General features: G+C 37.7%; 1 protein-coding gene across 2 annotated transcripts; it reads right to left on the bottom strand.

Annotated features, from left to right (window-relative positions):
• Positions 1 to 301: 301 nt before the first annotated feature.
• On the bottom strand, positions 302 to 78251 carry LOC127447641 (cysteine/serine-rich nuclear protein 3-like). Of its 2 annotated transcripts, XM_051709596.1 has the most exons (7): positions 78120 to 78214; positions 77145 to 77176; positions 36441 to 36588; positions 19575 to 19780; positions 7334 to 7593; positions 6593 to 6889; positions 302 to 5280 (listed from the first exon to the last, which is right to left on the bottom strand). In XM_051709596.1, exons 4-7 carry the CDS (start codon positions 19765 to 19767, stop codon positions 4147 to 4149), a joined length of 1884 nt encoding a protein of 627 aa, XP_051565556.1. In that variant the 5' UTR covers positions 19768 to 19780; positions 36441 to 36588; positions 77145 to 77176; positions 78120 to 78214; the 3' UTR covers positions 302 to 4146. The 2 variants fall into 2 exon arrangements, with proteins under 2 accessions (XP_051565556.1, XP_051565555.1); XM_051709595.1 differs by lacking the exon at positions 36441 to 36588 and having other exon boundaries at positions 78120 to 78251.
• Positions 78252 to 121896: the final 43645 nt, after the last annotated feature.

Raw genomic sequence — 121896 nt, 5'->3', positions numbered from 1 at the left:
GTTTACAAAACTGAATTTGATTTATATGCCACTGTTACATTGCCATGAATTGATGTAGATTATTTTTGTCTGGCTTATATTTTTTAAAATTGGATTGAATTTTTGTAAGATAGTGTTTCAGAATTACAGAAACGTTTCTAAGGGTTGTCCATTAAAATTGGAAAAATTCTGCATTTTGGTAACAATCTTTTATCTATCTATCTGTCTGTCGGCTTTTTTGTTGTCTTTAGAAAAGGCTTTGTCAAGCCAACATCAAACTTTTTATCTTGACAAACTTTTCTTTTCTAGTTGATTTATTACATGACAAGGACCACGTTAACAAAGAAACTTTTTATTCAATACATATCGTTTAAGGAACGCACAATAAATACACATTATAATAGATCATTCATAAGAAATACTGAAAACAGAATGAGGAGAACCTAACTGGTAACATGACATGATGGCTCCTGCCCGCATTCGATACCGCTATAGTTAGACCTGTACACTTGTATCTCATATCCCATATTTATCAAAGAATGAGGTTTCTTGTACCAGCACTGTGTAAATACTACAAATCTGAACCAAAATCCAGACAATAAATCCTAAAAGGCAAAACAAAGTGTGAATTTGACCTCTTAAGAGTTAGACACAATGGCAGAAATGAATTACAAAATGAAGGCATTCCCGTTTTTAAGTAAACCATGTCTTACTTAAGCCAAGGCAGTGTTTCAATGCTGCTGCCCACCAAATTATATCCTTAGAAAATCAGTATTTCCAATCATTTGACAACACATTATCTTCTCCCTTCGTTTATGAAAATATTTCATCTTTAAAAGTGAGGTGTGTAATTTCTGCACCATATGGCACCAAACATGCAAAAATAACTAGATTTTGCCCGTACAAATCTCGCCACCATTAAACGAGGGTGTTGCTAAGGTGTTCTGGTCCCCCGTTCAATGCAAGTCCGTGGGATTTTGTACCAGTTTTATAGTCCAGACTCAAACAATCTAAACTTGTTGGGAAAATCAGCCGCATTAAGCTGGGATAGTAGAGAATATCTTAACGTCAAAAAATTACACACTTCACCTTTAAGGATTCGATTATTTCAGTCCTACCCCACAAGGTCACGCTACTATGTTAATGACATAAAAGGAAATTGATTGTCCTGTATTGAGCTTATTGAGAGACGTTCTCCATTAGACAGTGACTCTTTCCTTTAAGAGGATAAACAAACCGACAGATACATCATAATGTTTGTGAGTTGAAAATTAGAGCTTCGTCTTTAAACCAGTCCGTGCTTTGAATGGACAGTTGACACAAAAATGACAATTATGTCATCATTAACTCACCATCATGTTGTTCCAAACCAAAAAAAGGAATTTTTAAAAGGTAACTTGTGCACTATACTGCAGGTCTTCTGAAGCAATACAATATATTTGTGTGAGGAACAAAATAATGCTGTGTAAATGTTGACAGAATTTCATTTTTGGGTGAACTCTCCCTTTAACTGGGTAGGAAAATAATAAAGTGAAATGAATATTAGCCACTGCGCAAACTATTGCACTTAACAAATTACTCTTTAGAATGATTTGCTCAGTTATGGTTCATTTGTAAATTAACAAGGGAGTAAACAAATGTCATGCCTTAAAATATTTCTCGCTATAACTTGAGAAAAATCTGTTCATCTTCCTGGCTTTCATCCATTCAACACTGTTATTAATGCAATACATGTAAATTACTACTTTTTGCTAATCTTATATTAGATATTTTGTCTTCTAGAGTTAAATTTTTTGTCATTTAAACACTTAAAAAATAATCTTCACCTGACTGAAATGGAATGCTTCATTTGCAGTAACTTGATGCATTTCAAAGTGCATTTCATCACAAATCCCTGTATAATCCCAAAGACAAGACTTCAGTATTTCAGAGTTTTCAGTGTTGACATTTTTTTAATCTGGTTTTAAAAAGTTAAATCTGTCATCAAACTAATTTTCTATCTACTCTCTGGCTTTTTAAAGCAAATGGAGATAGTGATATGTAGCTCTCTGATAATAATAGTGTAATGGAAAAACAATGTATGTCTCCATTAAAAACTTGGAGATATGTTATAAAAACATAAGAACAAAGGCTATGTTCAAAATAGCATTTTACCATACTATTATTACGATTTCTGCTGTATACGTGGACTAAGTGGATAACTTACTGCAGTTTGCCAATATGTGCAGTATTTATTATAAGTACTAAGCTAGTATTCCCTTCCTTACAACTCTTTTACGAATTTTTACTGCATGCATTGTATACATTGTATACTTCTTGCTAATCTATAATGTTTTAGTATTATTTCACAGTTCAAACTGTAGTATGGTTGTCACATTGCATTTAAGTCAGGTCTGCTATCTTATGAAAATTATGAACTAATAATGGTTATTTTTGCATGAGAGTTGTATACTGCACATTTTAGCAAATGTAGAAAGTAAACTGCGGCAATGGTAGGTATAGTATGGTAGTAGCCTATAATGAACATAGCCATTGTCATGGCACGGTACCAGATAGCCCCGCCCCCCCAGTGCTCAGATAATGATTGGTTACGGTTGTGTAACATCAGCCAATGGAAAAGTGCAATTATGTTGAGAAAATGTATTGTGTTCACAACTTAAATATGATGATTTTGGTTTTGTTAGCGAAAGGCAAATGACCAGCACATCTTTTAAGAGCCATTTTCATGCTTTTACTAACTCTTGAAAAGCATGATATATGTGTACGAAATCTTAACAGTATTTTCTCTTTTACAGTACATTGAACTACTAAACCATAAACCAGCGATGAACGCTAAAAAAACATGCTTTTATTAACCATTTAGATATACACTTACTTCAGAACACGAACAGCAACAATTTCTTTTTTCTGTTTTCTTTTTTGCAACACTGACACAGATACATAGAAAAGTTCTATCCACATTTCTGCTCAAAACTAGAACTTTTGAAATTACAAGAACACTGCGTTAGCGTGAGGCCAGAAATATACTTTACGCAAATACGTAGACACGAATTCTATGCCAGCTTTGCAAGTGCACTGTCCCTGTTTGAGTTTTTGACGTTAACAAAGAGTTAGCTGAAAATGTTTGTGCCTTTTAGATGCGTTATTATTAGCTAGATAGCTAGCTATAAACATGGCGACAGTTTAACTAATTTGATGAGCAAGATTCTCTTCAAGCCGTTGCTTCGAAATGATGGTAGTTGAAATGTAATAGCAAACTGATGGTAAAATAAGACAGTTTATGCTAATGCAAACTACAGTATAGTGCCCCTTGTGGCAGTACTAAGAATACAATGCATTTTTGCATTGCGTTATGAATTGCACTCTGATTGCATTTCTTTTTTCTTGACAGTAACAGAGTTAGCTTAAAATGTCTGTGCCTTTAAACTAGATGCTTTATTATTAGCTAGCTAGCTATAAACATGGCGAAAATGTAACTAATTTGTTTAGCAAGATTCTCTTCAAACCGTTGCTTTGACATGATGGTAGTTGACATGAAATAGAAAACTGACGGTAAAATAAGTTTATGCTAATGCCAACTACATTATAGTGTCCCTCGTGGCAGCTCTAAGAATACAATGCATTTTTGCTGCATGTTATGAATTGCAATCTGATTGCATTTCTTTTTTCTTTTCTTTTTTGATGGCAACAAAGATGCATTATTATTAGCTAGTTAGCTTTAAACATGGCAAAAGTTTAACTCATTGGTTTAGCAAGTTTCTCTTCAAACCGTTGCTTGACATGATGGTAGTTGAAATGAAATGGCAAACTGACGGTAAAGGCGGTTTATGCTAACGCCAACTACAGTATAGCGTCCTTTGTGGCAGCGCTAAGAATAAAATTAATACTTGCATTGCATTATGAATTGCGCTCCGATGCATTTCGGAGCACAATAGAATTGTCTGCATTCACATATTTGCAGAGAGTATATTTTGGCCCCAAAGCTTATCATTTCTGTTATACAATCTGATTTTGCCGCTTATACCGTTTTTTGGTTTTGTTTTAATTCCAGTAAAAATACATATTTATGGACCCGTCCCGCCAATGTTAGACGAACTGAAACAACGGTGTGCAGAATCAAAGGCTACTTTTATAATCTCACCACTCCTTGAATCAAACGGCTCAAACTTAAACTGGGGTAGGCTCTGCGAAAGCATCCAGTATAGTTGGTCCTTTCGTGTTGTCCTTTAGCGAAATGTCAGGCAGATTGTGAGGCATCTCTTTTGGCTGTTCAGCTATGTAACAGTTCCCATTGGCGGTGTAGCCGTCCTGCATATTGTTGTTGTTCAGATAGTTTTGAAATTTCATCTGGCTCAGCTCTTCTGATTGGCTGAGGAAGGGCCCTTTGGATTGGACGCTTTTATCCGCTTCTGGAGCACAACGGCCAATCACAGCCGTCGATCCATTGGCGAGGGTGAAGTGGTGATTGGTGTATGGCTGTTCGGGGTGTTGGGAGTAGTCCGTGTACTGGTCAGTGGTCACATTAAAGGGACCCTGAGATATGACCCTACTTGAGTCATTAACCCTGTCTTGATAGGAAACTGAGTCCCCTATGTAGGTGTCACTAGCGTGGTTGGTGGTGGTTAAAAGTGGTGCAGCATTTTCCAACTGATAGTACTCCGCCGTGGAGCTAATGTAGTAGGAATTGCCATTAGTTTGGTTGTCCGATGAGACCGTATTCTCTGGGTAACACATCACAGAGGGTGTAGCCACCTCATTACATGGCGTTGGCATAGTCGGCAGTTGAGCATCGAATTCATCCGTGTTGACTTCATCTTCATCATCTTCCTCCTCCTCAGAGTCGCTGTTTGCCAAACTCTGCGTGCTTGAGTCGGACAGACTACATAGACTGCTGCTCTCATCCTCGTCTTCATCATCTTCATCATCATCGTCCTCCTCCTCCTCATCCTCGTCATCCTCTTCTTCCTCCTCTTCCTCATCCAAGGCCTCATCCATGTCATCGCCAGCCTGCAGGTGCATGACAGTGCTCGATGGAACGGAATTGGGGATTGCGTATTCCAGTGCATGCTGGCCCATCGCCAGTGGGCTGCAGTGACCATTCGGGTCACTGTGGAAACCGTTGCCAGTTGCAGTGACCGCAGTGCCGGAATTCTGCTGCTGTTCTCGGCTCTTTTCAAGTTCAAGCTTCATGATGGTGTGCAGGAAATGTGTCCGGACCCGGATGGGGTTAAACTCTATCCGACCAGCTGCGTTGCTGCAGCCCTCTTTTGTGCAACCGCATGGGAATGACATTCGGTCCACCTGTGGATATTCAAGAACATGTTTGTTTAACAGATGTTAGTTCAAGCTAATATGGGACAGTGTTTCTTAAAATGATAGTTGTGGGGCCTATGCAGTTCATGGAACTGGTAATATTAATTTGTTTCAATTTTGATTTTAAGGACATTTTTTGTTTACTTTAGTTTGATGAGGAATTTAGTTACTGTGTTGGATCGCCACTTGATGTAAAATCTGGGACCTGAAGCAGAACCAGTTGAGAACCTCTAATGTAGGATGGTTTGAATTACACACAGCAGGAATAATGTAAATTAAACTTCCCTCTTCTGAAGATCTGATGTACCACATAAAATGTAACCCGCTGTATCAGTTTGATCTACTGTCTGCTGTCTCTTGTTTAACATCTTAATCAGTTTTATCAGGCCATGCCTCCATTAGACTTTATCTTAGTGACATCTTAATAATTTTTGCTTGTTAAGCTGCCATATGACATTTCCTTGACTACAGTACATGCATAGAGGATCTGCCTTTTTCTAGAAATCTCTAGAGAGGGACACAAATGAAAACTGTTACGTGTGAAAATCCCAGGAGATCTGCAGTTACAGAAATACTCAAACCAGCCCATCTGGCACCAACAATCATCCATGCGATTATCTAATTAGCCAATCATGTGGCAGCAGTGCAGTGCATAAAATCATGCAGATACGGGTCAGAAGCTTCAGTTAATGTTCACATCAACCATCAGAATGGGGAAAATAATTTGATCTCAGTGATTTGGACTGTGGCATGATTGTTGGTGCCAGATGGGCTGGTTTGAGTATTTCTGTAACTGCTGATCTCCTGGGATTTTCACACACAACAGTCTCTAGAATTTACTTAGAATGGTGCCATAAACAAAATCCAGTGAGCGGCAGTTCTGCAGATGGAAACGCCTTGTTGATGAGAGACGTCAACAGAGAATGGCCAGACTGGTTTGAACTGACAAAGTCTACAGTAACTCAGATAACCGCTCTGTACAATTGTGGTGAGAAGAATATCATCTCAGAATGCTATTCTGAAATGCAGGTTGGCGCTGTTTTGGCGGCACGAGGGGGACCTACACAATATTAGGCAGGTGGTTTTAATGTTGTGGCTGATCGGTGTATACTTATTTATTTATTAAAAAGCAATAAATCATAATATATTAATAATTATATGATTTATTTACAATATATGATTTATTTCAATTTCTTATTAAATGTATACTGATCAGGTTTTCTAGAAAGTCTTGTTGCAGAAACCTTTCAAGTACAACACCAGTGTGTTTGTGTGAAATGTGTGTATTTGTTGATGGTACCTGACACTTGATGCCGTTGAGACTGCATGTGCAGGTCTCGGGGTCGCAGAAGAGTCGGCAGTCGCAGCCACAGTCCTCTCTGGACACCCTGATGGCTCGCAGCTCGTGTTTCTCCTCCACATCGATCTTCTTAACACCAGATGAGCGCAGTAGAGCGCGACGCTTCTTGGTGGTCAGAGGCTGCAGGAAGAAGTATTCGTCCACCTCAGTGTTGTCAATGTCCAGGTCATCATCAGAGATATCGTCCAGCGTCAGTGCATTCGCCTCCTCCGACTCTACAGAACCGTTCTTCGTCAACTGAGGATGATAAATGCAAATCAGGTTTTATAAATGCATTTCAATTAAAATAATTCTATTAGATCTACAGTACAGTTATCTATCTAGTCAAAGATGCTTCTATTTACACATTTTAAATGTTTCAATATGCCACAAAAATCAATACAGTGTTCCCAAACATTTTGACCAGTTTACTTCCATGACCTGTCTAGCCACTTTATTTTATTTATAGCTGCTGCAATCCATCTAACAGTGCCATATGTGATATCAGAGGTGCCGCATTTAGTTTAAACTAAGACACTAAATTCACAGACAAAATAATTCAGCATACAGGTTTGGATCCTTTAAACTTCCTTGGTATTTTCAGAAATACTGGGAATCCCATCAATAAGAATACAAAGTATAGTATAGCCATAACAAACAAAAGTACCTATAACTACCAATCCATGTGATTTACTTCCTTACCCGGACTCGTATAGAGTTGAGTTTCTCCTCTTTAAGGTGGTCTCGGAGCATGTCCCTGTGGATCCTCTCCTGCTCCATGGCGAACTCGCCCAGTGTGAACTGTCTGATGCAGCTGTGTCTGCTGGACATGCCCAGAGTACTGCCACCCTGACTGGGCACACTGGTAAAGCCCTGTCTGCGGCTGAAGTAATACACCGTCACCTTCTCAAAGTGCACACGCCTCGTCCTCATCCGCTTCTCGCGCTTCAGGATGGAGGATGCTAAAACAAGACATTAAAGTAAATAAAAAAAAATAAAAAAATTACAGTTTAGTTACAAAAAAAAAATATATATATATATATAATTAAAAAGGCGATACATTGGAAATTTACAATTTTTTGAACATTATAAAATTAACCAATATTTTAAATATTGCAATTAATTATTCCAGGCACTGGCTGTACTGAACATTGTGAAGAGTGATAAATAAAGTCACATTAACAGCTTTTCATGATATATTTGTAATGACTTTGCTGCCAATATAAAATTAAGCAACACTGTGAAAATTGTGATGACTTTAATGCACTTTTTATTTATTTTATTTAAAAAAAAAAATATTTACAGCATGCCATTTGACTTGTTTCACAGTCCCCGCCAACTCGCGGCTCATTAGTACAGTATAAGAATGTTAAGATGTAGATATTTTTAAAAAGTCGTTGATTTTAACCTCAGTGACTAAATACCAATATATTTTGCGAAGCTTGATTCATTTCCGTAAATCCGTTCTTTAAAGCTGTCTATTTCAATTAATCGTTTCAAAACACTGATTAAAATATTTGTTTGCATCATCACTCAAAAATGTTCACGGAATAAAATCCATGTGTGGCATTTTATATTCTTTAAAACATTTTTTTTTAACTAAAAATACAGTATATGTAGGTAAATAATACTGTTTATTCTGTATTGTTTTATTACAGCATATAAATAGAAATGAGGTTTACCGTATTTCGCTTTTTGCAAAAATTTTAAACATCCATACTAGAGCATTTCAAGTATACTTCGGTTTTTCGCTTGCTTGCGCGCGATACAAATTTCGTCATTGCACAGTTGAGGACCGTCTGGGTGCAACCAAGTTTTTCTAGACACGTGGACAGACTATGCCTTTCATCTGCAGTTGTGCCTTGAGTTGACTGTACCAGAGACTATTTAGCCCAAGAAGGACCACTTGTATTAAAATGAATGGAAGGAATTGGAAAGCCCAATTTGGCAGATGTAGAAAAGGTAGTTCCACCTTTCAGGTAAAGGAGCCAATCACCTTTTAGATACAGGCATCACCTGTCAGTCATCTTGAGAATGCGTATGCACATTAGCTGGACCAACCTGAAAAACTGCATTTTTAGCATGATCTGAGCTAAAGAAGCAACATTTATGATACCATTGTTGTCAGATTTTACTGCTGATTTGAAATATACTCTTTGATCGTAATCTAGACCAACCGTTTTGGAGATTTCGGTCTCTCTCAATTCAAGTAGATAGGAGCTTTACTTTTATGCCTCTAGTATCCATAGAAAATAGCTGTCCGGCAGTGTTACAAAGATGGCTTCCATGTGTACTGATTTGCCTTGAAAGGGACTTTAACTGTACTAAAGAGTATTGCACGTTTCAAACACATCTGCATGGGCTCACAGGTCAAAATGCACACTTTGAAAGGCTAGAGGTCTCAACTGTTCAACTCTACTTACGGCACGCAGAAAAACTAAGTATACAAAAGACATAAATGGCTATGATGGCTGCTGAAATGATTGTTCCTCTGACCACAAAAATCACTCTTTTAAGCCATTTCAGAGCAAATACAATAGTAAGATATATATCGAATATCCTCAAAAGACTGAAAAATATTGAGTATTTTTTAGCTACATCACTCAGCCTTATCTCATTCTCCTATGTGCACCCCTGGTGGCTCCTTTAAGGCCAGCATTCCTGCGGCTCTCATTGTTTGACTGTTTAAAGGGGATGGTAAATATTCCCTGTATAAATATCACCAGTCCTGGAGTTTCCCCGATTCTCTCTTTCCCACTGCTGTCTTCATGTCTGACACAAATAGGACAAATAAGAACCATCTGTTGCTACCAGTCCCCCACCCAGTATCACCAGCACAATACACAAACACAAAAGTGTGCACTATGCTTAACCTACTCTGACTCCAGCAGGAACTCTGGGGCAGAGCTAAAGCAGTGGGCTTTCTACTGAAAAAGGAAAAATGTGAGCCAAAAATTTCTACAAGTGCAGTAATGTAGAAAAAAAGAATTATGAGGAAAAGTAATTAAATCAAATAAGCCATGAGTACGAATACAATGTATTACAGTGATTTTCCCCACAGCTAAAAGGTGTTCCTAAATCCTAAAACCCCATTAACCGTGGTAAAATCACTGTAACGCCTGGCATGAGTTGCTTGTAGCTTTAATAAACTGGAGGCAACAGCAATATGATAAAGATTTACATTCAATAATTGTTTCCATTTAAAAGGCTTTTTAATATTTGTGCCTTGGACTATCATTCTTCTACATGCAATGACTGAAAAACCAAATATTACTTTTTGGAACTTTTTATAACTTTTCAACAAAGTCCTTTCTTAATTATCACTCCAAAATCTCTTCACATGTGCAATTGGTTAAATTTATTAATAATCATATATGAATGATACTAATAGCCGATAGTTCATGTCCACACCAATACTTTTTTCATGTGAAAATGCTTTAATTTAGTTACGCTTACGCCTGTAGACTGGCGTTTTCCTACGGAGCCTCTTAGAGGACAGGGCGAGAAAAAGTTTTGTGCCCTCGGAATGGTTTTGCATTTCCTCACAATAAATTTACCATGGTTTTACTATAGTAACCATATTTTAATTTTTAATTTGTAGTAAAACCATGGTAATAATACAGGAAAATTAAAACTATGGTAATAAAAAAACAATTTTGTGGTCATTTTGGTTTTTACTACAAATAACATGGTATATGTAGTAAAAACTATTGTAACCACAGAAATTACCATGGTTAATCTACAGTAAAATGGTTACTATATGGATACAGTTTTCTGTATTAAAACCATAATTTCCACCAAAAAACATAGTTAATTTATTTTTCATTGTTACTAAATTTTTACTATAGTAAAACCATGGTTTCCGCCACACACTATGGTTACTACGGTCTAAAATATTACTACAGTAAACTATGTTTTTTGTATAGTAAAACCATTATAACCACAAAATTATAGTTTTTATTACCATAGTTTTCATTTTCCTGTATTTTCACTATAGGTTTCACTATGAATATCATGGTTAAAATATAGTTACTGTAATAAAACCATGGTAAATTTATTTCGAGGGAACGGAAAACTATTTAAAAAAAAATAAATAAATAAATAAAAAAATAAAAAAAAAAATCCCAACCTGTCCACTAAGCTCCGTATCAGCCTCCACCAAAAATGAAGAATTTCGAAAACGCTCTCCATTACCGCATACTTTGGAAAATGATGATGTTAGGAAACTGAAAAGGGATTTCTGTGGATGTGTCTAATGGTGCGTTCACTTCATGTCGGAATTACCGTAATTACGAGATTTTAATTTGTAAAAACCTTTCACGTCCTCTTAGGACACGTAATTCCATAATTTGTAAACTCGAAATTTATAAAAGCTTTGACTTGATTGTCGTGACGTCATGTAAAAAGAATCAAAATGCCAGCAGCCTCGACAGTTAAAGGTAGTGAACAAATATTTCATTTTATTTTAGCCAATGTTACCTGGAGCACTTTCTTTGTTCTTAAACATTTTGTAAGATCATATACAAATATTTTGCTGTGATCAACAACAAAGCAACACATGGATTAATTTTCCAGGACGTAAACAGTTACGAGTAGAATCTCAGGTGTCATCTCGTAATTACAGTGATTCCAACACAACATGAATGCAGCATTTAACTGTAGGCTGTTTAGGGTTGCTAAGCAACTTGGCACATTAACCCCTTAAACCCCTCCAAAGGGGGGGCGCTATATCGCAAAAAAAGTTTACGCCTAAAAGGTTAAAGTCTCCGTACACATAAGTCAGGCATATGAGGTATCATTTGAAAGATTAGAATCTGAACATTTCAGAGATAACCATCACTTCTGCATTTATGTTAATTAAAATAAAAAAATAAGGCCTCAAACATTCACATTGAAAATTAGCGCCCCCTAGAGGTAATGGGGTAGAAATATTTATATGAAAATAAAAGTCCTTCACATAGCACCTAAATGGACAAGTCATATATCAAATGAAAGCTCTCATTCTCAGGAATGTGACCGTACAGTAATTTATTTGCCCTAGTACCACAGTTAGAAAGATTTTCAAAAGAATCACAATGTGAAATATGATTTAAGTCATCAAATACAAACATCTCTTTTATACTCCGATAACTGCTGCTGTAAGCCTTAAGTAGCCAAAAACCTTATAACTGCTTTTACCTTTGGGAGTTTTCTAAAAAATTACCTTTTTTTTACTTGTCTGTGAGCTTGCTTGGCTGAAAAATCCAATGTTATATCTTAGATGTCCAGAACAAAATATGCCATCCAGAAGGAAAAGTATGCAAAACAAATTATCAGAACAATATGTTTTCGACTATTGATAATAAAATGTTATACATCATCGCAAAAGGGAGGATCTCGGCTTTCTAGTGACACCTAGACTGAGTGATCTGTGAAGGCTAAAATGCGTTACAGCACCACCTACATTTCAGATCTGTATATTGTGATGCAATATAGAGCGACATCTCTATAAAACTGTGTTAAAAGAGCAACACTTTCTAAAGAAGGAAACTGACTCATTTGGGACACCCAGTACTGTGGGTCATCCTTAAACATCTGGTGCACATGAACTTCTCATTATTTTTAATGAGGTAATCAAAGTGGACGAGCGTCACAGAACATTAAAGAGCACAGAAAGGTGGTGGAGCACTCAAATGTGGAATCGATTAACAATGTGCAAGGTCATGTAAACATCTTAAACGGCGTTATTTTATCGGGGTAAAGTCATAAACGGTTTAAGCACATGTAGCTTTTTGCTCATTACCCTGATTTCATGTTGCATGTTAACACCTCTACCAGCATTTTTACCGGCTTATCCAATGCACAGAGTAACCCGATGATATCAAAACAAATGTTAATGTGGGTTTCTTTGATTTGTGTGGGGTTTTTTTTGGTTATATATATATATATATAAGCTGATTTTTTCATAGTTAGCAGCATATTGCTGTGCATGTAAATGCACACAGTGTTGGGAAGTAACTAACTAAAAATTTCAGTGCCTGTGATTGAAAAAAAAAAAAAGTAGTCATCACTGCTGTTATGGGGTTTTTAAATAACTGGCAAGAAAAAGTATGTGAACCCTTTGGAATTAGCTGGTTTTCTGCATTAATTGGTCATAAAATGGGATCTCGTTTTCATCAGCCACAAACACAAGTATAGACAAAATGTGCTTAAGCTAACAACACACAAACAATTATAATCTTTCATGTATTTATTGAACACATCCCATTAAACATTCACAGTGCTGTGGAAAAAAGTAAGTGAACCCTTGGATTTAATAACTGGTCGATCCTCCTTTGGCAGCAATAACCTCAACCAAGTGTTTCAGGTAGCTGCAGATTAAACCTGCACAACATTCAGAAGGAATTTTGGACCATTCTTCCTTACAGAACTGCTTCAGCTCAGCCATATTCTTAGGATGTCTGGTGTGAGCGGCTCTCTTGAGGTCGTTCCACAGCATCTCTATTGGGTTAAGATCTGGACTCTGACTGGGCCACTTCAAAAGCCATTCTGTAGTGGATTTACTTCAGTGTTTAGGGTCATTGACATGATCCAGTAGGATATCTTGATAAACTTGGGAATTCATTTTTCCCTTGATGATGGCAAGCTGTCCAGGCCCCGAAGCAGCAAAGCAACCCCAAATCATGATGCTCCCTCCACCGTATTTCACCACTGGGATGATGTGTTCATGTTGGTATGCAGTGCCCTTTTTACACCATATGCAGTGCTGCGTGTTCTTCCCAAACAATTAAACCTTAGTTTCATCAGGCCAAAACATTTTTTCCCAGTAGCACTGTGGAGTGTCAAGGTGGTCTTTGGCAAACTTCAGGCATGCAGCAATGTTTTTGTTGGAAAGCAGCAGCTTCTTTCGTGGTGTCCTGCTATGGACATCATGCCTGTTTAATGTTTTCCGTACAGTAGACTCATGAACAGAGATGTTAACCAGTTTCAAGTCTTTAGCTGTCAATCGAGGGTTCTTTTTGAGCATTTTGCGGTGTGCCCTTTGAGTCATCTTGGCTGGACGGCCACTTCTGGGGAGAGTAGCCACAGTATCGTCTCCATTTATAGACAGTTTGTCTAACTGTGTACAGATGAATATCTAAGCTTTTTGAGATAACTTTGCATTCCTTTCCAGCTTTATACAAAGCAACAATTCTTGATCGTAGGTCTTCAAAGATCTATTTTTTGCGAGGCATGGTCCACATCAACAGATGCTTCGTGTGAATAACAAACTCAAAATGTTTGAGTGCTTTTTATAAGTCAAAGTAGCTCTAACCCACACCTCCAACCTCGTTTCAATAATTGGATGCCAGGTTTGCCAACTCCTGACTCTAATTAGCTTTTGTTGACTGCATTAGCCTAAGGGTTCACATACCTTTTCCCAACCTACACTGTGAATGTTTGAATGATGTATTCAAAATGTACAAGAACAATACAATAATTTCTGTGTTATTATTAAAAACTGATTGTGTTTATTGTTGTATCTAACAATAATATTGGATTTTTTTTCTTTTGTTGTTGTAGCAAATTGTAACAAAATATTTGCTGTGGTCTCACATACACCGCTAAAGTTTACCCCAGATAAATACAGCTCTTTTTAAACAAAAGGTAGCTTGACTGTAGTTTAACTACTTTACTGTAAATAATGAGTAGCTTGTAACTGTTTCAAAGTAGCTTCCCCAACACTGGATGAAATAGTGAAGCTCTCTAGAACATTACTTATTTACAGTCGTAACGATGACTGATTTTGTTTCAGGTAAACGGATCTTGAATGCTCTCTGTCTTATTATAAATTCAAACAATGATAAACAGAAATCTTACACATGCTTTAGCCATTTAACGGTGAGAGGCATGAGGCCAGATGTTTTATGTTTATTGCTATAAGGGATATTTTCTCAAGCCCCCTTTAGACAGTATGATGACTTAAAATACCAAATCTCAGTGATGAATTTTTCCTTTCACAGTGCCATTTTCTATTTTCTACTCCTAATTTCTAAACTAGCAAGAAACTAACTGTCCCAATATTCCTTCTCGTTAACTCAAAATTCAGTGTTTTAGTGCAATTATTCAGTGTTAATTACCTCTCTCAAACACGTGAGGTTCAGCTATTTCCACAACATAAACTTAATATTACAACATACATCTGCACAGACAATGAAGTGAATAAACAGGTGAACTTAGTCAGAATGTGTAACTTTGTAACGTAATGCCTTTTACTTAAAAACAAGCTACACAAAGCAATATCCTAAACTGTCTAATTGTAAATAATTTTACAAGAGTAACTTCTAAAAGTAGCTAATATTTCAGAATATTTATTAAATGCTATTGTTTTAGATGCTCAGGTTTTCAGGACAGTTTTCTCGTATAGTTTAATTAAACATAATAATCTTTCATTGGTTTGATATATGTTTAAATAATTGTAAGTAGTTTATGCATTTCCATATATATTTGAATATTTGGTTAAATCTTTAAAAACAGTGGCATACCCAAAATTAAAGGCTTATAACTTGTCAATTTTTTTTAATGATATAGATTATGATTAGGGCTGTCGATTTAATGCGTTACTTAAGTGTGATTAATTATATAAAAAAATGACGTGTTATTTTTTTTCTTTTAAGTAATCATGTCCCCGGACCGTGATAAGGAATATACCTTCCATACCTTGCAATTCAAGCTTGAAGCACCACCTGTTTTCTCCAGGGGGCAGTAAGCGAAACTTCAGCTGTTTGGGCAATGCAGTTATACAGAGAACAATCCACACTCAAGGACAGCAAACAAAACAAGATGAGAACACATTTTTGTGTTCATACACAGCTTGATGGAGCGCAAATATATATGCATTAGAACAATTTTCTAAGCCTCAAGCTATGTTTATCTTGACACAGCGTCCTAAAAACTATGTTTATGGCGCAACGCAAACGAGATGCTCCAAAAGTGTCTTGACGCAGGTGTGCATTGATACGTCCTTAGAAAAGCCCTCATAATAAATATATCTCGGACTGACTGATGAATTCAATTGCAAAATGGATTGTGTGAACTGTAGGAAAATTATAGGCAGATGACATAAGTTCAATAATATGGAAATAAACAAATATTGCATACTAAAGCTACATTTTGAATTGTCTTTTTGGTAACACTTTACAATAAGGTTCTGTTTTGTTAACATTAGATAATGCATTAGGTATCATGAACAAACAGTTAACAATATATTGTTTACAGCTTTTATTAATCTTAGTTAAATGTTAATTTCAGCATATACTAATACATTTCTCAAATCAAAAGTTGTGTTTGTTAACATTAGTAAATGCATTATGAACTAACATGTATTTTTATTAAATAATATTAACAAAGATTAATAAATGCTGTAAACAATATATTATTAACTGTTTGTTAGTTAACTTAGTTATGAGTAAAGCATTAAAAAATGCAGTAAAATTAGTTCATGTTAACGAATGTTATTAACTAATGTTACTGCCTTTTTTAATGCTTTACTCGTGTTCCACAATGATGTAATGCATTTTAATTATCTATATTATTATTTTTTTTATAATGATTTAAATATAACTAAGTATTTATTCATTATTTATTGAATTCTTGTTATTTGAAGGGCTTTTTAAGCAAATAGTTATATCAGCATACCATGTAATTAATTCGATTATAAATTTTAATCGATTGACAGTCCTAATTATGATATTAAAGATTATGATACATTCTGAGACTCTCAGCCTAAGAAAAAGCCTGAAATATCACAACAACAAAACACTTCTTATTTTTAGGGCCCAAGCACTGAAAGTGCGGAGACCCTATTGTTCTTCTAAGGATTATTAGTCTTCTTGTTTTTAAGGTTTTGAATGCTTTTGGGGCACTTAAAATGCTTATAAAAATTGCACATACATCAGAGATGTCGGCCATTAGGTCTGGGCAAAAGGTCACACATGGGCATGTAAGGTGACTCTGTAGTGCCACCTTTTGACTAAAGAGGTGTGGCCAGTTTCACCTACAGTCACCAAACTTGGTACATATATTATTCTCATCAAGCAGGACAACTTTCAAAATTACAGTCTTTAGCTCTGCCCAACAGGAAGTTGGCCATTTTGGAATTGAATTTGGATTTTTTGAAAATTGCAGGCCCTGAACTTTTAAATACTCCTTGGGGATTCATGTGACTGCCACCAAATTTAGACAACATAATGCCAATACATTGTAGATGCTAAATTGCGTACATATTTTTGATATATTAAACAGTGTTGCCATGGCGAGGCAATAAATTAATGACATAAAATAGAAAACAGGAAGCGTCTCATATCTTCTGCGTGCATTGTGTGATTTAGATAAAAAAATCCGCTGTATGTTTGTTCTTGGGGGTTGATCACATGGATGTGGCTATTGTGGGTCACAGTCATAGGGCCACCAATTGTCAGCATGAAGTGTGGCTCTTAGAACAGACTTTGAAATAGCCCTCTTGTGTTTACATGAATTGCTTCAAAATTGTTTAGAATAATGTCATGACACTGCTGATGTAAAATTGTGAGGGGATTCTTGATATCTTAAATAGTGTTGCCAAGGCAACTTATTACTTATTATTATTATTTTCTTTGTATATTCAGATGTTTTGAGGCACTTGTCTTGCTTAAAATGTCATGACCCACATCAGAGTTGCCAGCCATTAGGTCTGGGCAAAATTTAACACATGGGTGTGGAGGGCGGCTCTGTAGTGCCACCTTTTGACTAAAGTTGTGGGGTCAGTTTCACCTACAGTCACCAAACTTAGTACATATATTGTTCTCATCAAGCCAGACAACTTTCAAAATCTTTAGCTCCACCCAACAGGAAGTCAGCCATTTTGGATTGAATTTTTTTTATTTATTAATTGTTTTTTATTGCAGGCCCTGAACTTTTTAATACTCCTCCTTGGGAATTAATGTGACTGTCACCAAAATTAAGCAACATTATGCAAAGACATTGAAGATGCTAAATTTGGTGTTGCCATGGTGAGGCAATAAAGGCAAAAATGTGAAACAGGAAGTGTATCATATCTTCTACGTGCATTGTGTGATTTAGATCAAAATTGAGCTCGATGTTTGGTAATGGGGGCTGATCACATGGACGTGGCTATTGTGGGTCATGGTCATAGCGCCACCAACTGGCAGCAGGAAGTGAGGCACTTGGAACAGACTTTAAAATAGTCCTGTTATTTTTATCCAAAACCCTTTCCAAAGAAATCCAAAAGTTTTTAGAATAATGTCAAGACACAGCTGATGTAAAATTGTAAAGGGATTCTTGGTATATTAAATACTGTTGTTATGCCAACAGATCAAATTACATAATGTTGTAGTGTATTCAGGTGTATTTGACATACTCAGCAATATGTTTAATCACACTTATGACATGGATGTGGATATGGTGGGTCACGGTCATAGGGCCTCCAGCTGGCAACAATAGATGTGACACTTCGAATAGACTTTGAAAAAAACAACCCCTCTTATTTTCACCCCTAGCACATCAAATTTACTCAGACAAGTGTCACATTTAATAAGGTAAGGGGATTCTAGATATCTTACATGATATTTTCATAGCCACAAGGTAAATAGCAATATTCTTTTTTGGACTGTTCAAGGGTTCACACTTGCCATAATTACACATTTATTACATTTGCCACACAGATCAAAGTTGTTAACCATTATGTCTGAGCAGAAGGTGTCTTACTTGTTTACTCGACCAAATGCATGTGTCCATCATGCATTGTTTTCCAAAAGCCAACGGGTGGAAATGGACCCATGGTGCTTGGGCCCGTCATCGCTGCTTGCAGCTATATTTCTTATTTGAAATTATATAACTCTGGGTGTATATAAGGTGGCTCCGAAAAACTGCTTTTGTTTTATTCCCAATCATGTCAACTGTATCTGAGAAAAAGTTTGTGTTGATACGACAAAGCAATAAAAAGTTATAGCATTACAAATATAATTTATCATAGAGTCCAAAAACGTCTCCAAACAAATAAAACATAATAATTGTACATACGAACTAATTACACATGCAAACACAACAATAAATAAAGGTTTGCATAGTATGCAGACATGATTTTAGTAATGAAATTTCACAGAATGAGTGCCATTTGTCTCAATGAGTCTGTGTCATTTATTTGGCGCCATCTCCTGGTGGCCATGTGTATTATAGTAGGCTTCATGTGGATTATCGAATGATCTTTGCATCTGATTACCTTGGGTGTGGGCTCGTTTGAAAGACAATCACCTCCTCTAAGTATTGATATGTGATACTTTATGATCTGTTTATTTTTCGTGAAGTTATAAGTGAAAATGCGGCATATAAGCAAAACCAACATAACTGCTAAAGACATATACTTAGCTATTACACGCTATATGGCTATTTGATGAGTTTGATGTTTTTACTGATTGCAATAATATGTACAGTGCATTTGTTAAAAATAAATGATCAAAACAGAACACTTCTGATGTGTCTGCAAATTTCAAAGCACTTAGTGTTGGTCATAATGTCTGCATGCATTGGAAAGTAGAGCTTCTAAGCTTTCAAACGATACCTATTTTGTGTTGGAAAAGACTGTAGTTATTAATATTTTGACAAATTTTCTCACAGGCGAGCTTAAAGGGTTATAGTTCAGTCCTTTACAGTTTAACATATTGCACATTATCGTCAACTAAAATGATATGCCATTTTATTAAAAGTAAAATGGACTAAAATGTAATAATTTATGACATTATGAAATATTAACTAAATTTCAAGGACATTTTCAAGAATAAAAACAGAAATTAAAACTGGCTACTTTTCTCTTCATTTATTAATTTGAATGTTGTCAATAACGATGCTGAATTATGTAAATATTAAGAATCTGTCTAACGCATTTCATCCCTGTCTTTCTGAATATTTCAAATAACTGTGTTCTCACCAGTGCGCTGCAGTGTGTGTGATGAGGATGCTGCTGATGAAGAATGGCTGAAGTGTGAGGCCGACGGGTTGACGCTGTCACTGCTGTCTCCACTCTCAGTGCTCGATATCTCCTCTTCCTCAGACTCCCTCAGCGACGAGCAGGGCGATGCCCCCTCCACCTCCTCAAACTTTCTCTTCAGGATTCCACTCATATCTGCCGCAAAACTGCACAACAGAGACAGAGAGATTGTGTTAAACAGAGTGTTAATAGAACACAAGAGTAGGGTTCCGAAAGTGCAAACAAATAAATTTTCTCCACAGGGAAGCTGTTACAATGTTCGAGTAATGGACTAGCTGTCCAAGAACCGACTAGTTCATCTTAAATTTTTCTTATATATATTTTTTTTTATTTCGCTATGTTTTAGCTCCAGACAGTCTGCACCACAAAATCATCTAAGAAAGTGCCTTTTTTTAAGCTCTGTTGCTATAGCCTTAAACTGCCTTTGCACTGCATCTGACAAACGACAGACGATAGACTAGAAGTCAGCCATTTCTAATGGAGAGTTACACGGGGGCTGCATAGCGGTTCCAACCATCTGCAGATGTGGAATTTTCGTGTCCGATTTTAGCTACGGATGCACTGAAACTGCCTGACCGGATGTGATATTTTCTATTCAAAACTATGGGTGCTAAGTGAGAAATTTCAATAGTTTTTGTTATGAACTTTATTCTAAATACCTGCTACTTTGGCAGATTGGAGGATTATGAATGCAGAAGTCAGAAATGATCATTAATGTTGTAAATATATCACAAATGGAATTTGTAATTAAATGTTGTAGCGCGGAGGAGGACGGGGCCGGGCGGAATGAAGGACACCCGGGCCCCAATCAGCCTGATGAGGTGAGCGAGGGATAAAGGCGACTGAAGACAGCAGCTCGAGAGAGAGAGAATTATGGGCAGCTGCCCTGAATGTGTTTGTGTGTCTTTTTACTTAGTTAAATATTATTTATATTATCAAGCTGGTTCTCGCCGCCTCCTTTCCATTGATGCGTTACATTGGTGCCGAAAACCTGGGAGGGAGGAGGGATGCCCGTCGTAGAGTCCTCGACACTGCCGTCCACCCTTGGAGAATTGGTAATATATGTACCATTTTTAAAGAAAACATGAGTGAGCAGGCAAAACACATTTCTTTTATTTCTTATGGGATTCATATTCAACTGTAGGTTATAACAGAATGGCACAATCATAAAACAAAACATGGCAACAAAGAAAAAAATGAAAATGACCCCTGTTCAAAAGTCTGCATACCCTTAGTTCTTAATACTGTGTATTGCCCCCTTTAGCATCAATGACAGTCTTTTGTAATAGTTGTCTATGAGGACCCAAATTCTTGCAGGTGGTATAGCTGCCCATTTGTCTTGGCAAAATGCCTCCAGGTCATGCCAAGTCTTTGGTCGTCTTGCATGAACTGCACGTTTGAGATCTCCCCGGAGTGACTCGATGATATTAAGGTCAGGAGACTGTGATGGCCACTCCAGAACCTTCACCTTTTTCTGCTGTAACCACTGGAGGGTCAACTTGGCCTTGTGCTTAGGGTCATTGTCGTGCTGGCAAGTCCAAGAGCGTCCCATGCACAGCTTTCTTGCAGAAGAATGCAAATTGTCTGCCAGTATTTTCTAATAACATGCTGCATTCATCTTGTCATCAATTTTCACAAGATTCCCCGTGCCTTTAGAGCTCACACACCCCAAAACATCAGTGAGCCACCACCATGCTTCACATTGGGGATGGTATTCTTTTCACTGTAGGCCTTGTTGACCCCTCTCCAAACATAGCGCTTATGGCTGTGACCATAAAGCTCTATTTTGGTCTCATCACTCCAAATTACTGTGTGCCAGAAGCTGTGAGGCATGTCAAGGTGTTGTCGGGCATATTGTAACCGGGCTTTTTTGTGGCACTGGCGCAGTAAAGGCTTCTTTCTGGCAACTTGACCATGCAGCTCATTTATGTTCAAGTATCGTCGTATTGTTCTCCTTGAAACAACCACACCGTCTTTTTCCAGAGCAGCCTGTATTTCTCCTGAGGTTACCTGTGGGTTTTTCTTTGTATCCCGATCAATTCTTCTGGCAGTTGTGGCTGAAATCTTTCTTGGTCTACCTGACCTTGGTTTGGTATCAAGAGATCCCCGAATTTTCCACTTCTTACTAAGTGATTGAACAGTACTGACTGGCATTTTCAAGGCTTTGTGTATCTTTTTATATCCTTTTCCATCTTTATAAAGTTCCATTACCTTGTTACGCAGGTCTTTTGACAGTTCTTTTCTGCTCCCCATGGCTCAGTATCTAGCCTGCTCAGTGCATCCACGTGAGAGCTAACAAACTCATTGACTATTTATACACAGACACTAACTGCAATTTAAAAAGCCACAGGTGTGGGAAATTAACCTTTAATTGCCATTTAAACCTGTGTGTGTCACCTTGTGTGTCTGTAACAAGGCCAAACATTCAAGGGTATGTAAACTTTTGATCAGAGCCATTTGGGTTATTTCTGTTCTCATTATGATCTAAAAAGGAGCCAAACAACTATGTGATAATAAATGGCTTCATATGATCACTTCCTTAAAATACTTTTTGCATGATCAGTCATATTTTCATAATCAATGCCAAAATTTCACAATTTCTGCCAGGGTATGCAATCTTTTGAACACAACTGTATACACAATGTGGCAAGTTATAAAAACTATTTAAACATAATTTCCTAGCCATATAACTACTGACACCATGTAAGCTACATATTATTATCCGGACCTTTGCTGGGAAGGAAATGTAGAGACCGGACCTCTTGGAACTTTAATTGAATACCCCTGACCTATAAGATTGCTTCAGAACATGTGTATTAAACCTCTGGGGTCTTATGGAGTACTTTTATTCTGCCTTTATATGCTTGTTGGAACTTCAAAGTTTTGGACTCCATTCAATTGCATTGTATGGACCTACAGAGCTCAGATATTCTTCTTAAAATCTTCATTTGTGTTCAGGAAAAGAAAGGAAGTCATACTCATCTGGGATGGCATGAGGGTGAGTAAATGATGAGTGAATTTTCAATTTTTGGGTGAACTATCCATATAACATTTGAAGTTCTTTTTAACTTGACACGGCATCTAAAATTGCAGTGCTGAAAAAAAAAAAAAAAACGAAACGCAGCGCAACACTCAGGCGTCCATCTAGCACATGTTTATTAAGGAAAACAATTAAAAAAACGGCGCCAACAGCTGTAGACATGCATTCATTGTGAACACCCCCATACACATTCATATGGAAAATAATTCTACACTTGTACCTTAGTCAAGATTACTTTTTTTGCTTTAAATGAACCATTGTAATCTTAAGAGCTGGTTGGTTTGATTCAAGGCTTAAAGCAGTTTACTGAAGAATAGTTTTCAATGTCTATAGAGAGAATGGATAAAAAAAAATACTCCCCAAGGCCACTGTAAAAGGTGAGGTCACTGTTGTGCTCTATATGATGCTTATGCCTGCTTCAATCATCTAAGCACTCGATTACTGTTGAGCACTACACTTCTCCTCCCTGCTACTGTTTCCTCACTCATTGATCATCAAGCCACTCCGGACCCCAGAAAAAGAAAAAGAAAAAAAAAGAAAAACTACTAATTGAATTCTACCTCAACCTTCCAGGAAGTCCATTATGTCTGTGTTTGATTGAGTGGCTTCAGGAAAGAAAACAAACTGGAAACTTGAGATGAGTTTTTGGAGTTTCTCTTTATCTCAACAGAAAATAGCTACTTCGGCTTCAAGAATTTATGAATCGGAGTACAAGGATGCAGCATAACTGAAAAAATAAATAAAAATAGACATACAGGCTTAATGTCGCTCAGAAACAGAGGAACACATTGGTACACATTGGTACAAATGGTACACAAAAGTAAACCTAGTTGCCTCCAGACTGATCTCAGAGTGAATTCAGAAACAGTTGAATTTCCTTGGGCTAATCTTGGTCTACTGTATGCTTACCGAAATTCGAAGCACTGCCTCCAGTGGCCGGAGCGGGTAGTGTTTTTGAACAAAGGCACATGCAGTTTCGAAAAGGATATAGCTACAGGTCAAGCTCCAACATGGGGTGGACCTCCAAACCACCAGCAAACATATACAGAGCCCCTAACCTATCCCTTTCCCAAACACTTACCATGTCGCCCCTTTTGGAGTTGGCCCCACCCCCTTCTGGCGATACCCCACCCTATTTTGGAGTTTCCGCCCCCATTTGGAGATATCTGGGCTGTAGCAATACCTACTTGCCAGTTTCCTCGTCACTGTTTATGTGAACGTGAATACTTCCTGATTTCAACTCGAGTTGAGAACCCGGGTCTCCCAGGCGAATAACACGACACGCTTCCAGTCACGCCCAAAGAGATGATAAACTGACTCGGCAGAATGGGGCCAATGTTTTTCTTCCAAAGCATTTTCTTTTTGTGTGTAAAGGAGGGACGAGTCGAAATACATTTTTGCCACAAACACTGTCGATTAAATTTAACTTGTATTGAACCCGTAATATTCCTTTAACAATGCTGAAGCAATAAACAACATTTGATACAATCTACACAACCTAACCCAACAGCTATTTTAATACAAAAGTTTACGTAAAATGCTGGGTGGGGACTTTGGAAAACACTTTTGAGTCATGACAAGGTTGTAAATCATTTTGTGAACTGGTTTGTTGAAACGAACCAAATCAATTTGCCAAAAAGAATCTGACTTCCCAACGCTACTAGCAACCACTGAAAACACCTTAGCAACCACATAGTAACAGATTAAAAACTACTCAGAACACCTTAGCAACTGTGTAACAATGCCCCTGGCAACCACCCACACCACATTAGCATGGATGAAGTCTCCGCAAAATCTTGTGAACAGTTTGGACATATTTCACATAATTTTGCACAGCACCACAACACATCCTGACAGTATCTCTTCCCCCTGTCTACTGATTATTTCTGGATTTCTGGAGCAACAACTGAGCCAGCAAAGAGACAAGGGAAAAAACAAGCACACACACACACACACACACACACACAGAAAAAGGAGTCTGGCGAGGGAGAGAAAGGCTGCCTGGCAGGCTCATTAACGAAGGATGTAATGTACTGTTTAATTGCAAGTCTCAGAGACTCCAACTAGATGTTGTATCATTTTTGCATGCTGTATTCCCTTTGTTTGAAAACTAAGTTTTCAGTTTCTTAACATAATCGTTTTCCAAAGTATTCTGTATTAAAGAGCATTTTCAAAACACGTTCTTTTTAAGTGGAGGAAAATTCCAGTGTGGATGAGAGGCGTAAATGTAGTAAAATGAAAAAATGTAGTAGTGTGGACGTGGCAGCAAGTCACTTTGGATAAAGGTGTCTGCCAAATGCATAAATGTAAATAGCACTGCACCGTGTATTTAAATTAAAGGGACAGTTCACCCAAAAATTACAATTGTGTCATAATTTCTGTCATGTACCTTATTTAAAAAAAAAAAAAAATTTTTTTAGGGGGCCTGGGTAGCTCAGCAAGCAAAGACGCCGACTACCACCCCTGGAATCGCTAGTTATAATCCAGGGTGTGCTGAGTGACACCAGCCAGGCTTCCAAAGCAACCAATTGGTCCGGTTGCTAGGGTGGGTAGATTCACATGGGTTACCTTTCTCATGGTTGCTATAAGGTGGTTCTCGCTCTCTGCTGGGCACGTGGTGAGTTGTGCGTGATGGCGCAGTGAATTGCGTGAGCCTCAACACGCGCTAGGCCTCCATGGTAATGCGCTCAGCAAGCCACGTGATAAGATGCGTGGACAGACTGTCTCAAAAGCGGAGGCAACTGAGATTCGTTCTCCGCCACCTGGACTGAAGTGAGTCACAGCGCCACCATGAGGAATTACGGACCATTGGGTATTGGGCATGCCAAATTGGGGAGAAAAAGGGATAAAAAAAATAAAATAAAAACGCTTTTTGCCTGCCGCAATTACCGCTGCCTTCTTACCACTTGAGGAGGGTGGTAAACTGAATTTTATTTCAAAGAGAGGTTTGTTTACATTTTGTAGTGATCATGCCACCAGGTAGGTTTTTGTTGAATGATAATCATTTTATATTATTTTATATAATATTATAACAGACATACTGTATATCCAGACATCACATGCAGTCAACTGAAGTTTCTGCATTTTAAAACGCCAATTCATGTGCCTGTGTCACAGTTTTGGAGTAATGCTGTACAGTCCCAGTAAACTACACCAAATCATGGTGGTCTGCTGCATCATTTAAGACACAGCACTAAAAAAAACGGCCAGCAAGATGGGAAATTGCAACATGCAAATTACGTTCAGCTCTAATTTTGTGGGTGCATTTGCGCCATTACCTGATTTGCATGATTCCTGTAGTGAATCAGGTGCAAACGTAGACAGTGCATGCAAATAAAAGCTGCATTCAGCAATTCAATTCTTAGAGAATTCCCTCTCACAAAGCTATATCAGGTGACTACAGAAGTCCAAGCAGAGGGGGTGTGGAATTGGAGCGAGACCAGCCTCGGCCGCTGGGCTACATGGGTCTCAGCAGAGCACTATTGTTCCTGTGTGTGTGTTCTGCGAGAACACAGCAGCTGGAGAGACTCCAAACCACAGTACTGCTGCGGAATGCGTCTGTCTCTCTCTCAGGAAAGGACAAGAACACAGCTCTTTTCTCCACACACATACCTAGTGTAAACTATTGGAACGACAGAATTCAGAACATTGGCTCTGTACTATAAGGCCACGAGGTAAGGCAGCATCCCAATAACCAACTTGAAAAAACTCATTTTTGGTAGGCAGTTTTCCCAAACCCAATGAATTTCCATGACCTTTCAAGTCGTTCATGATTACTGGAAAAGGAATTTTTATAAATCAAGAGAGATTGCTGGGTGGAATTACATCTGCATGTCAGATAACAATCTTTTGAATTAATCGATTGAAATGCATCATTATTACTACTGCTCATACTTGAAGTTGGTGGCCCCACTTTATATTAAGTGTCTTTAACTATTATGTACTTAAGCATTTCATACAATCTACTCATTAAGTACATACATGTTGTTGCATTGTACTTACATTTAAAAGTACCAGCATTTAATTACATCTGTAGTTACACTGTTAACATTACCCCTATTCCTAAACCTAACGCCACGCTAACCCTAAACCCCTAACCCTATCTGTACTGCAATCTCAGAAGCAGCAAATGTGAATCTTGTGAGAATTTTGCAGAACAAAAATGTAGTTACACAATAAACCCATTGTATTGTATGTATTTTAATGTTTTTACATAGTAGTTAAAGACACCTAATATAAAGTGGGACTGATTTAATGATTTGAACAAACCCCTCACCCAAAATATTCAACTTTGGTGCATAACTCGTCCTGCACCATTTATATAATGAACATGAATGATACCTCAATATCATGAAGGTTATTATAGAGGGGAGACTGGACTAGCTGTCACACTTTTTACTCCAGTGAATATTTCTCAGGGTGGGTTTACTTTTAAAAGTCAATTTTTGCATAGCTACATACCTTAACCCTATAATACAGTATATCAAATATGATACACAACATTTGATGGCATCCGATGGTTTCCCTCTCTGTTCAAGCTGATGAGCCAAACAACCTATGGTATGTAAGTTTCACATGTTTATGGCACCATCTAGTGGTTATATGTGAAAAAAATGGTTTCAATGTTTATATCGATCTATTTAAAATGGCGGCGGACTTGCGTGAAAAGTGACTTATGTTGGGAAAAATCAGCTTATTTTAATAAAGCAAAACTGTCAGTAATGATTATATTGTTACTGATATTTTAAAATGATTATTTGCTGAATATAAGCAACTTGTGCTTGGTTACAATTTTGTATATTATTTTATTGAAAAAGCCTGTTGAAATCCATGTATCAAATATGATACAACAGGCTTTTGAGGCATCTCTCTCAATTGCCATTCCATTCCATTCATGCCCACCACAAAAATAAATAAAAAATAAATAAATGAATTACAGAGCTTTGAAAATTCTGACATATACTTTTTATAAGATATATTTAAAGTGTGAACTAATATTTCTGTGTATTTTCATATATGCAGCCTGCTCTGTCATTATAAAGATCTTATTATTTTAAATTACAAGCTATGATGATGTCATCTTACCATAAGTTCCTGAGAACCAGCGAAAAAAGTTTTACAATTTCCTTTTTTTTTTTTTTAATGTCAATATAGTGTTTGGTGCATAAAATACATATAATTTTTGTTTTTATTCATATTGTATTTGATATGCTGAATTGAACTGTGATACATTTCAATCCATATTTATAGACCAAGGAGAGGAAGCTGTCATGGCCAAACTCTCAAACATTTGGTATCTCTGAAAAGCCCAGGGAGTCCTCTGATTATGCCCCAAGATTTACCACTGTAGCATGAATGAGCTAAGAAAAACTTCAATAACAAATGTCCTGCACAAAAATGAATTGCTGGGCCTCAGGAGGATAATGACCTTTAAAGCCTAATGCATCAAATATGATACATAAAAAAAAAAAAAAAAAAAGTGCACATTTTTTATAGTTTGTCTAATGGTACGAAAACAGTTAAATGTCAAAAAAAAAAAAAAGGTCTCGTGAACATTGGAGGGTACACGTTCCCCCGTCAAGCCATGATCACAACCAGCAATTTATATTTATATATATATATATATATATATATATATATATATATATATATATATATCATATCATATCTATCTATCCATCCATCCATCGGCGGCCAAAAGTTTGGAATAATGTTCAGATTTTGCTCTTATGGAAAGAAGTTGGTACTTTTATTCACCAAAGTGTCATTCAACTGATCACAGTGTATAGTCAGGACATTAATAACATGACAAATTACTATTACAACTTAAACTACTTCAAAGAGTTCTCATCAAAAAATCCTCCACGTGCAGCAATGACAGCTTTGCAGATCCTTGACATTCTAGCTGTCAGTTTGTCCAGATACTCAGGTGACATTTCACCCCACACTTCCTGTAGCACTTGCCATAGATGTGGCTGTCTTTGCGGGCACTTCTCACGCACCTTACAGTCTAGCTGATCCCACAAAAAGCTCAATGGGGTTAAGATCCATAACACTCTTTTCCAATTATCTGTTGTCCAATGTCTGTGTTTCTTTGCCCACTCTAACCTTTTCTTTTTGTTTTTCTGTTTCAAAAGTGGCTTTTTCTTTGCAGTTCTTCCCATAAGTCTTCTCTTTACTGTTGCACATGAAACTGGTGTTGAGCGGGTAGAATTCAATGAAGCTGTCAGCTGAGGACATGTGAGGCGTCTATTTCTCAAACTAGAGACTCTGATGTACTTATCCTCTTGTTTAGTTGTACATCTGGCCTTCCACATCTCTTTCAAGCATTGTATAGCCTTCATTCCTCAAAACAATGATTGACTGATGAGTTTCTAGAGAAAGCTGTTTCTTTTTAGCCATTTTTGACCTAATATTGACCTTAAGATATGCCAGTCTATTGCATACTGTGGCAACTCAAACACAAAGACAATGTTAAGCTTCATTTAACGAACCAAATAGCTTTCAACTGTGTTTGATATAATGGCAAGTGATTTTCTAGTACCAAATTAGCAATTTAGCATGATTACTCAAGGATAAGGTGTTGAAGTGATGGCTGCTGGAAATGGGGCCTGTCTAGATTTGATCAAAAATGACTTTTTCAAATAGTGATGGTGCTGTTTTTTACATCAGTAATGTCCTGAATATACTTTGTGATCAGTTGAATGCCACTTTGGCGAATTAAAGTACCAATTTCCTTCCGAAACAGCAAAATCTGGACATTATTCCAAACTTTTGGACGGCAGTGTAATGTAATATATATATATATATATATATATATATATATATAAAAATCTATATAAACGGCTCTCTTTAAATTTAAGCCTGCATTAAACAGACAATTATAGGCTTTTCAGCAAAATTTAAATGGAAAAAAATTATAAGGTGCAAAATGATTAATGGAACAATAAAAATTAAAGAGGATCATGCAAAAAGATTAAAACATTATTTTGGCAAACAAATATTGCAGTTGATAAATTGTATACATTTATGACATTTAAAACACAATGTGTTTAACAGCCTGCCCTGATAAAAAGTGACAACATGAAAAATCTGCTTTTATACTGTAATATAGTTGACTGACTCATGCATTAACGTCTACCAGTGTGGTTTGATTATATTCACATGTTTACCCAAGAGCTATAACAAAAATATGATACTGAAAATTTACTTATGTAAAATTCACAAAAATAATTCCAATTTAAGTGGGTTTTGAATTAGGTGTTTGAAACCAACGTACAAAACCTCTGCTTGAGAACACACACATTTGTGCAATTGGACTTTTTACTTCAAATTGTATCCTTTCTGACATATAGCCCTTGTGACAACTTCCCCATGTGACAACTAGACTCGGTCATTTCTGGTGGTTCCCTTAAAAGTTAAATGGATGCTAGTCAAGGGCTTTGGGAATGTGAACATTCTTCTAGTGATATCAGCATTATTATGACATTGTTTTCCTGCAGCTCAAGAGTGATTAGTCACATGGCATTTACTGCTCATGTGACTGGCTCCTTGTATCTGCAACCGAGCATGCTGGTGGCATTTCTAGGGGGGCATCCATCACCTGAGCAACTGCCATTGAGATGAATGGGAATGCTTACAGAAAGCTTTCTTTAGGTATATTTAAACTCTTTGCTCCAAACTTTCAAAGAACTGGATGCAAGGACGAATATTATGGACCTTCAGGAAAGTTCTGTTGATCTAAGCCCCAGATCCATTTGAATCACGTGGTTTCCCGTAGCAGTTCTGCGAGATACAAGTGGTGTGAAATAATTGAAAATGGCTCTTCTAGTTTTGGGGACACAATGCAAGTCAATTTTATCATAATCATCATAATTAGTTCCCCTTGTTGAAAATCCATCCGCATTTTTGGTCCTCAGCGGATGCCGCGCTGCTCTGCGAAACCCAAAGTGGTTGCCATGGAGATGGTTAAAAATGTGCACAAATAGTGAATTTCACATCTGAGGAGTCATTTCGCTTTTTCATTTGGGGCATCTACCGCACACACCCCCGAGATCCGAAAATAAACATTTATGCAAGAGTGCATCTGTAATCACAGGATATTCATTAAGGAAATTACTTTAAAAGAAAACAATTTAAAGAAATTATATTTAGGTCTGCACTTACAGTAAGCTGCAAATATTCATGTTTCTGTCATTGACTGTGTACGAGTCGATCGCTCATAACTACAAAAAAATAAATAAATAATATATATACACACACAGTACATAAACAAGATATTTACATATATACACACACACACACACACACACACACACACATCCATACAATATATATACACTCATTGAGCACTTTATTAGGAACACTATGGTCCTAATAAAGTGCCTGACAAGGTCTTCTGCTGTTGAAGGTTCAGTGTGTTCTGAGATGCCATTCTGCTCACTATAAGTGTACAGAGTTGTTAAATCGAGTTACTGTAGCCTATCACTTCGAACCAGTCTGGGACAATAACGAATAATCTTAGCGGTTAAGAGCATTTTCTACGAGTGGTTTTACGTTTGTTCCTTATTTTTTACTGCGTTTCCCAAAACTGCACTCAACATGAACGTGCAAGGATGCGCTTTAAGTGCTACTTAAGAGAGACGCTGTCCATAAACGGGAAGTGCTGAAATGTGACCATATAGTGCTGATCGTCTTTGCAACTTCATTACATTTGTGCGTAACTTTAAAAAAAACGTTTGTAATTTACCTCGCTGGAAAAAATAAATGTACAACTTAATTCACCACATAATTGCATTTTGTTTTGCAATCATTTCATGCAGAACGATATATTTATTTTACACAATCAAGATTAAAGCTTCCAGGATCAATGAAGACAGCAGAGACCCTGTGTATGGTCCTGCAAATGACAAGCATTAATTGAATATATACGAGGTTCACCGTGTTATTTTGGAGCACAAAATAACGAGACGTGTAGAAGCTGCACTTTAGGGACATTCACCAATTAAAGGGAGGACTGCTCTTTACTCCCAAGTTATTTAATTTTTTCCTTCTCTCTCTCTGATTGTAATATTTACAGTTCTCTGCAACAATCATGCCACCACTCTGTTGTTACCAACTAGTCCACAAATATATATATATATATATATATATACATACATACATACATACATACATACATACATACACTATATATATATATATATGTGTGTGTATATATATATATACATACATATACACATACATACATACATACACACACACACACACACACACACACAGCCAAAAGTTTGGAATAATGTACAGATTTTGCTCTTATGGAAAGAAATTGGTACTTTTATTCACCAAAGTGTCATTCAACTGATCACAATGTATAGTCAGGACATTAATAACATGAAAAATTACTATTACAATTTGAACTTCAGAACATCTTAAACTACTTCAAAGAGTTCTCATCAAAAAATCCTCCACGTGCAGCAATGACAGCTTTGCAGATCCTTGACATTCTAGCTGTCAGTTTGTCCAGATACTCAGGTGACATTTCACCCCACACTTCCTGTAGCACTTGCCATAGATGTGGCTGTCTTGTCGGGCACTTCTCACGCACCTTACAGTCTAGCTGATCCCACAAAAGCTCAATGGGGTGAAGATCCATAACACTCTTTTCCAATTATCTGTTGTCCAATGTCTGTGTTTCTTTGCCCACTCTAACCTTTTCTTTTTGTTTTTCTGTTTCAGAAGTGGCTTTTTCAGCTGAAGACATGTGAGGTGTCTATTTCTCAAACTAGAGACTCTGATGTACTTATCCTCTTGTTGTACATCTGGCCTTCCACATCTCTTTCTGTCCTTGTTAGAGCCAGTTGTCCTTTGTCTTTGAAGACTGTAGTGTACACCTTTGTATGAAATCTTCAGTTTTTTTGGGCAATTTCAAGCATTGTATAGCCTTCATTCCTCAAAACAATGATTGACTGATGAGTTTCTAGAGAAAGCTGTTTCTTTTTTTTTTGCCTTCTAATATTGACCTTAAGACATGCCAGTCTATTGCATATTGTGGCATCTCAAAAACAATGTTAAGCTTCATTTAATGAACCAAATAGTGATGGTGCTGTTTTTTACATCAGTAATGTCCTGAATATACTTTGTGATCAGTTGAATGCCACTTTTGTGAATTAAAGTACCAATTTACATTATTCCAAACTTTTGGCTGCCAGTATATATATATATATATATATATATATATATATATATATATATATATATATATATATACATACACACACACACACATACATACATACACACACACACACATACATAATATATACAGTATACTGTATATATTATTTAAACATATGTATATATGTATAATAAATGTCATTTGTAATACAAATTATATACAAACTTCCTTAAAACAAGATCTACATAAGAAGTGAAACGGCATAAGATATTAAGACTTGTTTTCAGAGAATATATCTCAAATAAAGTTTGTTTTTCAAAATGTTTGGCAATTTTATTTAATCTAATCTTGGCAAAATTAGAAAGAATCAAGCCTTAAATCAACAAAAAAAGAATCAAGCCTTAGTACTCTCATTACATCTTTATGTCATACAATGAAAGTGAATGGCGACTGAGACTACCATTCTACCTAAAAGGGCGGTCACACTAGGCTTTGAGCGCACACATTTTTTTTGGACAACACTACGAACCAGGATATGATGTCACGTGGGTGGGCTAAGTAAATAATAAATCACGAATAACAAATAATATTATATTCAAAATGTTAAATTATACTCTGTTTCCTGCAACAGTAAATCTCGCATCTAAAAAATTTGTATCCTGAATTAAGCCAAGAGGTCATAGTGTGATGTTTCGATCTCCTGTGGTCACAGGTCCTCTTGTCGTACAAATTCACAGTTCAGAGTTCACCAAGCTTGAACTTTGGTACGCAGCATTGTATGACATTTCTTTGCATGAGCTTGAGTTTCCCATCTGCTGCATTTAGATGCGTTTGAATGGGAGAGAATGGAGAGCAAAGTGTAGTGTGGCCGTCCCTTAACAGCTTATTTTTGTGATTCACAAAATAAAGAGAGAGTAAATGACAGAATTTGTATTTTTGTGTGAACAATCACTTTAACAATCACCTAATATACTCTTTTGCCCTGATGCCATTATTTTTTTCAGCAGATTCTACTATGGTGATGTTTTCTGCATTAAAATGGTTAACATTAAAGGTCCAGTGATTTTGAAACTGTTCTACTGAGACCATACAAGAGAAACAACTTTTTCATTCCTTGACACAATGAATTGGCATGACATGACTGCTGAACTGCAGAGAGAGCTACTGTCCAGACACAAACACTCACGCAGCTAGTTATTTCTCTAAATCTTTTGCTTTCTCTCTTTCCCTTTGTCTCTTCTGAGCCGCTGTAGTTTTCCACAGCACACTTACAGCATGTTGCAAGTGAAAATCCTGCAGCAAAAACCAGCAGACAAAAACAGCCACTCCTTGATTAAATTCCGTAGAATAAAGGCTACAAGGCACAAGCTAGACATAGACATGTATGTACAACTACATACACATCCTTCAATGCTGGCAATGCAGCACTGACAACCTACAGCAACTGATGCTTCATTAAGTATCCACTATACGCTTAGATGTTGCATGTTGCAGCCCTATAGTAAGGGTGGCTGGTATGTCAAAAAAATCTTATAATCACAGTACGATTCATTTTATATCAAGATTGTGTATGCATCACAATACAGTATGTTTTGCTAGAAATTCAATGAAGAAACAATTTATGTGTTACATTTTGATTTTATATATTAATATAAATATTTAAGATATATAATTTATTAATCAAATCTCATTTGATTATTTTCTATTTTTATTTGGAGCTTGATGCATGCAAACCAAAATATGACATTATTCATAACTAATAAATGATACAATTAGCATCAGGGAAAAAACAGATACATACTACACCGATCAGCCACAACATTAAAACCACCTGCCTAATATCATGTAGGTCCCCCTCGTGCCGACAAAACAGAGCCAACATGCATCTCCGAATAGCATTCTGAGATGATATTCTTCTCAGCACAATTGTACAGAGCGGTTATCGGAGTTACCGTAGACTTCAAACCAGTCTGGCCATTCTCTCATCAACAAGATATTTCCATCCACAGAACTGCCGCTCACTGGATGTTTTTTGTTTTTGGCACCATTCTGAGTAAATCCTAGAGACTGTTGTGTGTGAAAATCCCAGGAGATCAGCAGTTACAGAAATACTCAAACCAGCCCATCTGGCACCAACAATCATCCATGCGATTATCTAATCAGCCAATCATGTGGCAGCAGTGCATAAAATCATGCAGATACGGGTCAGGAGCTTCAGTTAATGGTTCACATCAACCATCAGAATGGGGAAATTTTTTTATCTCAGTAATTTGGACAATGGCATGATTGTTGGTGCCAGATGGGCTGGTTTGAGTATTTCTGATTTTCACACACAACAGTCTCTAGAGTTTACTCAGAATGGTGCCAAAAACAAAAAACATCCAGTGAGCGGCAGTTCTGCGGACGGAAATGCCTTGTTGATGAGAGAGGTCAACAGAGAATGGCCAGACTGTTTTGAACTGACAAAGTCTACGGTAACATAGATAACCGCTCTGTACATTTGTGCTGAGAAGATTATCATCTCAGAATGCTATTCTGAGATGTGGGTTGGAGGGTCAACCACAAATGCTGTTGGTTGAGCTTAACTTGTACTTAACACCTTTAATATTACAATTAATAAAACAGAATTATTATTATTTTACAACAGTTTTGAATGTGGCTCATCCAATCAGAATTTTGAGTCCAAACTATTTGTTTTATTATATATATATATATATATGTATATAAAAAAAAAAAGCAAACATTGCAATGGAAGTGAATGGGGCCAGTCCATATACATTGAATTACACACAGTTTCTAAACTATAGCCACAAGACACAAACATATGTTTTGACAAGTTTTTATTGCGATAAAATCGCTTACTAAAAAATATATTACATCTTTGTTGTCATGGCAACATTATGTCGTTTAACCCAGTAATCTGGTAAAACGCTGTAACGCTGGTAAATCCCAGATTTTATCGCACCAAAATCATGTTAGCGTGTAAAATGTTTACATTTTTGTGACTATACTTTTGAAACGATGTGTATTTTAACGTTTATGGACTGGCCCAATTCACTTCCATTGTAAGTGCCTTACTGTAACCGCAATTTTTGCTTTTTTAAAATTTGTATAAACAAGGTAAAAACAGTCGTAATTATTTTTGTGGTAATTAACATCATGCTACAAATGCTGTTAACTGAACTTACATTTTTAGAACCCGGAATATTGCTTAAAGATGTGACGTTGCTCTGCAACCATAAACAACAAGTTCCTATCCAACAAGTTCCTGCCTTCATTTGTTTGGGACACGTCCTGCTCTGTATTTTCATATTATTCCATGTTTCTTTGTCGCTATTACAGTATGTTTAATTGAAGTGAAGCAGTCCTTCCCACTGAGAGCCACGCAAATACATCCACTGTTTAAAATCTCTACCAGTTGACATTTCTACCATCACACAGTCATACCGCCCTATAAGTTAAAGAAGTGACAGACCTCAATTGACCTAAGATCCCCTACCCCTTGCACACAGCTGGCCGCCCGAGGCAAAGGCCCGGCATGACACCAACAGAGGGCACGAGTCATGCAGTCACTTAAGAATGCACTGACCTGTGTCAGACGCTGGTTAACTCCTCCCTCTCGCCGCGCCACTTCACTCAAGAGTCGTGAATGAGCAGATTCAAAGCCAGATGAGAAGTGATAAATGAAGGAACTCCATTTCACACCAACTGCCCCGTGACTCCAGACCCCCAACACTCTAGAGCACACGAGAGGAGAGCAGAGGATGAGAGACAGGAAGATGCAATAATAAGGAAGGTGAGCTGTCCGGCTCCAGTGGTTTTCCAGTGTTGTTTGCATATGCTTCAGTATAAAAAAAAGCAAAGACTGTGTCTCGTTCGCTCCAGCCACACAAAGACTCATTAGCTGCTGCTGCCGGCAAAGAGCTGGAGACTGAGCACAGAGACGCCTGCCTGAGAGATCACATGGGTGGGATGTCTGGGGTGGGGGGGGGGATTGGGGCAGCTTTGCCTGTGTTCCTGCTGTCTGCAGATATTTTTACCATCATGAGAGAGAGGTGGAGAGAAAGCATGAGGAAAAGCAGAGATACGCAGCACAGCACGATAATCTGCAGAGGTGATTGAGTGTACTAAGAAATGAGGCAAAAACACAAATATAAATATTGAAACGCACACACACTTCTGCATGCTGGAATTTGTGGTCATTAACTTGGGTACTGCTGTTGTGCTTTACAAAAACTCTATTCAAGGTATAAAAGTCAACATGACATCAAAAACATGCGGTACTTCAAGCTTGAATTGCTCAGGAATCTTCCTTATTACTGTCCGGAGACGTGATTAATTGCGTTCCTTTTTTTTAACACATTATTTTTTATTTAATTGAATTAACATGTTAAATCAACAGCCCTAGTCAAAATGTAATAATGTGCTCCGCTTCTGAAATGACTTTCCTTTTCATCTAATGTCACAACATGCCTCTTTCTCCACTCTGATATGTAACGGCCACTTTTCACGATCCAGTCCATTCCCGATGGATAAAAATCACATCGCACTCTACATTTTTTTCTAATTGAAAATCCTGTTTCATCCGAAAATACAACCTGGTCTCATATAATCACGTTACTATACCTACATTTTTGCAAAATGAATTTTACTTGGCTCACTGTCAAATATTACAACAGTTTGCTGGTGAAATGCACACTAGAGGCTCTATATCAACAATGACTTTTATTCATTTTCACACAAATCATGAGTAAAACGACAGATTATCAGTTCAAAAACACGTACTTTTTGCCCTAATACTCACGCAATGCTATCTTATGACATCTAAACACTTTTACTATAGCGCATTAACTTTTGCATTACATAACTAACTACATTTTACAAGCTTGTTCAAGTGCGATCAAATTGCGCAGTAGCTCAACTGATTGAATGTTGCACTTGTGATGCAACGGACCGGAATACGAGTCCTGAACAGCATGCGAGTCGACACGTGAGCAAAGTGTCATAGAAGCACCACAAAATTATGTGGTTACTTGTGTTTCTCACACATTTGCTTTTATGACACTAACGGTTAGGTTTAGGTTCAAGTGTAGGGAGGTCGGTTTTGTTGATTTAAAACTCGAAACCTCATTTGTTTGTATGTACATTTAACTCACTTTTAGCACCACACAGAGTGCATTTCGCCTCAAGACTACAGCGATACGTTTAAGGAATCACGTCATATCAATTTGCAAAAATGTCGCCACAGTCAGATAATTTTCATTAGATCTGGCAGCGAAAATATGTCCGATTATGTATGTAAAATGGGTTGCAAATTATGTTTCATGTTGACTTTAAACCTCATAGCAACACTGGCTAAATGGAGTGGATTTGTGGTGGAGCTATCTGTTTGTCCCACTAATGGAAAACTTTATTTCTCATTCTGTTTTAAGAAAAAAAAAAGTGGTCATTATTTATGTTATTCTGTTTCGTGACACATTTCAGCTTTAAACTTCAGTAGCAAAAATGGCATTAGATTTGGTCAATTCAATTCATTTCTATTACTCGGTTTAAACTGCCTCTTTCAATTAATCGATTTAAAACTCTAATTCAACAATTCATTTGTGTCAAATGTTCATGGAATACTCAAATGGCTTTTTCCATGTAGTAAAATGTTTAAGCAAAAATATATGTAGGTAAATATTGCTGTTAATTACTTATTATGGGTACATAAAAAACGAAAATGATTAAATATGATTCTTCTTTGAATTCATGTGGTAAAAAACATGCCTTGATTATTGATAACTAGATTTTTACTGCAGAAAAACTTGCAGAAAAACTTTTAAACTAAGTGCCAAACGTTGTTCATAAATATTTAGATATATATTTAATATAATGAAAAGACTGAAAAATAGAGATTTTTAACTATATTACCTAGTCTTAGGGTTATGGATGCCTCTAAACTAGTCTTATAACGATTATTGCTTTCATAAATGCTTTCATAAACTTGATGGTATGTGGTCACGCAGATATTTCAAACTGAATAAATGCTTTGTCAAAAGACTTTGATTATTGCGTTCAGCGTTGTGCGACCGCCACTGCAGTAATACTGGTTGCAGGATGACTTGTCCTCTGCTCACGAAGCATGTGGACTTCTGATAATTTATTCACCCTCAGGCCATCCAAGATGTATCTGAGTTTCTTTCTTCATCAAAACAGAATTTAAGACTTTTAGGATTTCATTTCAGGCCTCCTCCTCTAAACAATGCAAGTGAATGTACTCCATTTCTTGACGGTCACGCATCACGTGGAGGAGGAGTCAGGAAGCGCGTCATTGTTTACAATGTTTTATTTTATTATTGGGAAATTATTTTTTCTTTAATATTGTTTTGAAATTGTTTTGGACTGTTTTGGTTTGTGAACAGCGCTTGGTCTGTGCTCTGTGCAAGTTTCTCTTGTAAACAATGACGCGCTTCCTGACTCCTCCTCCACGTGACGCGCGACCTTACCTACAGGCTTACATCATCCCTCTCATGAGCGTGCGTCACAGATGTACGGAAGCGAACATTTGTAGTTAAAAAGTATATAAGTATTGTTTTTTTTCTAAAAATAATCAATCGTTTGGGTTCAGAAGAACTTTATGAGTCATGTGGATTATTTTGATGTACCCTAAATATGCATTTTGGACCGTCAAAAAAATGGAGTACATTCACTTGCATTGTTTAGAGGAGGAGGCCTGAAATGAAATCCTAAAAGTCTTAAATTCTGTTTTGATGAAGAAAGAAACTCAGATACATCTTGGATGGCCTGAGGGTGAGTAAATTATCAGCAAATTTTCATTTTTGGGTGAACTATTCCTTTAAGCAAAAATCTGTGCTTACTAGACTCTCCCAAATAACAAGTCAACTCCATACTGCAATTAAAAATATGGCAAGCTGTAGATAGGTATGTCAATATACCTCTTCGCAACAGAGAGGATAAATCCAGGTCTAATAATTCATTTACAGCCTCTCTAATTCCCTGTAATTACTTCCTTTAAAGAAGGATAGACCATTACAGTGTGAAAAGGCTTATAAATTTACAAATCCTTCCAATGTTGATCATTCATCATAAAGTAGTTAATCCTACCAATGCAGATTTCATAGTGTTTAAACTGTGTTTACAGCATTTTATGGCAGTTTTACTGGAAAGAAAGCTGTTCTCAGAGGAAGAGCTTGTATGAGAGTTTTGGATTTAATAAAGGTTTAAATCAGAGCTCTAGCTGTGTTTTTGGCTGTGGATGGATTTATCCTGGACTGAACTTTCTTTGGAAAACATCCAGGGAGACAGCATATTAAATTCTGTTTTGTAGAAAACTCAACTTTAAAAGTCGTTGCGACATGGAGAATGTTTTCAGTATTGCAGAAGCAGACTGTTGCTTCCTGTCTAAGTGTCTAATGATTATTACTGATCCTATGAATTTAACTGTATATCTATTTATCTCTAGGTTATCGTTTAAAAGTTATAATGAATGGGAGATGCTTACACTGTAGCTCATACTTAATAGGATTTTTTTAATGGCTTTGAAGTTAGGGACAACTTAACACTATTACAAAACAAAACAATTACATTTCAAAATGTATCAAGTTGAAGACTGTTCTTGACATATCAGCTAATCAATTAAATTATTTTGGAAAATTACAGTGCAAGTCTAACATAGACTTTTGCTTTAAAAAACACATTATTCCACAAAAGCTAAAAGAATTAGTTGTGTAAAAATTAGGGCTGTCAATCGAGATTTTTAAAAAAAATAGAATTACATGGTATGCCGATTAATTAATCAAATTAAATCACAATTAATCGCATCTGTGAATATTTGCTGAGAAATCCCCAATATATGAAAAATAATACAGATTATTAAAATGCATTACATTATTTTGGCACACAAGTGAAGAATTAAAAAAAAGACAAAACAAAAAGTGACTTCAGAATGCAAAATATTGTTTATTTCCATATTATTGAAAATAAGCCAATCATTGGCCTACTGTTCACAGTAATCCATTTTGCAATTGAATTCGTCAGTCAGTCTGAGATTTATTATGAGGGCTTGTCTAAGGACCAGTCAATGTACACCTGCGTCAGACAGACACTTTTGGAGCATCTCGGTTGCGTCGTGTCATAAACAATGTTTTTAGGTCACTGTGTCGAGTTAAATGTAGTTTAATACTTAGAAAAACATGTCTTGAGATCCCTGAATTTGGATTTGCGCTCCATCAAGCTGTGTTTGTACGCAAGAATGTGTTCTCATCTTGTGTTGTCTGCTCTTGGTAAGTGTGGTTTGTTCTCTGTATAAGCTGCGCATTGCCTATACAGTGAGTTTCGCTTACTGCCCCCTGGAGAAAACAGGTGGTACTCCATGCTTGAATTGCTCATATGGAAGGATCCTTATTATGGTCCAGGGACATGATTAATTGTGTAAAACATTTGAGCATTATTTTTTATATAATTAAATCACACTGAATTAATGCGTTAAATCGACTGCCCTAGTAAAAATTGTATTCTTCTGAAGTATTAAAGCAGTGATATTATTATGTTGAGTTGTCTTTGAGTTGTCTTCTTTTAGATACAGTGAGTTAATATTATTTATGTTTTAATTCCCCTCATGAACAACAGCAGTACCCAAGTTAATTATGCAGCATGCAGAAGTGTGTGTGTGTGTTTCAATATTTATATTTGTGTTTTTGGCTCATTTCTTAGTACACTCAATCACCTCTGCAGATTATCGTGCTGTGGCAGGTATCTCTGCTTTTCCTCATGCTTTCTCTCTACCTCTCTCTCTCATGATGGTAAAAATATCTGCAGACAGCAGGAACACAGGCAAAGCTGCCCTCCCAGATTCTCATTATGTCTATTCATGTTACAGTTACTTTTGGCACATATGCATTTTTCTCATACTAAGTGATGGCAGGTAGATTTGTGTATTTGTCTGTGAATTATGAAGGAAAATGTAAAACATGTTACAACTGCCCCAGGTATCCCCTTCTGTTGAAAAAATTTCCTTCTGTTTAAAAGGCTTATCTTGACCAAAATCTCTCTGTGGCCTATTAGAGAGCACTATAGACATTCATGCATTTCAGAACTTGATTTCATCAGAACAATCCATTTATTCCCTCTCGTTTCCTCTCCATCTTGGAAAGATGCCTATTGTATAACAGTCATATCTAATTTGCATTTAGTCTCTTTCTTATGGGATATCATACCGGGAGCTCGATTATGTAAAAATGCAAAACAAATGCCCGTCGAACTCGCTTTCTTAAACATACTGACTGTTCCTCGAATGCTTGAATTCATGACCTATTTTGTCATTTTCATGCATATGAGTGATGTGAATATCATAAAAAAAGCAAATAATGTAAAAAATATTGCATTTTGTTTACATGGAGTCATTACTTTTGTGCTTAAGTGCACTAAACACGAAAATCTGTTATCCAAGCTTAAATATATAGTGAAAGGTCATGGCATGCAATTTATTTTTGTTCATGAAATATTAATTTTTTAATAAACATTTAAAAAGGAGTAAATGCACTTTTGCAGGTCATGGAAATTTTTCAAATATTTCTAAAACTTTATGATAAAATGTGTATTGGTTTTTTCATATAAAGTTCATATATATATATATATATATATATATATATATATATATAAAACATTAATTTGAATTAAAACAGGATACGTTTTATTTTAATTCTGACACCACATCCAGTATTTACCTCAAAATGATAGTGTACTGTCATTTTAAATGACATAATGAAGAGGAAGTGACATCATTTGAGTTCTCAGAGGAGCCAAGTGCAAAGGTAAGCAAGTTCAACTCATTTAACATTTATAATTATTATTATTTTTTTTTCATACTTGACAAGTCCGAAAGAAAAAAGTGTTTTTGTGTTTGACTCTTGAATGCTACATAGACTTTTTTTTCCCTTGATATTGGAATTCTGATGTGCGGTGAGGTGGGAAATGGAGTGGGGAGAATTTATCTTGTCTGATAAGATATTTCACATCTGTCTTGTATGTGCTTAAAGGAAACACAAAACAAAACACTGAATTACAAAAAACACAGCTGTAACATTGGCTGGCAACAAGGTAGATGCAGAGACGATGACAATGAAGTGCGATGATCCCAAGTGCAGTTTATTTACAAAAGTGATATCCAAGAACCCTAACTTTAAATGTGAACAAAACATAAACATGAACTTGACTTAACTAGACTTAACTAAACTTGACTATGAAACAAAACATAAACATGACTTGACTATAGAACCAACAATACTCGACAATGGCAAACATGAGGGTTAAATACTTGGACTAGGTAGAACACATGACAATGAAAACCAATGAACACTTAGGACTCTAAACAAGATAACGAGACTGCTAACAACCCAATGAAACAATGAACCAACGGGGACAAGACACAAGAACATGGAAAACACATGACAAGATCACATGACAAGGAAACAAAACAAACATGGCATGGAACAAATTTATCAAAGACATGAACAACAACACATACAACCCTGACAACAGCTTAAATAAAGATGTTTATACCTAAATGCTACATAGAGGATAAAAGGCCATAACCTTAATAACAAAGTGAAAAGCAGCTATTTTAGTTTGGATTTGGTTTAAAATGTTCCACCCCATCACCAGTTAGAAATAAACCAACATATTAATTTGTAATAATTTAGCTTGAGATGGTGCAATGCAATTTAACAGAACTTAAGACATTTTTTGTCTGGTAGAGTATTTAAAATCTTATTGAAACTCACTTTTCAAACATGCAAAAGGCACCCATAGAATTACCAATTCTCTGACAAAATTAGGCCATATGCAAATAAGCAGTCCGGTTCCAAATCTAATTATTTGGCTGAGACGGTTGCATTAAAACAATTGAAGGCTCGATCCGAGAAAAAAAAAAAAAAAAAAAAAAGTCATTATTTCTGTTGCCTGAGGAGTTAAGAAAAGTGATTTTTAATAACTGGATGGCTTTTAGCACACACTATATTCTGGTGCTAGAATTGCTGATAAACATTCAAGAAAGAACAATAAACTGACTTCTGACTGACAGAATTAATAAAATGTTAAATCTGCCATTCTCAAACATCTACTCATAGAGAGCCTGAAGCTATGATTCAGCTCCAGTGATTAAAGTTTGCGAGAGCATTAAAAATAATGTCATTCCATGACTCCGTTTGAACTCCACAGAACAAAACCAATAGACTGTTACTAAGAGACAACTGAAGGGGTGCACAGAGCTACCAGTATCGTCACACAATGCTCACAAGAAAGGTGACAAGTCTTTACCTCAGTGTTGAGGATGTAACTGATTATTTAAAAATTCTTTATTTTCTACTCTCCCATTCTCTATTTCAGTGATTCTCAACTGGTGGATCATGGAAAGCATGGAAAAAACAATGCTAAATGCATATAATAACATGCAACAAACCCTGTACCAATCCTGCATAGTTAGAATAGCAAAATACATAGGCTTATCAACTTTTAAAAGCGAGGAGAACATGCATTTTGCTGTTGACATCAAAGACCATGCATCCAATCTAACTCTACGGCAGTTTGGTGCAAATTCAACTGTGGACAGGTTGTGTAACATGCCCTCATGAAAAAACTACACAAGGTAAAAGAAAATACAACCCAGGCTGTTTAAAGTACAGGTTCAAGTTGCAACATGGACAAATATGGTTTCTGTCTAATCACTGGATGTCGGGATTAATACTGCAATGACCTCACTGTGAATTCGGTGACAGTAGGTCGAAAGTTCTGCTGCTGAAATCGCTCAGTGCTTACCGAAATTTGAACCGCTGCCCCCTGCTCCCCACGCTAAAGCTAGCGGCAACACATCACATACGTTTGAAACATCACTTCTGTCAGCTGTTAAACAGCGAACGCTTCCGTGTAGTAAAAAAAAAAAACGTTAAGTGTTCCAGTTGGTATGATACTACACTTTAAAGATTGAGAGAGAGAGAGAGAGAGAGAGAGAGAGCCTAGACAGAGACGGAATTACAGAGGGGGCAGGGAAAAAGAGAAAGAGAACGAGAGATAGACAGAAAACAAAAGCTCTGTTCCAAAACCTAGTGAGCTGCCTACATAGCCAGCATTTTAAGGCATTATAGGTGCCCTCTTGATGCGAGGGCTGTTCCAAAAGACAGGGAGCATGAATATGTTACCTTCTAAGAGGCCGTTCACACTGAAAACTGAGAGTTTTGCATCTGTCTACGCTGTTTTTAAATTGTTTTTCTGTGCAAACATATGCTAGACAGACGTCTTTGACTGTTGCGCCACGTCTCATGCAGGAGTGTCAGCTTTTAAAAATGCATCTTAAGACACCTTGGTTCTGTCCCATTTGTTGTGCTGCGTCTAGCATTTAATGCAAAAACATGTGATGGTCCAAAAGGCATATTTAGGCAGCATAAAAGTAATCCACACGCCTCCAGTCAGTCAATTAATGTCTTATGAAGCAAATCGATAGGTTTGTGTAAGAAACAAATCGATAATTAAAACGTTTAATTTTAAATCGTTGCTTCTGCTCACCGCTGTATTTCTGTTTGAAATGACCTCTCGCGTGACGTTCATTCCTCTTTTGTAAACGAAGCGCGCGCTTTTGACTTCTTGAGTGAACGTGCCATCACGCTTACGTCATGTGACAGCTCCTTGATGCATCGACTGCTAGCAGGAAGCGTTTTTTAAAAGTGAATAAAGTTTTAATCAACTTTGGACCGTCAAACAGCCAGCAGCCTGATGGTACCCATTCAATTTGCATTGTATGGACATACAGAGCTGAAATGTGCTTATAAAAATCTTCATTTCGGTTCTTCTGAAGAAGGAAAGACATACACATCTGGGATGGCTTAAAGGCGAGTCAATCATGCAAGAATTTTCATTTTTGGGTGAACTATTCCTTTAATTTTTATTTTGACATCTCAACATCTGGTGCACAAAATATGATAACGGTAAAAATCAACAGATCATTTTTTGATTATGAACGGGTAACTTGGAGTAGAAAATGAACTTCAGACTTCACACACAAAAAAAAAAAAAAAAAAAAAAAAGAAGTTAAACATAACTAGCAACAAAATCAATAATAAAAATGGTGTAAATAAACTTGAACAGTAAAAACCACACAAGCTCATTAATTATTCAAGAAATATATTTTGAAACGTTACCAGTGAAATGTACTGAATTTAGCGAATAAATATGAAAAGGTTTTCTACTTTAGGATTGATACATGATGACGCATTGTAAAAATAACAAACAATCATGAATAATATTTACTTTTAAGCTAGAGCATTATTTTTTACTTGTTTGAATTGAGTACAAATGTAGAATTTACTTAATATAGAAGGCAATTCCATTATGCATCGCGACAAGCACAGTGATAAAAATCCTTCCAAGATGATCTCAATTATAAATGTAATTCCTTCATTACTAAAAATATTGGATAAAACTATTTACACAATATTTACATGTGTCATGTATTTTTATTCTTATCAGAGTAATCGCATTGTGAGTCAGAGCCATGGGGGAAGAAATAGAGGAACAGAAACTAAACAGAGCTGAAAAGTGAGAAAGCAAGTGAATGATAGTCTTTTGTGCAAGGCTACTTGAAAGCTCAATATGGACCATCTCATCTCTAAGTGTCAGTGTGTTTACTGTTGTACGGCATTACGCAAATATTTCAGCTCTACAGATGGGCACTGCAGGCTTAAGTGAAGTGGGGAGAACGGATCTGTGCCAACACAGACTGTATGAGAGACTACTAGCACATTTGAGATCTACTAGGCTAGTTCAGCAGTGCAGACTCAAAGGTTGTGTTTAACCTTATAAATTAGGTCACATGCAACCATAAAGAGTAACCTTGAGCGAGTGGGGTCACATGAAAAGTCGCCAATATCGAGAGCTCTGTTTGAGGAACAGACTCAAATTTAAGTTGTTGTACTGATAATCTTCCTATCATATATTCAGTGAATAATAATGCATAATTGACCCTTCGCTAGGCTCCACACTTTGGTTACAGTCGCTCGCTCTGACAAGCTCTGCAGAACTCCCCAGAGGAATGAATGGGAGATTGCTGTGAACGGTGCGTTTTTTTGCTAAATGTTTTCATAAACGGAATGGATAATATTCTTAAATGGGCTTAAATGAAGAGTGACATAAGACATTTATCTGGCATTTTTTGAAACAGAAATCGTTCATTTATAGAGTAATTTGATTGAAAACTGCAGAGATTGTGAATCAGAATAAAGAAAAACGATTATCACAGTCACTGAGAGAAACCCTGAAACCCAGAAACACACCTGATAACATTAATGTAAGTGAACAGAACTGCTTATAAGAACTCATGATACACTTATTTTGGTGCTGTGAACAGTTTCTTTACTATAGCTTTTACTATTACACGAATCAATACATGAATTAATTAACGTTCAATTATTAGCTTTAATTTATCTGAGGAAACGTAGGTGTCTTTGCTGATGTTATTCATGCTCATTTGGGAATGATGACTGACACGGTTTAATCCATAGTATGCTCTTCTTGACATTTATTTCAAGCTTTTTTAAAAGAAAGAAAAAACACTGGATGTATCCTTTCTAGGTACCTTGTGTCACTATAGCAAGTGACCCAGCAACAAGGTTTTTATATATAATATATATAATTTAGATAAAATCCCATTAAAAACTACTCGCACACATTACTCATGTAGGCTCTCTTTGTAAAAAGGCAAACACTTGTCAGAGAAATGGCGGTGGGGCAACAGTTGCTAAGACAGGATTGGTCAAAAATGCTTTTAAGGCGGGGCTTAGTGAAAGGTCATTCAGTCGGTTCATCACACAAAGCCATCAAATGACTTGAAGACTTGTAATATAGCCAGTGGTGTAAAGTAATTGAGTAAAATACTTAGATTTGCACTTTAGTGCAATATAAGCAGAATACTTGTACTTTTACTTCATTACATTTCCAAGTAAAAAAAATAAATAGTACTTTTTACTCCTTACAATTTTATTTAAACTTGAAAAAGTACTCATTACATTTTTGAAGATCATTTTCTTTCGTCTTATTGGACTGAAGCCGCTTTTTCACTGCATCCAACAAACAACATTGTTGCTGTTAGGCAACTAGAAGTGAAATGTCCACTGTGTGGCGCTAAAAGCGAGTGAAATGTTCTCCCAAACAGATGAGGATTTTAAGGTTAATGTACTATCGAGATTTAAATCAACAAAACCGACCTCCCTACCCCAAAACTTAAACCTATCCGATAATGTCATAGAAAGCAAATGTGAGATGAAAAATAATTTTTGAAGCAACCACGTCATTTTGTGGTGCCTCTTTGACACTTCCGGCTCACGTGTCGACTCACATGCTCTTCAGGACTCGTACCCTGGTCCTTTACATCACAAATGCAATACTATCGGTTGAGTTACTGTGCAATTTGATCACATTTAAACAAGCTTGTAAATGTTGTTGGTTATGTAATGCAAACATTGAAAATGAGTCATGCGCTATAGTAAAAGTGTTTAGATGCCATAAGATAGCATTGTGTGAGGAACAGAGCGAAAAGTAAGTGTTCATGAATTGATAATCTGCCGTTTTACTCCTGATTTGAGTGAAAGTGAATGAAAGTCATCGTTGTTGTAGCGCCTTTAGTGTTCATTCCACCATAAAATTACCGTGTTAGATACAACATGCCACATAAAAATCATTCTGCAAAAATATTGCTTTTGTAACATGATTCTGTGACCAGGTTGTGAATGCAGCTGGGGCAGAAATATGACAGTCGTCAGAGAGAGTAAAAAGGTGATTTAACAAACCAGTTGAATTTAACAACATCCTCTCTCACGCAGTCTCCTCTCGATTTCTTTCTAGCAAGGAAAAAAAGATACATTTAAATTTTTTAATACCTAAGTACAATTTAATGTCAATACTTTTTTACTTACAATACTCGAGTATGTTTTTGGCAAGGTACTTGGACTTTTAATCGAGTAAGATTTTCACTCAGTATCCATACTTTCACTCAAGTATAATTTCGGAGTATTTTTTACACCCCTGAATATAGCACAAGTCATATGTAGTCATATTTATGATGCTTTTTTGTTATTTTGGAGCTTGACAGCCCAGATTTACATTCACTTTCATTCCATAGTAAAAGTATGTCGCACAGGTTTGGAACAACATGAGGATGTGTAAATAGTGACAATGTTCATTTTTGGGTGAACAATTCCTTTAATACAATATGCTTAATATAACGCTAAACATCTTGTAGACATATTTCATACGCTTTCACTAATTACAGACTTTGTCTCCATTTGCTGCACTGAATATTACGCTATTACTTCTGAAGAATTAGTGATTCAGAGACCTACAGAAGTTGGAATTCCAATAAACACGTTGCAGCTATCCGTTAAATCTTTAATATTGCGCTGTGAAGACCATTTCAGCAGAGCAGCTCTCATTAAAAGATAGTTTATTAAATAAACTGCAAATAAAACCAGATTCACCATGCTTTCTTAAATGCTTGAAAGGGTTTTTGGAGAACAAGAAAGCAGAACACAATTAGAAACAAAAGGAGCTCATTTAAATAGATACTCTACTACACTGGGTGCTTTATGGAAATGAGGCTTCATTCGCTCTCTGTACATTTGTTAACTTGCTGTTGCCTGAGGCAGTAGACACATACACACACACACACACAAAGGCAGGAAGGAAGACATATCTGGATACTTTTCAGTATCCAGCACACGGAGCAGAATGCTGCAGTTCTCATTGATCTTCTCCAGAACAACAACAAAAACCCCCCCCAAAAAACACTGCACTGCTATCAGTCAGTGCGTGCAAACTGAAACTGTGAACTGATGGGCTTAATGGAATCTGATCCAGGATCTGTGCTTGAATGCACTCATTAAGATGAGACCTGCTTTGTATGTTGCAAGACACCATAATAATGATAATAAAAAGTTTAAGCATTATTTAAAAGCTTAATTAGTTAGTTAGTTTATTAATAGCAAATAAACAGCACGTATCATGCTGCTGTCATCAGGTATCTCAAATAAAGAAAACAAAGATGAGCAACTGAGCATCCACGGTTTTTAGATTAGACTGTAAAAGATGGATTTTTAGAAATCAGATTATTCAAAAGAGTCCCATGATGCTTTGCGGGCAATGTGGGCGGATGTATTAACGCAGCATTAAAAATGACAGAAATTTGGAAACAAAATTTGTTTAACACAATGATGTTATCGTTGTACAGTAGTCATTGGCGCTCCATTTCTGGACATCTATCGTTGCCGAGCCATAACACTGGATAAGAAAAATATTCTTCACTATTAGCTTCTTGTCAATAAAGTGAAAGAGCACACAAACAAATTATTCCAAGGCTTTTCCAAACAGATGTTCCAAAGCCAATCCTTCTGTAGGCAGCCGATGGAAGGCGAGCATCTGGTACAGGAGCACTGTGATTTTGCGAGTGGTTTCTGATCATAACATTTCTGTTTTAGCCAAAACGTTAGTTTCGCTCGACTATTGGGACAGTCATTAACTGCACACATTATCCGAGCAATTTTCAAAGACATCTTACAGCATTAAAAAAGCAAGAATTTAACCGCATGACATGCTACATAAAATTCCAACCAACAGCAATTCCGCTAGCTAACAGGTAATACCGCCCATGTAATTAAATACAGTGGACTCACTGAAAATATTGTGGATAATGATATACTTTCTTTTGGTCAAGTTCAGGCTGCATCACATGTATCCTAAACTGACGCGGCAATCTCATAACTCATTGTGTCAAACATAGCAGACAAAGTGAGAGAAACGTTGGTTATAAATATAATGTATTCTATACTATTATGAATAAAATAGTACAATCTACTTTATTTAGCCCCCATATTAGTTTGTTATACGTATTTTCATGCTTCTTAGAGTCAGGCAAAAATCAATCGTGAGTTGAGACTCCTATACGGAGTTCTATTGGTGTGGCACGCAGAGTAATTCCATTTTGGTTAGCAAGCTGCCTTAAGGGCCATTCACAACGAATGCGTTTTTATCTCTGTCTGCGTTGTTTTCCCAATATCATTATTTTTTTTTATTAATGTAAACAAGCACTAAATAGTCATCTTTGACCGTTGCGCCGTGTCTCACTGGGATTTTGGCATCTCATACAGGAGTGCCACATTTTGTTTTATAGATACCATGTCAAGTTAAAAAGAACTACAACCAGAGACTGCTTAGCCAGAAACTGACCACTTGTAAGGCTGGGCGATATGGCTTAAATTATATCTTGATATTTTTCAGCCTATTGACGATATTCGATATATACAGGTGCATCTCAATAAATTAGAATGTCGTGGAAAAGTTCATTTATTTCAGTAGTTCAACTCAAATTGTGAAACTCGTGTATTAAATAAATTCAATGCACACAGACTGAAGTAGTTTAAGTCTTTGGTTCTTTTAATTGTGATGATTTTGGCTCACATTTAACAAAAACCCACCAATTCACTATCTCAAAAAATTAGAATACATCACAAGACCAATAAAAAAACCATTTTTAGTGAATTGTTGGCCTTCTGGAAAGTATGTTCATTTACTGTATATGTACTCAATACTTGGTAGGGGCTCCTATTGCTTTAATTACTGCCTCAATTCGGCGTGGCATGGAGGTGATCAGTTTGTGGCACTGCTGAGGTGGTATGGAAGCCCAGGTTTCTTTGACAGTGGCCTTCAGCTCATCTGCATTTTTTGGTCTCTTGTTTCTCATTTTCCTCTTGACAATACCCCATAGATTCTCTATGGGGTTCAGGTCTGGTGAGTTTACTGGCCAGTCAAGCACACCAACACCATGGTCATTTAACCAACTTTTGGTGCTTTTGGCAGTGTGGGCAGGTGCCAAATCCTGCTGGAAAATGAAATCAGCATCTTTAAAAAGCTGGTCAGCAGAAGGAAGCATGAAGTGCTCCAAAATTTCTTGGTAAACGGGTGCAGTGACTTTGGTTTTCAAAAAACACAATGGACCTACACCAGCAGATGACATTGCACCCCAAATCATCACAGACTGTGGAAACTTAACACTGGACTTCAAGCAACTTGGGCTATGAGCTTCTCCACCGTTCCTCCAGACTCTAGGACCTTGGTTTCCAAATGAAATACAAAACTTGCTCTCATCTGAAAAGAGGACTTTGGAACACTGGGCAACAGTCCAGTTCTTCTTCTCCTTAGCCCAGGTAAGACGCCTCTGACGTTGTCTATGGTTCAGGAGTGGCTTAACAAGAGGAATACGACAACTGTAGCCAAATTCCTTGACATGTCTGTGTGTGGTGGCTCTTGATGCCTTGACCCCAGCCTCAGTCCATTCCTTGTGAAGTTCACCCAAATTCTTGAATCGATTTTGCTGGACAATCATAAGGCTGCGGTTCTCTTGGTTGGTTGTGCATCTTTTTCTTCCACACTTTTTCCTTCCACTCAACTTTCTGTTAACATGCTTGGATACAGCACTCTGTGAACAGCCAGCTTCTTTGGCAATGAATGTTTGTGGCTTACCCTCCTTGTGAAGGGTGTCAGTGATTGTCTTCTGGACAACTGTCAGATCAGCAGTCTTCCCCATGATTGTGTAGCCTAGTGAACCAAACTGAGAGACCATTTTGAAGGCTCAGGAAACCTTTGCAGGTGTTTTGAGTTGATTAGCTGATTGGCATGTCACCATATTCTAATTTTTTGAGATAGTGAATTGGTGGGTTTTTGTTAAATGTGAGCTAAAATCATCACAATTAAAAGAACCAAAGACTTAAACTACTTCAGTCTGTGTGCATTGAATTTATTTAATACACGAGTTTCACAATTTGAGTTGAATTACTGAAATAAATGAACTTTTCCATGACATTCTAATTTATTGAGATGCACCTGTATCTCGATAATTATGTATTTGCTCTGAAATGGCTAAAAAGTGATTTTTTTTTTTTTTTTTTTTTAAATCAGAGGAACCATAATTTCACACAAACAGCCACTGTAGCCAAGTAGATTCAATATTTTAAAGGCATTAAATAAAAATCTATTTTAAAATAAAAAAGGCATGTTTTCCTACAGTTTTGCAATAAATGGGAGAATGAGATCTAATCATTATCATTGATATGCACATTTATATTTATATTTTATCTACAATGATATGTAACAGCTTAATAAAAAAGCATTACTTACCTTCATATATTTTTACTAAAACATTTTTTGTAAATGAACAAGTTGTGCAAAAAGTACTCCACTTAATTTTTGAAAATCCGGTTGAATATTGCATGATACTAAATTATCACTGTGGGACCCAGTCAAGTTTATTATTATAATACAGAATTATAACTATTATTTTGAGGATTAAATTTGTTTCATTTAAAAGTAATATATTTCTTTCCTATTTACTTCACCTTCACCTGGAGCTTTTATTTTGACACCGAAAGTGCAGTGTGTAGTTTACAATGCCCCACATCTGGTGAAATGCTGTTTTCTGTTATACTGTGCCACTTTTGTAGTTTTGTATAATAATTTGTTGCGGTTACTAATGTTTGGAACTGCGCAAATGCTCGAACATTCAGTACTTTTTTCAAAAATTTTCACAATGCATGTGATCTGCTCCAAAAGTGCTGAAAACACGCATCAGTCCTGTGTGTGCACAGATCAGCTCATCACCCATTCTGAAGTGCACACAGACCAGGTTTATGACTTTTATAATCACATATTGCCATTTTTGTGTTATTTTGATAAATTGTGCTACCCAGAAGGATAGTGAAATTAGTCTACTGATGCACCTTTTATGAAACTTAATGACCAAATAAAAAGCACATTAAAATCGATTATATTGTAAATATTTGATATATCGCCCAGCCTATAAAATAGCATTTTTCACTTGATCTAAGCTAAAGCAGCACATTTTATGATACCATTTTTGTCAGATTTTACTGCTGATTCAAAATGTGTTCTTTGATCGAAAGAAATCTTGACCGACTGTTTTGGAGATTTCAGTCTTTCTCCATTCAAGTAGATTGGAGCTGTACTTTTGTGCTACTTATTTACATAGCTTATTTAAACAGCTGCCCGGGAGTGTTCCAAAGATAGCCACCAAGTGGACTGACTTGCCTTGAAAGGGACTTTGCTTCAACTATTAATTGCATCTTGTGACACCTACATTCCACTCTATTTGTGGTGCTGCATCTAGGTTTTTTAGGCCAAGGATGCATTCCGTGTGAACGGCCCCTCAGACAGCAGCTACCTATGCCTTTGGCTTGCTCCCTGGGGAGTTTTTTTAGGCACTATTTTTCTATTTTTTTCTATTTACTGCAAATCTGCTTAAGAACAATATGTATTGTAAAAAGCTTTATGCAATTAAAATTCAAAGTAACGATGGAATTATGTAGGAGTTAGACAGTGAGGCAGCTCTATAGGTTTTGGAACAGAGGCTATGGCATTATGCTGAAATAATTATTTACATTGGGCTTTGATGATTCTGATTAACTGCATTTGCATACAGTAATGAGATCTAGAAATGTCTCGATGCACCTGAGTGGAGTTTAGAGCAAAGCAATAAGCAACAAAAGTTACAGTAATTTTACCACACATACAAAGAAGTATTCCCACAATTCGGTCTGGGGCTTTGAAACTTTTTAGTGTCTTTATTATTCATCATAAAAGGGGCATTATTTATGGCAACATTTTAAACAAATTATTGACACAAAATGCCCACCCTGTAATGGACAAATACTGTATGTGATAGTCTAAAAGATTAATAAAGAGATAATTTCTCTTGAAAAAGGAAACATCTTGATCTTACTTGGTACCATATTAATGATAACTTATTGAAAATGTTAGTGTTTAATCACAAAATGTTTTTCCTCAAAATATTCTTTATTTGTTGATGTAATTAAACTTTGATTTTAAAACTGCATAATATGCTGGACATAACCATATGGAAGTATATTAACGGCAAATGTCTTTAAAATAGCATACTGAATTGCACTAATTGAAAAATAAATGCATTGCATTAACAGTGCTTGCATTTTTGAGGATGCAATTTTATATGGTTGTATATTAAAACTGTGCATATTTAAACAAAATATTACAAAAAGTGTACAAAAGTGTATAATCAAATTCAATAATAAATATTCACCTTCCAAAGTTCAGTTCCAAAATATTCATTTTTTTTATTTTTTATACAAGGTTTATTTGGTGAAGATCTCTCCCTGTTGCTTTTGTTCTTCATCAACACCCTAGTAGCATGAAGTGAAGATTGTGCATCAGCACTCTACTGCTTTTCCTGCAATGCCAGTGCAATGTTGAGTTTCAAACCAAATTTGAACCACTGAAATTTTAGAGGCGAATTTGCAAAGCAAAATATAATGGACTAAATATTACCGGTCAAATAAAAATAAATAAAAAAATGAATTTTTTTTTAAACTGAAATTTGCAAGGTGTTTGTAAAGTCTGAGTGAAATATTTTCAATTGAAATACAGCTTAAATACGCAACTATATGAAATTGCACCCACATTAATATACTTCCATACAACAGTGAAGTTAAAGTTATCCGAATACCAATTAAATTGCTGTTAAAAATACCAATTAAATTGCAAGTCCCTTGCATGTCAATCTACCTCTTGATGTAATATGCCTTAAAGATCACACAGCGTGTTTTAATGAGCTGAATGGGAAACTAAACTCTATTTAAGAGTCGAGACTGTGGTATAGTCAAAAGACGAGCACAGCACGAGCAAGCCATTCGTGCACCACGAGCCACGGCACAAATCAATTCAGGCAGTGCTTCACTTTTGGTGTATTGCATGAGTAATAGTACGGTTGAGTGGAGGACAGCCTAGATTTTCGTATTTTATTAATATACTTCCATGCAACAGTGAAGTTAAAGTTATCCGAATACCAATTAAATTGCTGATAAAAATATTTCACAAAATGTCTTATAACTTTCATTGTATCGACCTGGAGGTCTGCAACCCGACCCGGGCCCGACGGGACCCGAGAACCCGACGGAGTTCGGGCCGGGTTTGGGTCAGTTTTTCCAAGTAGGACTTTGGGTTCGGGTCGGGTTTGTATGAATGAAAAAATACACAGGCTTACCAAACTTGTTTCACGCACGGGTTCGGGTCGGGTTCGGGCATACAATCTGACGGTATCTTCCAGGGCCACATAGTCTCGGGTATGGGTCAGGTTTCATTTTAAGGCCCATGCAGACCTCTATCTCAACCCCACTGTCTTTTAGGACACTACTGTGAGGTAAACCACATGAAATCTATGTAGCACCCAAATCCTTGAGGATGGTTTGAAATATGACGGGGTCGAGTATTTAAAAAGATGAAAAACCACTAGAGTCTTGACAGTCAAAATTGAATGAGTGCAAATTTCTGCACAATGAAAATGGAAGAAGAGGAAGCAACTGATTGAAAATCTCCACAAACTCAAGGCAAGACTTGATTTCTGCACTCAGACTGGAATTTGATATTACAGAGATGCAGAGAGGGAGTTTAACTTTACAGCTCCACCGATCTGCTCGAGAGCTCATTCCACTCACGTACCACCGTGGCATAATCAGGTACTTTCACCCTCATGCCAATCACAATGCACACCTGAATTATTCATAAAACGATATTTTATTTATGTCTGTACTTCCCCCCCTGCCGACGAAAAAAGTTGGAGGAAGCCAAGCTCTCTGACAGACAGCGAAGAAGAGCACCTCGCAAAGCGAGCGGGGCTTTCATCTTTAATACAAGCGCTGGGAGGCTGGGGGTGTCGGGGGTCTACGCAAGCCTCAAACACATACGCTCACACGGTCGCTCATTATTCATTTATTTTTTCAGAGAGATCTTCTGGTATTTTCATATGTAAAACGCTAGGGTGTGATGTCTGTGAGGATCTATGAAGCTACGCTTGTTTATGTTTCTCTTACAAAAGAAACTGTCATTCATGATGCACGTAAACATCAAAATGAAATTTTGTTGGGTCTCTCTTCAAAAGAAAACAGAAAACCCGAGTGAAATTTGAAAGAAAAATGACACTGCAAATGTTCAGGGTGTCGACGTGACGCAAAAAATACCACCTCATAGATATGAATACCTAAATACCACTTTAGGTTGGTCCAAATACCAACAAATATCAACAGCACCAACATCCATCAACCTCTTGCAAGTCAATGCAGGAGAAGCTTTAGTGAGTTAAATAAACTGTTTTAATGTGGAAACAGTTCATTATATAATGAATCGACTGCCTGGGTGCTAATCTTCAATTTGTTTGCCTTTATTTGGAGTTTGCTATGAAAAAAATAGCTGTTTTCTAAGACACGTATCGAGGTCCATAGGAACGATTGCTAATGTGGTATCTAGGTATTGATATCTATGGACCACCCACTTCATATGAGAGACATTCATTTTCTTTTCAGGAAATATTTAATAGAGCCCCAAACGAACCAACCCTGAGATTGAATCACAATTTAACAACATTTGAGAAAAGTATTTGAAGTTATTGTGTAATTAAGTTATTTTATCAAGGCAAGATTATTTATATAGCACTGGAGGAGGGCGTGGCCGGGCCGTGATGATGCACGGCTGGTGCTGAATCAGCTGATCAGCGGAAGAGTGAGATAAAGGGGAGCCAGAGGCGCCAGTTTGAGAGAGAGAGACGCACGTGGCCTGTGTGTCTGTGTTTGTTTTATGTTGAGTTTCTTATTAAACTTTAAATGTACTGTTCAACTGGTTCCTGCCTCCTCCTTGCCTGTCCTTTATCTGTTACAAGCACATTTCATACACACTGGCAATTAAAAATTCTTTACATTAAAAATAAAAAATAAATAAAATATATATAATATATATATATATAAGATACAAAAAAAGATATTTTAAACCAATTAAGAACAAGAAATAGAATAAAAAGTAATGATACATTTTTTTTTTTAATTAATAAAAAATAAAAAGAATACAGAAATAATGATGCAGTGCAAATTGTTCAGTCTGTAAATGCACAGCTAAACAGTTTTCAGTCTGGATTTGTACATTCACACTTTACTCTGTAGGGACACACCTGACCTCTTCTGGAAGCTGGTTCCTGCTGCAGGTCGCATAATAGCTAAACACACAGTCTCACCTTGTTTTAAGTGAACCATCTGTATTTCTAACCGACTTGATCCTAATGATCTGAGAGGTATGATAGGTTTATATTCAACAAGCATATCTGCAATGTGTTAAGGTCCTAGGCCATTGAGTGATGTATAAATGAGCAATAGTACTTTAAAATCAATTCTAAATATATAACTGGAAGCCAGTGTAAAGACAAGAGGACTGGAGTAATATGCTCAGATTTTTTGGTTTGGGTATGTATGTATGTATATATATAATTATTTAATAATTTTTTTGCAAATATTGATATGCAATTAATCGACTGACAGCCCCAGTTATATTATATCAGGGGTCGGCAACCTATGGCACGCATGCTAGCATTGGCACGCAGAGGAGTAATCACTGAAACGCAAGCAACAGCGAGACAGGAGTAGGCTATTTTATTTATTTGAAGTCCCTTGCATGTCAATCCACCTCTTGATGTAATATGCCTTAATGATCACACAGCGTGTTTTAATGAGCTGAATGGGAAACTAAACACTATTTAAGAGTCGAGACTGTGGTATAGTCAAAAGACGAGCACAGCACGAGCAAGCCATTCGTGCACCACGGGCCACGGCACAAATCAATTCAGGCAGTGCTTCACTTTTGGTGTATCGCATGAGTAATAGTACGGTTGAGTGGAGGACAGCCTAGATTTTCGTATTTTATTTGTTACTTTCGGTAACAAGGAAACTGGCACTTTGTGTCAAAAAGGTTGCCAACCCCAGTATTATATTAGATTAGATATGACTGGTGAAATTGGATTTTTACATATTTTTGTGGATTACTGCTGGGATTCTGTTTCTAAAGCTTTGGTGCTTGGAAGCTTTGGTTTTACCTCCTTTTGTGATTGCTATGCCTTTTATTGTGGTCAACAGTTGAAGGATAAAAATGTCATTTGCAATGTTTTATGGAACAGGGAAATGAATGCTCTTTTGGTGTTGGTACCATCAACTTTTCTGATTGTCTCATTGGTGGTGCTCTTTTCAGGATTTTGGATAGTGTTGTTCTTCTCTGGGAATTTGACAATTAAACTCATTTTATAAATCACACCGATTGTGGCTTCTACGGTAGCATATACAATAGATCATTTCAACCAACGCTAAAGACGCTGACATTGAACTCAATGTTCAGCAGCACATTTCTGGTTTTGGAACATGAAAGTAAACTACAGAAGGGTAAACTATGTGGATGGTGTACAGAGATAAATGGGAGACCATAGTAAGTATTATCTTTTTGCAAACCCATTTGCTTCAAAAAAATAAAAATAAAACCCACTACATCGTTTCCAAAACTTTTCAAAAGCGAAATAAATACAGAGTGCATTATAGTTAAAAGAAAGAAAGATAAATAAGACAAATTTACTGTCACTCCCTCATTTCTTTCCATTTGAAACCACATCACAGCAGTGGTGAGAAGTTTGGTTTGTTGTAATACAACATAACATATATAATGTATAAGTTTAATATAATAAATAAAAAAGACTTCTAGATTTAACCCGCTAAATTAAGGCAGAAATCAAGCGTCCATTGTTGCACACTATAAAATTGCGTATGCTTCTAATCTGTATACTTGGCATGCAAGATGAAAATTTATTCACCTTTCAACGATGTACCCACTGGTAACATATAACTCCCTTAACAGGAGTCTATTACATATGTTATACCACACCACAAACAATTAATATTCTGCATCTGTCATGCAACAGTCCTATTCAAGGCATCCACAGCTGATTGGCAGCTACCTCACAGACTGAGTGCATGCGGTCTAAAATTAGACGGGTGTCTGTGCGCGCGAGTGTGGGCTGAGACAGTGAGCGTGTGTCACTAAAAGATGACTAAACCGTCATTCATGCCAGAGAAGCGCAGGCGAACTGAACAACCCAACCAGTCAAGACTTTCCAGACAACTGATAATCAACTAGCCCCCTCCATTGTTTACGGAAAAAAATTGCAGTGCTCAAAGGAAGATTTACTCATGAGAGTACTGCTCAATATTAATTAGAACTGTAACAGCAGTGCTTTCTTATCTGGGATAATAGACAGATGCGTTGTTGCCGTGGCATCCTTCTCGTGAATAGAGATGTGGCATTTAGAGCAATGAGCGACTAATGACATCCCCTTTCTAGTGAAGTCTGCTGACTGCAACCTGATTCTGTCAAACATCAGAAACATTTCAAGCCATTACCTCACCTGAGGATCCCATCGAAGAATGTTTCGTATCTTTGCTTTCGAGAAGTTTAATTGTGGATTTTGTTTTGAAGTTTCGCTGTTCTTTACAAATCTCCATTGTTAAAAAATTCTGACCAGTTTTCCCATAACAGTTGACCATATTTTCTTAGTCAGCATACTAGAGGGAACATGCTAGCATTGGGTTAGGCAGCTATATTGTCAATTTAGAAAAAAGGGAAAGCGTGTAATGTGCATTACTAGCACCACCAACAGAATTATCGGGATGCTCCAACAAACAGAGCAATATTTTGAAAGAGTCATAGTGTCTACACTTTTTGGGGAAATCAACCTACAAATGGGCTACGTTTTGGCCCAAAACATATCAAGTATGTGAACTCAGTAGGGCTGCACCTAACAACTATTTTGACAGTCGATTAATCTTTGATTATTTCTTAGATTAATCGATTAATTAAAAAAAAGACTAATTGTATTTCCTGTATTATAGTAAAATTGATTGATTATTAAAAAATAAATAAAAAAAATGCACACAATCTAAGTGTTAACTAGTAATAGGTAGAATGTTTTAATGCATTTTTTTTTTCTTTTCAATGATTATAAGGGACTCTTTACAGTTACTGTTCTTCTACAATATAAGTTATTGCATTATATGTAGAATTTCATTTATGGTTACATTTTAGCCTAAATTTGATGTCCAAACCCAAATGGTACAGGTTAATCAAAATAATTTTCTCTGTTGTGATCGCTTTGTCACGGATGCACGCTTGCTCAGTGAAATTTAACGGTGACTCGCTTGTGGTAAAGACACAGTTTTGCAAAATACAAGCCTGATTTTGAATTCAAAACATTTACATATTATGAAATCTAAAAAAATCTCAAGTACATCAAACAACTCAAGCACTCGGTCAATGCACCTGACGCAGCAAACGGCCCACATTAAACTGTATGCATGTGATCTTTGAAGTGTTTAGCATAAAGTGCTCCCGCACGCTGGACAGTTTGTCTTGTCCGCCATTTTTCAAAACAAAATTCTCATGCGAACGCATCATTCACTAAAGTGATCACTGACATAGTTCCTCTGTTCATGCTGCACATATCCAGTAAATCAATAATGAAACTCATTGTTGATTATTTTCTTTATTAGTTATTAGTGGTTTTAGATTCTTCTAGCTATGCAAGCTCAAATTTATGTTCAGTATTTTTGTGTTTTCGAAATGTGTCAGACTACAAATCCTAACACGTTGGAAGTATGCATTACATTCTCTGTGCTTCCACAAGGGGCGCTATAACCATTAGCCAAGTCATTTTAATATGTATAGCGCTTTTCACAACACACATAGTTTCAAAGCAGCTTTACAGGAAATCATACATTAACAAATAAGAAAATAAATAATAACAAATTAAAATGTAATATCTATAAAGTCTTAGAGTGATCATTGTGTAGTTTGATTAAATATGATTGTAAATTGTGTATAAAATGTAATAATCTTTAGTGCAAACAAAGTCTAAATTAGGGCTGGGTATCGGCAACCACCTCTCAATATGATACGTATTGCGATGCATATGTCACAATTCAATATATACCGCGATACATCACAATATCATAACTGGATTGCAATCAAAATGAATGAATCTAAAGTATCGATACATATTGGGAAAAAAGGTATCGCAATATATCAATATATGATTGTATCGGCACAGCCCTAGTCTAAATTTAGCTGATCAAATTAATTACATTTTATATTTTTATAGCAAGATACCTGATTGATAATGCATCCGGTTCGGCACTGACATTTGAAGGTAACTCTATCGCCCCCTTAAGTACTGGGGTATGTTCAACGGGACTGTGCATTTGCAATGTGTTGGTCATGCATTCGTGTCTGCTTATTTGCATAAAGTACTGTATGTTTCTGTATGGTATTGTCTTATTTGTGTAACAGTATATTGTCAGTGTAATTAAGCCAATATTTCAAATGGATGTCAGCCTGTTCGCTTTCACACTTTAGAGCTTTTGACGCAGACCGGAGTACGTTTGACATCAGAACATCAACAAAAGCTAACCGTAAACTGTGATGCGCTGAGGACAGTTTTATTTACTTTGCTAACAACTGATGGCTAATTATGATTTGTTACAAATGATCTGCCAGTTTTAACATCACTGACACATCCATCCAGCTACGGCAGGCAGCGCCAATTAGCATGTTAGTCATTTATATCTGAAGGATTGTTGCAGCTTGGTTGACACTAGCATGGATATTACCATAAGGCAACTGTCTCAGTATAGAGTTTTTCTCCTGTATTAAAAGTGGTTTCCATAGCAATGAGTGTGGGGGGTGGAGACAGGGAAACAGAGAAAAAGCAGAGAAGTAGAACAAAATGGCATAACCATGGTAAAAAAAATAAAGAAATCACTGTACTGCATGGCCTCTCGTGACTTATTGCATTCTTAAAACAGCAGCAACTGCAACATGCTTAAGGACACAAATGCTAAATTTCTAAATTTATTTGTAATATTTATTACAAATAATCTAAAACTGTTCTTCAGCCAAGCGATTTAGTTCATTAACATATCTGTAGGCTGCAAAGCAACTCAATCTCAACTTTAATATAGAAAATGTGGTCACAGGTGTGCATTTAATGCCATTTTATACCGGCTTTGAAGGTGGCTCATCCAATTAGAATTTAGAGTCGGAACCTTCCATGTTTTTTTTTTAATTTTCACAACACAATGTCAGTGTAAAGGCTACAAACTGAAACAAGGCGCAATAAAAAAAAAGCACCTCTATTTTTTTCAAATTCATTTAAGACTCCAATAAACTCCAATCTGCTTTGTAACTGCATTTATATACTGTGAGATGAAAATGTCAAGACATGAAATAGTCTGTTTAAAATATATCTGAAATTGAATCTAGAAATGCTATAATATACATATAGAAAATCTTCTTTGAATTTTGATTATGCAAAAGCAGCTACATCTCCATTTCTGTATTTGTGCTACAAGCCAAAAATGGAAAACAGGACAGATACTCCATATCCAGTCTAGTGTGGTATTTCGTGTTTGGAAAACATGTCAATGCACTGATATATAAATGTGATGCCTTTGAAAATAACATTAATGATTATATCATACATCATAAACTTTAAACCATTCGCATTTTATCTGGATCAGTTTTCCCTTTCTGTGCGCCTCCTCCTTTCCCCTTCTCTCCCCCACACTTTGCTTTTTACAGTCGGCATGAATAATGGATAGCATTAGGTTAGTACACAAATAAATACAAACTGAAACAATTACATATTCTGATAGGTAGGGCTGCACAATTAATCCAATTAAAATGTGAATGCATTATGCATGCTTTTAAATATCATATGGGTTTAGAACTACATGATGAACTACATTTTTGGGTTCACTATTCATTTAAGTAATTAATAACACTGTTCTTTTGCTGTTAGATTGAGAGTAACAATTATAACAACAACAAACATATTTTATTGCTATGTACATAGCAATTATGGCATGTTGCCTAAAACACTCAACGCGCTGGTTTTTTAAATGAGAAATTGCATAATTAAAAGGCAATCTAAGCATTAAAATAATGTGTCTCTTTTATGCATTAAAACAAAAGCATGTCTGTGTTGTGACAGGCGCTGTGACGGCCTTCATGCTTTTGTCAAGATAAACTACCACACCTTTAATTATGATGACCCCCAATGCTGCACTATTGAATTTCAATGCTTTTATGTAGAGGGCTGTAATTAACTCTTAATAGATTGAAAGGTAATGAGACTTCCTAGCATTCTGTTTATAAAAACGTCTCTTCTGTTATTACACACAATGATAGTCAGCATTTTGTTTGAGGCATTAATAGCAAACTAGATATCCACAAGCAGATATCTGAAAAATAATAAGTACTTATTTTTGGTCGGGGTAAAAACACACAGTGCATTCAGAAAGTATTCAGACCCCTTCATTTTATGTTGCAGCCTTATGCTAAAATTCTTTAAATTCTTTTATTTATTTTTTCACATCAATCTACACTCCATACCCCATAATGACAAAGCAAAAAGCAGATTTTTTATAACTTTGCAAATTTATTAAAAAGAAAAAACTGAAATATCACATTGACATAACTATTCTGACCCTTAACTCAGTACTTAGTTGAAGCACCTTTGGCAGCGATTACAGCCTCAAGTCTTTTTGGGTATGATGCGACAAGCTTTGCACACCTGGATTTGGGGATTTTCTGCCACTCTTCTCTGCAGATCTTCTCAAGCTCTGTCAGGTTGGATGGGGACCCTTGATGGACAGCCATTTTCAGGTCACTCCAGAGATGTTCGATTGGGTTCAAGTCTGGGCTCTGGCTGGACCACTCAAGGACATTCACAGAGTTTCCCTAAGCCACTCTTGCATTGTCTTGGCTGTGTGCTTGGGATCATTGTCCTGTTGGAAGGTGAACCTTCGGACCAGTCTGAGATCCCGAGTGCTCTGGACCAGGTTTTCATTAAGGATATTTCTGTATTTTGCTGCATTCTGCATTCCTTCAACCCTGACCAGTTCCCCAGTCCCTGCCAATGAAAAACACCCCCACAACATGATGCTACCACCACCATGCTTCACCGTTGGGATGGTATTGCAGAGGTGATGAGCGGTGCCTGCTTTCCTCCAGACATGATGCTTGGAATTGAGGCCAAACAGTTCAATCTTCGTTTCATCAGACCAGGGAATCTTGTTTCTCACAGTCTGAGAGTCCTTTAAGTGCTTTTTTTGTGTGTCTTGCACTGAGGAGAGGCTTCCATCTGGCCACTCTGCCATAAAGCCCAGATTGGTGGAGTGTTGCCATAATGGTTGTCTTTCTGCAAGTTTCTCCCATCTCCACACATGATCTCTGGAGCTTAACCAGAATGACCATCGGGTTCTTGGTCACCTCTCCTACCAAGGCCCTTCTCACCCGATTGCTCAGTTTGGAATGTGGTCAGCTCTAGGAAGTGACCTGGTTGTTCCAAACTTCTTCCATTTAAGAATTATGGAGGCCAATGCAGCCTAAATTTTTTGTAGCCTTCCCCAGATCTGTGCCTCGACACAATCCTGTCTCTGAGCTCTGCGGGCAGTTCCTTTGACCTCATGGCTTGGTTTATGCTCTGATATGCATTTTCAGCTGTGAGACCTTATATAGATAGGTGTGTGCCTTTCCAAATCATGTCCAGTCAATTGAATTTGCCACAGGTGGTCTCCAAATTGTAGAAACATCTCAAAGATGATCCAGAGAAATAGTATGCACAAGAGCTAAATTTCAAGTGTCATAGAAATGTTCTGAATACTTATGTCAATGTTATATTTCAGTTTTTTCATTTTAATAAATATGCAGTTATTACAAAATCTGGTTTTTGCTTTGTCATTATGGGGTATGGAGTGTAGATTGATGTGAAATAAAATAATTTAAAGCATTTTAACATAAGGCTGCAACATAAAATGTGAAAAAAAGGGGTCAGAATACTTTCTGAATGCACTGTATACCAGTGTCAGAAATTAGATTTTAATTTAAGGGCAATCTTTCCTCTCTGTTTTTAGGGGCTTGTTTTACCTTTATGAGGGAATAGTTTTTCTAACCAAATACCTGTAAATTGGTTAGAAATAGTCATCCTTTAATGTCAATTAAATCAATTCATATAACAAATTCTTAATTTGAGAAATTATATTGATTTTCTGGGTCATCTTGGGTGCTTGCTAGGGTGTTTAAGGGCGTAATAAATATTATTAATATCATTAGTGACTTTACCCTTTTAAAAGGATAAAGTCTGAAGTATGGACATACTTCAAGTCAAGACATAGTGAGCACTTGATTTTATATTTATTTTATAACTATTATGAAGATTTGATAATAGCACATGCCTAGTCTTTAAACATTTTCAACAATTTCCCAGTGTGTGGTGAGCAACGTCTGTGGAGAGCGAGGCCAGGAGAGGAAGAATGGTAAGGATTGACACCTGTGGGAAATTCTCTCTAACAGCTGTTCTGTATTACAGTGAGAGCTGGAGAGGGATAAAAAGGGTGTCCAGACCGCCGGAGGGGAGAGAGAGAGAGACACATGCAGCAGAGTGTGTGTGCATTTATGTTGTGCTGAAAAGCAAACTGTTTTGTGTTAAACTAAAAAGCGGGAAATAAAGATTTACATAGACTGTTCTGTTATTGTGGTATAATCTATTTAAAGGTGCACATTATTTTTTCCTCATTAAAAAAGTTTTACTCCAGAAGAAATGATTAGTAATTTTGAAACATATGTATAAAGTCAAAATAAGACTTCAGCCATATCAGTAACCTTATAAAAGCTGTTTTAATCTACATGGGGAGGGTCCGCACATGGAGGCTGCCATGTTAAGATCACATGACCAGCCGAATACTACTCGCTTAATCTCAGTAACTGCCCTGTTATTGGACACTTTCGCTCATTAAATAAATTAATCATGGCTGACTGTTAAAAGTTAATTTCTACAATGGCATCGATAACTGAAAACGTTTGTGTTCCACTGATGCTGCATCCAGGCCCCTAGGTGTCAGTGTAAGCAGGGACGGATTAACCACCAGGCCGATTGGGCCGTTGCCCAGGGGCCTCTAAACTCAAAGGGCCCGAGCTCTAAATCAATTATTTATTTATTTTGATATATCTATTATAAATCTACACAAATGTCAGCCTTATGTGAAATGCTATTTGTTCAGCCGAATGTGCGCTGGACGACTCGCGTGGGCGCTCAGGGAATCTGCGTCTCACAGGTGCAGAGCGGTCATTTGATGGACTAGAGAGAACAGCGTCTGATTTACAAAACGCTTCCAAACACAAAGATAAGGTGCAGTTTACCCTGGCTGTGTACAAAGCTGATAGTTTAAATTCATATAAGCGACAGAATTTGTGCAACAGTATAGAGGACTTTAAAATGTTTAAGTCCTGCATGCATTTAGTGTTTAATGATAAAGCGAAAGATGCCTTAATACCCTAAATATGTGCACTGTAAACTTTTGTAATATTTGGTTAACCGTGAGAGTTCACGAACGGTTATTGTGTTATTTGTCGGGAGTTGGGACTCAGGAATAAAAAAAGTTTATTGCCATAGATGCGTCAAACACAATCTCAGATAGCGGGGAATAAAATGCACAGTGAGCTATGAGCCTAAATAGCACAATAGGCCTACATAAATATTCAAATGATAAAATCACATTAAAGTCGAACAAATATAATCTCTGTCACTGCCTGCAACATTGTAGGCCAATCCTTTTTTTTTTTTATCTTTTTCTCCCAAATTGAAATGCCCAATTCCCACTACTCAGTTTTAAATGATTCAGCATTTAACTTGTGTAATTATTGTGCACACACCAGAGCAAAAGTGGGAAAAACACACCGTTTATTAAGCGCTGAAACTTTTCCAGGTGAAAAACAATCTGGAATCATGTGTAACAGTCACATTAAGTCTTCTTTGCAACCTGAACTTCATCGGAATGTCGATTTGTGACACCAGCATTGACAAAGCTTGATGCAGTGCAACAAATGGTGAAACGGAACACAGGTATCTCGAGATGCGTTAATAGATATTGAAATTATTTTTAAGTTAACTGTGTCTAAAAAAGCGACAGTCCTGCACAACGAATTGTAAAACAGAACGCAGGTGTCTTGAGATGCATTTATGAATATTAAAGTTCTTTTAAACTTAACAGTCTCTAAAAAAAAATGCAATGGTCCTGCGTGGTACGCTGAAAAAGTGAGTTGTGGCACAACGATCAAAGACGTCCATCCATTGCGTGTTTACATGGCCTCGATGCACGTGTGAACAGCCTGTAACTCGCCCTATGGCCTACTTGAAAAACTGATCCGAACCTGGCCCACAACCTGTAGGTTTGTCGGGTACCATTGGACTCAGCCCAGGATGTATCTAAATACATGCAGAATAACCAAATAATGATTTTGGTATTTGAATACCATGCACATTCCTATTAATAATGCATAATTTTGAATCGGTTCAAAATGAAAAAGTACATCGAATTGGCCGATTGCTCCAAACTTTTCTTCTGTCAATTTGAAAAATCCAACCAAATCTGGCAAGCGTCCTGCAGCGCATAAAGGTGAATGTAGTCACGTGACACGTCATGGGGGGCCTCCATGGTGTACTGGCCCATGAGCCTCTCAGTTCTTAACCCATCCTTGAGTGTAAGTCCAAGACGACAAATTAAAAAACATGTAATTCAGACAGAATCTTTCCATCTAATTCGGCTGTTCCTCACTTGAAATAGATGCAATTTGGACCAGACCTTATGCCGATAATCAAAGGTCTGGCTACACAAGACTATATGGATTGCAAAAATGAGGTAGTTGATGAGTGCTGACACTGAAATGCACAGGGCCTGATGCCACAGGCAACTAACACACAACTCAATCAATAACCTGCATGCTACATAACACAGTATGAAACCATCAATTCATTCACTGCATGGGAAATGGAAGACTAGCGGGTCAAGGCAATGTATTATCTGTCATCTTATTTGTGTCTGGTCGAGTGTGTGTGTGTTTATGTTAGTGTTTGCAATGTAATTGTGCGATGCTTGCTTGCAAAGGAAACACATGTGCTCTTCCCCTCGACACATAATAGGCAGACACAGACTTAGAATTCCATACAGGCGTCATGGCAACCGGTCATGGATGAATCTTGGATTATGAGAGAGAGAGAATCCAACCACAGATCAAACATGGCGATGTTCAAAACACAGCGAGTCTCTAATTGATTTCCAAGAGTCCTACTGTCTCAAACAAAATGCTTCCAATGACTGAATGAGCATGTCAATACAGAGTGCTTCATTTGATGCCAATATTAAAGGAATAGTTAACCCAAAAACGATCCTTCTCTCATCATTTACTCACTCTTAATATGAAATGCAAATTCTAATTGAATCTGCCATGTTTAGAATGTTTTATATGCCAATAAATACACACCTGTGACTGCACATTCTATATTAATGCGCTTGCTTGGCAACCGTAAACAGTTCACTTATGCTGAAGAACTATACTACTTCACCCAAGAATTGTTTACTGAATAAAGAATTGGTAATAATCAGAATAAACAAGTAATATATGAACCATTTGCCATTTAAAAGGCTGACGGAAGTGACATTTCAAATGCATGCGTTGTGTTGCCGCTAGCTCTGGCGCATTAGCCAACCTCAGTTCAACACATGTATCGCTAAGTACGTACATATTCACACAATGTGGGGAGTTGGTAAAGCATTCAACTTACAATTGTAAGGTGCCGTCTTCAAAGAAGTTTCGCTAGTTGCTACATTCTCTTATTTTCTATTGTTATGTCAGACTAGCAACGCAGCCAGGTTACTCTATTACGTACCGCAATCTGCGAGTAATGAGTGCATGAGGTGTCCAACATTCCACACTCCGTTTTGACGGTTGAAGAAGTGCATCATCCAAGGACTCATAGTACGCTTCTTTTTGTTGCATTTTCAGTGTTAACGTATTACTCGCACAACTTGTAATGATGTAGAATAGTGTGGAAGTGTGCGGTTCAGGATGCACCTTTTGTCTACGTATAGGGTGCGTTAGTTTGTTTAGGAGAAAACTATTTGTCTTCTTCCATTGTATAATTTAGGATTTATAATTGGCAAGCAACTGTAGCAATATATTTTATTCAAATAAACTGCTGATCTTTTTTCCAAAACATTTGAGCTTTTTTAACTATTTTTCTGTAAGATTTCAAATTAAGCTGCATGAACTGCAATTAGTTTGGGAATGTCATTGCTTGGGTTTGGGGGGGGGGGGGCTTTTAACGTTTTCAATGTTAGCTTTGTAGTGTGTGCTATACCAAACTGAAAGAATTCACAAATCGGAGGGAAAATTCCAAGCATGGACCCATGCCTAAAAAAACATGGCCTAGAGCTGGGGGTGCAGTTAGCACCCTGAATGTTTCACCTCACTACCACAATATTTCTGAAGGCAGCAGACTGAAAAAGGCTTTGTTTCTCATTGCATTTGCTCCGTACATCACTCTTTCTTCTCCTTTTTCTTTCTTTTCACCCTTTTCCTGAAGGCATGCATGCATGTTAGAGTGCAGAGCATGATTATTGATCAAACCGCCACGTTTGTCTAGCTACCAGACGCCGTTTTTTTTCTCCCACCAGGGCACAACGCTTGCCAGACCTTTTACAAGCCTTGAGAGTCCATATGAATAGATTTCCAAGTTAACTTTTACACTGTGTTCATAACTGCTATCTTTTTTTATGTAAATCTTAGTCTTTGACTTGAATTGATGAGTTTGTGTCCTAACCAGCCGCAACAAGTGTCAGGCATTTAGTTTATTATTTGGCTTGTGTCGCACACAATAACGACAATGTTTAACACATTTAACACACTTACGAGTGGGGTTTCAATTGAACCACTATGTTAGCTTACAACTACCGACTCGTTGGGTCAACAGTAGCATGAGATAGCAGCACCATTAATTTGCTGCACTGTTTTTTTTTTTTTTTTTTTATTTCAGAAGGGCTAAAAAAATCTATTTATGATCATTCACAAGGTATTTTTTATTTTTATTTTCAGGAAGGTGGTCCGAAACACCAATACCTATGAAGAAACGGTTTCCATTTATTAAAAAAGGCTGATATTCTAGCATTTTTTCCCAATTATATGATGCCAATGTTTAATTCATGAGCTATAACTTTAATGCTACCACTTATGAAATGCACTGTATGATCTCCATTCACAAAACAAAAAGTACAAATAATATTAAGTGTTAAAGTAACAACTCTCACTTTCTACACACTTAACAAACGTGCAAACAATTTCCCTTTGCGCCACTTTGAAGTGATTTTGAATTTAGTTTTATCGTGGCGGTAAGGGTCATTTTGGTTGGGAACCTACTGTGTAGCCGTGCTCACTTTGAAATCTCATTGCTCCAAAATCCAGCAACTCACAACTGTACATTTAACATGAAACATCTTCTGATTGGCTGTGGACAGACTGATTGTCATATTACAACGGTTTAGGACATTGTGTTATCCAAGCCCACTATAATCTCATTGGGTCAGAATAACCTGTTCATTTTTGTTGTTGTTTTTTTTTCTTACAGAGCCCCTTAGAGGACAGAGCGGAATTTAGTTTTTTCTGAAATAGTTTTGCGTATACAAATAAATTTACCATGGTTTTACTATAGAAACAATATTTTAACATTGACATTCGTAGTAATAATACAGGAAAATGAAAACTGTGGTATAAAAATCATAACTTTGTGGTTATTTTTGATTTATTTGTAGTAAAACCAAAGTAACCACAAGAATTACCACAGTTTATCTATAGTAAAACCATGGTTACTATATGGATACAGTATACTGTATTAAAACCATGGTTTCCGTCAAAAAAACATGGTTACTTAACTTTATTTAGTTTTCCTGTATTATCACTATGGTTTCACTACGAATGTCATGGTTAAAATATGGTTACTGTAGTAAAACCATGGTAAATTTACTGTTAAGTTTGCAAGGGAATGCAAACTACTGCGAGGGAACTCAAAACTTTGGATTCTTTTCACAGACATGTTATGACATGTTTCTGCCTACTTTAACAACGTCAATGTAGCAAACTTTTTTATATTTCCAATTTTAAATATATTTTGTGTACATTTATAACGTTGTGTACTTTGCATTATATTACCCCTGGAATACATTTTAAAAAAATCAGTTACCACAGTTGCAATGAGGCTTCTAACACGAACATTTTGCCTGTTTCTCTCTTCTTACTGCTGTTATCCAGCGCTGTATATTTTTATCTTCTTTTGCAAAGCTGTGAAAGCGTAATCGTTGATTTTTTTCTTTTGCTGTTGGAGGAAATGGGTAAGCAAAAATGTTATTTGCTGTGATCTCCAATTCACGGCCATTCAAGTTTAACCAACTTTGACGACTTCCGCATTCGCGCACACGGACGTGTGAAAAAGGTCCATTGTGAGGGAATGCAAACTACTACTGCGAGGGATTGCAAACTACTACTGCGAGGGAGCGCAAAACTACTGCGAGGGAACGCAAAACAATTTCAGAAAAAAACTTCCCATCCTGTCCTCTAAGGGGCTCTGTAGTTTCTCAGCATTTTGGTTTGGTTTATTTTTCTATGGTATGCTATACTGTTGAATGTAGTATACTGTTTTAGTGCAGTACTTTGGTATACACATGTGCACTGTAAATTAGCTGTCTTGACTGTAACTGTACATTTATACATCAAATAAGTTCTGATTGGTTGTGATTGTTTCATGTCACTCAGCGGTTTTGCATTCAGTGTGGACAATTTGCTTGTTGTAGGAAACTTGTTGCGAACACATTTCAGCCATTCCTATACAAAGGGTTCCCAAATTGATTGGCTGTACACTCGTAATAGTGTAATGTGTGAATACGTCATGCGGAGAGAGACAGAGCGCTGTGCTGTTAATAGGGAAACAGCGTGCCACCTCTCCTGTGAATCTGTAATGAGAGGGATTCAGTGCGAGCTGGCAGCATTGCCATCTGTGCCATGCGTGGAAGATTTAGTTATTCAAATGACCCAGCTTAATCAGCGCCTCCTAGCAGACTGGAAAGCCATTCTGTAATGTTTCAGTGTCCTTTAAGTGTGTCATATAGAGTAATTAAATCACGTTCCTGTGGGGGAAAGATCTGAAAGGATAAACAGATGCAGTCAGGAGTGGTGTGAACATCAAACCTCTCTGATCATGATGATACTGCTGACTGATAAACGGTGTGTACGTTCAGCTTGCTGTGTTTGAATGTGCATTCAGAAGCCATGATTAAAGGACTAAAAAAAATCAAATCACTTTTATTGTCACACAACCATATACACAAGTGCAATAGTGTGTGAAATTCTTGGGTGCAGTTCTGAGCAACATAGCAGTCGTCGCTAGTTAGCCCAATAACTGAAATTGCCAACATTTACTTATCCTCATTTATTTCTGGCCCGTTCTATTTTCTTGTTTTAGTGAGACACAAAAGGAGATATTAGGCAGAATGTCAGACTAAACTGAAGTCATGTTTAGGGTTTTGAAAAACTGCTAATAGTACCAGTGATGCTAGTCTCAGCAAGCACCACTAATTAGGTTATTTCAAGAATAACAGGTGTGAACTGAAGGCCTCTACATAGATTCCAAAATTGTTTGCGTGTGTTCTGTGCATGCTGTGGGGTGCTACCATTCGCTTTTGGTCTTTTCCTGATGACAAAAGAAGCTGGTGGGGTTGCAACAAAGGAATTTCATAACAAGCTGCACTAGCACATTTCGCTTCATAGTATCTCTCCCCCTGTCTCGCTCACTCACTCTTTTGCTAATATTGAAAACAGCTTGGCCTCTATGGACCAATCTTCTCCCAATCACACATTCTGCACCTCATACTGCTACAGTCTTTAACTGGTTAAACTGTCATACGGTTACGCCACGCAAGTCCCTACAGACCACAAGCCAGCTACAAACTCACTCTACTGCAGGATGAACATTCAGACAGACATTCTTTTATTTAGCACCTATATTGCTGTCTAAGACCTCTAATACATACACTGAAAGAAACAGTATTCACTTTAAAGTGAACATGAAAATGTACTGTATTTACACTGCTTTTTTTTCTTGATCAGTATTTTTGTCACGTTTTCCAGTTAAAAATACATTTACTAAGACTTAATTTTCAGATAATGGGCTCTATTTTCGTGAGTGTGCTACAACTGTGTGCTACAGCTTATCCAATTTTCATGAGAGCGCTAATTCTAAGCATAGTTTTCGTCAGTGTTGCCAACTAGTTTCAATGGAAAGTAGCTAAAGCCTGCTCAAAGTCGCTAAACGTCGCTAGATGACGTCATACGCTAATTTGCATCGCGTGTCATTTGAATTTTGCATAGTGTCCGCCCTTTACATGTGTTTGCTTCTCTGTGCTTACCGTACATCCTGTAATACCCTATTAATTCCCTATATCTATCAATCACTCAGAGAGAAAGTTAGAAGCAACAGAAACTTATCTTTTCTCTCACACAGCGCTCAGCCATAACAAACCACTATGTGCATGTTTACAAAAAACAAAAAACAATACAGATTCGTGATTGGTCCTTGACAACGCTGTTTGCACATGCGCAGCTCATTCACGTCTATGTCAGCTGCCGTGCGGTCAACTGATTGTGCTGCTCCGTCTTCTCACCTGCTCACCTCTCTCTCTGTCAGTCTCACTGAATAGAGTAGACACAGAGAGATATGTGCCTCCGAGTCTGGGCAGGAAAGCAAGACCACGCGCTCGTGGAGCTGTACTGGCAACTTTCTTCTACGGAAGGTAGCTAAGGTCTGTCCAAAAAGTCACTAGATTTGGCGCAAGGCGCTAAGTTGGCAACACTGGTTTTCGTGCCAGTGCAAAGCGCATGTGGGCGTGGCTGGGAGTTTTTATGCTACTGTGGGTGTATGCGTGCAAACTGGGGGTGTATTGTATGTAAATAAAGTGGCACAAAGTGCAATTTGCTATTTTCCTGAGAAAAAGGTCACTGTGCTAAGACGTTACAAAAGCAGGTCTGTTTGCAGCGCAGTCTAAACTCAGTTCTTGCATTTGCAGTTTGGAGATTCCACCAGCAGGTGGTAACAAAGTCCATGTCCAAACTCTGACAATAAATTGGAACATCAAATTATGTCCATGACGATCACTGCTGTGGCCATTATATTAAACAAATATTTTTTAGATGTGTTAAACCATCTTTAGGTCATGGTTTATTTTTAAATGATAATTTTTGTTTATATATGCTATTGTATTTATGATACAATATGTACTGGTATGTTTCCACCTGTTGTCGTAGAGTGATTTTTAAGTCAGTGGAACAAGTTGGAGAGAGTAAAATGTTTGGATTTGGTATGATTTTTTGGACCACTTCGTTATTTTGATAACATTTTGTTTGAAGTGTAATTTGAATTTAGAAATCATTTTTCTTTTGGTTTAGTTCTTTGTGTTTCAATAAATGAATTTAGTTTTTCAAAATCACCATGTTGACAAACAAGGATGCAGTTAATGCACAAAAGAATGTGAGTCCATATTTCCATTCTTCTAATTCATTGTATATAATCCATTTATACTTCCAAATTATTATGAATGTTCTGTCTTTGTTTATATCGCTGGTGCTTGAGGGAATGGACTATATAATCGGACGCAGATGATTGTAATTACAAGAGAATTACCTCAGAATTAAATTGGACTCGACCCAGCCCATTAGCGCTTTGCGCGCATAATTTCACCAAACCCATTTGCACCTAGACTTACATTTACATTTTACATTTAGTCATTTAGCAGACACTTTTATCCAAAGCAACTTACAAATGAGGAACATAGCAAGCAATTTGTCATACAAAGTTCAACAACATCTACATTGTTTTTTGTGTGTACAGTAAGTGCAAGTTAAGTTCAATAGTAAGTGCAATTAGTGTGGATTGGTTAAGTGCTCGCGGAACAGATGTGTTTTCAGCTGGTTCTTGAATGTTGAGATGGTATCAGCAGATCATGTGAAGGTTGGAAGCTCATTCCACCACAGTGGAACAGAGAAAGTGAAAGATCTTGAAATAGACTTTGAGCTTCTTTGTGATGGGACTACCAGGCGCCGCTCATTTCATAGATCGCAGAGAGCGAGTTGGAGTATAGACTTGGAGAAATGAGTGCAGTTCCATTGGCTGTCCTGAAGGCCAGAGTCAAAGCCTTGAATTTGATGCGGGCAGCTACAGGTAGCCAGTGAAATGAAATCAAGAGTGGGGTGACATGAGCCCTTTTTGGCTGATTGAAGACCAGAAGCGCTGCTGCACATGCTTGCATGAAAATACCCAAACTTCCTGGCCATGCCCAATGACTTATGGCTTTTTGCTGTGCTTAATGCCAGCACTCTTAAAATAGGGCCCAGTATCTCTTGAATTACATTTTTCTCTTTCTTATCCCATTGCTGTGTTTATATTATTGCAATGTTTTGTGTGTGTGTGTGTGTGTGTGTTTTTAAAAAAAATGTTTTTAGCATAAATCTAACAAAATTTGGTGAGGTTCATGCTTAAAACAATAAACATCAATTTGTAAATGGGAATAGAACAAATATTGAAGTATTATATGTTATATATTTGAGTATTATTCATATATTCTCTGAAAACAAGTCTTACTATTGTATGAAAAAAAGAAATATCTCAAGTAAATGTATCTTGTTTTGGAAAACAGGACAAAAAATACTGATTTAAGAATTTTTCGCCGGTGTACAGTACGTATGTTCCTGATCTTATTGTGCATCAATCATCATTCAACCCCTCCCCTCCAACCACCTGACTACATTCTGGTATAACGCCCACTTTTCACGATACAATCGAATCCTGATGGATAACATGAAAATAAAGTCCTGCCCAACACGTTTTTTGGGTTGCAAACAGCGTTTAATGTTAACTTTAAGGCACTTGATGAAGGCATTTCTCCAGAAAGACTATTGACTAATGACAGTCATCACTTATTAGTCTTAGCAAAGACAAAATATGCATAAAATTAGCTTAATGTAATGAACGGCACATGCTATCTCAAGCTAAAGAGACCTCAAAACAATTATATTGGGTATGTAATACAAGGATTTCATTAAGCAATCTTTTCTTTGTATTGTAATGCCTGTTTGTATGAATGATGAGCAATGCAAGAGCTTTTGTGTTCCTGTAGCTCAACTGGTAGAGCATGGTACTAACAACGGCAAAGTTATCAGTTCGATTCTCAGCCAACACAAACTGATCAAATGTGTACCTTAAAAATGCATGATTTTAAATGTACGTTTTTCAGTCAAGGAAGATATAATGCATGGTTGTCACAACTGTTGTGCTTGATTTTTAGCAAATATGATAAAGCTTTAACGACAAACCAATGTGAGAACATTTTGCAAAACAAAAATAAATCCACTATCTTACCTTGATTGCAGAATGCAACAGGCTTTAAATTTCTGCAGAAAAATAGATAAATGAAAAATTATTACATTGTATTTAGACATTGTCCATTAACCATTCATAACCTAATTGTACAGGACAAAATGAGTCAAGTACAATGTATTTAATACACTTTATAAAAACAACATTTTATGTGTTTTTCCTCTAGTAATGGGTAGGAGCAGCCATTACAGCACTGGCTGTAGAGTAGGCCAGTGTGGGCCCTCTATGAATGCTGCCTCATTACTGGAGGAAGTGTTCCCAGGGGAGGGGGAGCAAAGCAGAGCTCTGCCTGACACAGCTGCACATTCTCAGGGAGAGATGTGATGGCAGCCAGCCTACTCTCTGGACCTCTGGTTCACTGGCTTTCAGTGGCAGGAGGGCAGGCTTGAGAGTAGGGTCACATATGAAATTGCCACATACTCCCTCAAGCATGCATATAATATTTATGCATATATACAGTACACACACACACACACACACACACACACACACACACACACACACACACACAGACAGACAGACAGACTTTTGTTACTGCACGTACATGCACACACTGAATAGCACATATACACACATAATATATACAAGATTAATACTGTTGATCAACACACTTTCTAGTTATAATAAAAAAATGATGTGCAGATAAGAACATAGGCACCACTACATTATTTTTATTATTATTATTAATAATAATAATAATAATAATAATAATAATGTTTTATTGTTGTAGACTAATGATTATTTGGTTATTGTGTCAAAAAGCAGAAATAATTAAAAATCGATTCTGATAATCAGACACTTAAACATAACAATAATCAACATAAAACAATACCAGTCGATCTCTAAGATGCATCACAGGTCAACACGAAACACACCTTTAAAAAGCGATGGAAACGTGGGAAAAGCACACAGCTCGCTTCACTCACTTGACAATAGCGAATAAACGGACGCACTCACCATTCATTCTGTTAAATCACCGTCAGCTGATCGCACACCGCCCGTCGCTTTGATCGTACACTGGCGCGAGATAAAATAGTACAAATAACGGTCGCATATCACACTGACATCGCAGATTTTACAGACAGCTTTACAGTGGAATGTATGATTTGTGCCAAACCGGCATCTGCCGCAGCTACACCTCTATCGTGGAGCCGACAGTGGAAACAATGGTGCAGAAATTGCGATTCCTACTACAGCGAAGGCTTACCTCATGAATATTAATTAGGTCATGCAGACACTCTTCTGTAGTCTTCCAATGGAGAAAGCGTAAGTAATGAATATTAGTTTTGTGACGTCGACGTTCCATTGGCACTTTCCAATGGCGAAAGGCTTGGCTTATTCATATTAAGTAGCAAACCTTCGCCGTAGTAGGATGTGTAAACTGGCTTTCAGACAGCTGACTGCACATCGCCTTCAGGCTGCATTGGGGAATGAAAAGTCATCCAGTGGCCACTAGAGAGCCACACAACTGTCTTCTGAGGCGGATTCAGGGTTTTCCAGGCTGATGTTGATGATTGTTAGAGAGTGCATGATCACAGCGACTGTGGGGTGTTATTAAATTGACCGGCTGTTATTTTGCTTGAAATAAAGATACATTTAAAAAGTTAAAACAAGTCAGTTTTGTTTGTATAGCGCTTTAATATATATATATATATATATATATATATATATATATATATATATATATATATATATATATATATTAAATAGATGTAGGCCTACATATAGGCTACTAAATGTTATTAAGTTACATAATGTGTAAAAAGAGGCCTAGTTATATTTATTTAATGTAATTCATGTATTGAATAAATGTCATTTAGTTACGTAATGTGTTATACTAATCGTATAATCGTATATTTATTTTATAATACTTTTATTAAATTAAATAATACATTTTACTACAGGTATGTTATTAACATAATGTTACCCATTAATTAAATTACACAGATTCTCTACATAAATACACAAATAAAAAGATCTGGATTTTGGCGAGGATATTGTATTTCTAAAGAGCTTGATAAACTAAAAAATAAATAAGTAAATAATTAAATAAATAAATAAACACGTGTTTCTAACAGGGAAAATGTCCCTAAAAAGGAAGATTTCATAAAGCTACATTACATCACTCTATACATCACTTTGTCTTTAGTTTATTAAATACTGACATCTGGTGGAAGATTTTAGGATTTGTCCATACACGAATTCCTTCTGTTTTGGTGAACCTGGCGATATCATGGAATTGTAATAATTGTCAGTGGTGACCCATGAGAGAACATGTGTATATCAACATCGATCAATAAAAGATTTCAGTAAGTTGTATTATCACCATATCTCGTTTAATAATAATAATAATAATTATTATAATAATCCTTTACATTTATATAGCGTCATTATTATATGTGCGTCTTCCCTCATGAATAACCAATAATTATCTGATAAACTTTTAAGCCAATCAGCTTTCAGTGCGTCTCCAAGTGTGTTTGTGGTTAAAGGGACAGGTCACCCAAAAGTTTATAATTCTCTCATCATTTACTCACCCTCATGCTGTTCCAAACCCGTATAACTTTCTCTCTTCTGTGGATCACATACGATGATATTTTGAAGAATGAATGAGGTGTTTTTGTCCATACAATAGCCGCTTTTCCACTAGTGCGAGCCAGGGCTATCAACTGGCCAATAGCCTCGGACCTTGAGCCGCAAGATCAAAACCGATCTGCGTTACCACCATCGGACCAATAGCCCCACAGCGCTGCCCTAAAACAAACCCTTAACATGCCGCCCTGGTGTCAACGTCACCCACCTCGCCCATTTCACAAGCAAGAGGGAAGCTGAAGCTGAGGTATCATGTTATATAGTTATCTAGAATATCGAGTTTATATCGAATGTAAACATTAGCTAGCTAGCAAGATAACTGAGCAATAACAACTCACCGACTGTAAATGCCATGATGTCCCGAGTGGTCTCTCCACTAACAGTGGGACAATGTCCCAGCACACCGTCTATGAAAGTTCACCGAACCATGGAAAGTAATTTCTTTGGGCATTGCTTTGACCATTGTGCGTTTTAATGGATTTGTACTGTACCCACATTTAAAAAAAATAAATAAATTCCCCGAACCTGTACCATTGTGCTCTGGATACATATCCTGACAAGTTCGACAAAACTCTGTCTTTGACATTGAACCCACCTCAGTCCCCGTTAGGCCTTGTTTGGCCCTAGGGTAATTGGCAGGCCAAAGGCCATTGGGCTCCCGAGAAAGACCCGAAGATGTACGATGAATGTATGATGACATAACTGGCCCTGGCATGCACTAGCATGCCCTCATTTGGGTCAATAGTGGAAAAGCGGCTAATGTAAGTCAATGGGGTTCAAAACTTTCAAGCTCAAAAAAGGACATAAAGGCAGCATAAAAGTAATCCATCCGATTTTCTGAAGCGATACGATTGCTTTGAGTGAGAAACAGACTAAAGTTTAAGTCCTTATTCACTATAAATATTGAAATACGCCACAATTGGAACACAGTACAGGCTTCAAGACGGTGATTATTTGACACTTCCATCCAGGTATCACTATACATCAATACTTGCTTGTTTTGATTAATCTACGCCCTTGCTTCTATGATGCGTTTGTGTACTTTTTGGAACGTAAAAGTTTTGGACCCCATTGACTTACATTGTATGGCCGAAATCACATTCATTCTTCAAAATATCTCTTTTTGTGTTTTGCAGAAGAAAGAAATTCATACGAGTTTGAGACGGCATGAGGGTAAGTAAATGATGGGAGAATTATAATTTTTTTGGGTGAACTATCCCTTTAATGTTAGATGTGAAGAGAAACTTTCAAATGACTGTAGTGTAGGGTCTCAAAATAAGCTGAAAATTACAAAAAATGTACAAAAAGTAGTAACTGTATTTTTCCCTCATGAAATGTGTCATGTGTAATAGTACATCTCTCTTTTTAAAGCTGCATAATTTGAGGTATTATTAAACTGACCGTAATACTATACGTAAGTATGAGCAATAGTAATAGTGATGCTTGCCTTAACCCAGTCTTAGCGCTCTTTGCCAAGCCGAGCTGATGAAAAATCTCGAGTGATAACACATTATTCTCCAGTCAACATGCATTTATATTAATGTTTTATCTGATTCACCCTCTCATTAACTTATTGAAGAATAACCATTCAGAACACTGGTTTGGGGTTAAGGTGTTTTGTGACTAATCTGTAAACAATAAACAGTGGCTGACTCATATTCCCAAAGAGGGATTTAGTGTGAAACCCAAAGAGCAGCTGTCAAAAGATTTAGAAGATAAATGCTGTAATATGACACACAGTAATGAGTTGTTTTAAATCTCTTGTAAATTTATGATGATAACTGTGCTTGTGATGTGACTTTAAAGAGATGCCACCCACCCACACACACACACACACACAACTGTTTTTATATCATTGTGGGGACTCTCCATAGACTTCCATGCATTTTTTGGATTTTATACAGATCTAACGATAATTTCTATCCCCTAACCCTAACCCTACCCCTAAACCTAACCCTCACAGAAACCTTTTTGCATTTTTACATTTTCAAAAAAACATAGTTTAGTATGTTTAATAAGCCATTTCCCTCGTGGGGACCACTGGCTGGTCCCCACAATGTAGGTGGTCTCAGGTTTTACTATCCTTGTGGGGACATTTAAACACACACACACACACACACACACACACACACACACACACACACACACACACACACACAGAGACAGAGGGCTGATCTGCTGCTGTTTTAAATCCAGGAAAACAAGGCTTTAAAAATCTAGGTGTAAATGATCCTAATGTCACCTTATTATCCCCAAAAAACGGACAGGACAGGATTTGACACTATTATAAGTAGTGCCCCATTACTATTTTTTATATATCAATATTAGTATTATATCTCAATATTATTCATCTTATTGACGATTTTCGATATGTATCACAATAATTATGTATTTGTTCTAAAATGGCATTAAAGTGCCTTTTTTTAATCACAAAAAAAGTAATTGTACAATAGTAATATATTTTTGTTGTATTTAATTGACCTGGAGCTTTAATTTTGGCAGATCAGCAGTTATAGAAATACTCAAACCAGCCCGGCTGGCACCAACAATCATTCATGCGATTATCTAATCAGCCAATCGTGGGGCAGCAGTACAGTTCATAAAATCATGCAAATACGGGTCAGGAGCTTCAGTTAATGTTCACATAAACCGTCAGAATGTCGAACAAATGTGATCATAGTGATTTTGACTGTGGCATGATTGTTGGTGCCAGATGGGCTGGTTTGAGTATTTCTGTAACTGCTGCTCTCCTGGGATTTTCACACACAACAGTCTCTAGAATTTACTCAGAATGGTGCCCAAAAAAAAAAAAAAAAAAAAAAAAAAAACATCCAGTGAGCGGCAGTTCTGCGGTTGGAAACGCCTTGTTGATGAGAGAGGTCAACAGAGAATGGCCAGACTGGTTTGAACTGACAAAGTTACAATTAACCGCTCTGTACAATTGTGGTAAGAAGAATATCATCTCAGAATGCTATTCGGAGATGCAGGTTGGCTCTGTTTTGTCAGCACAAGGGGGACCAATACAATATTAGACAGGTGGTTTTAATGTTGTGGCTGATCGGTGTATATACAGTATATCTTGTCTATATTTGCATTGTATAACAAGTATGGTGCTGCTAAGAGTTTACAAATTCCCATTCAGTCATTATACTGATGATCCCTCATCATGTTTTTCATGTGATATACTGTATATAAATATGTATACTTATATTAGTATAAAAACTGTTTTTTCAAGTTATATTACTTGAACAAATCATGTTAAAATTATGATACTGATGTATATGAAATTATAATTACACACAAATCAGGGTTTGAAACTGTATTTGGACATATCCCATACATTTTAATATTTCTCTGAAGAAATAACCTTAAAACTTCCTTCCATCCATTCTCTATAGCCGCTTATCCTATGCAGGGTTGCGGGTAATGCTGGATCCTATACCAGCTGTCTTGGGCCGAAGGCAGGGAAACACACTGGACAGGTGGCCAGTCACCTTAAAACATGTAATTTATAAATCTACAATATCATTAAAGTTTTAGTCTCATTTTGAGATGTCAAATATTCCAGCAATGACTTTAATTTTGGAACACTTTGAAACTCTAAAACAGTGGGTGGCCTCAACAGTCCAGTTTCAACAGGATCCATAAAAGGCCAATAAAACAGACTTAGCTGACTGTGGATCGCAAATCCTTAGATCCACTAGATGGTATGTTAAGATAAACATTTCCTGCAGCTGCATTGCCAGACCTTTGGCAACAAAATGTCTGCAGAAATGTCTGATGGGAGGTGTCACTTCTCAGTAATTTGGCCGAATTTCAGGTTCCATTAACTTTTGAAAGCAACATGTCTATTTCCTGTGTGATCATGTTGGGTCTAACCTGATGACAACCCCCATGTTGACATTTGTCCATCTGCTGCTCTATTTAATTAACAAAACAGTCTGGGGAAAAAAATGTACAATGTTCACAGGAAACACAGGAGCAGAAATCCATTTGTGGTGAACCCATCCATCAGTTTGTAATGAAGTTTTTGCTAGTGCTCATTTCTAGACAGGCATTTGTCAAAAGCATTTTGCTCACCTGTATCACCTTTGACATCCAATTCACATTCTTTCATATGATTCTTGAATGTAAGAATTTGTTCCATGGCATTTGATTAGTAACGTATTTCTCTGTGATGTTGGCATCACTATAGCAGTGTGAGAATATTACAGTGGCACCAGGTCACACTGCTTAAATACCTGTAATTCATGAAGTGACTGTGTCTTTATTGTAAGGTTGTGAGGTTTCTCTGTTAACTCCAGGGATGATGGTCTGTGAAAAACCTTTACACTGTGTTCTTCATTCACTGATGAAAACACGAATGGAAAAAAAATGAGTGGATTGATGCTTTGATTAGTATAGCAATTTATTTCAAACATGGCTGTGAATGTTTAATTTAAGCTAAATGGTTTGGAAATTTAAAAAAGGCTTGTGAACAAAATGTATGCAAATTATATGAGAGTTTTCCAGGCAAAGGACATTTTCAAAGTGAATGTCATCTCTGTGTTCTGTGAAAATAAATGCAAAAATAAAAATTTTGTCAACATTAACTAACCCTCATAATGTTCCAAACCTGTAAAAAAAAATTTTCCATACAGTGAAAGTGAATGGTGACTGAGACTAAATATTCTGCCTTTTGAAAAAAGAAAGTCACACAGGTTTGGAATAACAGAGGATGAGTAAACAAAAGGAGAATTTCACCAAACATTGCTACTTGACTACTGTATTTATTCATTCGTCAGTTATAAATTAAGGTTTGTTTAATTAAATATCATAATGCCTTCATAATCACAGTCATAGCAACTTGGCACATTAATATAAAATGTGCAGGTGTGCGTTTATCATCATTTTACAATGACTTCCAGTGCGTCTCATCCAGAATTTGGAGTCGGAACTATCCGTTTTAGAAATTTAATTAAACACAGGTGGCCATTGCCCCAATTATTTTATGCAAAACAGACTCATTCGGTCTGGCACCAAATAATTACAGTGCCTGTGCCTGTGTGTACCATATTTACAGGTAGTTTTTAAGCAAACCTTTAATTTCACGTTCCATTTGTTGAAATGAAAGCAATGCTATATCCACACTTGTACGTTAGCTATGGATGACTGCACAATTCTCTGACTTAATTTGTTTAAAATTGACATTCAGGATGGCTTATTTAATCTGCTTGAGACCTTGATTGTGCGAAAGCGTCTTTCCTTTGATTTCAGAGAGGCTAAAAATAATACCCACAGTACAGAACTGCACCTGTGCCAGCCGAGGTAATGCCTAGCAACAGTGCTGCCAGCGCTCACATGTATCCCCGACTACAACCTTTGTGAATTCATTCACAGTTACACACAAGACTCTTATTTAGACTCTTTTCTGGCATATCTACATCTTGGTGTTCAAAATAATTTATGGTACATAAGTGTTTTTTAACTGAGAGTGTTTTAAAGTCCATTTGACACTTTTAAAAGAATAGTTATCTCAAATATTAAAAAAAGTTTCATTATAATTTGCTCAACTCAACCTCATATCATTCTAAACCCATTTGACTTCCTTTCTTATGTGGAACACAATAGGGAAAAAAAAGAATATGAATATCCCTGTCTGCCTTTGCAATACAATGGCAGACTCACTTTAAAGCTTAAAAAATGACATACTGTAAATGTAGTCCATGTGACTCGTGTGTCATATTTCAAGTCTTCTGAGGGCATTTGGTGAGAAACAACACGCGATTTAAGCCATTTTTTTAATTATAAACAGCGTTTATGAGCGCTATGAGAGAAGCTCGTTCACAGTTGCTTGTGTTCACAGGAGAACTTTCATTTATTAGCGCAAAAAAATAAATAAACAAATACATTTAAAAAATAAGCCGCATGGACTACTTAAGGGGATAGTTCACCCAAAAAAGAAAATTCTCACATCATTTAGCCTACTAACCCTCATGCCATCTCAGATGTGTATGACTTTCATTCCTCTGCTGAACACAAACAAAGAGTTTTAGAAAAATGTCTCAGCTCTGTACATCCATACAATGCAAGTGAATGGTGGCCAGACCTTTGAAGCTCCAAAAATCACATAAAGGCAGCATAAAAGTAATCCATACAACTCCAGTGGTTTAATATATGTCTTCTGAAGTAATGCAATCACTTTGGGTGAGAAACAAATCAATATTTCAATCCTTTTTTACTATAAATCTCCACTTTCACTTTCAGAATGTGAAAGTGAAAGTGGAGATTTAAAAGACAAGAAGGGCATATATATTGATTTGTTTTTTATCCACACCTATTATATCTTTTTTGAAGACATATGTAGAATTAACAACTGGAGTTGAATGGATTAATTTTATGCTGCCTTTTTGGAGCTTCAAAGGTCTGGTCACCATTCACTTGCAGTGTAAAGATCTACAGAGCTGAACATTTTTTTCTAAAAATCTTCGTTTGTGTTCAGCAGAAGAAAGAAAGTCATACACATCTGGGATTGCATAAGGGTTAATAAATGATTAGAGAATTTAAATTGTTTGGGTGAATTATACCTTTTAGGATACTTGAGTGCTTTTGTAAAAAGTTTTAAGTGCCATTGTATTGAGAAGACAGACCGGGTATTCATAAAAAAAAAACCTTATTGTTCCCTACATAAGAAAAGTCGTATGAATTAAGACATGAGGGTAAGTAAATTATGTTTTTAATTATATTATGTGAAAATTTAATATTTAAATTTTTGTGTGAACTATTCCTTTTAAAATCCTCCAAAAACCAGGTCCTTGACAAACCATTTACTATAATATAATTAAAATTTAGCCAATTATGTAACATATTTAGCAAAAATGTTTCGTTAAAATATATATGGCTACATTCGAATGGCTGTCAATAGAGAAACATGCTGTTTGCCTGCATAATAGTGTAGTTCCAGCATCTAACAGCAGGGGCTAACTGACAAAGCTAACCAGCCAAACCATGAGCCCCTGGCTTCAATAAACAGGAGCTGCTAGTAGTGCAGAAATTACACACTTCACCTTAAAATGATGTTTATTAGCTTAGATGAGCTCTCCTGAGATGGGCTGCCTCATGCATTTACAGATTTAAGCATCCTCATTTGCACAGAGTTTGATTGTGTTGCTGTAGATATCACATATTGCGTTAACTGGGACCTGGGCATTAAAATTGCATGTGATTTATGACAGCTCAATGTGGGTCTGGGGACAGAAGGTTAGGATTAATTGATTCAGGGCTGCTAATTCACTGTAGTTTTGATTTAATTGATGGAAATACCATATTATGGAATTTATTTATTAAATAAATGCTTTAGGGAAATTCATGTGTCCCTACCCTTACAGAAATGCACTGCACAGACTAATTGCAGTATTACTACAATCTATGTAGTAAAAAGTGCAGTTCCCTTTCGATTCAGTTCACTCAACAATGCTGTAAGCACTACGGGGAAGTCCTTCTTTGGCGACCTTGTTGAAACCCTTATTCAGTCATGCTAGTCCTCTGATTGGCAATGGTGTCTGAGCCAGCCAATATAATTGGCCTATATAAGCAGGCACTCAGTCACCATTTCTTCAGGATTTTCTTCCTTCAAGACTCCGAACTTCGTCTTCGTCTTGGAAAACTTTCTGCTTCGCAGTCGATATACATTTACAGTGGACGTAACCTCTCAGCAAGATGCGAACAGGACGACTCGTCAACTGTGCTCAGCACCTGCACCAAGAGGCTTTCCGGTCCGCTGTGTGTTTCGGTGAAGAGTTCTCCATGTCACCTTTGAAGACACTCTGTGAATGGGTTCTTTGCTTCAGATGCTCGTTGTTGATCATCGTGGTGCTTCAGCGAAACTCCTACCTGCTTCCCACAGTGCTCTGGCTGGAGTTACTGTATCCTTTTTATATATACAATATTAACTAAAGAGCCACTTGCGTGATACGTGTCTTTTTAAAGATGTCGTTGCGCAAGTGTTTCCTATGCGAATGGCACATCCTGCCACATGATGAGCACGAGAGCTGTGTTCAATGCCTGGACCACGCCCACGCACAGGCAGCTCTCATGGAGACAGGCTGCCCTTACTGCGAGGGCATGAATCTCTGGATGTTGCACTCTAGGATCGACCTCGCTCTGAGGGAAGATCCAGCCTCTCGTGCCCTCCCACTTCTATGTTAAGTCCCAAGGGACCATGTGAGGAGGCACGGCGGGGCAGTGAAGTTGAGCTGGAAGAATTAGAGGAGGATCTCATGCCGGCACAAGCCCTGTGAGCCCCCCGAACTTCCGATCTAATGTCCTCGCCTGTGCAATATGCACGTGATGAACTCCGGAACTCTATTGGAGCACATGGCCTCATTATGTTTGGTGGCTCTGACGATGGGGATGATGCTGTGTCACTCGCAGCTTCAGGCGTGTGGTTCATGGAAGATGTTCACCCCCCAGTGAGGGCGAAGAACTTGCACATGCCACGGACAAGGAGCTTCTTCACGTTCTCGCGAGAGCGGTTGAAGTGCTTGGTCTTGAGTGGTCCCCTCAAGAAGAGCCAGAAAAGTCTTGCCTGTATGAAGGGTTTTTGTAAACCGGCCGTTGTCAACACACCGCAGTCCGGAGGAGTGCACCATCCTTCCCTGAGGTCCATGTGGAGCTCACAAAGTCCTGGTATGTGCCTTAATCTTCGCACACTCAGGTCGGAGGTGCTGCTGTCATCACTAAAGTGGACCACGGCAATGAGAAAGGCTACTCAAAGCATCCCCCAGTGGAACAGGCAGTCGTAGCTCATTTCTGCCATAATACTGCCATGGGATGAAAATCCTGCCCCGTCCACCCCTCCAAGCCCTGTCGAATGACATCCGCACTGGCTGGAAGAGTTTATTCAGCAGCAGGCCAAGCTGGTTCAGCTCTCCACAGCATGTCGGTGCTCCAGGTTTTTCAAGCTAAGCTCCTTAAACAAATGAATGAGAAAGGCTCTGATCCAGAGCTGTTCAAAGAGCTCCCCACCGCTACGGATTTGGTGCTGCGAGCCATGAAAGCTACCGCTCAGGCCATCGGCAAAGCGATGAGTAACCTGGTGGTTCTGGATCAGCATATATGGCTAGCTCTCACAAATATAACTCTTAACTCCGCCTATGCTGGTCCCAAGCCCAGATGCAAAAGGAGGAGGGTTGGGCGTGGGGTTAGCAGCTCAACCCTGTAAAAAACTGAAATGATACATAAACGCAGACAAGAGTTTTAAAGGACTTTTCAGCCCTGGGAGAATATGGATCTCCAACTGGAGGTAGCATGAAGCCTAGTGGTGAAAGCCAGATAAGCCTGGGAGCCACTGGGCCGATGACCACTTTTTGACCAGGACTACCATTACCAATGGGACATGGAATGTCAGGACCATGTTCGTGACTGGCATGACCTTACAGGTAGCCACTGAGATGAGTTATTACAACCTTGCCATTCTAGGAATCAGCGAGTCAAGATGGAAGGGTTCTGGCCAGAAGAGGCTCACCACAGGAGAGTTGCTTCTGTTCTCAGATCACGAAGAAGTTACATCACACACCCAGGGAGTGGTCCTGATATTTTACAGAACAGCCCAGGGAGCGCTTATTGGATGGGAGGCGCACAGACCACGGATCATCGCTATCTCCTTCCGTACTAAGAAGCAAAGGATCATGCTCTTAATCGCTGTCAAGTCTGGGGTAACCAGGTGAGCTGATTGTTAATGGGGAGCACCGGGCATGCAGTGTGTTTCCTTCCTATACAAACTGAGTGTTCCATGGCTGGGTTGTGCGATGGGAGACTTGTGTTCATGAGCTGTGCCATCTTGGTCACCGATGCATGCTCTCCAACAAGTTCCAGGCCCTGCAAGAGCTGTTAGAGGAGGAAACAATTGATGAGAAGTGGTTGGGAGTGAAGGAAGCAGTTCCATCAGCATGTAAATAGGTTTTGGGCACTAGGAAATGCAACTACAAAGAATGGATCTCAGCTGAGACAATGAAGAAGATTGAGGTGAGGAAAGGGAAGAAGGCGGCAATTAGCAACAGTCGCACACAAGCAGGGAAAGCCAAGGCTCTGGAAGAGTACACAAAGGCAAACAAGAGTGTCAAGAAAAGCAGCAAGGCCGATAGGAGAATGTACATGGAAATACTGGCAACAGAAGCTGAAGAGGCAGCTCACCATGGAGCTATGCGAGACCTCTACGCCACCATCAAGAAGCTGTCTGGAAAATTTAGCATGCCAGAAAGACCAGTGAAGGAAACACTGGGAAAACAGGGAAAGTCGATACCTGACATGGAAGGACAAAAGAACAGATGGAAGGAGCATTTAGAGGAGCTGTTGAACAGACCAGCATCACAGGACCCACCAGATATCCCCCCTGCCAACAGCAACTCACTGATTGACTGTAATGCACCCACCAAGAAAGAGATTCTCAAAGTCTGCAGGAACAGACAACATCCCGGCAGAGGCTCTGAAAGCAGATGTTGAGACTAGTGTTGTGATACGCTACGCCCTCTTCAGGAGGATCTGGGAAGAAGAACAAGTTCCATCAGAAAGGAAGGAGGGCTATCTCATTAAGCTGCCAACGAAAGATGACCTTAGTTCCTGTTCTAATTACAGAGCGATAACACTGCTATCGGTCCCAGGCAAGATATTCAACCGGGTTTTCCTCAACAGGATGAAAGACGCCATCGATCCTCAGCTCCGGGACCAGCAGGCAGGCTTTCGCAAAGACGGGTCTTGATTGCAACACTGCATATCATCGTGGAACAGTCACTTGAATGGAACTCGCCTCCTTATATCAACTTTATTGACTATGAGATTGCATTTGACAGTGTGGACTGGCAGATCCTCTGGAAACTTCTGAGGCATTATGGAGTGCCAGAGAAGATCACCAACATCATCAGGAACTCCTACGAAGGTATGACCTTCAGAGTGCTCCAACCTTGCCTCCCGAGAAACCTCCCACTGCCCGCTCTGGTATTCTCCAACTAGGGGGCCCCCCTTGGCCCAGACATGCTGGCACACAGCTGGCCTCGGGGGCTGCGCAAGTATGCGTCCCCCCAGTGAGCCTACTTGCACAGACCCTGTGCAAGGTCAGGGAGAAAGGCTGTCCCCCTCAACATTGAAGGTGTATGTGGAGGCAAGGTTCTCCAGGTTGAGCCGGTTTCATCCCGTGTTCTGTCAGGTACGAACAGGTAAGTTCGGGAATACAGACAGCTGGTCGCGTGTATCGCTTGTGTATAGCGCCTTTCCCCTCCAAAGATGCGAAGATGTGCACTTCTTTTCCCATGCAAGTTCACGAACCCGTGAACCCTGGATGTCCTTCCTCCCTAGCCCTGTGGCTCGCGAATTCAGTAGAGGAATTCACAGCCGGAACCAGTACGTGTGCTAATATGCCCTTACTGAGGTAGGTACTCCACAGGTGCCGGTTACTCCGGTAACCCCCTGTGATGTATTTTCCTCAGTATGGTCTCCCTGTCGGCAGACCTGCGTCTCCCTTCGACAGAGCCCTCTCTGTCCCGGTCGCCGTGTTTGTAGAGCTCCTCCCCTTTCAGGCAGGACCTACCACCGCGCCTCTTCCATGTGCGGCTCTGAGCCCACATGAAGTGCTTGCCACATGTTACCTACCCTCTGGGTAGGATGTGGTCTCAGCGGGGTCTTTTCCCCCTGAAAGATTAGGATAGGAAAAGAACACCTTCCCCCGTGCATACATTGAGCATTAAAATGGCCACAGCCGAATAACTGAATACTCTGTGGAGAGTAAACAGAGAGAAAAGGCCGCAGCTGGCATGTGCAGCAGCTTGCTTGCACCTGCACCGGCAGTCCACGTAACACGGTTCAGCTAGTTGTGGCGTTTCGTATAGGGACCCCTAGTGTCACTACATCGACACAATGTCGAGTAAGTGACAGAAGGGGAACGTCTCGGTTACTGTCATAACCTCCGTTCCCTGATGGAGGGAACGAGACGTTGTGTCCCCCATGTCACAATGCTGTACTACCCGCTGAAATGGCCGGGACTCTGTCTCGGCTCCTCAGCACAAAACCTGAATGAGTGGTTGCGAGCCAGCTCCTTTTTGTCCGGGGGAGTGGCATGCAAATTCCACTCGCCAATTCTCATTGGCCTTTTCTCAAAGATCTGAGGTGTTTGGGGCTCCCAAGAGCGACCCCTAGTGTCACTACATCGACACAATGTCTCGTTCCCTCCATCAGGAAACGGAGGTTACGACAGTAACCGAGATGTTTTCAGTACTGCAGTACAAGTGTGGCAATTAGGACACAATATTCCTGCAGTTTTCAGTACTGCAGTTCAATTGTGGTAATTTGGACGCTGCATTCCTGCAGTTTTCAGTACTGCAGTACAATTTTGGTAATTGGGACGCAATATTCCTGCAGTTTTCAGTACTGCAGTTCAAGTGTGGTAATTTGGACACAGTATTCTTGCAGTTTCCAGTACTGCAGTAATACTGTCCAATTTACCACACTTGTACTACAATTTAAAAACTGCAGTTATTTTTTTGTAATGGTACTAAACTGTTTTTTTGTGTCAAATTAATAGCTGTGATGCACTAAATTCATAGGGATAGTTGACATGAAATACTTTCATCGTGATAAAAGTACGAGATCAGAATAGTGTTTTTTCATCATCATTTTATTAGCCAGGTAAGATTACTCTTACAAGGAATTTGACTTGGCAGTTGCAGACAGAGGACATACATTAAGATAGACAAACTTACTTATAAGTACAGACATGTAATACAATGCAGTAAATACAAATATGTGCGAATAGATAAAGAGAGAAAAGCAAAGGTGTGCAACAGTGTACAGCATTTATACGATTCCATCAATACGTATATATGGACAAAAAGTGCAAGTGCAGATGTACAGAATGATATACACTAAAAATGGCCCATAATATTAGAAAGTACAGCGCCACCTATGCTCTTATGTGTTCAACAAAGATACAGCTCTAGGAAAAAAATATTCTTGTGTCTTGTTGTTTTTGTTCTAATAGACCTGAATCTCCTTCCTGATGGAAGATGGCTAAATCATAAGAAATTGAAGATGTATGAATTTTTACTCCCATAGAAAAAATAAACAAACAACAAACAACTTTATTTTGATTTTTTTTCTCATTTTAACACCTGATCCAAACCCCAAACTGAAACTTAAACAAAAAGTCTGACCCTTTACCCAAACCTAAACCTAACCATGATTTGGAAATAACTTTTGTGGAACATGAAAGAAAGAAAACATCTAGGCATTGTTATGCTTAATTAACCAAAGGTTTTAATTCTTTACAAAAATCTGTTCTTTTTTTGTTATCCTGCGTTCGTTGGTAAAACTCATCCTAAAATTCTTAGTAAAATAGTCTTTGCTTTTGATGCTTGACCTAAGACTAACTGATGCTTTTTCAGTACCGACATGATCAAGTTTCATATTTTGACTGGCATCATTTAAAATCAATAAAAATAACCTCTGCCATTATGCCCATATTAACAATTTATTCTATGTTCAGCTATAAGGATAATCAAAGCCAGAGAATGATTCATTTTCCTTTTCAGTTTTTTCAGTTAGTTGAATAGCAGTGATGGTTTAAAGCTTCAAGCAGTTCTTTAGGCAGGAGAAAGTCATCAGGGTTTCCTGAAAAGAATATAGAAACCTGAGCACATTTGGTGACCTGGACTACATGCTCATATTACACAGGCTTTACTGAATAAATCATCACTGGCAGATACAGCCAGCTCCTCCAGTGTACTTCAATCAACTCTGTTTGTGAGACACAAACATCTACCAAAACTCATCATTTTCATAAAAAAGTGTAAAATCATGTAAGCATTTGTTTTGCGAGAATAGATCTTGATAGATCTTCATGTTTATTTTTTCATGCGCCATTTGTAAATATGTTTTTCTTGTTTTAAGTGTAAATATTTTCTTAATTTATTCTTTAACCCTTAAAACTGTGAAGCATACACTTCCAAGAACAATTGCACACAGCAATGTGCATAACAAAAAATGTGTAGACTACTGTACCAAATGTAACACAAAGTGCTGCAACAACTAATCACTAAAATTGCTAATAATCGATAATGAAAATAATCGACAACAAATATATAGTCAGATATGTGCAAATTTCACAGAAAAGCGAAGGCATTTGCTTGATAAAATTTGTTTGAAGTTAGCATTTTATAGCACACAATCATAAAATCTGATTAATAGAATAAATAATCAATGATTCATCGATTAGAAAAAAAATAGGTTGCATCACTACACATGATATTTTAGGGGGTGAGAATACTGTTAAAAACCTGTTTGAGAACAACAGTGTGCTGACTTAATCTTTTTGATTAGAAAATAATCGACAATGAATTCCATTATCGATTAGTCAGATATATGCACCATTCACAGAGTAGCTCTAACAGTGACATCACTCAACAGTTGTACCAAATTCATTCCCTTGATAAAATGAATAATAATAATTTAAAAAAAATGAGTAAGCAATTTATTTGCATACAATCCTAATTTATATTTTGAAATAACATTTTTAAAATATTTTTTATATAAAATTCAGGGAATAACATATCTTTTTTATCCAATGAATCAAATCAAATTTGTTTTAAAGATAAGTTAGCATTATATAGCATACAATCTTTACTGTATATTTTTAAATAATAACAATAATTCTTTAATAAAATGCAGGATGTTTTTTTTTTATCAGATTAATCGAATAAATAATAAATGATTCATTGATTATCAAATAATAGGTAGTTGAGTTTTGGGGGGTTAGAATACCACCTGTTTGGGAGCAACAGTGTGCCGATTTAATGGAATTCATTGTTGATTATTTTCAAAAACATATCGATTAGTCGGATATGTGAAATTTTCACAGAGTAGCTCTATCAATGGTCAATTTAGAGTAGTAAAAATTCAATAGCTTGATAAAATTCTTACAATCCTAAATGTATATTTTGACATAATAATAATAATAATAATAATAAAAAATAATAATAAAAAAAAAAAAATCAGGAAATAAAATGTATTTTTTTAAATCCAATTAATAGAATAAAAAAATCAATGATTAATCAAATATAAAAATAACAGATAGTTGCATCACTACACAATATTTTGGGGAAAGAGAATACTATTAAAAACCTGTTTGGGAGCAACATTGTGCCGACTTAATATTTTTAATAATGTAAATAATAGATAATGAATTTCATTATCAGTTAGTCAAAGCTCTATAAGTGATGTCACTTTACAGTAGAGACAAATGCATTTGCTTGATCAAATTAATTTGAAAGATGAATTACTAAATTTTGAATTTTCTAAATATTTTTTTATACGATTAATTGAATGAATAATCGATGATTAATTGATTATAAAAATAATAGGTAGCTGCATCACTACACAACATCCTGGGGGTGAGAAAACTATTAAAACCTGTTTGGGAGCAACAGCGTGCCGACATAATGATTTTAATAATGAAAATAATCGACAATTAATTTCTTTATCGATCACTCAGATATGTGCAACTTTCACAGACTAGCATACAATCATAAATGTTTAAATAATGTATGTTTTAAATAAAATTCAGGAAATAACATGTAACTTTTTTTTATCCAACGAATTGAATAAATAATCAACGATGAATCAAATATAGAAATAATAAATTGCATCACTACACGTTATGTTTTGGGGGGTGAAAATACTATTTAAAACCTGTTTGGGAGCACAAGTGTGTCACTTTATGTTTTTGATGTAGATTTATGCTTTAAGAAAAAAGAATAGCAAAAGAACGCTTATTCTCTCTCCCTCTCTGTACCTTTATGACTTTTGACCTTCAGTAGGTAACCAGCATGCTGTAAGAGAGCAGTGTAGTTTCTAATGATGGAAACTCAATCACAAGATGTAGGAGCTTTAATTGTTTCAGAGCTCTAATACCTCGACTTGCTCTCTCTTTCTCTTTCTCTCTCTCTCTCTCTCTCTCTCTCTCTCTCTCTCTCTCTCTCTCTCTCTTTCTTATCTAGGTCTCTGTGAGTGTGTTGTAGAGGAGATGGGAGTAGGTGAAAGGCCTATACGGCCTGTAGACTGAAAAGGGAATACCAATTGAAAACTGCACATCATCAGCAGGTATCTGTCTATTTATCTATCTATCTATCTATCTATCTATCTATCTATCTATCTATCTATCTATCTATATATCTATCTATCTATCTATCTGTCTGTCTGTCTGTCTGTCTGTCTGTCTGTCTGTCTGTCTGTCTGTTTGTCTGTCTGTCTGTCTAATCACATAGATTCTTCTGAATCTTTGTAATTCTCATCAGTATTCTTGGACTGTCGTAATGTTTGACAGGGCAATATTAAATCTGGCATTGCTGTAATACCTCACCCCATTTGCCAATTAAATGTGTCTCTCATGTAGAGAGGGAAAGTGTGCTGATTAGACCTTTAGCACATGTCCAATTGCACAGAGAATATAAAAGCATGCTGTAACTAAGGCAAGCTGCAGCACGGTTCACGTCTTCTCCCAGGGGATTTCATTGCAAAGTGCTGCCGACTCTATGGAGATGCTGTTCTAATATTGGTGCATTGTAGCGAAACTCCATAAACGTTTATGGAAATGTTGAGTTTAAATGCAGCTCAGGTCTCTCGGTTGTGGAGAGAGAGAATTCTTCAGGTTGCACACGTCTCAGGCTTTCATCGTTTTCTCTTAATCTAAAGAGAGAAAAAAAAATAACCTCTCTCGCACATTGTTCTGTGATGTGTTGTTGTGACATGGTAGGACACGACACTGTGCTCCTTAATATGGAGTTGTCTGAACAAATGCAAGCAATAAAAGCAACATTGAAAGTACATCAATATTACTTAAAAGTTGAACAGGTTAAAACGCTTCGCTCAGGTGTTGGTGTACATATGTCTTTGGTAGCATTCAGGAAGAGTTTGAAGTGGAACGTCTTACATTCATGCTTCTTATAAGATTCTCACGTCAAGGCCAGAGTGAGGGATGAATTTATTCACTCAGGTTCTCTACAGCTCTAAGTCTTGCGTATTTGATACTTAATAGTTCTTCTAAAAATGTAAATTATATCATTTATTATGTACTCACCTTTATGTTGATTTAAACCAGTATGCTGATACTTTTTCTGTGGAACACACACACACACACACACACACACACACACACACACACACACACACACAAAGAAGTATAGAATCTTCATGCAGCTCTTTTCCATAGATGTTCATAGTGATCACATCTGTCAAGCTCCAAAAACAGCAAAAAACACCATTGTAGAGCCGAGGAGGGCGGGGCCGGGCTGGAATGAGACACACCCGGTCCCCAATCAGCCTGATGGGGCGCGCGAGGGATAAAGGCGGCCGGGGACGACAGTTCGAGAGAGAGAGAGAATTACAGACAGCTGTGCTGTGTTTTTAGTTGTGTGTTTTTAGTTGGGTTTTTGGTTAATAAATTATTATTTAAGTTGTCAAGCCGGTTCTCGCCTCCTCCTTTCCACTGAACCCCCTTACACCCATAATAGTAGTTAATGCGACTTGAGTGCTATTTTCACAGTCATCTTACATTTATAATTTACATTTATTCGTTTGGTAGACGCTTTTATCCAAAGTGACTTACAAAAGAGGAAAGCATAAGTGAATCATCTTAAGGAGACAGTTGTATGAAAAAGTGCCATATTACAAAGTTTCACTAGCATCAGAATAGCATTCAAAACAGATTAAAGTGCAACAAGGAAAATTTTGTTTTCATCTGGAGCTGTATGATATTGAGGTTTCCATTCTCATATTTTCATGTGAATTTAGGTATATGATATTGCATAAAAATATGCTGGATGGAAACATCAAGATGCTAATAGTTTCCGAAATATGCGTTATTTTTTTTATTTATTTTTTTTTATTATTTTTTTTAGAAGCATAAATGTTTTATTCAGCAAGAAGACATGCATATGATTAAAACACATTTGCCGAATATATTCCTATAGAATTTATATAGGAATATAGATGTGCATCGGAAAAAGTCATGTGACCTTTCCTCAACAAGCCATGTGAATACATAATTCTTCATCTCCCCCCCAGAGTTTTGTTGAGGTATGTATGATTATGATATTCTTTCCAGGCAGTCAAAATAAGCAGGTACAAATATTTTTACCATGATCAATGGAAACATACGTATAATTAATTTTAATTTGTTTGGTAACATCATTGTAACAGTAGTTGCCGCATACTGGGGGTGCGCCAAAAATCATACTTTTTTAAATCTCCTATAATACCTTACAAATAACCAAAAGCACAATTTTAAACAATAATGCAATTATGTGTTTTATTTAACTTTTAATTGATTTAATTTGATTTAACTTAAAATGTTCTTAGCATTTTAAATGGGTTCAAATATGCATTTTTATTTTATTTTATCAAGAAGTACCTTCATAGCTACTGCTCACCCTCTGTCTACCAACGTTGCTCTGACTGTCACATGACAGAAATGGTCAGAAGGGGGAATACGTTCTGGCTTGGGGTGCAAAACAGAAAAAGTAAGATGGAAAATGAAAAACAGTGCATTAAAATGAAGGAAAACAATGCCCAAGTGGACAAAGAGAGATTGGTAGGTTAACTTATCACTGTATCACTGAAAATCTTGAAGAAAGGCTTTGAAGTTAACTAACATTTAAAGTTGCCAAAAGGTACAGATGGCAAGCTAATTTGAATATCAGTTTATTTCTGAGTATCTTTTCTGTCATGGTTATGTAAAAAGTTGTATGTTTGGAAATGGGTTTTCAATTGCTTTACATTTAGAGACAAAAGCTTGTTCTTTATTAACTGACACAATGCCATGTCCAACCTATACTTGGGCTCATCTTACTAACCATAACTAATGTTGCTGCACTTTGCTACCTTCTCCTGTTGTTGTCTCACTGTCAAACACAACTTGAGAAACCATTGGATGTGGTGTGAGTAAATTTCCTCAGGAATTATTAAACAACACGTGGATCAATTATTGACTAAATCCAAAAAATTGGGCAAAGAAATGTGTGATGGAAAGGCTTGCTTCAGAATCAGTCATGTTGCACAATTAAGCCTCTTCTTTATTTTCTCTATGTTCTGTTTGGATGGAAAATAACGATGCAGATAAAATGTAATTAATAATTTGTTTTAAATAACTAAACTGTTTCATTGCTATGTACATGACTTCAGATAACAATTCTAAATATAAAAGTTTGAATAAAATAATTGGCATCACATTAAGTTGTAACTTTTTTATTGAATTCTTGATTTAAAAAAAAAAAATAGTTTTGTGTGTGTGTGTGTGTGTGTGTGTGTGTGTGTGTGTGTGTTCGTAATTGTAATAGCTGTTACATTTTGAAGCAGTTTGAAAAGCGTTGAGCTATTAATGGTTCCGTTTTAGGTGTAAAATGTTGTGTCACCTTCACATTACTGTTTAATATAAAGTTAAAAAGGGCTCCAAAGGCCACGCAATTTGACTATTGGTTTTTGGGTTTTTATCTGTGTTGTAGTGTATGTGCGTATCTGCGTGCGTGCGTGTGTGTGTGTGTGTGTGTGAGTGTATTTGGTGTGGTGGGAGTTGGAGGGGTGAGGGGGGGGACCAACACTGATGTTGCATACCCCTCAACAAATGTGTAGTTGCGCCACTGTTCATCACTCAAGTTTAGCTATATGGAAAGTGTAGAAGTAAAAGAATAAGTAAGATTTAAATTATTTACATTATTTTTTTATTATATTAATGCTTTGAATGTTTGTATGTAATAATTAATCTGAGTAATTAGCTTGTGTTGAAATTTGTTTGTAAATGTGTAAAATGGGTCATGTGTTAAATGGATGTTAAACGTGTCCAAACAAATGATTCGTTGTTTTGTTTTTCTGGCTTATGTGGATATATCACAATCAGTGATGGAAGGGATAATGATAGCAACCAGGCAGGCATTACAGATGACTAGGTACGATTTCAAATTTTCTGATTGGAAAGAATATTTAAAATGATACACAATATGCAGATATTTACGAGTATGCTATGAAAGTGTATTTTAATTTATCTGTGCATTAATTTGAAATTGTATTATGCACTGTGTAATGTATTGTAATGAAATCTTTTGATCATAAATGCTTGGACACTCACAGTCCTGTTGTTGTTATTATTATAGCCTAAGGATAAATTACACTTACATTATTTCCCAATGTATTCAAAAAATGTACATTTGGATGAAACACACAAACAAAAATATAAACGTCTGTTGTGGTGAACTTCTAACAAATGTACTCATAAGTTCATATTTGATTTCTTAAATTTTTTTTATTTTTAATCTCTTAAAAAGATAAATACATTTAATCCTAAACTCTGTTCCAAAACCTGCTAAGATGCCTATACCTAGGCTGCATTTTGAGGCATCATAGGGCCTCACCTGTGTTTGTTGTTTATTTGAAGTCCTGCAGCAACCCGTATCACTAGGTGGCGACAGTGAGGAGAAACGTAATGAAAATAAAGAGTAGAAAAAGATGCTAAACTAACAGGCTAACCGATTAGCTTGTGAGCTAACTGGAAGCAAAAAGAAAAGGGACATTTAAAATTGTCCATCTATATCTTATAATTTAAAAGTTGGAATTTTGAGGCAAGGCTGTTGTATATACTGTATATTATGGAGGGCCAAACAGGATATAATTGTATATATTATGAATATACAGTATAGTTATATAGTTGTAAATCTGATATAATGTATAGAACAATTAATTAAACATATACTATATACAGTATACATTGATGAGCCAAAACATTATGACCACCTGGCTAATATGCTGTTGGTCCTCAGCATGTTGCCAAAACAGCGCTGACCCACCGAGGCATGGACTCTACAAGACCCCTGAAGGTGTCGTGTGGTGTGTGGCACCAAGATATAAGCAGCAGATCCTTCAAGTTCTGTAAGTTGCGAGGTGGAGCCACCATGCCGTGGATCGGACTTGTTTGTCCAGCACATCCCACAAATGCGCAATCGGATTGAGATCTGGGGAATTTGGAGGCCAGGGCAACACCTTGAACTCTTCATCATGGTTCTCAAACCATTCCCGAACAATGTGTGCAGTGTGGCAGGGCACATTATCCTGCTGAAAGAGGCCACTACCATCAGGGAATACCATTGCCTTGAAGGATGTACCTGGTCTGCAATGATGTTTAGGTAGGTAGCACGTGTCAAATTGACATGAATGGCCGGACCCGGGGTTTCCCAGCAGAATATTGTCCAGAGCATCACATTCCCTCCACCGGCTTGTCGTCTTCCCTCAGTGCATCCTGGTGCCATCACTTCCCCAGCTAAATGGTGCACATGTACAGTACGTGGCCGTCTACGTGATGTAAAAGAAAACGGGACTCATCAGACCAGGCGACCTTTTACAATTCTTCAAGGTCCAGTTCTGTTGCTCACGTACCCATTGTAAGCGCTTTCGACGGTGGACAGGAGTCATCATGGGCACGTTGACCGGTCTGCGGCTATGCAGCCCCATTCGCAGCAGGGTGCGATGCACTGTGTGTTGTGACCCATTTCTCCCGTAACCATGATTAAAATTTTCTGTGACTACTGCCACAGTAGAACGTCTGTCAGTTCGGACCAAACGCAATAGCCTTCGTTGCCCTCGCACATCGATGAGCCTTGGGCGCCCAACACCCTGTCTCCGGTTTGTGGTTTGTCCCTCCTCAGACCACTGTTGGTAGGTACTCACCACTGCTGATTGGGAGCACTCCACAAGCCTTGCCCTTTCAGAGATGCTCTGACGCAGTCGTCTGTCCATAACAATTTGGCCCTTGTCAAAGTTGTTTACTCCTTCCCATTTCTTCTGCATTCAACACATTGATTATGAGAACTGATTGTTCGCTTACCATCGAATCTACCCAGACCTTGACATGTGGCCTTGTTAGGAGATAATCATTGCTATTTGCTTCTCCTGTGAGTCATAATATTTTGGCACATCAGTGTACAATTTATACCCCCCCCCCCCCCCAACCAAAACACACACACACACACACACACACACACACACACTTTTTTCAAAGAAAACATCCAGTCTGTAAAACAGTGCATCCAACCTTTGCAACTAATATCCTAACCATCCCATGACCTTGGTCTTGTACTTTCTAATCAAATTTAAGTTAAGGCTGTGAGCTTTTCAGTGGACCTCTGATGAAAATGTCATTGGTTTCAATGAAAATCCAGCCATCATTCACTTCTTAACGTGTTGTGATCCTACACCCCACCCCCATCAAACCAGATTGTTCTTTTATCTTCATTAGAACATGCTTGAAGATCTCTTTAGAAAGCATCAGTCTGAGTTATGCTCTCTCTCTCTGCCATGTCTCACAAATCAGAATAAATCTCACACAATGCGGCGGCCATACGAGAATGCAGATGAGAAAGACTGATTAATTTTTTGTGCCTGTGCAACACATTGTTCAGGAATTATCACATCTTTACACAGTCGAAAAGTCATGTTGACATGCGATCAATGCGCAGCAGGAGAAATTACAGTTATCATCATGTTTCGTTTCAGATTGACTGTGAATTTGTTTTGTTTAGTCATTATGAGGTTGCTTGGTTGCATGTAATTACCAGGGGTGGAAAGAGTACTAAAAATAATACTCAAGTAAAAGTACTGTTAATTCATAAAAAAAATGTAGTTTGAGTAGAGTAAAAGTACCTGTTCTAAAAACTCCTCAAGTAAGAGTAAAAGAGTAGCTCATTTAAAAGTACTCATGAGTAGTGAGTATTAAGTACTGAGTTGCGAAATCTATGCCCCTTTATAATAAAAACTCTATGCTGCAATTAAAAAATGTCGCACAGATACTCATAATTTACATTCCCTTTTATAGCTGTTTGCTAGAAAGAATACAAAAAATAGGAATTTTATAGATGTTTGTGATTGACAACTTTTAAAATACATCACTTATCTATGATACTGTAAACACTACATGAATCTGATTAAAAAATAAATAAAAGGGCAACATGATTACAGAAATGAAAAGATAAAAAAAGTTATTTTCAATATCATAATGCATGAAACAATTACATTAAAATCAGTTTATGTGTAGGGTCTAAATTTCCCTTAATGCCAACTGAGAGAGTTATTGTTGCACATAACACATGTTCAAAACAATGCAAGGAATGCCAAAAAAAAAAAAAAAAAAAAAAAAAAACACTAAAAAAGCAGGTCACTTGGCTCGTCATGTCCCGCACAATAGAGGCGGAAGAGCAGTTGTTTGGTACAGGGGTGGCCCTGAAAGGCCTTTGGGCTTGAAAGGAATAATTCACACAAAAATGAAAATTCTCTCATCATTTAGTCACCCTTATGCCATCCCAGATGTGTATGACTTTCTTTCTTCAGCAGAACACAAATTAAGATTTTTAGAAGAATATCTCAGCTCTTTTGGTCCATACAATCCAAGTGAATGGGTGCCAAAATTTTGAAGCTATTTATAACATTGCATTAATCTCTTACATCAAGTACAGGCTACGTTATGGACACAGAATCTAGTAAGCAGAAATATTAAATTTACCTCGATATGTTTCTTAAAATTAGAGGCAGGATTAATGCTGATATCTGGCTTGAGCAAGTTAAACTCACATGACATGATCAAGCAATAGGTCTTTTTCACTGCGAAAAGCCCTTTGAGGTGCGGCCGTGAAGTTCAGGTGTTGAACTGTGTTTGAGGAATCCTCCACATCCATAACAGTTGGTGGCTGATCTACAGCTGCCATTCAAGTTTTTTTTTTTTTATGTGTGATTTGATTTGATGGGGGTCACGAGACTCTCCCTAGCCAATCATGTTGATAGATAAAAAATAAAATCAGGACAGGGAAGTAGCGAACACAGACAGTGGGAAAATTGCGCATTAAAAGTACAGTTACAGCACTTAAAATGTACTCAAGTAGAAGTATACAATTTTTAAACTACTTAAAAAAGTAAAATTCCTGGGAAAAACTACTTAATTACAGTAACGTGAGTATTTGTAATTCGTTACTTTACACCCCTGGTAATTATATCAGGATGTGGTTAAATTTTCTTTCGGCTGTAGCGACCTCGCTGCGATAGAAGTCAGCATAAATAACGCAGGATTGGACACATAGGCAGATAAAAACAGATTCAAAGGAAAAACACAAGACAGATTTGTGTTCACTAAGATTTATGAATGACCAAATTGACCAAGTTTGGGTCAGAGAACTGTGTAATTGAAGAGAATAAGACAAAAGTCATGTTCTGACTGTAATAAATGCACGGACACCTCTTAAAGAGATAGTTTGCCTCCAAAATTTTGTCATCATTTACTCACCCTCATTTTGTTTCACATCCGTATGACTTTCTTTCTTCTGTGGAACACAAAATGAGTTGTTAGGAAGAATGACAGTCTCAGTCACCTTTCAACTTCATTTGATAGAAAAATGATGCAATGAAAGTGAATAGTGACTAGCAAAGTGTGAAACAAATCGCAGACAAATGGCCCTTTCACATTAAAATCGAAGAGAATGATCGCCGTCAACACACTGACGCCTTTACAGTAGGTGGCGCTAATCGACAATAAATTTTACCCCGGTATAATAGGTGGCACAAAGCACCTTTCAGCTTGTCTGCCCTCTTCCCATCATGGATGAGAACCTGCTGGACAAATTGACTGGCAGTATTATCATTATCTGAGGGGTGATTAGAAAGAATCGAGTGTAAAAAATAATATTAATGGTTAAAAGATACACTATATTGCCAAAAGTATTCGCTCACCCATCCAAATAATTGAATTCAGGTGTTCCAATCACTTCCATGGCCACAGGTTTATAAAATGAAGCACCTAGGCATGCAGACTGCTTCTACAAACATTTGTGAAAGAATGGGCCGCTCTCAGGAGCTCAGTGAATTCCAGCGTGGTACTGGGATAGGATGCCACCTGTGCAACAAGTCCAGTCATGAAATTTCCTCACTACTAAATATTCCACAGTCAACTGTCAGTGGTATTATAACAAAGTGGAAGCGATTGGGAATGACAGCAACTCAGCCACGAAGTGGTAGGCCACGTCAAATGACAGATCGGGGTCAGCGGATGCTGAGGCGCATAGTGCGCAGAGGTCGCCAAGTTTCTGCAGAGTCAATCGCTCCAGACCTCCAAAGTTCATGTGGCCTTCAGATTAGCTCAAGAACAGTGCTTAGAGAACTTCATGGAATGGGTTTCCATGGCCGAGCAGCTACATCCAAGCCATACATCACCAAGTACAATGCAAAGCGTCGGATGCAGTGGTGTAAAGCACGCCGCCACTGGACTCTAGAGCAGTGGAGACGCGTTCTCTGGAGTGACGAATCACGCTTCTCCATCTGGCAATCTGATGGACGAGTCTGGGTTTGGCGGTTGCCAGGAGAACGGTACTTGTCTGACTGCATTGTGCCAACTGTGAAGTTTGGTGGAGGGGGGATTATGGTGTGGGGTTGTTTTTCAGGAGCTGGGCTTGGCCCCTTAGTTCCAGTGAAAGGAACTCTGAATGCTTCAGCATACCAAGAGATTTTGGACAATTCCATGCTCCCAACTTTGTGGGAACAGTTTGGGGATGGCCCTTTCCTGTTCCAACATGACTGCACACCAGTGCACAAAGCAAGGTCCATAAAGACATGGATGAGCGAGTTTGGTGTGGAAGAACTTGACTGGACTGCACAGAGTCCTGACCTCAACCCGACAGAGCACCTTTGGGATGAATTATTAGAGCGAAGACTGCGAGCCAGGCCTTCTCGTCCAACATCAGTGTCTGACCTCACAAATACGCTTCTGGAAGAATGGTCAAAAATTCCCATAAACACATTCCTAAACCTTGTGGAAAGCCTTCCCTGAAGAGTTGAAGCTGTTATAGCTGCAAAGGGTGGGCCGACATCGTATTAAACCCTATGGATTAAGAATGGGATGTCACTTAAATTCATATGCATCTAAAGGCAGGTGAGCGAATACTTTTGGCAATATAGTGTATTATCAAGTGGAACAATACTGATTATATGCCACTATCATGCACACTATATATATTTGTGTTATGTACATTTGTTTAAAATCACTGCGTAATGCACTCACATAATGACTCCTAAAACAAATAATGTCAATACAGCTGTTCAGCTTGTAGTCCAAAAACCCGGAAGAGAATTCGCCTTGGGTTCCATCTGCATTTTCCTATGGGTTTTTATAATGGGGTTTTTGAACTTATGAGTAAAATAAGGTCTTTGGTAAATATTACTTGACGATATGTGGTCGTTTTGTTCTACAACATAAATTATACACTTTCATACCTCAAATGTTCACCACACTGTTAACAACTGTTAACGATAGCACAGCAATAACGATTACATAACTTTGTGGAGAAATCACCATGTTTTTGGTATAAAAGGGCACACAGAGTGCACTGCAAGTCATAGCAAAAGTATCAATAGTACTGTATAATAATATTTGGCGAAGAAAAACACTTAAGGTCCATAAAGTTGTTTATTTTAAAAGTGATACAAAGGCAAAGATGCTGCAGTATATGTTATATTAGAGATAAAAGAGAACTAACTTAAGATTAAATGTAAAGGCAAAAAAGCAGCAATATGAAATACATTATAAAGACAATCCATGTAAGATAAGAGAGTTTTTTTAAGGGTATGCAAGACGGTAATGCAGCAATATCATTTAAATGTTAAGAGAACCCATATGAGAGAAAAAAAAAAATCTGTTTTAAGTCATTTGATGCAAATGAACTACACATCCTCACTGCAGGTTCAGGATTTCTTCCTCGAATTACTTCAACATTTAATTTGGTGGGCAAAACCTCTTTCTGTACTTTAGTGCTGACTTTGTTAACTGCAGCGGCTTCTGACACATGATCCAAAGCTCATATTTTATTGGTCAGGGCATTACATCGCTGAGCGAAAATCAAAATTAAAACACTCACCATAAAAATAGCAACAATAAAAAAAACTTTGTCAGCGTGCGAATGTTCTCTTCGGGTGTGAATGGATTCATAGGAATCCATTGTTTCTATTCAAAATGTTAATCGTAGTGGAAATTCGTGCTTGGTGTGCAAAGGCCTTAACACCTCCTTTTATTTTTCCCAGAAAAAAGACATGGTCATAAGGGTTTGGAACAACATGAGGGTGAGTAAATGCTGACAGAATTTCCAGCAGCAAAAGATGCCCTATTTAATTCTATGGACCAGAGTGAGGGTGGGAAATAAAAAAAAATATAATAATAATAAAAAATAAAAAAAAATTGTAATTATGACTTTTTGGTGCTTTAAAAAACTACTAACATTACATTACGCCTCAAGGGGGGAAAAAAGTAAATAAGGAAAGTGAATAGTGAATCTGGGCTTCTTTATAAAGGACAAAAATACACCATAAAACCACAGGAGAAGTAATCGATAGGACTATTTTAAAAGTCTTCTAAAGCTGATCATTTTGTGTGATGAGCAGACCGAAAATTAAGTTGAAAAGTGAAGTCAAACTTTTTCTTTAATAAACATCAACCCTGCGGACATAAGTGTGCCCAAGGTAAAAAAATAAAATAAAAAAAACACCTAAATATACTGTGTATATATATAACTTATTATATTATATGTGTATATATATATATATATATATATATAAATTATTATCTTAACTAATACAAGTTACATCTGTTAATGTTTTTGGTGCATTTAAAAAAAAAAACTTAACTAACATCTGACCTTAAGGATAAAAACAAATTTAATAAGAAAAGTTTGATATGACCCTTTAAAAGCCCTGCATATATGTGTGTGTGTGTGTGTGTCACTTTCCAATTGCGACTGTGATGGAAAATTGCCACTAACACATGTTACCTCGCACTGCTAAGCCCTCATTGGATGAATGACTTAAGAGTTGGTAGATAAGGCTTTGCGGTGCAGAAAAACAGTTTGTTTATAATTAAGTTTGCTGTTAAGACCCCCTCTTATCCTGCTTCATTCAAGACTTCAACAGCTGAACATCAGTGTAATCCTCTGACAGCGACTCACTCTTAGCAAACAGATAATTTAAGACCGGAGACTCACACACACTGTCCAGTCTCCTACTCTCTGTCCTTAACCAGGTGCACTTGTTCACATTATATAAAAGTTACATGGATTTTATAGGCTACTTTTACTGCAAGTGTTCAACAAATAGTTCAGCTGATTAATTATAATCACAATAAACTAACTGTAGACCGTTTATAGCTACCAACTTTTATTCTAAAAATATTTAAAATGTCATTTCCACCACCATATTTTTCACCACAGAATAAATGTTGTTGAATGTTTTTTTTTTTTTTTTTTTTGGTTCAAAATGCATGTATGTCCACTTTTGGACATTATTAGTAAACTAATTAAATATACTAGTGAGAGTGTGAAAAGTTTGTTCCGAGGGCATTTTAATACATTTGGGTACCTATAGTTGAAGAACCACTATTTAGATTAGAGCAGCCATGCAGAGTTAAACAAATGCACAAACCTCTTCTGCAATCTCTTCTCTTCTGGTTTCCCCCATGGTTTTTTTTTCCTCCACTAACTAACATCTTATTGAGTTTTGGGTTTCTTTCCAAAGTCGCCTTTGTCTTGCTCACTTGGGGCGTAATTTTTAAAGCATGATTTTCAAATAAACTGCTCAACAAGGACTTTAAGGCATTACAGACATAACAGCACAATGTTCTGTAAAGCTGCTTTGAAATGATGTGTATTGTGTAAAGCGCATTACAAATAAAAATGACTTGACATTACCAGGCTCAACCACATGGGGGCAGTCTGTGATGTCTGTAAGTTGTTTTATTGACTTTGGCTCATAGGGGTTTGAAGAACATCCCCAGGTGGGAAAGGGGTCTATTTGGGGAAAACTAGGCGCTAAGATTGTGTTGTGAGTGCTATTAAATGTGTAATCTAGTTGGAGTTTGTTGCGACTGGATCTGCAGGCTGTTCATACAACCCCTTGGGATTTTAAAGGAACTGGTCGATCAGAATGTATTAGATCAGAGGTTCTCATCTGGTTTTGCTTCAGGACCCAGATTTTACATTAGACATCAGGTGGCAACTCAGCACTGTACCAAAACTGTTAATTGTACAAAAGTAAGCAGAAAGTGTCCTTGAAATGTATATGTATCTCCTTTTGTGTTCCACAGAAAAGTAAGTCATATGGGTTTAAAACAACACGAGAGTCAGTAAATAATCACAGCATTTTCATTTTTGGGTGTATGACCCTTTTAAATCTAACTGGTTAACCTGCAAAATCTGTCTTTGTTTTTTTTTTTGTTTTTTCATCAAGTGATTTTGCCTTGATTGCAATTAGCATACTGGATGTTTGCCCCGCCCCCCACAGGCCACAAATAAGTGAACGATGTAAACAAATTAGACTGTGTTAGCTGTCTGTTACATTCAAGTCTGCATTTCCTGATGTCAGAGAACAATATCAAATGTCTTATTTCTGTCCGTGTCTGTCATCTCAAAGCTTTGATAAGAATCAATTCATGTTCTCTGCCTTCTCGCCTGAGCAAGATTTCTGTCTGCTCTGCATCGGTTCCTTTTGACTTTCTGATGTAGGCCAAAACATTCTCTGGCACTTCAATAATCAAAAAGGGACATTGGGACAAAGGTGTGGAACATTGAGGTTGTTTGCAAAACCGTGTGGCCTTGTGTGAAGAATGTATGTAGGTCTTGTTTGGTCCTTTTTATCACTTGAGACTTATATTTAGCTTCTCTTTTGGAGATTTTTAGGACTGAGATTGGGTGTCAGGACTGACTGTCGGATAGCACCCATAGACGCTAAATATACACCCTGTTTCCATGAAAGTTCGTTTTATGCTCTCACACCTCTCTTCACAGTCTCTTCACAGATTAGAGGTGGGCCATATACAATATTAATATCACAATATTCATGGAAATTTTGGTCAGTAGACCCAGTCATGGTAAACAAAAAAATAAATCTAATAAAAAAATAATCAATCAAAAAAACACAGAAGTTCAAATGTGTGATAAGCCAACCTTTACATTGAAAGTTTTTATTTTTATTTTTATTTATTTATTTTTTAAACATTAAATAGGTGCCATTAGGTTCCATTCACACCGAATGCATAAATTGTGTCCATCTGCACAGTTTTACAGTTGTTTTTTCTATGTGAACTTGCCCTAAACGAGCTGTTTTTTTTTTCAGCCCTTTCAAGTTAAAATAATTTCAACTTTTAAGAAAATGTTTCAAGTCACCTGCGTTCTCTTCTATTAATGTGCTACGTCTAACTTTTCTTTTAGTACAAGAACATCTGAATGTCTGAACAAGAACAATCTGAACAGCCCCTAAGACTTAGACCATGCCCACACTAAACTGTTTTTTGGTTTGAAAACTCCTAACATCACCATTTTGCAAAGTATGCAGTAATAGAGATTTTTTTTTTTCAAAAGTCTGAGGTGTAAACATAGCAAAATCAATGCATTTTCAAACAAAAACATAATTGTGTGGACGTGGCTTTGTTGTGATACTATTTTGGTAGCTAACTATAAAGATGTTGACAGTTTAACTACCTTGAATTAACTGTTGCTTCCACTGACCATAGGAGACAGTTTACGCTAATGTCTCTTCTAGAGCCCCCTTGTGACAATGCTGAGAATGCAACGCATAATTGCGTTGCCTCATGAATTGCGCTCAGACACATTTCAGAATGTAACAATGCATAAAATCAAGCTTGCTCAGCTAGAAATCTCAGCATGGAGAATGTTATGGGCTTTAATTAAAAAAGAAACGTTACTCGAATATACACTCACCGAAAACTTTATTAACACTATGGACCTTATAAAGTGCCTAGACTACTGCTGTTGTAGCCCATCTGCCTCAAGGTTCGACGTGTTGTGCATTCTGAGATGCTATTCTGCTCACTTAAATTGTACAGAGTGGTTATCTGAGTTACAGTAGACTTTGTCAGTTCGAACCAGTCTGGCCATTCTCTACTGACCTCTCATCAACAAGCCGTTTTCATCCGCAGAACTGTCGCTCACTGGATGTTTTTGGCACCATTCAGAGTAAATTATAGAGACTGTTGTGCGTGAAAATCCCAGGAGATCAGCAGTTACAGAAATACTCAAACCAGCCCGTCTGGCACCAGCAAACATGCCATGGTCCAAATCACTGAGATCACATTTTTCCCCATTCTGACAGCTGATGTGAACATTAACTGAAGCTCCTGACCCGTATTTGCATGATTATATGCACTGCACTGCTGCCACACGATTTGCTGATTAGATAATTGCATGAATAAAAAGGTGTACAGGTGTTCCTAATAAAGCGCTCAGTGAGTGTATTTTCACACTTGCATAATTTGGCAAAATCACAGCTTGAAGAAACAGCCATATACAGATTTCTGTCGATATACATATACAATCAAATATCTACAGCTTTATCATTTTAACCAGTATATCGCCCAGCCTTATCACAGACAGATCTGTTTGATCTATTTTTCTTGTGTTTCTTCCATTTTGTGAAACACAGATCTTTTCTTTCTGTTTGTTCTGTGTTATTCAAGGATTTCAAATCAATGTCTTCTGCCATTTTATGACAGCATCCAAAAGAACAGGATTTTCCACAGAGTGTTCCGGATGATGGCAGGTTGTTATCTTGTTTGAGCTCTGGTTGCAGGAGACACCTGAATGTGTGTGTGTGCGTGGGCAGGCGGCTGGGATTCATGACTTTCACCCATCATGTAGGGTAATCTCCAGAGAGGTTCATGTGTGACAGCCAGCTGTAATGAAGCACATTCTGACGTAAGTTTTCCAAGTTTTCTTTTTCTCCACAGTAATTTATCCCAGCACCCTATCACAACTTTTGAGTCTTCTTGTCCTGTGAAATTAGTGTATTTCAAGCCAGCAGCATCCATGTTTACAGCATTAGAGCACAGCGGAGTGGAGTCTGTTATGTCATACACTCTGTGTTTCACACCACATGCGTATACAGTGCTTAAGCGGTGCTGCAGCATAACAGCAACAGTAGACTCGCGTTGAGCTTTCACAGAAGGGATAACACTTTGTCATTTCATGCTTTTTTCTGAACGGTAGCTATCCAATCATGAAAAGAGTCAAATATCAAATGTAAAATGCCCTCCAGGATGCATTCAAGATGCATAGCAATCTGATGACCTCTGGAGGTGGTTTGAGTACAGTACAATACATGACTTTGCAAAGTGTCTATCTACATAAACTTTACTTCTTCCAATGGAAGGACATCCGCATACAAAAATTTGGGAGCTCTGCAATCTACATTTGAGCAAGCAATCCTGGATGTAACAACAGAAACAAAGTGATCTTTGAAATTATAACAAGATTCCGTTGACCGGCATTAGCATAATCACGGAAGTGGTAATTAAAGACATTTTCTGGCTTCAGTACAAGTTAAGCTCAATTGACAACATTTGTGGCATAATTTTGATTACCACAAAAAATTATTTAGACTCGTCCCTCCTTTTATTTAAAAAAAGCAAAAATCTTGGTTACAGTGAGGCACTTGCATTGGAAGTAAATGGGGCCAATCCGTAAATGTTAAAATACTCACTGTTTCAAAAATATAGCCACATGACGTAAACAATATGTATGTTAACATGATTTAAGGATGATAAAATTGCTTACTAATAGGCTTGCCACTGTATACGGTGTCGTTTGTGCGAAATGTTATACCGGTAAAATAGGTCAACATTATGAAAGAAACTTACTTAAAGGTACAGTATGTAAGACTCAGAAACCCTTGTTATTAATGACACCTGGGGCCATTAAGTGAACTGCAGCCAGCTACCTATTGCTCGCGCTCGTGCAACACTCCATAGGGACGCGAGCGAGCGAGCATCGACCAAAACAATGACGTAACGTACAAAGAGGCTGAACTTGATTCACCGGCATCATGCTGACAGATGAGGTAGCATAATTAAAATTACACAGTTATTTTACTACAAACTTTGAGACTAAACTAAAACTACTTATCAGCTAACATAGCATACTGATACACACATACATCTACATACTACTGAACTATACCAGACAGTTTGCTGTTGCACTGCAGTTATGTTGCGCTATTGTATGTTTTGTGTGTCATATGTTGTACTACGAATAAGAAACCAGCATATTTGCTTAAATTTATCCTGTATACCTGACTTTTAGAATAAAGAGAAGATCGTTGAAATTATTTGAAAGTTACGAAGCAAGGTAGCTTGCAATTCGTAAGCGTTAGCAGGCAAGATCAAGTTAGCTAAAATTACACTGATCAATCCTTATGGCACTATATTTCACATGCTTTGCAGTTATGTAAGCTTACCTGTCTAATAAGAAGAACACCAATTCAGGGTCGGTTTTGATCCCCAAAACCGAACGAAGGTCCCTCCAGGAATCAAATGCCCTGCTGATGTTCACTCTAGTTTTCGCTCGACCACGATAATGTTCCCGCTTAGCCAGATGGGATTCAGTAGATAAATGTTATAAACTGTTTTGTTTGGCTTACTCTGAGTTTGTGAAGGAGTCGGTGTTGTGCTGGGAGCCGGACGTTTGCTGGATTCCATCTCTAAGATAACGTTACCTAGTGTTGCAGACTGTTGTCGCTGTTGAATAGCAGAAGAGAAGCACTGAGGCAAGGCTCTCGGGAGCGTGCATAAACATCACATCCTTTGGATTTTCCCGGCAAAAGCGACCCGCTCCCTTCACATGAAAATCAGTCTACAGGCTTTAATAGGCAACCTAGGAAGTTCTGGAAGGGCTACAAAAAGAAAGAAATATTACATGAAAATTGTTACATATTGCACCTTTAATGACAACAGTTCCTATATCAATAGCCAAATGGATAGAATTGCCTACATAAAGTCATTTCAGTTTGCAAAATTACGACTCTTAAATAAACCTAAATGAATGCGTTGAAAGCCAGATTTTCTTTATCGACATTTACACGACACAAAATGACTGTGAACACGCACTTACAGAAGACGTTACTTTTAGTTGACTGCAACAACTGTGCGAGGCGGGATGCGGTTTGCCCCGTATTGTGGCGACTCGCACCCCAACTGCACCTGAACGTGTTGCAAATTTAGAGAAATTGACATGAAACACAGGCACCTTCAGCGTGAGTTGGAGATGCATCCAGCTGCATACTCGCATCAGGTTAAACTATTGGTGAGTTGTGTGAGATAACACGAATGCTACATGACAGAAGTGGCTGCGAGGGAAAGATCAAGTGAGATCAATGCCATTCTGCGCACATCTTCTGTCATGTTTCCATCAAAAACAGGATAATTTAGTTAAATATTTAGTCAAAAAATTGTGCAAGAGCCCAGTGCGTCAATCTACAAATGCCAAAAGCACCCTCTGGCGTCAGTTTTACAACACATCCAGCAAGTGTGTTCTTTCCAACGAGAAACCTTTGACGTCAACTGATTGATGCGATGGGCATTATAATTTTAGCATTGTTTAATTATATGTTGGGGAACAATTTTGTCATCGTGACATATGTTGGGGGTATGATTTTCATTTCATTTGAAATCAGCAACATTTATTCACAGTGGTTAATATTTAATCAGTTGTTTATCTGTTTATGTAATCTGTCTGTACACATCCTGCACTGCTGAGGTGACCCATTTCATTCCGAGTCTTAAGAACAAATGTAAATGTATGTTTTTAGTCACCGATCGTGGTCACCCGCTGTCCACCGTAACAAATTCTGCACACGTTTCGTTCACATAAAAAAGATTGCCGCCTTCAAACGTTATGACACGGGTTTGACGTCAGAGACTCAACGATTATGCCATTGGCTCTCGCATGTCTTGTTACCGATTACAACAACCTCATGTTCGGATGTACATGTATTTTTCGAATGAGACGTGCCGGTTAGAATCAGGATGACAGAGGAACAGGATGCCTTCACGGTAGGGGGAATATTTTTACAGATTAAAACCTTCAGTTTCACTCTGCTATTCACACAATGCCATCGTACGGTTTGGAATATTATTATAGTGCATTTTTTAAAATAAATGATCGTGACTGTACTTTATCTGCTTGTTACCTCTTTTCTGTTGTTGAGAACTGGTTAGATTTAGGCATAAATGTGCAGTTAAAAATATCCATAAATAGTATAATGTATATCAAATTATGTATATCAAAGTGTCTCTTTCATGTTTTATATTGTTGATTATCAGTTAGGTTTAGAAATGGGATTGGGTTAGGGGATCTAAAATATTATATATGATTGTATAATGTAATATCACACTAATATATTTATAAGTATTATAAAACATTGAGGTTAAGCACACAAAATAATATTCAAAGACTGATAAATGATGACAAATTTGTCTCGTTGAAAACAATGGGGTTTTCATCACATCAGTGAGAGGACGCCAGGGGGCACCTATGGCGTCATCATGCAGACACGAATGGCTTCTGCACAAGCGTCAAAATAGGACGCTTAAGGAATGAGGAGGGGTTGAATAAACGGATGAGCCCAATTTTAAACGGAGAGCGCTTTTCGTTGAGCTTTAAAAATGGAAAAGGCATATTCATTACCGGGAAGAAAACCCTTAACGGAAAAAATACGGGCTCCATTGATTCGTTCTTTTGGGAAATGGGACATCTCCCATGGAAAGCCAACGAGCCACTTTACCCGCTGCTGGCAAATGTGGCAAAAAATATTTGCGTAACAAGCATCGCATCAGAAACGGTGGGAATGAAGTGATCCACAATTTAATCTGATTGCACTTAATGTTTTTTTCAGTTTCATTTTCATTTAGTTAAAGTAAATAATAAATAAAATTCAAAGATTGATATCAAGCTGCCTTGTATTATTGTGTAGGCTACGGAAATTACACCATAGCGCCACTGAGTGTCCAACCAACGGTATTGCCGGTACGAATGCGGATACGCACCGGTATGAAAATTATGACATCGTGGGAAGTCTACTTACTAACCGTTTCTGTGTGAAAGATATAGTCAATTTCCAACTTCGTTGCCATGGTGACATAACGTCTTAAAACCTTGTTATCCCAATTAACACAACTTTACATTTTAAATAATATATACATTTTAACTGAAGTATTAATGTAAGTGCTTTTATAAAATTATAAACTTAAAAAAAAAAAATTTATCAAAAAAGTAGTGTAACACATTATATTTAAATTCTTGTAATTATATTACAGTTCCTGACTTTCAATTAAAGTAATTACTATTAAGTACATTACTTGTGCCAAGTAATATGTATAATACATCTAAAACATGATTTTTATATGTACGTCTGTTAGCATTTCTGTGACAGCTGAATGGTGTGCGACAAAGAATAAGGAAATGTATTTTATATATTTTGAATTTTAGCGGAAAACCAAAAAACGTTTCTAGGAAAAGTGATTTTGAAAGCAACTTAAAAGTAAAATAATTAGTAATGTGATGACTTTTTAGATTAAGTAATCAGTAATTACATAATTTACATATAATCGTTTACTAACTTTTTCTGTGTAAATTTATATCGAATTTTCAACGTCTTTGCAATGGCAACGTAGTGTCATAAAACCTTGTAATCCCGATTTTAACAACTTTACAGTTTAAATAATACACAAGTTTAACAGAAGAATTAATTTCAGTGCTTTTATAAAATTATAAGCTTCACATTTCTGCCTTTAAACCCTCCAAAAATGTGCGCAATTGATTCCATTGTAAGTGCCTCACTGTAACCTCGATCTTAGCTTTTTTTTTTTTTTTTTTTTAAGAAAAGGAGGGATGAGTTGAAATTATTTTCTGTTGTAATCAATATTATGCTACAGATGCTGTCAATTGAGCTTAATCTTTACTGAACCTGAAATATTCCTATGAATTTTTTGTCTGGATTCTGCCAGATTTACTCATAAAAAAGTGCTTTTATGAGTGGCTGTCACTGCATGTGTAACTTACATCGAGCCTGATAGACCCCTTTTTTTTATTAAACAATGAATAATTTGCTACATTATTTTATTTTGCTTCATAAAAGACTATATTTCAAAAGACTGTATTTATAAATATATTAATAGTGCATTTTCAATATGTTTTCCACCTTGTTCAGCGTGCAAAGTGCGTCAAAACTCTACTTGCAGCTTTTCTTGTGCTACACGACATCACGCAGCTTGCGTGAAGCGTGAATGTTGTAACCTGTTAATATGGGCACCAAAATAAAAACATGCTGCTTCTGTGCGGCTTACACATTGTCACAGTCTGTCTCCCTCATTTTCTTCAAGGACTCTTATTTTGAAGTTTTCCACCGGACTTCATTTCCCATAGTGTACTGCCCTCATCACCTCCATCTGTTTCCTATTATCCTCACCTGTATTCCATTCATTTATTTGTTCTCTTTGTATAAATATCCTCTAGTTTTACCCACTCCTTTGTCAGTCCTTGAAGTGTCACGTTGTGTTGATGAAGTGCTACTTTGTGTTTAAGAAGTATTACGTTTAATAGTTTGTTTCCACTCCAGCGATTATTATTAAAGGATTTAAAGAATCTGCTCCTGCGTCTCCTCTCTTCCTCTTCCACTCCTAGACACCCAACGTTACAGAAGGACTGACCAACAAGGAAATACGGATTTGTTTACCTGTTCCTCCAAAGGTCTTCCTCTATTCCAGCAATCCCTCTAATCCTCCTCTTCCACTCATCCTGACCCACATGAGCATGGAGCCAACAAGGTTAATCATGGAGCTTTTCAAGCTGGATCTCCCCCTCCTGGAATATTCTACAAAGTTCCTTCACCTCGCTGCTTCCACATCAATACCGGACATTTACCTCAAACCCATTTATGGAGTGGGATTAAACTACTACAGACCCACAGCACTTCCAGAGGCGGAAAACCTTTCTTTGGCAAATTACATCCTAGCCACCTTGAATATCCATTACCCTTCAGTTTCATCACGATTGTTAGAGTTGTTAACTCCTCCCTCTGCACCTTCCACGCCCCCTATCTCTAAGGTAACTCCTCTCCATTCAATTCCCCTAAATAATTTTTTTTTGGGGGGGGGGGGCTCATCCTCTTCAAGCTCCGGTGGTTGATTCCCCGCCGCAGTCAGTGGTAGCGACCACGGTGGTTGCATTTCTCCTGTATTCTGTGAAATATTGCGGTAACTCCGGGCCACAACCAGCACGGTTAACAAGCCAGTGCCCAAGCCTGCCACGGTTAACGTCCCAGAGCCAGTGCCTGTAGCCTCGACCATCCCAGAGCCAGTGCCTGTAGCCTCGACCGTCCCAGAGCCAGTGCCTGTAGCCTCGACCGTCCCAGAGCCAGTGCCTGTAGCCTCGACCGTCCCAGAGCCAGTGCCTGTAGCCTCGACCGTCCCAGAGCCAGTGCCTGTAGCCTCGACCGTCCCAGAGCCAGTGCCTGTAGCCTCGACCGTCCCAGAGCCAGTGCCTGTAGCCTCGACCGTCCCAGAGCCAGTGCCTGTAGCCTCAACCGTCCCAGAGCCAGTGCCTGTAGCCTCGACAGTCCCCGTATCTATGCTCCCTGCTGGCCAGAAGAGAAGGAAACACACTTCTTCTCCCCAGTCTCTGCCCATGCTCACGACCACGGAGGTCGTTCCCCAGTCTCTGCCCATACTCACGACCACGGAGGTCATTCCCCAGTCTCTGCCCATGCTCATGACCACGAAGGTCGTTCTCCGGTCTCAGCCTGTACTCTCAGTCTGAGCCTTCCACGGCATCTCCTCCTCCAGTGATTCCATCTTGTGACCCAGTCCCTGCCCTGTGGCCACCCCCAGGCCTCGTGACCCAGTCCCTGCCCTGTGGCTGCCCCCCAGGCCTCGTGACCCAGTCCCTGCCCTGTGGCTGCCCCCCAGGCCTCGTGACCCAGTCCCTACCCTGTGGCTGCCCCCCAGGCCTCCGGATCCTTTCCCAGCCCCAAAGCCGCCCCTAGGCCTCCTGATCATCATCCTTGGATCCTTCATCTTCTGCGTCATTATACCCTCATCCGTCGTTGGGTGCCAAGAGTCACCCTTAAAGACGGCAGGATATTGGGGGGTGTGAAAGTGCCCTTAAAGACTGCAGGATATGGATAGATCTAGCGCCTGAGTCCTATTGAATGTGTCATTTCAATCTGTGAGTGTGTGTGACAAAAAACTTTTCCACATTATAAATTTTAATGTTGTGCAATCCATTTCTGAATTGACAGAAGATGTAATTAAGGAGAATTTGAGCAATGGGTTTCTCTGTCTTTCTTCCCCTGCCTCTCAAAAAGGCAAGAAAAGAAGACATAATCTACCTTGTCTGTCACCTTCAGCATCTTCTGTCCTCTTCTGCCTCATCTCAAAATCTCTGTGTATTATAGAGCGTGAGAGAGAACTTATGTATTATTCCCTCTTCTTCCAATCAGAGTGTCTCTTGCAGTCATGAGTGGTCATCCCTCAACCTGACACAACCTCATCTGCTGTTCTCCACTCTGAGACAAATGGTCACCGCCAGCACAAAGCCTTATGCAAATTAAAATTTCTAATCTGACTCTTCTGTGGGAAGCCAAGTGTGAGTTTGTCAAACGGGTGGAGACATATGCTCCCTGCATAAAATTAAACAACACTTTGTCTACACCAGATATGTGCAGAGTGTCGCAACAAAACTAGATCGATCCTATTATAAGGAGCTGTCAGATTTTAAAGACCCTGCATTGGTATTTTTGATGCATGACATAGCTCTTTCAACTACATATTTTGCCCATTTGACTGAAAGAAAAATGATATAATTTGCAAATATCATATTTGTGAATTGACATATGAATTTTATGCTTATATTTACATAAAGACTTCTGCATGTCTTCTCATTTAATAAAAATGTATACACCTCAAGCTAGCGAATACATTTTTTTAATGCGCATTTTGGAGATTTTATTGATGTTTCCATCCAGCATTTTCATGCGATATCCCAAAGTTTGCTTAAAAATTTGTGGGTGGAAATCCAAGCTATTGTTGTGTGAATTCTGCTAATTCCTCAAATGTAATTACATTTATGCATTTGGCAGTTGCTTTTATCCAAAGCGACTTACAGTGCATTTAGGGTATACATTTTTATCAGTTTGTGTGTTCCTTTGGAAATTATCTTGGCGTTGCTAGCACCATGGTCTACAAGTTGAGCTACAGGAACCCACTTCGCTGTGTTAATTCTGCTAATAAAATTGTCATGAAAGTAATGTTTTTTAGCTGTCTGACATGACAGACAACAGTAGTTTGGCCTTTCTCTAGCTAAAATCGACCCTTGTTGGGCGTATTGGCACGTTTTAGCTCGATTTTCTGATAGAAATGTCCACAGAGGGCGCCAAAAGTAAGTTGTTTTCATTTGTACAGGCTGTAATACAGTGAAGAGGAATGCATATTTTATAAGCTGTACCCCCAGCACAAACCACAAACCTAAACCTACAAATCAGTGGTGTAAAAATTTAATGTTAGAGGGAAAAATACAACCTCAGAATTGCGCTCGTCACTGATTATGCAAACATGATTACTTCCTAGTTTCAGCACGGGATCCAATCCTGGGTCTTCCATGCTGCTGATGCAATGCACTTCCTGTCAAGCTGCTAGGGAAGATAAACACATAGGAGTCGATGCAAAAATAGCTGAGAGTAGATGCCGCTTGTCAGTGAGTTGGCAAAATGGGGCCGATCCTAAGGTACTAGAACTCTCGGAAACAACATGCCGACTTCCCGTGTGATCATGTTGCATGAGGTTTAGTCAATTATTGTGAGAATTATTTGTAACAGACTTGGAAGTACAAGTTAGTAATGTTTTGCATTGAATGCAAATAGATGTCATGAATTATAGCTGTTTCATTTGCAGCTATTAATTTTACAGCTTATTGCAATGGATTTTTGTGCTCTTAAAAAAAAAAAACATTTTATGAAAACTATCAATATTTTTCTGGCACACATAAAAATAGGGAGCTAAAAATTGTGATGGGGCTAGTGAAAATCTAAACTATTATCCTAACCCAGTTGAGCCCCGGCTATTCTAAAATAGCCCACACAAAGTACATTTTTATATCAATGTGCACTCACTGGGCACCTTATTAGGAACACTATGGCCCTACTAGAATGCCAGACGTGGTCTTCTGCTGTTGTAGCCCATCCGCCTCAAGGTTCGACATGTTGTGCATTCTGAGATGCTATTCTGCTCACTACAGTTGTACAGAGTGGTTATCTGAGTTACCATAGCCTTTCTGTCAGCTCGAACCAGTCTGGCCATTCTCTGTTGACCACTCTCATCAAAAAGGCATTTCTATCCACAGAACTGCCACTTACTGGATGTTTTTTGTTTTTGGCACCATTCTGAGTAAACTCTAGAGACTGTTGTTCATGAAAATCCCAGGAGATCAGCAGTTACAGAAATAATCAAACCAGCCCGTCTGGCACCAACAATCATGCCAGAGTTGAAATTGTCTTGGTTACTGTCATAAACTCTGTTCCCTGATGGAGGGAACGAGACGTTGTGTCGATGTAGTGACACTAGGGGTCGATCTTGAGAGCCCGAGACACCTTCAGATCTTTGAGAAAAGGCCAATGAGAATTGGCGAGTAGAATTTGCATGCCACTCCCCCCGACATATGGGTATAAAAGGGAGGCTGGAATGTGGATTCATTCAGGTTTTGCACTGAGGAGCCGAGACAAGGTCATGGCCATTACAGCGGTGTAGTTCAGCCTGTGACAAGAGGGACACAACATCTCGTTCCCTCGAATGACGAATACGTCATATGGGCCTAAGGCCGCACATGGAAGTGGCACGACGGTAGGTCCTGCCCTTCGTAGGGGAGGAGCTCTACAAATGCAGCAACCGGGGCGGAGAGGGCTCTGCCAAGGGGGACGTGGGTCTACTGAAAAAGGGAGACCGTACCGCGGAAGATACATCACAGGAGGTTACTGGGGTAACTGAGACCTGTGGAGCACTTACCCCAGTACAGGGCATGTTAGCACACATACTGGGTCTGACTACAAATTCCTCTGCTGAATTTGTGAGCCAGAGGGCTAGGAGGAAGGACACCCAGGGTTCACAGGTTGTGAACACGCATGGGAGAGAAGAGCGCACGGCTTCACCTTGTGGAGGGGAAAGGTGCAATACACAAGCGGTACACACGGCCAGCTGCCCTGCGTAACGAAACTTACC

The sequence above is a fragment of the Myxocyprinus asiaticus genome, chromosome 10 (assembly GCF_019703515.2).
Source record: "Myxocyprinus asiaticus isolate MX2 ecotype Aquarium Trade chromosome 10, UBuf_Myxa_2, whole genome shotgun sequence".
Lineage (NCBI taxonomy): Eukaryota > Metazoa > Chordata > Actinopteri > Cypriniformes > Catostomidae > Myxocyprinus > Myxocyprinus asiaticus.
The sequence above is the reverse complement of the archived record's forward strand: the minus strand, read 5'-3'. Positions and strand labels throughout refer to the sequence as shown.

Coding starts and splice junctions, on each gene's coding strand:
- LOC127447641 (XM_051709595.1), bottom strand. Junction 19,781..77,144: donor TGTTGCATTCTGCAATCAAG/GTAAGATAGTGG, acceptor TCTGTTGTGCAG/TTTTGCGGCAGATATGAGTG. Junction 5,281..6,592: donor TCAACGGCATCAAGTGTCAG/GTACCATCAACA, acceptor GAATATCCACAG/GTGGACCGAATGTCATTCCC.